The sequence below is a fragment of the Bombina bombina genome, chromosome 4 (assembly GCF_027579735.1).
Source record: "Bombina bombina isolate aBomBom1 chromosome 4, aBomBom1.pri, whole genome shotgun sequence".
Taxonomy (NCBI): domain Eukaryota; kingdom Metazoa; phylum Chordata; class Amphibia; order Anura; family Bombinatoridae; genus Bombina; species Bombina bombina.
The window spans coordinates 403,205,004-403,349,182 of NC_069502.1; the positions used below are offsets into that span (position 1 = coordinate 403,205,004).

General features: G+C 38.5%; 1 protein-coding gene across 2 annotated transcripts; it reads right to left on the reverse strand.

The window, feature by feature from the left end:
- Positions 1-54,160: 54,160 nt before the first annotated feature.
- AHSG (alpha 2-HS glycoprotein) lies at positions 54,161-119,919 on the reverse strand. Of its 2 annotated transcripts, none has more exons than XM_053710192.1 (7): positions 119,680-119,919; positions 118,555-118,665; positions 113,337-113,421; positions 78,582-78,733; positions 75,119-75,247; positions 73,577-73,666; positions 54,161-56,774 (listed from the first exon to the last, which is right to left on the reverse strand). In XM_053710192.1, exons 1-7 carry the CDS (start codon positions 119,890-119,892, stop codon positions 56,523-56,525), a joined length of 1,032 nt encoding a protein of 343 aa, XP_053566167.1. In that variant the 5' UTR covers positions 119,893-119,919; the 3' UTR covers positions 54,161-56,522. The 2 variants fall into 2 exon arrangements, with proteins under 2 accessions (XP_053566167.1, XP_053566166.1); XM_053710191.1 differs by having other exon boundaries at positions 73,574-73,666.
- Between the last annotated feature and the right edge of the window lie 24,260 nt (positions 119,920-144,179).

Consider the following 144,179-nt stretch of genomic DNA (forward strand, 5'->3'; position numbering starts at 1 on the left):
CACCTTTCTTTGCAAGGACACTCAAAAGCCTGCCATCCATGGATTCTGTCAGTGTTTTGATCTGTTCCGCATCAACATTGCGTGCAGCAGCAACCACAGCCTCCCAGACACTGTTCAGAGAGGTGTACTGTTTTCCCTCCTTGTAAATCTCACATTTGATGATGGACCACAGGTTCTCAATGGGGTTCAGATCAGGTGAACAAGGAGGCCATGTCATTAGATTTTCTTCTTTTATACCCTTTCTTGCCAGCCACGCTGTGGAGTACTTGGACGCGTGTGATGGAGCATTGTCCTGCATGAAAATCATGTTTTTCTTGAAGGATACAGACTTCTTCCTGTACCACTGCTTGAAGAAGGTGTCTTCCAGAAACTGGCAGTAGGACTGGGAGTTGAGCTTGACTCCATCCTCAACCCAAAAAGGCCCCACAAGCTCATCTTTGATGATACCAGCCCAAACCAGTACTCCACCTCCACCTTGCTGGCGTCTGAGTCGGACTGGAGCTCTCTGCCCTTTACCAATCCAGCCACGGGCCCATCCATCTGGCCCATCAAGACTCACTCTCATTTCATCAGTCCATAAAACCTTAGAAAAATCAGTCTTGAGATATTTCTTGGCCCAGTCTTGACGTTTCAGCTTGTGTGTCTTGTTCAGTGGTGGTCGTCTTTCAGCCTTTCTTACCTTGGCCATGTCTCTGAGTATTGCACACCTTGTGCTTTTGGGCACTCCAGTGATGTTGCAGCTCTGAAATATGGCCAAACTGGTGGCAAGTGGCATCTTGGCAGCTGCACGCTTGACTTTTCTCAGTTCATGGGCAGTTATTTTGCGCCTTGGTTTTTCCACACGCTTCTTGCCACCCTGTTGACTATTTTGAATGAAACGCTTGATTGTTCGATGATCACGCTTCAGAAGCTTTGCAATTTTAAGAGTGCTGCATCCCTCTGCAAGATATCTCACTATTTTTGACTTTTCTGAGCCTGTCAAGTCCTTCTTTTGACCCATTTTGCCAAAGGAAAGGAAGTTGCCTAATAATTATGCACACCTGATATAGGGTGTTGATGTCATTAGACCACACCCCTTCTCATTACAGAGATGCACATCACCTAATATGCTTAATTGGTAGTAGGCTTTCGAACCTATACAGCTTGGAGTAAGACAACATGCATAAAGAGGATGATGTGGTCAAAATACTCATTTGCCTAATAATTCTGCACTCCCTGTATACATTGCATCAGACAAATTAATTAAATTTAACATTCTTGGCAAATAAACACGGAAACATCTATTTTGACGGCAAATAAGAACTATAGGCCTTGCAAGTCTGCCCAGAATAACCTAAAAGTGTGCCACATTAATATATAACCTATATAATTTCAATCCTGTAACCATTTTCATTGAGGCTTAAAGGGCCATGATACCCACATTTTTTCTTTCATGATTTAGAAAGAGAATGCATTTTTAAACATCTTTCTAATTTACTTCTACTATCTAATTTGTGTTATTCTCTTGATATTCATTGCTGAAAAGCATATCTAGATATGCTCAGTAGCTGCTGATTGGTTGCTGCACATAGAAGCCTCATGTGATTGGCTCACCCATGTGCATTGCTTTTTCTTCAAATAAGGATATCTAAAAAATGAAGCAAAATAAATAATAGAAGTAAATTGTAATGTTGTTTAAATTTGTATGTTCTATCTGAATCATGAAAGAAAGATTTTGGGTTTAGTGGCCCTTTAAAGACAGAACATCAAATAATAACTATGCAATACAACTATGGTTAATGTTGATCAAACAACATGTAGGGGCCGACTTATGAAGATGCGGTCGGACATGATCTGCTGTAACGTATCATGTCCGCCTGGCATTGATAAATGCTGACAGAATAGTCTGTCGGCATTTATCATTGCACAAGCATTTCATGTGAAATGCTTGTGCAATGCCTCCCCCTGCAGATTCATGGCCATTCCGCTGCTAGCAGAGGGTGTCAATCATCCCGATCGTATCCAATCAGGATGATTGCTGTCCGCCTTCTCAGAGGTGACGGACCAGTTAAGGAGCAGCGTTCTTAAGACCGCTGCTTCTTAACTTCTGTTTCCGGCAAGCATGAAGGCTCACGTGGAAACAGCTGCATTCGCAGCTACATAAATCGACTCCAAAGCCTTAATAGAAAGGAAATCAGTATTTCCCCTTTTTCTGCTTTAGCAAAAAGAGTTGTTCTTTACCAGGTTAGCAAAATTATTGCAAATATGACAATACTATTATAATTTAACTAACCTTAAACAAACATCCAAAACAAATATGACCTGTGGGTGCATTTATGTTCTTCTGACCCTTTTCTGCTATACAAAGAGTTTTTTTAATAGTTACATATTAACAGAGGTTAAAGGATATCTGAAAATTTGGAAACACATCTTTGTCCTCTAGATAAAATGAGCGCCTTATGATTTATTTATTTTTTCCCCTTTTTTTAACTAAGGGATCTGAATATGGGAAAATATCATGACAGAAAATATATATTTTCATTATACTTTTTTTATATTTCAATGTGTATTTTATGTATTCTCTGTTTTGTTTTGCTGAAAAATAACTATTGGTCTCATAAATTGCTTTTGGAAATATTTGAGGGCACTACAGCTTTTATTAATGTAATGCAATAGCTCAAAATCTAGCCTCCATGTTGCTTCCGTTATGGCTTTGACACACGTTTTTGCTCTGAAAATATACTTTTTCTGTTGGGAGCCTGCATTGTGCAAGGGTTATTATAGAAGTCCATTTATTAAACCCATACAAACTAGGCCATGAAACCATAAGGGCTAGATAACAATATTTTTACCGCTCGTGAGCTAACTGTACTTAAAGTTAACGCGTCAAGTTCTCAGATCTCTGGTTAATAAAAAAAAGTCCCTCAATTGCCCCCAAAATAAACTGTATTGTGCCTTAGTTAAAATAATAAATATTAGCATATATTTGTTTCAAATAATAACTGCACAAAGTGTGTGAATCTGGGTTGTTAGAATATAAACAGCACTGAAATATGCCTTTACATAGATGTCTATGCGGACTGTGGTTATACTGTTAATATATATGCTTATATACATAATATATAAACACATATAATAGCATAAATATATAAATGTATATATTCATATACATATAAATTTAAACATTGCTGACCATCGCTGCACGACTTACTCCCTTCGCTGGGCTAGGTTCTCTGCCATGACTATGAATAATAGAGCAATAACTTTACAGAATAAATAGAGCAATGATTTTACTGTTTTTCTAATTACTATTTAATAACAAATCAGAATATATTAAATACATAAACAATTAATGCACATGTCAACCTATGTGAGGGCTGTACATAGGCAAAGTAATATGTAGCTTGTATTTAAATACATTCCATGATTTGTTTCCACTAGTAAACATAGAAGGGCCTTCATGTACATAATTTGGGGACCCATAGTAAAACAAGACCTTACCCTCAGCATGTGGAATTATTTTGACAGAATCTGTATAAAAATCTGCACATGTTAGTAACCTTTTTGGTAAGTGAATCCAATTTATGTTAAAGAGATACAAAGCTCCAATAAGAAAATGCTGTAATGTATTAGAGTATATTATTGTGACATCTATACTTGTGAATAACTATATGTACTATAATCGCATTTGTAACGTGTCTATCGCCGTCACCAGTTACGCACGCATCCTCAAAGGAATGTTGGCGGCGCAAGGCATCCAACAGAATGTTGGTTGTGCGCACAGCCAAAATAATCCACCTGGATGCAGCGAAGCTGCATCCCAGTGGATTCCGAAAATGGCAGGGTGCTGAAAGAATCCATCAAAGGTGGATTCTTTCACCACCCTGCCATTTTTGGAATCCACCTGGATGCAGCGTAGGCAAACAAGCCTTAAAAAAAACACACAACCGCGCGAAACAATGACCAAACATGTAACCGCCTGCAAGAAATTTTAAAAAAACTAACCACTGGCACGAAGTATAACAAAAAATACTAACCTCCCGCACAAAGTATTAACAAACACCGAAACTGCCAACATCACAAAATAATAAAGTAATTAACACCTAATCTGCAAATAACATAATTAAAATATTAACCCCTAAACCGTCATACCCCCACATCGCAATAAACCTAATTGAAGTAAAGGTCAATTTGGATGAATTAGTGCCCGGTTTTTAAGAAACCTATTAAAAACAAGGACACTTTAATTAATCAAAATTGACATTTCACTCCTTTTCTTCAAAAACTTACCTTTTAATCCGGACAGCAGCTGCAGCACTTCCTCCGCCCGTCGCAAGCCCTCTTCGCGGGACCAAAATGATGAATCTGGCTTCCTCTAAACACTGTGTTGCATCAGGCCATGATCCCCCCCGGGGGGGAAAGCCGTGATTGGAGGAAGCCGGATTAGTCATTTCTGATGTATGAAGAGGCTTCCGACGGCCGGGGGAATCGCTGGAGCGGCTTTCAGGATTAAAAGGTAAGTTTTTGAAGAAAAGAAATGAAATGTCAATTTTGATGAATTAAAGTGCCCTTGTTTTTAATAGTTTTATTAAAAACTGGGCACTAATTCATTCAAATTGACCTTCACTTTAACCTATTAACTCCTAAACCGCCAACCCCCCACATCACAATAAACCTAATTAACCTATTAACCCCTAAACCTCCAAACCCCCACATCACAATAAACCTAATTAACCTATTAACTCCTAAACCGCCAACCCCCCACAACGCAAATAACTAATTTAATTACTAAGCCCCCTAACCTAACACCCCCTAGATTAACCCCAATACTAAATTACAAGTTAATAAAACCTAAAATTAAATTACAAAAAAAATATTCTAAAATTACAAAAAAAATATTCTAAAATTACAAAAAAAACCTCTAAAATTACAGAACAAAATAAACAAAATTATCAAAATCTAAAAATTAAACCTAATCCCTATAAAAATAAAAAAGTATCCCAAAATAAAAACACCCCCTTATCTAAACTAAACTAAAAAGGGCAATCATCTCTTTTCCACCCCATTAAATCAATAATCTTAAAAAAAAAAAAAATACTAATACTAAGCCCCAAATAAGTACTCACCGTTCCTGAAGTTCGGCGGAGAAGGTCTTCTTCATGACGGCTCCATCATCTTCTATCTTCATCTGGAGCAAAGGCGGCACAGAGGTGCAGAGCTGGCTTCCCCAATTGCGTGGATCCTCAGTGGCTGTCCTCAACGGCGGCGGTCCTCGGCGAAGGCGGCTCCTCTTCATGCGATCATTCGTCGCACACTGAAGATTGAATGCAAGTTACCCCATATTTATTGGGGTACCTTGCATTCCTATTGGCTGAAATGTTGAAATCAACCAATAGGATGAGAGCTACTGAAATGTTCATATCAGCCAATAGGATTTCAGTAGCTCTCATCCTATTGGCTGATTTCAAAATTTTAGCCAATAGGAATATAAGTTTCCCCACATTGAATGCGGTACCTTGCATTCAATCTTCAGTGTACAATGGACATCGGATGAAGAGGAGCCTCCATGCCGCCAAGAAACACCGCCGCTGAGGAACGGCGTTGTTGAGGACAGCCGCTGAAGATCCACACAATCGGGGAAGTCAGCTCCGCATCTCCGCTCTGCGCCGCCTTCATTCCGGAGGAAGATAGAAGATGATGGAGCCGCCTGGAGGACGACCTTCTCCCCGGACTTCAGGAACGGTGAATACCTATTTGGGGCTTAGTCTTAGGGGTTTTTTTTATTTTTTGTGGTGGCTTTTTTTTTAGATTAGGGTTTTTTGAGCTGGAAAAGAGCTGATTGCCCTTTTAAGGGTAGTTTAGTTTTTTTTGTGGGGTTTGGTGGGTGGGGAGTTTTACTGTTAGCGGGTAGTTGGTAATTTGTTTAGGTAAAAGAGCGGTTTAACTTGGGGAAAAAGCCCTTTTAAGTGCTATTGGTAGTTTAGTATTAGATTAAGGGGTGTTTTTATTTTTGGGGGGATTTTTTTATAGGGGTATTTGTTTAGGTTTAAATATTTTTTTATTTTGGATACCTTTGTTTATTTTTTTTCTGTAATTTTACATTTTTTATTTTGTGTAATTTTAGCTTTGGGGTTTGTATTTTTTTTTTTTTTTAAATAGACTGTCCTCTGGGCTGACTTATCGCCTAATTCTAGATAATTGTGTTTTTAACCCCCAAAAAGGGATTAAACACATACGCCAAGAATACGAGTTTTGCGATAACAGGGGTGCGGGGCTAACGAGGCTTTTATTTCTAACGCTACCTTAAGCCAACGCTGGTATTACAGGGTTTTTTTAAACCTGGCGTTAGCCGCAAAAAGGTGAGCGTAGAGCAGAATTTAGCTCCACATCTCACCTCAATACCAGCGTTGCTTACGGTAGCGGTAAGCTGGCTAAACGTGCTCGTGCACGATTTCCCCATAGGAAACAATGGGGCTGAGCTGGCTGGAAAAAAAACTAACACCTGCAATAAAGCAGCGTCCAGCTTCTAACGCAGCCCCATTGTTTCCTATGGGAAAATAAAAAATATGTCTGCACCTAACACCCTAACATGAACCCCGAGTCTAAATACCCCTAATATTACACTTATTAACCCCTAATCTGCCGCCCCCACTATCGCTGACAGCTACATTATATTATTAACCCCTAATCTGCCGCTCTGGACACCGCCGCCACCTACATTATAGTTATAAACCCCTAATCTGCTGCCCCCAACACCGCCGCCACCTACATTATAGTTATTAACCCTTAATCTGCCCCCCAACGTCACCGCAAATATGTTAAATTAATTAACCCTAATCTTCCACCGCCAACGTCGCCCCACTATAATAAAGTTATTAACCCCTAAACCTAAGTCTAACCCTAACCCTAACACCCCCTAATTTAAATATAATTTAAATACATCTAAATAAAATAACTACAATTAAATAAATTATTCCTATTTAAAACTAAATACTTACCTATAAAATAAACCATAAGATAGCTACAATATAACTAATAGTTACATTGTATCTAGTTTAGGATTTATTTTTATTTTACTGGCGACTTTGTATTTATTTTAACTAGGTACAATAGTTATTAAATAGTTATTAACTATTTAATAACTACCTAGCTAAAATAAGTACAAAATTACCTGTAAAATAAATCCTAACCTAAGTTACAATTACACCTAACACTACACTATCATTAAATTAATTACATAAACTACCTACAATTAATTACAATTAAATTCAATAAACTAAATTACGGAAAACCCCCCCACAAAATAACAGAAAATAAAAAAAATTACAAGAAGTTTAAACTAATTACACCTAATCTAAGCCCCCTAATAAAATAAAAAAGCCCCCCAAAATAATAAAATGCCCTACCCTATACTAAATTACAAATAGCCCTTAAAAGGTCCTTTTGCGGGGCATTGCCCCAAAGTAATCAGCTCTTTTACCTGTAAAAAAAAGAATACAATACCCCCCCAACATTACAACCCACCACCCACACACCCCTACTCTAAAACCCACCCAAAACCCCCCTAAAAAACCTAACACTACCCCATTGAAGATCACCCTACCTTGAGCCGTCTTCACCCAGCTGGGCAACAGTGGTCATCCGATCCGTCCAGATGTCTTCATCCGATGGGCCAGAAGAGGACATCCAGACTGGCAGAAGTCTTCATCCTATTCGGGCAGAAGAGGACATCCGGACCGGGAGAAGGCTTCATCCAAGCGGCATCTTCTATCTTCATCCATCCGACGAGGAACGGCTCCATCTTTAATACCTCCAGCGCAGAACATCCTTCTAGGCCGACGACTAACGACGAATGAATATTCCTTTAAATGACGTCATCTAAGATTGCGTCCTCGAATTCCGATTGGCTGATAGGATTCTATCAGCCAATCGGAATTAAGGTAGGAAAAATCTGATTGGTGTATTTAATCAGCCAATCGGATTGAAGTTCAAACCGATTGGCTGATTGGATCAGCCAATAGAATGCAAGATCAATTCTATTGGTAGTTTATTGAATTTAATTGTAATTAATTGTAGGTAGTTTATGTAATAAATTTAATGATAGTGTAGTGTTAGGTGTAATTGTAACTTAGGTTAGGATTTAGTTTACAGGTAATTTTGTACTTATTTTAGCTAGGTAGTTATAACTATTTAATAACTATTGTACCTAGTTAAAATAAATACAAAGTTGCCTATGAAATAAATATAAATCCTAAGCTAGCTACAATGTAACTATTATTTATATTGTAGCTATTTTAGGGTTTATTTTATCGGTAAGTATTTAGTTTTAAATAGGAATAATTTATTTAATTTTGTTAAATTTATTATATTTAAGTTAGGGGGGTTAGGGTTAGGTTTAGACTTAGGTTTAGGGGTTAATACCTTTAATATAGTAGCAGCGACGTTGGGGTGGCAGATTAGGGGTTAATAAATGTAAGTAGGTGTCGGCGATGTTAGGGCAGGCAGATTAGGGGTTAATAAAAATTAACTAGTGTTTGCGAGGCGGGAGTGCGGCGGTTTAGGGGTTAATACATTTATTAAAGTGGCGGCGATGTCCGGTCGGCAGATTAGGGGTTAATAAGTGTAGTTAGGTTGCGGCAACGTTGGGGGCGGCAGATTAGAGGTTAATAACTATAATATAGGTGTCGGCGATGTTAGGGGCAGCAGATTAGGGGTTCATAAGTATAATGTAGGTGGTGGCGATGTCCGGTCGGCAGATTAGGGGTTAAAAAATTTATTATAGAGTTTGCGATGTGGGGGGGGGGCCTCGGTTTAGGGGTTAATAGGTAGTTTATGGGTGTTAGTGTACTTTTTAGCACTTTAGTTAAGAGCTTTATGTTCCGGCGTTAGCCTATAAAACTCTTAACAACACCAACAATCAGCGCACCCAGTAAAGCTGAGAAAAGCAAACGATGGTAAGCAGTGAAATACCTGTTTATTTGTTTAGCACAAACAAATACTCAATATAATAGGTGAATATCCATACAATGACAAAACAGGTAAAAAAGGCATAAGTGGTAAGTGACAGGCAAAATTAGGCAGGAAAAATTAGGTCAGACGCGTTTCCTATGTCATAAGCATGTTTCTCCTCAGTGACCATACTTAATACCCACAACACACTGCTTTATAAACCCTTAAGCCGGACACTCCCAATAAATGGGAATTATAAGCAGTTGATATATATTTGGGCTAAGTGTGTTGTGACATGGCAGCAGGGGGATTTGTTTTACAGCAATTTGCTGAGGATGTTAGTGATAGTGAGGATCTATTTAACACTGACACTATGGAACAAGAGGCAAATACTAATCTGGACAGTTTATTCTTTAAAATGGACACTTTATTGAAGACTGATACTAGAATTGAAATGGATATAAAGAGTTTCCAGATGTACAAAAAGGCACAACGCATACCACGCGGCCTACGCATTAGAAAATTTCCCTCTTTCCAGGTGACAAATCAGTCTTTCATAGATAAATGGAATAAAGTGCTTACAGGGTGCTCTTTAGCACTTATTGATCTGCTTATTGAATATAAAAAAACATTACGTCAGGAATTGAGTGATAAAAAGTTAAAGTTGCAGTCATATTTACGCCCCTTGAGTGAGAACCCAGATTTTGTTAAATATGACACTAAATTACATAAGGTTATTACCGATTTTAAAAATAACCTTTGGAATTTCAAAAAACAAAAAATAATGAGAGACAAACAAGATTATGAACTTAATAAAGTGTACAAATGGACCGTGACAGATACAAGAAGGAGATACAAGAGTTCATATAAAGGTCGAGCCTCTGATTATAGAAGAGTAAGATTTGCAGAGACTGACACTGAATACGATTATGACTCTTCAGATATTGAGACAACTGTTGATACTTCTCTGGTTACTGAGGCATCACCATCTTTTGCGCTTAACACTGAGGATACTTTTCCTTCCACCTCAAGTGTCTCACAGTCAAAAAACAAGAAGGGACAGCTGAAGCACACTGCAAGAAAAAAACACGCAAAGGGGAACGTGGAAGGTCTAGGAAACCGAAGTCAGGATCCAGAGACACTGACCCCCAGACCACGGCGGTATCCACAGAGGAGGAGAGCCACACAATTTCAGAAATATGCATGAAGTATAAAAATGTTATTAACCTTTCATCCTTTGTTTTATCTAGGACACAGTTAGAGGTCCTGTCTTTGGGTCTTGGTTTTTCTCCTACTACACACTTTAACCTTTTTGACACAGTTGTTGATCTGAACAGATTCGTCAGATCTCTTGTTCTTAAGAAATATTTTTTGGGTGCTGTGGACACTGGTCAAAGTGTAATTAGTAGAGATAAACCAACTCCCATTAGATGTGGTTTAGATTTTTCTGAGGAATGTTCAATTTTAGACCTCATTACATTGGATAGAGAAAACTTAGATTTGCACCCTTGTGTAGTTGGGGATACTCAGGATTTAACTAAAATGAAAGTGAAATCTAAATTTATCCTGTTAAATCTAGATCCAGTTCAATAGAGGTGTTCCAGAAGACAGTGGAACAGGAATTAAGGAAACTTAATTCCACTGAACCCAATCGACAACACAAAAATGATAACCTATCTAAGGCACAATATTTGTCCATTCAAGAACTTAAGAATAACCATGAGCTTGTCATACGCAACTCAGATAAAGGTGGTAAGGTGGTAGTTCTTGATCGACAGGACTATTTACAGGAAGCATTTAGACAGTTATTGGATGTCACAGTGTATGAGAAACTCAGGAACAATCCCGTATTTATGTACAAATCAGAATTGAAAAGTATTTTAGAAGGTGCATTACATGATGGTGTCATCACACAGGCTAATTTCGACTTTCTCTACACTGAGCATACAATCACAGCGATTTTTCACTACTTACCCAAACTTCACAAGCATGATACCAATCCACCTGGTAGACCCATCGTGGCTGGAATTGGCTCATTGAATGAGCCCCTTTCAGAGTTGATAGATGGGTATTTACAACCCTTTGTTTTGGGTCTTATGAGTTACATTAGAGACACATCCGATGTTATTACACACATAGAAGGCCTGGTTTGGCAAGAAGAATTTATTTTTGTGACCATTGATGTTGTCTCATTGTACACTTGTATACCCCATGACAAAGGAAGTTTGGCAATTGATTTTTTTCTGGATACATCAAAATATGATGATGCTCTTAAGCGGTTCATCAGGGTTTCTCTGGACTACCTTCTAACGCACAACTTTTTCATGTTTGAGGGGGGCTTCTATCTCCAGAGGCGTGGGACAGCAATGGGGGCCAAGTTTGCCCCCTCCTATGCCAACCTCTATTTGGGTTGGTGGGAGCTGTCCCACGTCTATGGAGATGGGAACCCCTACAGAGAATATATACAATTTTACAGTCGCTACATCGACGATATTTTGTTGATTTGGAAGGGTCCGGAGGACCTTCTTGAACCGTTTCTGAACTATTTACAAGACAATTCTTTAAATCTCAAGTTTACTATGGAGCACAGTAAAACCTCAATTCCATTTTTGGATATTGAGTTACACCCCAATAGAGAAAATTCTTGTATAGAGATTGAATTGTTCCGCAAAGTGACTGCTGGAAATACTATCTTAAATGCTACATCATGTCATCCTAGACATACCTTCTCATCTATCCCTAAAAGTCAATATATTAGGGTAAAACGCAACTGTACCACTAATCAGAGTTACTTAAAACATTCAAATGATTTAACTGACAGATTGACCCAAAGAGGGTATTCAAGGCCAGCTCTTGATACTATTAAGAGTGAAGTTGATCTTCTAGATAGAAAGGATCTCTTTTTGTCTAGTGGAACAAAGGATGTTGATAAATTTAATAAACCAAAATTAATCACTTCTTATAGTGTTGAATATGGTCAAAATTGTAACATTGTACGTAAGGCTCTTCCAATTTTGGCTACTGACGACAGTCTGGCAGGTATTATCAAGCAAGGTATTTGCTTTGTATCACGCAAAGCTCATACTTTGGGCAATTTATTGTCACCTTCAATGCTGCCACGGACACAGTCTAACAAAAATTGGCTCTCCATCAAGCCAGGATTCTTTAAATGTGGGAGCAGAAGATGTAAATCCTGCTCCTATGCTTCTTTTGGTACAAGTTTTGTATCTACCAAGAACCAAAAACACTTTGAAATTCGGGAGCATATGACTTGCAACTCTTGCTATATCATATATCTTTTGACCTGCAGGGGTTGTTTCAGGCAGTATGTAGGACAAACGACACGTGCTCTTAAAGATCGCTTTCTTGAGCACTTACGCTCAATTGAAGATCCTGAGTCCACTACTCCCATCTCCCTGCATTTCAAACAACATCATAATTCTGACAGTTCCCTGCTGACATTCCAAGCTATCCAACTGATTCCAAGGCACCCAAGAGGGGGTAATAGAGGTATAACTCTCAGTAAAAGAGAAGTTTATTGGATTTTTCAGTTGGATACTAGAATGCCAGATGGGTTAAATTCAGAATGGGATGTGAAGTTATATGTAGATCAATAATTTATTTTTTTCCTCTTTTTGAATTGTTTTTTGAAACAATGTCTTTTTACATCCTCAGCATTTTTGCTTATATCTGTTATTTGTTATTTATTTTTTATTTTTAAAAAAATGACTTTACACTGATCAAGTATAATTGAATTAGTACATTGTGATATCAGTTTACCTATGTGTTTAACTTGGTCTGTTAATGTGTATTAATAATGTCCTTTCTTTTTATTTACTTCTCTTTCTTTTTTGTTGTTGTGGGTATTAAGTATGGTCACTGAGGAGAAACATGCTTATGACATAGGAAACGCGTCTGACCTAATTTTTCCTGCCTAATTTTGCCTGTCACTTACCACTTATGCCTTTTTTTACCTGTTTTGGCATTGTATGGATATTCACCTATTATATTGAGCATTTGTTTGTGCTAAACAAATAAACAGGTATTTCACTGCTTACCATTGTTTGCTTTTCTCAGCTTTACTGGGTGCGCTGATTGTTGGTGTTGTTCTATTATTTGAGCGTGGATGGAAGCGCTCTTTTCTCCGCACCAGGACAGCTGAGTATTCTGAGAACACGTCACCACTACGTCAAGGGGGTGTGTCTGACTACGTGAAGCGCACTGATCGTCGGGGACTTTACTCACAGTTAGTGTTTGGATGTTTGAGCGCTTCCCGGTTGCTGCATATAAAACTCTTAACTACTGACTTATAAATGCGGAAGAAGTCTTGACAGGAGAGGGTCTACCGCTCACTTCTTCGAAGACTCGTAATACCAGCATAATCTCGCCGATAGTTAAAGGGACAATAAAGTATTTTTTTATTTATCTATTCAAAATTGATCACTGCATTTCAAGATCCATATGCAAAATAAGGTCTAGATTACAAATCGATTGCGCGTCCGAAAACGGGCAAATTATAAGTGGCTAGTTACTGCTACCGCGAGCTCGCTGTACAATTAGATTTCTGAAAATTAACCAGAAATGGCATTATAGTTTTTTCTAAAAAAATATTCATATAAATATATATTTAAAAATGCCGCCATCACTGCGCTACTTACCTGCGTGAGGTTCTGTTGCCATCTCTGACGGCATTAAAATGAGGCTTCCATTAGAGCCTATGGAAGTGCGTATTGAGATTTACTTGTAATACCAGAGCACATAATCATGCACTGGTATTACAAAGTGGAGCGCTAATATCGCTTGCACGCAAGCAATATTTAGCGCTCCACTTGTAATCTAGCCCTAAATGTTTTGAAAGCATTTAAAATGGTTCCTGAAACCAAGCATACTCTCCTATTATACCTAAGTATGCTCACCTTGATCCTGAGGCTAAGCATCTCAACTGTGATACCTGTGTATACTTACCTTGCTTCTGAAACCAAGAACCCCTCCTGTGATACCTTAGTATGCTCACCTTGATCCTGAAACCAAACACCTTTACTGTGATACCTGTGTAGGCTTATCTTGCGTTTGAAGCAAGCATCTTTGCCGTGATACAAAAAATGAAATTAGAAAGCGCTAACACTGATATCCATTCTTTTAAAAAGGAAAGTACCTCAGGTACACATATACATGCACACTCAGTAATGCTCAACTCTATACCTATAAAAAATTATTGTTTCCTGAGATGCTGAAATCCTTCTAATCTAGAGAATACAAATGACAATTGATTAAAACACTGTAAACAATATAAACAATATATTTCAACTATATATTTAAAAGATACTTAGTCCATAATATGGGGGTAGTAAGAAGCTACACATCATGTCAAACTTAATTTTACAGGTACCACGCCCCTTTTTATGTAAATCTCTGCACATTTCCGCCCATATACCCGCCCCTAGAATCCAACCCTTTTTAATACTGATGATGAACAGTAAAAATGTTTTTCTACACCTGCTATACAGATTGTCTCTCTATCGGTACAATGCAATTTTCTTTTGTTAATGTGGATATTTCTGGGGAAAAATATATATGTTAAGACTCAGACATGTTCAGACTTGTCCCTAGGAGAGAAATTAGTATCGCATGCCATATGCCCAGCTTGTAATCTTACAGTCTATGTCTTCATTTACGACTTGATGCGCTTCATTATCATGTAGCCCTATATTGAAATTATCGATATAGTACAGTGAAAATGTGTATAGAAAAAATATGAAATATATTACTTTAGGTTTGCAAAACTTGGATGCAGAAATGACTTCTATTTTTGCAGAGTGATTTATCTGATGGGGAAAAAATAAAGAGGTATACAACTGTGTTGCAAAAATACTTGGTGAGTGCTAAACAAAATAAGGGGGGAAAATGAGTTTAAAGCTGTTAATGCTGCATGTTAATCTATCACCAGAAGAAAAAACTTTACATACTACAGATACAGAAACTAATACTATAATTTGTGAAGTGGTTAGTAGTGTAAATAACTGCTTCAAAAAGAATGCTGAACTTCTATTAAGTAAAATGGTTCAGGCTAAACACATTGCTGGATGGTGGATGGAATGACAAAGGAGAATTTGTATACAAAGAGCGTGTTGTGCCTGGGTCAAATATACTTGATCTATTCTATTCTATTGGGTACTTGTAAAGCGCAAACTAATCACCCATGAGGGTCTCAAGGCGCTATGGGAGGGGGGGGGGAGAGGGGGGCTAAGGGAAGACTATTCAGTCGAAGAGCCAGGTCTTGAGGTCCTTCCTGAAGTTTGTAAGGGAGGTGGATTGTCTGAGGTGTAGCGGGAGGGAGTTCCATGAGCTTGCTGCCATATAGGAGAAGGATTTTCCTCCAGCTGTTTTTTTCTTGATGCGGGGAATGACTGCAAGTGCTTGGTTGGCAGAGCGGAGTTGTCTCGAGGGGGTGTAGAAATTGACACTGTGGTTGAAGTTACACAAAATAATAATGTTACAATTAGGAAGACACGCCAAGGTTGGAATACATTTCTGAGTGCAATGCCTGAACTGAACATACCATCGAGTGTTGTTGGTAACACAACAATCAGGGAACAGTTTGCTATCTTCCAGGGGCTCGTATTAGGCATATTGTGGGGCGTATTGATAGATTGTTAGAGGGATGTGGGTCTGATCCTGCAGTCATGGTGCATATTGGTACTAATGAAGGAATCAGCGGGAGATGGAGAGTCCTAAAAAATGACTTCAGGGAGTTAGGACCTCCAAAGTAATATTTTCTGAGATATTACCAGTGCCGTGTGCTAACTCAGTAAGGCAGAAGGAGTTAAGGTCTGTTAATTCATGGTTAAAAACATTGTGTAAAAATTAGGGGTTTGACTTTTTAGAGCACTGGGCTGATTTTTCACTTGGGTACAATTTGTACAGTAAGGATGGATTGCACCTGAATGACATGGGTGCTGGTGTGTTGGGGGAAATGATGGTAGCACATTTAGAGAACCTTTTAAACTAGGCAAAGGGGGGGGGAGGGTCAGTTGGAACACAATAGAACAGAGAGATCAGTATGTGAATATGTCACTCCCTTAATATCTCAAGGAAGGGATGACTTAAGAAATGTCACATTACAAAGTATAGAGAAAAGCACACCAAGTAGCAGCAGAAAGCACATGAAAATTAAATGTATGACAACAAATGCAAGAAGCATGACAGGTAAAATGGGGGAGCTGACACTCTTAGTTGCAGAAGAGGACTATGATGTTATTAGTATAACTGAAACTTGGTGGGATGATTCACATGACTGGGCAGTTAACTTAGAGGTGTATACTTTATTTAGGAGGGACAGGAATAATAAAAGGGGTGGAGGAATCTGCATGTATATTAAACCTAACCTTAAACCTACAATAAGGGAAGATATTTATGATACAAGTGACAATGTAGAGACCCTGTGGGTTGAAATAAAGAGTTGGGGGGAAATCCTAAAAAAATATTACTAGGAACATGCTACAAGCCCCCCAACATTAGTGTCCCGGTGGAAACTCAACTACTTATCCAAATAAGTACGGCTGCTAATAAAAGTGCTGTAATTATGGGAGATTTTAACTACCCTGATATAAACTGGGCCAATGAAAACATAATTTATGTAAGAACTTACCTGATAAATTCATTTCTTTCATATTGGCAAGAGTCCATGAGCTAGTGACGTATGGGATATACAATCCTACCAGGAGGGGCAAAGTTTCCCAAACCTCAAAATGCCTATAAATACACCCCTCACCACATCCACAATTCAGTTTACTGAATAGCCAAGTAGTGGGGTGATAAAGAAAGGAGTAAAAAGCATCAACAAAGGAATCTGGAAAAAATTGTTCTTTATACAAAAAAATCATAACCACCATAAAAAAGGGTGGGCCTCATGGAATCTTGCCAATATGAAATAAATGAATTTATCAGGTAAGTTCTTACATGAATTATGTTTTCTTTCATGTAATTGGCAAGAGTCCATGAGTTAGTGCCGTATGGGATATCAAATACCCAAGATGTGGAACTCCACGCAAGAGTCACTAGAGATGGAAAAAATAAACAGCCATATGCTGGAAAATTAATCCACAACCCAAAATATAAGTTATTCTCATGAAGAAAATGAAAACTTAAAACATCAGCAGAAGAATCAAACTGAAACAGCTGCCTAAAGAACTTTTCTACCAAAAACTGCTTCTGAAGAAGCAAATACATCAAAACGGTAGAATTTAGTAAATGTATGCAATGAGGACCAAGTTGCCGCTTTGCAAATCTGATCAACTGAAGCTTCATTCTTAAATGCCCATGAAGTGGTGACTGATCTAGTAGAATGAGCTGTAATTCTCTGAGGCGGGGCCTGACCCGACTCTAGATAAGCTTGAAGAATCAAAAGCTTTAACCAAGAACCCAAGGAAATAGCAAAAGCATTCTGACCTTTCCTAGAACCAGAGAATATAACAAATAGATTAGAAGTCTTTCTGAAATCTTTGGTAGCTTCAACATAATATTTCAAAGCTCTCACCACATCCAAAGAATGTAAGGATTTTTCCAAAGAATTCTTAGGATTAGGACACAAGGAAGGGACAACAATTTCTCTACTAATGTTGTTAGAATTCACAACCTTAGGTAAGAACTGAAATGAAGTCCGCAAAACCGCCTTATCCTGATGAAAAATCAGAAAAGGAGATTCACAAGAAAGAGCAGAAAGCTCAGAAACTCTTCTAGCAGAAGAGATGGCCAAAAAGGAACAACAGTTTCCATGAAAGTAGTTTAATGACCAAAGAGTGCATAGGCTCAAATGGAGGAGCCTGTAACGCCCTCAAAACCAAATTAAGACTCCAAGGAGGAGAAATTGATTTAATGACAGGCTTAATACAAACTAAATCCTGTACAAAACAGTGAATATCAGGAAGAGTAGCAATCTTTCTGTGAAATAAAACAGAAAGAGCAGAGATTTGTCCCTTCAAAGTACTTGCAGACAAACCTTTATCCAAACCATCCTGAAGAAACTGTAAAATTCTAGGAATTCTTAAAGAATGCCAAGAGAATTTATGAGAAGAACACCATGAAACACCAACTTGAAAGACTCGCATCTGTTGTGATCACAGTCCAGGTTGGCCGAACAAAAGAGGCCCCTTGAAGTAAACGCTGGTGATTTAACCACCACGTCAGAGAGTGTCGAACATAGGGATTTAAGGATATTAATTGTGATATCTTTGTATAATCCCGGCACCATTGATTCAGCATACAAAGCTGGAGAGGTCTCATGTGAAAACGAGCAAAAGGAATCGCGTCCGATGCTGCAGTCATGAGGCCTAAAACTTCCATGCACTTAGCCACTGAAGGGAATGACTGAGACTGAAGGTGCCAACATGCTGCAACCAATTTCAAACGTCTCTTGTCTGTTAGAGACAGAGTCATGGACACTGAATCTATTTGGAAACCTAAAAAGGTGACCCTTGTCTGAGGAATCAAGAAACTTTTTGGTAAATTGATCCTCCAACCATGTTTTCGAAGAAACAACACTAGTTGATTTGTGTGAGATTCTGCAGAACGTAAAGACTGAGCTAGTACCAAGATATTGTCCAAATAAGGAAACACTGCAATACCCTGTTCTCTTATTACAGAGAGTAGGGCATCCAGAACCTTTGAAAAGATTCTTGGAGCTGTTGCTAGGCCAAATGGAAGAGCAACAAATTGGTAATGCTTGTCTATAAAAGAGAATCTCAGGAACTGATAATGTTCTGGATGAATCGGAATATGAAGGTAAGCATCCTGCAAGTCTATTGTAGACATATAATGTCATTGCTAAACAAAAGGCAGAATAGTCCTTATAGTCACCATCTTGAAAGTTGGTACTCTTACATAACGATTCAAAATTTTCAGATCCAGAACTGGTCTGAATGAATTTTCTTTCTTTGGGACAAAGAATAGATTTGAATAAAACCCCAGACCTTGTTCCTGAAAAGGAACCAGCATGATTACCCCTGAAACCTCCAGGTCTGAAACACACTTCAGGAAAGCCTGAGCTTTTACTGGAATTACTGGCAGGGCCGGATTTACATCTCAGGTGCCTGTAGGCACAAAAACCTGAAGCGCCCCCCCCACCCCCCCACCCCCCCTAGAAAAAAGTGGAAAAAATGAGGACTTTTTTTTATTATTATTTAGGACAACTAAAAATAAATATTAGATGTAAAATTACATTTTCCCTTTTATGGAGATACACAAATACACACACCAATTGCAATATTTGTTGTAATGGAAGCTACACCAAAAATCAATATTCACTTGACTCAAATGGCCATACAATTTCTATTATGTATAACAAAAACAAATCATGTTAAACTTTTAATGCAAAATATTCTAAAGAAAACCCTATTTAAAGGGACATCAAATGTGACAGTTTGCTGGGCATTTTATTATTGCACTAGTGCTTGCAGAGAAGTGTGTTAGCCTCTTGCAAAAGAGTTAAACACATAGTCAATGTCAGTTCTGAGACAGCAATACACATCTGTGCAGACCCAGATGGGCTCATAGGACATGTTTATTGACAAGCCATTAGTGTATTGCTTTTCTGGAGATGACTTTGACTATGTGCTTAACATTTTGTTGGAGTCAAACACAGTTTTGTGTAAACAATAGCAATATTAAAACTAGCAGCATGCAAGCTCATCACCATCAACAACCTGTGCAGCCAGTGGAAGAAAATATAAAATGTAGGGAAAAAAATCTTGTAAACTCTGATATTTTTGGTACAAACACACACAGATGTTACATTTATTTTGTTCTGAAATATAAATATCATATGATGTTGCTCTCAAAGGAAAACATGGAATGTTGTAGATTATATGTAATCCAGGGGTCAACAAATGTGTTTAAAATTAGAATTTAGAAATTCAATGGGAGGGGTTTAGTTTTAATCTTTGCCCCTCTCTCCTTCATGGCTCCCTCAACTGCTGTAACATATTCCCAATGAAACACTCGACTTTGTAGGCACCTGGCAGCACAATTCTTACTAAAATAAATGCCCTCATAAAAAAAAAAAAAAAAAAAAAAAAATTTTTTTTTTTTTTTTTTTTTTTTTATTATTGACAGGCAGGCGCCCCTCACTGCAAGGCGCCTGTAGGCACATGCCTACTGTGCCTAATGGGAAATCCGGCCCTGATTACTGGGATGTGTGAGAGAAAAAATCTTCTCACAGGAGGTCTTACTCTGAATCCTATTTGGTACCCCTGAGAGACAATGCTCTGAATCCATTGATTTTGGACAGAATTTGCCCAAAAATCCTTGAAAAACCTTAATCTGCGCCCTACCAGCTGAGCTGGAATGAGGGCTGCACCTTCATGCGGACTTAGGGGCTGACTTTGGTTTCTTAAAAGGCTTGGATTTATTCCAATTTGAGGAAGGCTTCCAATTGGAAACAGTTTCCTTGGGGTAAGGATTAGGTTTTTGTTCCTTATTGTGACAAAAGGTACGAAAACCATTAGAAGCCTTAGATTTACCCTTAGGTTTTTTATCCTGAGGCAAAAAAACTCCCTTCCCCCCAGTAACAGTTGAAATAATAGAATCAAACTGAGAACCAAATAAATGATTACCTTGGAAAGAAAGAGATAGTAATCTAGACTTAGATGTCATATCAGCATTCCAAGATTTAAGCCACAAAGCTCTTCTAGCCAAAATAGCTAAACATGGATCTAACATCAATTTTGATAATATAAACAATTGCATCACAAATAAAATGATTAGCATGTTGTAGTAAACTAACAATGCTATATAAGTCAGAATCCAATTCTTGTTGCGCTAAATTCTCCAACCAAAAAGTTGAAGCAGCTGCAACATCAGCCAAAGAAATTGCAGGCCTAAGAAGATGACCTGAATATAAATAGGCTTTCCTTAGATAAGATTCAAGCTTCCTATATAAAGGATCTTTAAAGGAAGTACTATCTTCCATAGGAATAGTGGTTCGTTTAGCAAAAGTAGAAATAGCCCCATAAACTTTGGGGATCTTTTCCCAAAACTCTATTGAAATTGCTGGTAAAGGATTCAAATGTTTAAACCTTGCAGAAGGATTAAAATGAGTACCTGGCTTATTCCATTCCTTAGAAATCATATCAGAAATAGCATCAGGAATAGGAAAAACCTCTGGAGTAACCACAGGAGGTTTAAAAACAGAATGTATATGTTTACTGGTTTAATATCAGGAGGACTAGCTTCCTCAATATCCAAATTAATTAACACTTCTTTTAACAAAGAATGCATATACTCCATTTTAAATAAATAAGTAGATTTGTCAGTGTCAATATCTGAGGAAGGATCTTCTGAATCAGATAGATCCTCATCAGAGGTGGATAATTCATTATGTTGTCGGTAATTTGAAATTTCATCAACTTTATGAGAAGTTTTAAAAGACCTCTTATGCTTATTAGAAATCAGAAATGCAGACAAAGCCTTCTGAATAGAATCAGTAACAAATTCTTTAAAATTCATAGGTATATCATGTACATTAGAAGTTGAAGGAACTGCAACCGGCAATGTACTATTACTGATGGACACACTATCTGCATGTAAAAGTTTATCATGGCAACTAATACAAATGACATTCGGAGATATAATCTCCACAATTTCACAACAAATGCACTTAGCTTTGGTAGAACCAATGTCAGACAGCAAAGTTCCAACATATGCTTCTGAGGCAGGATCAGATTGAGACATCTTGCAGAATGTAAAAGAAAAAACAACATATAAAGCAAAATTATCAATTTCCTTATATGACAGTTTCAGGAATCGGGAAAAATGCAAATAGCATAGCCCTCTGACATAGAAAAAGGTAAGAGGCAAACAGCAATGGGGCAAACAAATAATGAAAAAAGTTTGGCGCCAAGTATGACGCACAACAAAACTTAAAAATGTTTTGGCGCCAACCATGTCCGGAAATGACAAACTCGCGTCACTAACGACGCAACTCACGCGGAAATGACGAACTTGCGTCAACAGACGTGCCTTTTGCGCCAAAAAATTATCACGCCAAGAATGACGCAATAAAGTGTAGCATTTGGCGCACCCATTAGCCTAAGCCCGCAATTTGAAACAAAATAGTCAATTGAAAAAAAGACTAAACCCCAGGTAAGAAAAAAATATTTCTTAATATTATTTTCCCCAAATATGAAACTGACAATCTGCAAAAGGAAAGACATGAACCTGACTCATGGCAAATATAAGTACAATACATATATTTAGAACTTTATATAAATGCATAAAGTGCCAAAACCATAGCTGAGGTGTCTTAAGTAATAAAAACATACTTACCCAAAGACACCTATCCACATATAGCAGATAGCCAAACCAGTACTGAAACAGTTATCAGTAGAGGTAATGGTATATGAGAGTATATCGTCGATCTGAAAAGGGAGGTAGGAGATGAATCTCTACGACCGATAACAGAGAACCTATGAAAAAGACCCCGTTAGGAAAATCATTGCATTCAATAGGTGATATTCTCCACGTCCCTATGACATTCGCTGTACTCTGAGAGGAATCGGGCTTCAAAATGCTGAGAAGTGCATGTCAACGTAGAAATCTTAGCACAAACTTACTTCACCACCTCCATAGGAGGCAAAGTTTGTAAAACTGAATTGTGGGTGTGGTGAGGGGTGTATTTATAGGTATTTTGAGGTTTGGGAAACTTTGCCCCTCCTGGTAGGATTGCATATCCCATATGTCACTAGCTCATGGACTCTTGCCAATTACATGAAAGAAACTAGTAATTCAGCTAAGGGGGATAGATTTTTAAATGTTCTCAAGGATAACTTCTTGTCACAATTAATAGAGGAGCCAACTAGGAGTAAAGCTATATTGGATTTAGTGCTATCAAACAATACAGATATAATATCAAACATAGAAGTCAAAGATCATTTGTGTAACAGTGATCATATCATTGTCACATTTGAAATCTCTTCTCATATGCAGTGTCTTAAAGGTTTAACTAAGACTTTTAATTTCAAGAAAGCAAAATTCAACGATTTAAGGAAATCATTAAATAATATAAATTGGGATAATGTATTCTCTAATAAAAATACTGAGGATAAATGGATAATATTCAAAACTTTGTTAAATAAATATACATATCAACAAATAACATATGGTTATAAAAATAAAAAATCAAAGCCGTTGTGGCTAAATAAAATTGTGTTAAGAGAAATTAGGAAAAAACATAGGGTGTTTAAATTAGTCAAAGAAAATAGTACAGACTCAACATACAATATTTATAAGGAATGTAACAATGCATGCAAAAAAAATTCAAATTAGACAAAATTGAAAAAGAAAAATGAATTGCAGAGGATTCTAAGTCCAACCCTAAAAGGTTCTTTAAGTACATAAATAGCAATAAATCTAAGAAGGATAATATAGGTACATTAAAATGCGTGGAGGGTAGCATGATAAATAATGACAGGGAGAAGGCTGAGATACTAAACCAGTTTTTTTCTTCAGTATACACAAGAGAGGAACCATTGGATGATACTTTGGAACAAAATAGAACACGCCAGTCCATACCATTAACTGGGTTATGTTTAGAGGATATCAGGAAGAAACTGGATAATATTAAGGTAAATAAAACTCCAGGCCCAGATGGAATACACCCAAGGGTGTTAAGGGAACTTAACATTGTTATAGACAAACCTCTACTCTTAATTTTTCAAGACTCATTATCCTCAGGCATGGTACCCCAGGATTGGTGTAAAGCTGATGTGATGCCACTCTTCAAAATGGGAAGCAGGGATGATCCAGGAAGCTATAGACCAGTTAGTCTGACATCAATAGTGGGGAAGATATTTGAAGGGATTATAAGGGATTATATTGATGAGCATATTCATGTAAACAAGATTATGACTTCTAATCAGCATGGTTTTACGAGAAATAGATCATGTCAAACTAATCTAATTAGATTCTACGAGGAAGTATGTAAAATTATAGATAAAGGAGAAACAGTTGATGTGATATACATAGATTTTGCAAAGGCATTTGATACAGTACCACATGAGAGATTAATGCACAAAATTAAGGGACTGGGAATATCTGAAAATGTTAGCTCATGGATAAATAACTGGATAAAAGATAGGGAGCAATGAGTAGTAGTAAATGGATCATACTCAGATTGGACAAAGGTAATCAGTGGAGTCCCCCAGGGATCAGTACTGGGCCCTGTTCTTTTTAATATTTTTATAAATGACTTGGAGCAAGGATTAAATAGCGAAATCTCTATTTTTGCAGATAATACTAAGTTAAGTAAGGTCATTAGGTCAGAGCAGGATGAACTTTCATTACAAAGGGATCTGCAAAAATTAGAACTATGGGCAAGTAAATGGAAAATGAGATTTAATATGGAAAAATGCAAGGTTCTACATTTTGGAAGTAAAAATAAGCAGGCAACGTATTTTTTAAATGAAACAAGACTTAGCCAAACAGAGGAGGAAAGGGATTTGGGAGTTGTAATAGATAACAAGCTAAAGATCGGTGCACAATGCAGGGCAGCGGCTTCAAAAGCTAATAAGATACTAGCATGTATTAAAAGAGGCATTGATTCAAGGGAGGAAAGCATAATTCTGTCACTATATAAAGCCCTGGTAAGACCTCACCTTGAGTATGGAGTGCAGTTCTGGGGACCGATCGCAAAAAAAGATATTGCAGAACTAGAAAAAGTTCAGAGAAGGGCCACAAAGCTAGTAAGGGGATTGGAGAAATTAACCTATGAGGGGAGGCTAGTCAAACTGGTTCTGTTTTCTTTAGAAAAAAGGCGCTTGAGAGGTGACATGATTACTTTATATAAATATACTCAAGGCCCATATACAGAGATGGCAGAAGCTCTGTTTATTCCAAGAAAATTGTTTCTGACAAGAGGTCACAATTTAAGGTTGGAGGAAAGGAGATTTAATCTCCTGCAACGGAAACTTTTTTTCACTGTAAGAGCAATAAAATTGTGGAACTCATTACCGAAGGAGGTAGTGAATGCCAATACCCTAGATACATAGATACAAATAGTCTGGAGACATTTCTGTATATAAACAAAATTCATGGATATGATTGCTAGTATTAAATGGGTCACCTTTTAATGGGGTTATTTAAGCTTAACTGGAGCTTTTTGTAAGTATTTTAAATATGTATAGGTTGAACTCGATGGACTTCGGTCTTTTTTCAACCTTATCTACTATGTTACTATGTTACAACAATCAGGGAACACCTTGATAGTTTAAAGCTGTTAAATTAGAATCCAACAACTAATGTTCAAAATCCTTCACAAGAAAGAGATGAGAGTTCCTTCTTTTTAAGATCCAGCTCACTAATCCCCCTGGTTTAACAAGTCCTCATGGTTATTTACTACCTAAGAACTGGTACACGTATACAACAGACTACTTGGTTAAAAATGTAAATACATTGAGTTTTAAATTATTTTTTTTCCCCTTATTTTGTATTATCTTTGTAATCTTGTTATTGCTTAAATGTTTTTTAATCCATAATAAAAACATTGCATTTTGTATTCGTGTCTGTGTTAAATTATTCTATTATGTAAACTATTAATCTGTATTAATACATTACACAATTGAACTCTCTTAAAGGGAAGGTAAACTTTGATGAATGAAAGCCCGTTTTTTAAAAATACTATTAAAAACAGGGGCACTTTCATTCATCAAAGTTTACAAAGCAGCCGTTTTGATTAAAAACTTACCTCTCTTCTTTGCACAGCCAGAGCAGCTTCCCCAACCCGGAGATTCTCTCTTCACACGTCATCGATGACTAATCCAGCTTCCTCCAATCACGGCTTTCCCCCCAGGGTAGTCATTGCCTGAGGCTATGCTGTGATTAGAGGAAGCTGGATTAGTCATTGATGACGTGTGAAGAGAGGATCTCCGGGTGGGGGAAGCTGCTCTGGCTGTGAAAAAAACAAAGGTAAGTTTTTAATCAAAACGGCTGCCTTCTAAACTTTGATGAATGAAAGTGTCCCTGTTTTTAATAGTATTTTAAAAAAACGTGCTTTCATTTATCAAAGTTTTTCTTTACTTTAAATACAGGATCCTAAAATAGATACATACAACATATAAACATGGTAATAAGGGCTGAGACAGTTGATTTGAATTGGCATCTTTGGATGCAGAAAAAGGAAATGCTTGTTTTCACAGTTGTCTATCTGTAGCGGGATTCTGTATGAGAATGAATGACTGTGTGTAATTACAAGGTGTTAAATGGTCTGTAAGCTTTATTAGGCAGTTTTATTGCTTGGCAGTTTAAAGGGACATAAAACAAGTTGAGTTAGAAACAAAATATAATAATATGTACATTAATTACTTTACCTGCAAATTTATACTGCAGTGCCTCGCCATTAACCTTTTCTTTTTAGTTTCTGAATTGTAAAGCTCTAACTCCCCCCAGACAATTCCTTTTATGGCTGTAGCTATATCCATTGTTGTTTTGGTAAAATGCACAAATGACTAGGGATTATCTGATGGAACATGCCTAGAAGCTGTGAACTCAGTTGAAATACAATGCCTGTGTCTAAACAATGATAAGAGGGGTGGAGCATTGTGCTCCAGTCAGCATGGTTTTTTAAGTATTTTTGCTTATTTTTGAAAATTATTTTAAAATACTTCCCAACAATTTTTTTTAAAAAATGTATGCAAACTATTTCTTACTTAAAGGGACACTGAACCCAATTTTTTCTTTTGTGATTCATATAGAGCATGCAATTTTAAGCAACGTTCTAATTTACTCCTATTATCAATTTTTCTCCGTTCTCTTGCTTTCTTTATTTGAAAAAGAAGGCATCTAAGCTAAGGAGCCAGACAATATGTGGTTCAGAACCATGGACAGCACTTGGTTATTGGTGCTGTCCAATCAGCAAGGACAACCCAGGTTGTTCACCAAAAATGGGCCGGCATCTAAACTTAAATTCTTGCTTTTCAAATAAAGATACCAAGAGAATGAAGAAAATGTGATAATAGGAGTAAATTAGAAAGTTGCTTAAAATCGCATGCTCTATCTGAATCATGAAAGAAATAATTTGGCTACAGTGTCCCTTTAACCCCTTAATGACCGGACCATTTTTCAATTTTCTTACCCTTAATGACAATGGCTATTTTTACATTTCTGCAGTGTTTGTGTTTAGCTGTAATTTCCCTCTTACTCATTTACTGTACCCACACATATTATATACCGTTTTTCTCGCCATTAAATGGACTTTCTAAAGATACCATTATTTCTTCTGTTATGTGTGATCAGTCCACGGGTCATCATTACTTCTGGGATATAACTCCTCCCCAACAGGAAATGCAAGAGGATTCACCCAGCAGAGCTGCATATAGCTCCTCCCCTCTACGTCACTCCCAGTCATTCTCTTGCACCCAACGACTAGATAGGATGTGTGAGAGGACTATGGTGATTATACTTAGTTTTTATAACTTCAATCAAAAGTTTGTTATTTTACAATAGCACCGGAGCGTGTTATTGCCTCTCTGGCAGAGTTTGAAGAAGAATCTACCAGAGTTTTTACTATGTTTTTAACCGGAGTAGTTAAGATCATATTGCTGTTTCTCGGCCATCTGAGGGAGGTAAAAGCTTCAGATCAGGGGACAGCGGGCAGATGAATCTGCATTGAGGTATGTAGCAGTTTTTATTTTCTGAATGGAATTGATGAGAAAATCCTGCCATACCGTTATAATGACATGTATGTATACTCTACACTTCAGTATTCTGGGGATGGTATTTCACTGGAATTACTCTGTTAAAAGTACATTAAACCTTTTAATAGGTATTTATTATGTTAAACGTTTTTTGCTGGAATGTAGAATCGTTTGCATTTTCTGAGGTACTGAGTGAATAAATGTTTGGGCATTATTTTTCCACTTGGCAGTTGCTTGTTTTAATTGTGACAGTTTCGTTTCTCTCTCACTGCTGTGTGTGAGGGGGAGGGGCCGTTTTTGGCGCTCTTTGCTACGCATCAAAAATTTCCAGTCAGTTACTCTTGTATTTCCTGCATGATCCGGTTCATCTCTAACAGAACTCAGGGGTCTTCAAACTTCTTTGGAGGGAGGTAGATTCTCTCAGCAGAGCTGTGAGACTTATATATTGACTGTGATTAAAAACGTTGCTCTGTAATTTTTATGTTTCAAATTTAATTATTGTTACTTTACTAATGGGAACAAACCTTTGCTAAAAGTTGTGTTGTTTTTAAGGATTGATGCTATAACTGTTTTTCAGTTCATTATTTCAACTGTCATTTAATCGTTTAGTGCTTCTTTGAGGCACAGTACGTTTTTGTTAAATAAGATTGTAACCAAGTTGCAAGTTTATTGCTAGTGTGTTAAACATGTCTGATTCAGAGGAAGATTCCTGTGTCATTTGTTCCAATGCCAAGGTGGAGCCCAATAGAAACTTATGTACTAACTGTATTGATGCTACTTTAAATAAAAGCCAATCTGTACAAATTGAACACATTTCACCAAACAGCGAGGGGAGAGTTATGCCGACTAACTCGCCTCACGTGTCAGTACCTGCATCTCCCGCCCGGGAGGTGCGTGATATTGTGGCGCCTAGTACATCTGGGCGGCCATTACAGATAACATTACAAGATATGGCTACTGTTATGACTGAAGTTTTGGCTAAATTACCAGAACTAAGAGGCAAGCGTGATCACTCTGGGGTGAGAACAGAGTGCGCTGATAATACTAGGGCCATGTCTGATACTGCGTCACAGCTTGCAGAGCATGAGGACGGAGAGCTTCATTCTGTGGGTGACGGTTCTGATCCAAACAGATTGGATTCAGATATTTCAAATTTTAAATTTAAATTGGAGAACCTCCGTGTATTACTAGGGGAGGTTTTAGCGGCTCTTAATGATTGTAACACTGTTGCAATACCAGAGAAATTGTGTAGGTTGGATAAATACTTTGCGGTACCGGCGAGTACTGACGTTTTTCCTATACCTAAGAGACTAACTGAAATTGTTACTAAGGAGTGGGATAGACCCGGTGTGCCGTTCTCACCCCCTCCAATATTTAGAAAGATGTTTCCAATAGACGCCACCACACGGGACTTATGGCAAACGGTCCCTAAGGTGGAGGGAGCAGTTTCTACTTTAGCTAAGCGTACCACTATCCCGGTGGAGGATAGCTGTGCTTTTTCAGATCCAATGGATAAAAAATTAGAGGGTTACCTTAAGAAAATGTTTGTTCAACAAGGTTTTATATTGCAACCCCTTGCATGCATCGCGCCGATTACGGCTGCGGCAGCATTTTGGATTGAGTCTCTGGAAGAGAACCTTAGTTCAGCTACGCTGGACGACATTACGGACAGGCTTAGAGTCCTTAAACTAGCTAATTCATTCATTTCGGAGGCCGTAGTACATTTAACCAAACTTACGGCTAAGAACTCAGGATTCGCCATTCAGGCACGTAGGGCGCTGTGGCTAAAATCCTGGTCAGCTGATGTAACTTCTAAGTCCAAATTACTTAATATACCTTTCAAGGGGCAAACTTTATTTGGGCCCGGTTTGAAAGAAATTATCGCTGACATTACAGGAGGTAAGGGCCACGCCCTGCCTCAAGACAAAGCCAAAGCTAAGGCTAGACAGTCTAATTTTCGTCCCTTTCGGAATTTCAAAGCAGGAGCAGCACCAACTTCCACTGCACCAAAACAGGAAGGAGCTGTTGCTCGTTACAGACAAGGCTGGAAACCTAACCAGTCCTGGAACAAGGGCAAGCAGGCCAGGAAACCTGCTGCTGCCCCAAAGACAGCATGAACCGAGGGCCCCCGATCCGGGACCGGATCTAGTGGGGGGCAGACTCTCTCTCTTCGCCCAGGCTTGGGCAAGAGATGTTCAGGATCCCTGGGCGCTAGAGATCATATCTCAGGGATACCTTCTAGACTTCAAATTCTCTCCCCCAAAAGGGAGATTTCATCTGTCAAGGTTGTCAACAAACCAGATAAAGAAAGAAGCGTTTCTACGCTGTGTACAAGATCTGTTATTAATGGGAGTGATCCATCCGGTTCCGCGGTCGGAACAAGGACAAGGGTTTTACTCAAACCTGTTTGTGGTTCCCAAAAAAGAGGGAACTTTCAGGCCAATCTTGGATTTAAAGATCCTAAACAAATTCTTAAGAGTTCCATCGTTCAAAATGGAAACTATTCGGACAATCTTACCCATGATCCAAAAGGGTCAGTACATGACCACAGTGGATTTAAAGGATGCTTACCTTCACATACCTATTCACAAAGATCATTACCAGTATCTAAGGTTTGCCTTCTTAGACAGGCATTACCAGTTTGTAGCTCTTCCATTCGGATTGGCTACGGCTCCAAGAATCTTCACAAAGGTTCTGGGTGCCCTTCTGGCGGTACTAAGACCGCGAGGAATTTCGGTAGCTCCGTACCTAGACGACATTCTGATACAAGCTTCAACCTTTCAAACTGCCAAGTCTCATACAGAGTTAGTTCTGGCATTTCTAAGGTCGCATGGATGGAAAGTGAACGAAAAGAAGAGTTCTCTCTTTCCTCTCACAAGAGTTCCATTCTTGGGGACTCTTATAGATTCTGTAGAAATGAAGATTTATCTGACAGAAGACAGATTAACAAAGCTTCTAAATGCATGCCGTGTCCTTCATTCCATTCAACTCCCGTCAGTAGCTCAATGCATGGAGGTGATCGGCTTAATGGTAGCAGCAATGGACATAGTACCCTTTGCACGTCTACATCTCAGACCGCTGCAATTGTGCATGCTGAGTCAGTGGAATGGGGATTACTCAGACTTGTCCCCTACTCTGAATCTGGATCAAGAGACCAGAAACTCTCTTCTATGGTGGCTTTCTCGGCCACATCTGTCCAGGGGGATGCCATTCAGCAGGCCGGACTGGACAATTGTAACAACAGACGCCAGCCTACTAGGTTGGGGCGCTGTCTGGAATTCTCTGAAGGCTCAGGGACAATGGAATCAGGAGGAAAGTCTCCTGCCAATAAACATTCTGGAATTGAGAGCAGTTCTTAATGCCCTTCTGGCTTGGCCCCAGTTAAAAACTCGGGGGTTCATCAGGTTTCAGTCGGACAACATCACGACTGTAGCTTACATCAACCATCAAGGAGGGACAAGAAGCTCCCTAGCAATGATGGAAGTATCAAAGATAATTCGCTGGGCAGAGTCTCACTCTTGCCACCTGTCAGCAATCCACATCCCGGGAGTGGAGAACTGGGAGGCGGATTTCTTGAGTCGCCAGACTTTTCATCCGGGGGAGTGGGAACTTCATCCGGAGGTCTTTGCCCAAATACTTCGACGTTGGGGCAAACCAGAGATAGATCTCATGGCGTCTCGCCAGAACGCCAAACTTCCTCGCTACGGGTCCAGATCCAGGGATCCGGGAGCGGTTCTGATAGATGCTTTGACAGCACCTTGGAACTTCGGGATGGCTTATGTGTTTCCACCCTTCCCGCTGCTTCCTCGATTGATTGCCAAAATCAAACAGGAGAGAGCATCAGTGATTCTAATAGCGCCTGCATGGCCACGCAGGACTTGGTATGCAGATCTAGTGGACATGTCATCCTGTCCGCCTTGGTCTCTACCTCTAAGACAGGACCTTCTGATACAGGGTCCATTCAAACATCAAAATCTAACTTCTCTGAAGCTGACTGCTTGGAAATTGAACGCTTGATTTTATCAAAACGTGGTTTTTCTGAGTCGGTTATTGATACCCTGATACAGGCTAGGAAGCCTGTTACCAGAAGGATTTACCATAAGATATGGCGTAAATACCTCTACTGGTGCGAATCCAAAGGTTACTCCTGGAGTAAGGTTAGGATTCCTAGGATATTGTCCTTTCTACAAGAAGGTTTAGAAAAGGGTTTATCGGCTAGCTCATTAAAGGGACAGATCTCAGCTCTGTCCATCTTGTTACACAGGCGTCTGTCAGAAAATCCAGACGTCCAGGCCTTTTGTCAGGCTTTAGCTAGGATCAAGCCTGTGTTTAAAACTGTTGCTCCGCCATGGAGTTTAAACCTTGTTCTTAACGTTCTACAAGGAGTTCCGTTTGAACCCCTTCATTCCATTGATATAAAGTTGTTATCTTGGAAAGTGTTATTTTTAATGGCTATTTCTTCGGCTCGGAGAGTCTCTGAGTTATCAGCTTTACATTGTGATTCTCCTTATTTGATTTTTCATTCGGATAAGGTAGTTCTGCGTACAAAACCTGGGTTCTTACCTAAGGTAGTCACTAACAGGAACATCAATCAAGAGATCGTGGTGCCTTCCCTGTGCCCGAATCCTTCTTCAAAGAAGGAACGTCTTCTACACAATCTGGATGTAGTTCGTGCCCTCAAGTTCTACTTGCAGGCAACTAAGGATTTTCGACAAACGTCTTCCCTGTTTGTCGTGTACTCTGGTCAGAGGAGAGGTCATAAGGCTTCGGCTACCTCTCTCTCCTTCTGGCTTCGTAGCATAATTCGTTTAGCCTATGAGACTGCTGGACAGCAGCCTCCTGAAAGAATTACAGCTCATTCTACTAGAGCTGTGGCTTCCACTTGGGCCTTTAAGAATGAGGCCTCTGTTGAACAGATTTGCAAGGCTGCAACTTGGTCTTCGCTTCATACTTTTTCCAAATTTTACAAATTTGACACTTTTGCTTCTTCGGAGGCTATTTTTGGGAGAAAGGTTCTTCAGGCAGTGGTTCCTTCTGTATAATGAGCCTGCCTATCCCTCCCGTCATCCGTGTACTTTTGCTTTGGTATTGGTATCCCAGAAGTAATGATGACCCGTGGACTGATCACACATAACAGAAGAAAACATAATTTATGCTTACCTGATAAATTCCTTTCTTCTGTTGTGTGATCAGTCCACGGCCCGCCCTGTTTTTTAAGGCAGGTAAATATCTTTTAAATTATACTCCAGTCACCACTTCACCCTTGGTTTCTCCTTTCTCGTTGATTCTTGGTCGAATGACTGGGAGTGACGTAGAGGGGAGGAGCTATATGCAGCTCTGCTGGGTGAATCCTCTTGCATTTCCTGTTGGGGAGGAGTTATATCCCAGAAGTAATGATGACCCGTGGACTGATCACACAACAGAAGAAAGGAATTTATCAGGTAAGCATAAATTATGTTTTTCATCATGTCTTATAATTTACTAAAAAAAAAATAATAAAATATGAGGAAAAAATGGAAAAAAACACACTTTTCTAACTTTGACCCCCAAAATATGTTACACATCTACAATCACCAAGAAACACCCATGCTAAATAGTTTCTAAATTTTATCCTGAGTTTAGAAATACCCAATGTTTACATGTTCTTTGCTTTTTTTGCAATTTATGGGGCAATAAATACAAGTAGCACTTTGCTATTTCCAAACCACTTTTTTTTCAAAATTAGCGCTAGTTACATTGGAACCCTGATATCTGTCAGGAATACCTGAATATCCCTTGACATGTATATATTTTTTTTTAGAAGACAACCCAAAGTATTGATCTAGGCCCATTTTGGTATATTTCATGCCACCATTTCACCGCCAAATGCGATCAAAAAAAAAAAAGTTCACTTTTTCACAAAATTTGTCACAAACTTTAGGTTTCCCACTGAAATTATTTACAAACAGCTTCTGCAATTATGGCACAAATGGTTGTAAATGCTTCTCTGGGATCCCCTTTTTTCAGAAATAGCAGACTTATATGGCTTTTGGGTTGCTTTTTGGTAATTAGAAGGCCGCTAAATGCCGCTGCGCCCCACACGTGTTTTATGCCCAGGAGTGAAGTGGTTAATTAGGGAGCTTGTAGGGAGCTTGTAGGGTTAATTTTAGCTTTAGTGTAGTGTAGTAGACAACCCCAAGTATTGATCTAGGCCCATTTTGGTATATTTTATGCCACCATTTCACCGCCAAATGCGAGCAAATAAAAAAAAAACTTAACATTTTTCACAATTTTAGGTTTCTCACTGAAATTATTTACAAACAGCTTGTGCAATTATGGCAGAAATTGTTGTAAAAGCTTCTCTGGGATCCCCTTTGTTCAGAAATAGCAGACTTATATGGCTTTGGCGTTGCTTTTTGGTAATTAGAAGGCCGCTAAATGCTGCTGCGCACCACACGTGAATTATGCCCAGCAGTGAAGGGGTTAAATTAGGTAGCTTGTAGGGAGCTTGCAGGGTTAATTTTAGAGATCAGCCTCCCACCTGACACATCCCACCCCCTGATCCCTCCCAAACAGCTCTCTTCCCTCCCCCACCCCACAATTGTTCCCGCCATCTTAAGTACTGGCAGAAAGTCTGCCAGTACTAAATAAAAGAGGTTTTTTTTTTTTTTTAAAATAAAAATAATAAAGTATTTTAGCTGTGATGAACCCCTGCCTTAGCCCCAACCTCCCTGATCCCCCCTCCAGCTCTCTAACCCTCTCCCCTACCTAATTACCACCATCTTGGGTACTGGCAGCTTTCTGCCAGTACCCAGTTTGGCCCCAAAAACCCCCCAAAAAGTATTTTTATTTTATTTTAACTTAAAAAAACTATTTCTGTAGTGTAGCAGCCCCCTACAATACCCCCACCCCCACCCCCTCCCAGATCCTTTTATATATTTTTTTTTTTTAAATCCCTTTTTTCCCCCTTTCTGCCCTCATTCATTGGTGTCAGTGTGGCTAATGGGTGCACGTGCACGCGTGCACGTGCACGCGCGCGCGCATCGTGCACGCGCGCGCGCACGCGCACCCTCACACCCGGCACTATCGCTACCGGTGCAGAGAGGGCCACAGAGTGGCTCTCTCTGCATCGGGGGCTTGTAAAATGGTATTGCAGGATGCCTCCATATCGAGGCATCACTGCAATACCCTCAGAGCTGCTGGAAGCATTTGTGATCGCTTCCAGCACTCTGTTAGACAACTGACGTACCAGGTACGTCCATTGTCATTAACTGCTTGTTAATGCATGACGTACCTGGTACGTCAGTTGTCATTAAGGGGTTAATTAGCCCTTTTAGGATATGCACAGATCTCAACCTGTTTTATGGCACTTTTAAGGACTGGTGTAACTTTATGACTTTATCACAGGTGTCTAGTGAGTAGATAACTGACCATGTTAAATTCCCTTGTTTATTTTTTCTGTGAATATAACTTTGTGGACAAACAGCTGTTTAAGACAAAAACAAAATGGCTAATACATGGGCTAAAATACTTTTTAAGAGTTTTATTTCAGTTTGACTGAAAGTTTAAACCTTAAAAGGTAATTTCACCATTATATGTACTTTGTAATTCAAGTTCTATTGCAAAGGTGGGGTGTACACAATTTTTTTTTGTTTGATATAGCAGAACACAGTGCTGTTAAAAGCTAGAAAATATATACTTGAGTATGTGTGAAGCTAGTGTGTTTTAAACTACAGTTTTCATTTTTTTTCCGGTCAGTTTATATATTTTTAATATACATGTTTAAGGCAGCGCCTGTTTTCAGTTTTTTTTGTGTGAATACCTATCTCTGTGTGTCTGTGCATATATATATACAGTATATATATATATATATATATATATATATATATATACAGTATCTCACAAAAGTGAGTACACCCCTCACATTTTTGTAAATGTTTTATTATATTTTTTCATGTGACAACACTGAAGAAATGACACTTTGTTACAATGTAAAGTAGTGAGTGTACAGCATGTATACAGTGTACATTTGCTGTCCTCTCAAAATAACTCAACACACAGCCATTAATGTCTAAACCAAAAGTGAGTACACCCCTAAGTGGAAATGTCCAAATTGGGCCCAATTTGCCATTTTTCCACCCTGGTGTCACGTGACTCGCTAGTGTTACAAGGTCTTAGGTATAAATGTGGAGCAGGTGTGTTAAATTTGGTGTTATCGCTCTCACACTCTCTCATACTGGTCACTGGAAGTTCAACATGGCACCTCATGACAAAGAACTCTCTGAGGATCTGAAAAAAAGAATTATTGCTCTACATAAAGATGGTCTAGGCTATAAGAAGATTGCCAAGACCCTGAAAATGAGCTGCAGCACGGTGGGCAAGACCATACAGCGGTTTCACAGGACAGGTCCCCCTCAGAACAGGCCTCACCATGGTTGACAAAAGAAGTTGAGTGCACGTGGTCAGCGTCAAATCCAGAGGTTGTCTTTTGGAAATAGACGTATGAGTGCTGCCAGCATTGCTGCAGAGGTTGAAGGGGTGGGGGGGGGGGGGGTCAGCCTGTCAGTGCTCAGACCATACACCGCATACTGCATCAAATTGTTCTACATGGCTGTTGTCCCAGAAGGAAGCCTCTTCTAAAGATTATTCACAAGAAAGCCCGCAAACAGTTTGCTGAAGACAAGCAGACTAAGGACATGGATTACTGGAACCATGTCCTGTGGTCCGATGAGTCCAAGATAAACTTATATGGTTTAGATGGTGTCAAGCGTGTGTGGCGGCAACCAGGTGAGGAGTACAAAGACAAGTGTGTCTTGCCTACAGTCAAACATGGTGGTGGGAGTGGTCTGGGCCTGCATGAGTGCTGCCGTCACTGGGGAGCTACAGTTCATTTAGAGAACCATAAATGCCAACATGTACTGTGACATACTGAAGCAGAGCATGATCCTCTCCCTTCGGAGACTAGGCTGCAGGGCAGTATTCCAACATGATAACAACCCCAAACACACTTCCAAGACGACCACTGCCTTGCTAAAGAAGCTTAGGGTAAAGGTGATGGACTGGCCAAGCATGTTTTCAGACCTAAACCCTATTGAGCATCTGTGGGGCATCCTCAAACGGAAAGTGGGGGAGCGCAAGGTCCACCAACTCCGTAATGTCATCATGGAGAAGGGGAAAAGGACTCCAGTGGCATCTATGAAGCTCTGGTGAAGTCAGTGCTGGAAAGTAATGGTGGCCATACAAAATATTGACACTTTGGGACCAATTTGGACATTTCCACTTAGGGGTATTCTCACTTTGGTTGCCAATGGTGTAGACATTAATGGCTGTGTGTTGAGTTATTTTGAGGGGACAGAAAATTTACACTGTTACACAGGCTGTACACTTATTACTTTACATTGTAGCAAAGTATCATTTCTTAAGTGTTGTCACATAAAAATATATAATAAAATATTTACAAAAATGTGAGTGGTGTACTCACTTTTGTGAGATAATGTATATATATATATATATATATATATATATATATTATTTTTTATTTTCTTATTTTGTGTGAATTTTCATTTTTTTGTGTGAATACATCTCTCTATGTGTGGGTGTGCATATATATATATATATATATATATATATATATATATATATTTTTTTTTTTTATTTGTGAATACATCTCTCTCTATTTGCTACAAAGAAAGGGAGTCCAATGGCACTACCAAAATGTCTAAGTGGCTGCACCCTATGGGTAATAGTGATCTAGTGGTTTATCACTTCAAAGGGTATGGGGTGCTGTGTATTATGCTTACTGAATTAGTAGATAAATGGAAGAAACCATTGAAGAATACACATATAAAGCACTCGCTGCAGACACTGGGTTCAAATCATAATCTATATGGAAACTGATGGACCAAGAATTTGATTCACTATCAATTGCTTAAAATATAACTTTTATTCACACAACGCTTAAAAATTAAAGAGGTTAAAAACCTGTGATGTGCATTTAAAATGAACAACTAGAGGGTTATATTAACACAATGGCTAAGTGGACCAATGAGAGGGTGAACACAAGGAACTGCTGGTTATATTATATCATTAATTATATCAGTGTGTTTGGTGCAAACATCTGAATAATATCAGGTAATTGGATGGTAACTAGTCCTCCGCATAAATATAGACTGAGGTATATTTAGTCTATATAGAGGTATAGACTGAATACCAATCTCTGTGTTGCATATATTAGCGTGTATCATTGAGTCATTATGACTGAGTATAGAATATTTCTATCAGAACAACTGTTCTGTTTAATAAATCTGCCCAGTTTACTACTAGTGCAGGGTCCACTAGAGAAACAGGTAGGGTTATATATTGGTGCTATTACTGTTACACTCTAATCACTTTCCCTTAACCATCCAGCAGAGTACTATCTCTGCTTCGTATTGATTTAAATAATCTTTAAGTAAGGGGTTATATCTCTATAATACCGCTAAAAGTGTGCAATGTAGAACAGAGGTTGAATATTTTATTCAGTTGAAATATATTAGAAATACAGAGCCGATATCGGCAGTGACAACACTATACCTCAATTAAGAGAATTAATAAACATTGAAGTTTGCGTTAAACCATCTCTTGAGTAATAATAGTAGCTGGCATACCATTGTGTCCGAAGTCTCATATGTTAGCTTGAGTTACCGCACATACTGCAATACAGAGCAATACCACTAAATTCTGTGCCCAATATTGATGGTGCTCTATTAGCTGCAGATATTGCGTTCTCATGTAAACGCTCAGTCTACCCTAGCCAAACAATAAGCATGTTATTCAATTACTATCGCTATCATAGTATGGCTATAATGTTCCTCTAGGTTCCCTAACAATCACAGGAGCTCCCTGACTCCTCACTAGTACCCTAACATGTTTCACCGTTGCACGGCTTTTTCAAAATATCTGCAGCTAATAGAGCACCAGCAATGTTGGGCACAGAATTTAGTGGTATTGCTCTGTATTGCAGTACGTGTGGTAACTCAAGCTAACATATGAGTCTTTAGACACAATGGTATGCCAGCTGCTATGATTACTCAACAGACGGTTTAACGCAAACTCCAATGTTTATTAATTCTCTTAATTGTGGTATAGTGTTGTCACTGCCAATATCGGCTCTGTATTTCTAATATATTTCAACTGAATAAAATATTCAACCTCTGTTAGACATCGCACACTTTTAGTGGTATTATAGAGATATCACCCCTTACTTAAAGATTATTTAAATCAATACGAAGCAGAGATAGTACTCTGCTGGATGGTTAAGGGAAAGTGATTAAAGCGTAACAGTAATACCACCAATATATAACCCTGCCTGTTTGTCAGGGTGCCAGAAATTAGACTGACACGAGAAGTGCAAAAATAATCACACCTTTATAAATAACAAAGAAATAATAAAAAGTCCACAAGTCAAATAACAAGCCAGGAGTCAAAGCCAGAGCTGGTAGTCAGATGAGCCAAGTCAGGAGCCAAAGCGAGTAGTCAGACGAGTCGATTCAGGAACCAGGAGGGACGTCAGACAGCCAGGTAATACACAGGAACATGAACTCACAAACAGGTCTGAGACAATGCAAGGGCAAAGCATACTGAACAGAGGCCCTTTAAATAATAAGTGATGACATCACAATACTGAGACTGCAACCTGTCTCACACGGATGATGTACAACAGTCCGGCCATAAGAGAGCTTATAGGAAATTAGCAGCATCAGACACTCTGCACCAGATTCAGTAAGAGGTAAGTAAATTGGCTGCCAGCAGCACATGGCAAACAAAGCAGGGAAAAAACCCTGACACTGTTTCTCTAGTAGACCCTGCACTAGTAGTAAACTGGGCAGATTTATTAAACATAAATAAGTGATGAGAGACAGCTCCTTTTCAAACAGGGGCACAGGAAAGGGTTAGCCAAACCCCAATATCAATTTCAAAAAGGTAATTTTCCAGCCTCCAGTAGATTTTTAAAAGACCTTTATTAGTTTCTTACAGGGTCCATTGTAACAACGACGTTTCGAACCTATACCAGGTTCTTAATCAGATTTATTAAACAGAACAGTTGTTCTGATAGAAATACTCTATACTCATACTCTATGCTATACTATTCATAATGACTCAATGATGCATGCTAATATAAGCAACACAGAGATTGCTATTCAGTCTATACCTCTATATAGACTGAATATACTTCAGTCTATATTTATGCGGAGGACTAGTTACCATCCATTTTCCTGATATTAATCAGATGTTTGCACCAACCACACTGATATAATTAATGGTATATTATAACCAGCAGTTCCTTGTGTTCACCCTCTCATTGGTCCACTTAGCCATTGTGTTACTATAACCCTCTAGTTGTTTATTTTAAATGCACATCACAGGTTTTTAAACTCTTTAATTTTTAAGCGTTTTGTGAATAAAAGTTATATTTTAAGTAGTTGATAGCGAATCATCTTCTTTGCCCAACAGTTTCCATATAGATTATGATTTGAACCCAGTGTCTGCAGCGAGTGCTTTATATGTGTATTCTTCAATGGTTTCTTCAATTTATCTACTAATCTCTCTCAATTTCTCTCTCTCTCTCTCTCTCTCTCTATCTCTCTCTCTCCGTGTGTATATATAGCTTTGTCTTGCCCAGGCATATTGAGTTCTCAGTGTGTGTGATAAAGCAGAAGACAGTGCTGGAAGAAAGTAGAAAAGTATATACTTCAGTATTTGTGAAGATAATGTGTTTTAAACTACAGTTTTAATGATTTTTTTCCCCCAGTCAGTATATATATATTTAATGTACATGTTTCTGAGCCCTCTGAAGCTGTAACAGGTAATTTAAATCTATTGGTACCTGATTCTCCAGGTAACATAACACAGGAAAGAACTGCAGATGTGTTTTTGAGAAAAAGACTGTTAGTGGGTGACTATTTTGAGGAATGTGTATTTAGGTGAAAGTAAAGGAGAAGCAAGGGAGGTTAGATGTCTTCCAGGAGCTACTGCTCACAGGGATAATAATCGTATTTTGAGAATTGTTAAGGCAGCAGGAAAGGGAAGTGAGTTAGATGTGATTGTTCATTTAGGAACAAATGATCTGGCTAGTAATCATGTTGCTGCTGTTCAGAAAGAGTTTTGTGACCTAGGTAATCATTTAGAGACTGTGGCATCAACTCTATCATTTTCTGCTATTTTACCTGTGTATGGCCAGGAAGCAGGAAAGATGGAGCGGATAACAACATTTAATTCTTGGTTAGATAAGTGGTGCAGGGAACGAGGATTTGGTTTTATTGGCCATTATAGCTCTGTTTGGAAAGATACTAGGTTATTTAGGAGAGATGGCTTGCATTTGGATGCTAAAGGAACAGAGTATCTGGGAGAGGAGTTCAAATACTTTATTAGAAATCATTTAAACTAATAAAGGGGGGTAGCATTAATATATCCACCTGCCCCCCACAGTATGCCAAAACTGTTAGTCCAAGTAACAATTCTAGAAATTCTAGTAGAAAATTTCTTCGTGCCATGAGCACAAATGCTCGCAGCCTAGGAAATAAATTACCTGAACTCATTTCAATAATGACTAGGGACAACTTGGATTTAGTAGCTATAACAGAAACATGGTACAATGATTTGCATGACTGGGACATAGTCATACCTGGATACAGGTTATTTAAAAAGAACAGAGTAGGAAAGAAAGGTGGAGGAGTTGCTTTGTATGTAAATGAAAATATAAAGGTTACTGAAATTGTAGGAACAAATGATTAGGTGGAAAGTATTTGGGTGACTTTGGAAATTGGAGATAAAAATGTTTTTAGAATAGGGGTTGTATATAGGCCTCCATTGCAGGATGAAAAACTGGACAATCTGTTATTAGAAGAAATAACCAAAATGACCATGAAGGGTAAGGTTATAGTACTGGGGGACTTTAATTTGCCAGATATAGACTGGAAGATTCCTTCTGCTAGATCGGCTAGAAGCAGGTATATTCTTGAATCTCTGCTAGGGGAATCACTTGAGCAATTAGTCAAGGAACCAACTCGTAAGGAAGCTATATTAGATCTAATACTTACAAACAGTGATACAGTTTCAGATGTGTCCGTAGGTGAGAACTTAGGATCCAGTGATCATCAATCTGTTTGGTTTAGTATTCATGTGCAGGAACTGTCCACCCAGACTAAAACAAAAGTTTTAGACTTTAGGAAGGCAGATTTTTCATTAATGGGAGAATACCTAAAAAACTATTTAAAGGGGAAAACTCTTATTACAGGGGTTCAAGAACAGTGGGAATTTGTGAAAGGTGCCATTTTAGATGCAACCGCACACTGTATTAGACATGTCTGTAAAAGTAAAAGAAAGCGGAAACCAATTTGGTTTTCCAAAGAAGTAGCACATGCTGTAAAGACAAAAAAGATAGCTTATAAAAATTACAGACACACACAAGCAGATGATGATATGAAAACATGGAGACTCCAACAAAAAAGACTAAGCAGTTAATTAGGAAGGTTAAAGCTCATGCAGAAGAGAAGATAGCACAGTCAGTAAAACATGGGGACAAAACATTCTTTAGATATATCAGTGAAAGAAGAAAAAATAAGGTAGGAATAGTAAAATTGAAATCAGTTGATGGTAGAATAATAGAAGGAGATAAGCAGATTGCAGACTGTCTCAATGATTACTTCTGTTCTGTTTTCACAAAAGATTGTGAAGATACAATGTCTACATTAAGGGATGCTACGAAAAATAGAAACAAGCTTAACAGTAATCTTTTTACAGAGGATGAGGTTTTGTTAGCATTATCAAAAATAAATGTTAAAAAGGCAGTGGGTCCTGATAATATTCATCCAAGGGTTTTAAAAGAACTTCGATCAGTGCTAACTGTCCCATTAACTGATCTGTTTAATCAGTCACTATTAACAGGAGCTGTCCCAGATGATTGGAGAATAGCAAATGTAATACCTCTTCATAAAAAGGGCAGTAGAGAAGAATCTGGCAACTACAGGCCAGTTAGTTTAACTTCAGTAGTAGGGAAATTAATGGAAAGCCTCTTAAAAGAAAGAATTATGACTTACATAAAGACAAACAATTTAGAGGACCAAAATCAGCATGGTTTTACTTCAGGGAGATCATGTCAGACTAATCTAATTGACTTCTTTGATTATGTAACAAAAGTATTAGACAAGGGTGGAGCAGTTGATGTAGCATATCTAGATTTCAGCAAAGCATTTGACACCGTCCCACACAATAAACTAATTCACAAACTATATCTCCTTGGTCTAGATTCAAAAATTGTGAACTGGGTGGAATGCTGGCTTAAGGACAGAAAACAAAGTGTCTTAGTAAATGGAGTTCATTCAGCAGAGGGGGCTGTTACTAGTGGTGTTCCTCAGGGGTCAGTTCTGGGGCCTGTTTTATTTAACATATTTATCTGCGATATCAGCAAAGGGCTACAGGGGAAAGTATGTCTCTTTGCAGATGATGCAAAAATTTGCAACAGAGTGGATGTTCCAGGGGGGGTTAGACAAAATGAGAAGTGATATACAACAATTGGAGGATTGGACAAACGACTGGGATCTAAAGTTTAACACAGCAAAGTGTAAAATAATGCATTTAGGGAAGAAAAATCCAAATGTTAATTACAGACTCAATGACACTTTACTGACTGTTACAGATGAGGAACAGGACTTGGGAATTATTATTTCAGATGATTTAAAATTTAGTAAACAGCAGAATGCTTGGATGTATTGGTAGAGGTATTTGCAGCAGAAATAGTAAGGTTCTTATGCCACTTTATAGATCATTAGTTAGGCCTCATCGTGAGTATTGTGTGCAGTTCTGGAGGCCATATCTTCAGAAGGATATTAACAAACTTGAATCTGTGCAAAGGAGGGCTACCAAAATGGTACATGGTCTAAAAAATAAAACTTACCAGGATAGGCTCAATGACCTAAATATGTATAGCTTAGAGGAGAGAAGGGAAAGAGGTGATATGATAGCAACTTTCAAGTACATTAAAGGGTTTAGTAAAACTGAGGCTGTGGGTATTTTACATAAAATGTAAAATTCAAGAACAAGGGGTCATGAGCTCAAGCTAAAGGGTAGTAGATTCAGGAGTAATTTGAGGAAGCACTTCTTTACAGAAAGAGTGATTGATTTATGGAATAAACTTCCTCAAGAGGTAGTAGCAACAAACACTGTGGGGGACTTTAAAAATGCATGGGACAAGCATAAGGCTATCCTACGAACTAGATAAGTTTATACTGTTAGGTAAGGTCGGGCAGACTTGCTGGGCCTATGGCTCTTATCTGCCGTCAATATCTATGTTTCTATGTTTCTATGTTTAAGGCTGTGCCTATTTTCATTTAATTTTTTTGTGTGAATACATCTGTGTGTGTATAGATATATAGCTTTGTCCCTAGTAGATTTTATAGCTTTGACCCTAGTATGTAATTCTTTACTGCGTGCAAGTCCGAACATGTTTATTACAGCTTTGTCTTGCCCGTATCCTTAATCAAAAATAATTTAAAGGGTATTAAAAATATTCACTACCTATTGGATATTACATATACCCCAGCAAAATTAAAACATTATCTTTTCTCTCATTCATTAAACAATATAATTAACATATAAAAAATCTTTACAATCAATAAAAATACATTTTTACTTATTACGCCGCTATATCATTACCATATAAAAATCATTATAAATAATAAAAAGGGGTGGATTCTAGGGGTGGGTATATGGGCAGAGACTTGGGGGGAAATGTGCAGAGATTTACATGAAAAGGGGCGTAGTACCTGTCAAATTAAGTTTGACATGATGTGTAGCTTCTTACTACGTATGGGATAAGTAGAAAGATGAATCCTGAGAACAAGCATCTCTGCTGTGATACATGTGTATGCATACCTTGCTCCTGAAACCAAGCATCCAGGCTGTGATACCTGTGTATGCTTACCTTGCTCTTGAGACCAAGTATCTCTGCTGTGACACATGTATATGTTTACCTTGCTCCTGAAACCAAGCATCCCTGCTGTGATACCTGTGTATGCTTACCTGTATGCTGAAAGTGAAACCAGGATCCCTAATACTGATGTGTTTATTTTCCCCAAGTTGTGTAAGTTGTTCTCAACTGGATATTTAAAGAAACCTCACCAACAGGACCCTCTGGGTAGTCTGTGCTTGTTGAGAGACTTGTGTTTAAAGTGTTCTTTTCCTTCTCTTCAACACCAGTATATTGTTGACTATACTTTTTGCAAAATTCTTTTATTTGATTATTATCAGGTTGGATTATGATCTCAAATTGCTTTACCTGTTGTTTCTTTGCATTACTTCACTAAAGTTTTTCAAGAAAAGACTTTCTTTGTTCTGTGTTTCCATTCCTGCAAACCGAGTTCCACAAACCTCCCTCATGGGAGAGTTGTTTACATCATGTGACTTACAGGATGTGTGATGTCATGAAAACTGACTAATTAGGAGGAAATCATCCCTTTAAAAGGTAGCAAATAAGACCAGACTAACATCCTTGAAAAAGTCTTATGAGTAAGGTGAAATGATCGTAGGATTTACTGTTTTTAAGAACCATTGTAGACTGTTTTCACTGTTATTGATGCTAAGGACTTTTGTACTCTGATTGCTATAATAGCCTTAACAGCACTATGCCAGTTATATACTGTTTAGAGGGCTTAGCAATCTCTCTGTGCATTTGTTTATTTGTAACAGTGTGTAGCCTTAGTCCTGTGTATTTTACTATTCTAAAGAAAGACCGGTTCCTGTCTTGCCTGGGAAGCCGAGGGGCTAAAACCTACTTGCAATCACACTTAGAGTTGAGTTACAGCTCTAATTAGTGTAAGTACCTGACCTGAATTGGAAGCTTCTATATATAAATAGAGTGCACTATTGTTAAGAGATAAACCCCCTATTACGTTGTCCGTACTCTAATACTGTAACCTTAATAAATAAAACACGACAACCTGGTTGGGAGAAAGACCGGTCATGGTCACGTTTATTCAACAAACGGCTTTAGCTATGGCTAATATTATCTTATTAGGCACTCTTTAAACAGAACATAACTAAAACTTGTATCAAGTTTGTCATAACTGGTGGTGGCATCTAACACTATCCTAACCCCTACAGACAGACGGACAAGGCCCCCTCTGGTTTTTGCAGTGCGACACCCGGCTGTTCACGCTCAATGGCATAGAGAGCTGTGATATGTAGAGATCTTCGGTCTACAATCCGTAAGGTAGAGGACCCCTAGGCCGGCACCTAGTGCGCGTCTCCCATCCCTTTTCTAGACCGTCACTCTTCTCTCTCAATACCCGCTCCCAGGGTCTTGCCTGATCGCCAGCTAGGGCATATCCTTGCCAGCCCGGTAAGGTGACCCCCACAGGTAAATCGTACAACCCTCCTGAAAGGGGTGGAAGGCTATATTAAAGGCCCGGGCTTACAAAGGGCTAGCTCAATTAAACCTACCCCAGCCAGACTAGCTCTATCACCTCTATACTGCCACATTGTTGCCGCCACAATCTTCGACTCAGGGACGAGTGATCGGGGAAACTTTCTCCTTGAAGTCTGGAACAGGAAGAGGCCAGTATCACTGCTGCAGGACCCTATAAAAGTTAGCACAAACACCCGCTTTCAAACATGCAACAATTTAACAATACAACTTAGAACACTCCAGACTTCAAGTTGGTTATCTCTTAATGTTGCTACAGGCCCACTAGAGGGCCCTCCACTGTCATAAAAGATAAACCCCCTATTACATCATCCGTACTCTAATACTATAACCTTAATATATAAAACACAACAACCAGGTTGGGAGAAAGACGGTCACGTTTATTCAATAACTATTGCTAATATTATCTTATTAGGCACTCTTTAAACAGAACATAACTAAAACTTCTATCAAGTTCGTCATAACTAGTGGCGGCATCTAACACTATCCTAACCCCTACTGACAGATGGACAAGGCCCCCTCTGGTGTTTGCAGTGCGACACCCAACTGTTCACGCTCAATGGCAAAGAGAGAGAGCTGTGATGTGTAGAGATCTTCAGTCTGCAATCCGCAAGGGAGAGGACCCATAGGTCGGCACCTAGTGGGTGTCTCCCCTCTCTTTTCTAGACCGTTACTCTTCTCTCTCAATGCTCACTCCTAGGGCCTTGCTTGACTACCACAAACTAGTAGATGACCCCGTGTCAGCATGTGTGATGTCTGATGTGCAGTACTCACTGTTTGCGGCCACCCTGTCCTGGGTTCCCCCTTTCTCCATCAGTGGTGCTGTCACAGTATCCACCAGCTGTTCTCTGCTAGACCCCACGACCACTAACGCATTAGATGCCCCAGCATCCATGCCTGCTGCTCCTCTTTTGCAGATCTGTGAAGAAAAAAACATTTTGGGAGTACTCTGTGTTGAGAATGAGGCCGCAGCGGGGCCGCTCACATTACCTGCACCCTGCCCCTCCCGTTCATTCATACCTAGAGCTGCTGTTACCGCTCTTCTAATCATGTCCTCATACCCCTCCCCCTCCCGGGTGTGCACCTATGACCCGGAAGAGGACTGCGGCCTATTACCCGTGAGCAGGGCAGCTTCTACTGCCCTCCTAATAATTTCCTCACTCACTCCTAGATTCCTGGCATTCACACTCAACCCAGTTGGTGATTGAGACCCTGCACATGCATGTCCCCCTTGCACACCTTGCCCAACCGGGCTCACCTGTGCACCAGTCACACTGACATTCGTTCTGTCCAAATTCACAGGCCCTTACTGCTGTTTACAAGCCCCAGTGGCCCTTGGACCCATGCTCCCAACATCATTAGCCGCCATGTGTGACACCCTACTTACATCAACCAACCTCCCATGCGATCATCCACTCTGTGACACACCTGCAGCATCATGACTCTCCCTCTCTCTACCACGCCTGTCATGTCTACCTGCCGTGCTAACCTGGACCGCTGGACTGGCCACCTCATCTACCCAGGTGTCTTGTCCCTGACACCACGTGCCTCTATCCAGCTGCTGCTGCTCCCTACCAGAACCACCCCTGCCTCCTTTTGCCTCATCCATGACATGGAGACTCCCGAACTTACCTGGAGTGCTTCGGTCGCGTGGTACCATCCAAACAGCGATAGTCCCTCCCCCAAACATGGCGGCCTCGCTCCTCCCCACTCGATGAGTCAGAGGGGGAAGTTGTGCGAGACGCGCCATGCAAGGGGGTGTGGCCTAATGCCAAAGACGGGCCTGATGGAGAAGGCCGCAACAAGCTATGCCAGCCCTGTACCGCCCACTCCGGGTTTATCACCACAGACAAGGACTGGGCAAGGGCCAAGAAAGCAGCCATGGCTGCAACACGGATCCCCCTCCAGGCCCCAACTACAAAGCGCCTGCCTCCCAGATGGGTACCACTGGAACCGGGTCGCAAACTGTTGAAGTGGAAGGGAATAGCTGTTGGGCTATGCCAGCATGAACCATAGATGAAAGGCCCAAACTAGGCCTTGGCCCTGCCTCTCCTGAGCTACCACTAATACCCTGCCCAGACAAAACCACCTTTTCCTGGCCTGCTGGGCCCACTTCTCCCCTCACCACCTTCCTGCTCTTATTAAAAGATCTCCTAGGGGGGGCCTTTTGGGGTGTGGGGGGTACCGCCTCATCAATGTTCTGATCTCCTCTGTCTCCCACAGGTCCTGTCTTTCTGGTCGTCAGTTCCACTACTTTGCGATATCTCTTCATTGGCATTGATTTTCTCCTGGTTCTATCCATCTTTTACACGCTTCGATCCCTCCAAGTCTATGAAGAAATTTTCTCCTTGAAGTCTGGAACAGGAAGAGGCAGGTATCACTGCTGCAGCACCCTATAAAGGTAAACACCCTCCTCCAAACATGCAACAATGTAGCAACACAACTTAGAACACTCCAGACTTCAAGTTTGGTTATCTCTTAATGTTGCTACAGGCCCACTAGAGGGCCCTCCACTGTCATTCTCTCTCTCTCTTTCCTTTGCATATCTCCCCCTGGAGATACAGCGTGGAATTACTTGGTTCCTCCAAAACTTACCACCATAAGAACTACAGTATATAATTTACAGATATATGCACAGTTGTTTGGACATTTTATTTTAATACTATTTGTGTATTTATGTGAGCACTGCAAATTGTTTTGTCATGGTTGTGCTCTTTAGCTTCACCTACCTGCCAACTGCCGTTAACAGGTTTGCTTTTTTCGAAGTTCGGTTTTTTGACTTTCAATTTGCAATAAGAGAGCAACCCTTGGCGCGCAAAAAGTGGGCTGATTGTGCTCCTATTACAAGTGGTGAATTAAGTGCTGTGCTCAAGCACAATCCAAAACACAGTAATACAGTGTAAAGTAAAATGTTGTGCGTTTTGAGACTTAAAGTAAACCAGTATGTTTAATAGTATAGCACAGAACTACATGAAAATCTCAAGCAATATCTGACATGAACTTTAGTGCACATCCCCATAGATGTCAATTATGTGAAGGATTTAGTGCACCCATGCTACCTAACATGCAGATGTTAGTGCACTCTAGACTACCACACAAGCGATAAAAAAACATCTGGACTTTTAATATGACCACAAAAATTGAAGTGCTACTGATTGTGCTTAAACAATGTTTATGCACAAAATCACTAATATTTTTGTGCTCCACTTGAAATCTTGGCCTTAATGTATAATAAAAAGTTAAAATAATACCAAAAATCATAAAAAGCAAAACATACTTTATTTTCCAATTGTAAAATGTTTCTCGCAGCCTTTGCAAGTGAGCTAAACAGGCGTGTTCCTTGGGCGTATCTGAAGGTTTCTTGCAGGCTTTGTCACATTCTGTAAGACTCTTAAACATGAAGGTCTCATTGTTATATCTGACCAAATACAGTAAATGCTGGAGAGTTTATCTCAAAATACATTATCCACTAATTATAGTGATAGAAAATACAAGGTAACATATGCTGAAAATAGAATCAATTGGATTGTATGTGCTTAAAATGTTTTCAGTGCCCAGTGCTCCCTGACACTTTCTTTTCCTTCAAGATTCTATTTTCCAGGAAGCTTCATTACTAAAAAATAAAACATACAAAAAAGGCTCAATGACCCCAAAAGTGTAGCACTTAGAGGAGAGTAGGTAAAAGATGATAAGGGACTTAAAGGGATAGAAAGGTCAAAATTAAAATCTACATTGGTACATTTCAATTTGAAATAGAAGCATTTTTGCAATATACTCCCATTAGCAAAAATGCTTCTATTAAACACTATTACTGTTTTCCTATGGCATATGCACATATCCTGTGAGGGCCTGTGCACCATTATGCAAGCTCAGAGAGCTGGCGATGGTGTGTATTGCTTCAGTGAAGACATAATTTGTGTCATAGAAGCCACCATTCACTCTGATATGGTGTGGTGTTTGTATACTGGTGCAAAGGCCCTGACAGGATATGTGCGTATGCAGCAGGAAAACAGTAATACCTTTTACATTAGCAAAAATGCTTCTATTTCACATTGAAATGCACCCATGTACATATCAGTTTTGACTTTTCTATCCCTTTAAAAAAACTGACACTGTCAGAATATTTCATAATTTACGGAACCTCTTCACAGAAAGTGTAGTAGATTCATGGAATAAACAGCCATTAGATGTGGTAAGGACAAACAATGTGGTTGAATTCAGCATAAGGTTATTGTATGAACTGTATTGTATGAATTGTATGTAGTTAAGTTACACTTTGCCATTGCTGTATATCTCAGCATCCTGTAGTTTGTAAGCTCAGCGTTTGCAACTCAAGTCCCCATTTGGTCACTACCCAACATAAATGTATTTGTTGACACCATCATGAGTCCAAACTTCCATACCAAATGCATTAGGGATACAGCTAATGTTTAATTCCCTACTGTCAATCCCTGATTATGCTGCAACCCTGTACTAAATTACTTCTTTAAAATGCACTGTGCTTAGGAAACAGCAAAATGTAAAATCATTCACTTACACCCCACCCTTTAGAGTCTCCAGTGCTCACCTGTTTACTGAAAGATTTCAAGGCAAACTATGTTGCTCATTTAGGGCTAGATTACAAGTGGCACGCTATTGTTAGCGTGCAATATATACGTAAATTGCCAGCACATTAATTTGCACGCCTATTACAAATTGAAAGTAAACGCAAATGTGAGAGCGCAATCACATTTAACGCATGTCAGGTTAGCGCAAAAGAAAACTTTCAGTAAAGGTTTAGAGATAAAGTTGCGCCAAACACAGCAAAAATACATTCAAATATACAGTTATACTCATATAAACACTATCTGATCAAATTATTATAAATAGTAATAAAAAAAATACTACTAAATATTCAAAGGTATATGGTATATGACCATGTATTTGAATGCAGGGCTATAATAAATATATGTGTCTAAATAATAATTCCAAAATAATATTTAATGTGTTTTACTTTATAAATTTACATTTCAATGTTCTTCACATACAGGAAAGTTTTATTTTTATTGTAAATGCATATATATATATATATATATATATATATATATATATATAGTTCTCTATATTTTACATTAAGATTATTACATATATATATATATTAATACAAATTAATTTTTTTCTATGTGAAGAAAATAGGATTAGAAAATATGAGTAACACACTTTGGGTTTCACGCTTTAGGTCTAACGCAGTGTAAGGTTAGCACACATGAGAGCTTTATTATCTTAAGGTACATTATTAAAATATTAATTGTAAAATATTAAAAATAATAATTATTAAAAAAATATTATAGATACTAAATAATCCATAGAATATATATCTGTATATTATACTTTATTTACAGCATCTAAAATAATTTTAATAATAATTAATTATTGTTAATATAATTATTATTAATATTTTTAAATATTTTATATTTAATATTTCAAAAATGCACCTTAAAGGGACATTCCAGCCAAAATTGGAATCCACATTGAGGCATTTCAGTTTTGAATAGAAGCATTTTTGTAATATAAAGGTATTAGCAAAAATGCTTCTAATAAAAGCTATAGCTGTTTTAAAAGTGTATTTAAGTATGCACCGTGCACTAGAATTATAAACACAGAACTTGTTCAGAGAGCCTAAGGTGCTTGTATGATCTGGTAATGACTCCATATATTAATTTCTGACATGATACAAACCTCTGAGCAGCTGCAGTATGTAAAATGCTAGTGTGCTGAGAATATCTAGCTATGCTTCACATGCACATGCAGAGAAAAATATTACACTAAAACAGTGATAACTTTTACTAGAAGCATTTTTGCCAATAGATGTACATTGCAAATGTTTCTATTCATCTATGTGCATTTAAATTTTAAATAGAATGTCCCTTTAAGATAAGTAAGTTTTCATGTGCGTTAACCAGAAACCGCATTAGACCTAAAGCACAAAACACAATATTTTACATGTTCTTTACATAGATTTTTTTTAATTTTTTATTAATAAATATATCTTTCCATATATATATCTATGCGATAATATTAAATGATTGGTAAAGTATGCCCCAAATTCCCCTTTTTTTTTTTAAAGGGACAGTCTACACCAGAATTTTTATTGTTTTAAAAGATAGATAATCCCTTTATTACCCATTCCCCAGTTTTGCATAACCAACACAGTTATATTTATATGCTTTTTACCTCTGTGATTATCTTGTATCTAAGCCTCTGCAAACTGCCCCTTTATTTCAGTTCTTTTGATAGACTTGCAGTTTAGCCAATCAGTGCTGGTTCCCAGATAACTTCACGTGCATGAGCACATTGTTATCTATATGAAACACATGAACTAACACCCTCTAGTGGTGAAAAACTGTTAAAATGCATTCTGAAAAGAAGTGGTCTTCAAGGTCTAAAAAATTAGCATATGAACCTCCTAGGTTAAGCTTTCAATTAAGAATACCAAGAGAACAAAGCAAAACTGGTGATAAAAGTAAATTGGAAAATTGTTTAAAATTACATGCCCTAGCTGAATCATGAAAGTTTATTTTGGACTAGACTGTCCCTTTAAATCTAAACTGTCAAACATATTAATCTAGCTACATCACACTTAACATTTTTTCAAAACGAAGATCCGATAATCTAATAAACGTTTATTTTATTTTCATCTTTGACGTCACATTATCCATCCCACTACAAAGGGCGGTCTTAAATGCTCTTCTTTTTGCATAAATTATACTCCGTGATTTCAATATTTTGACGCCTGCGCATTATTCATGATATTTACACCCATGCTCGATGCATTTTATGCAGGTTTTTGCCCTGTCTCCTTAGAAGCTCAACGAATGCGCAAATAAAAACTACGTCTCTAGTCCTCATTATGCAAATCAATTGTACTGTCGGCAAATGATCCTATCAGTCGTAACCACCTGTTTATTATTTATAGCCTGTTTCATGTTGCTATGCACATGTTGGAATGTTTATAAAAATAAATATCCAAAATTACAATAAAAATAGATTCAAACATCTAAAAGTGCTCGTTTCTAAAGGGTTGATTGTCTCATGCTGTACATATTGAATTTATTATCATAAGAATAAAAAGATTGTTTATCTAAGGAACATTTGTTTAGATATACCATTAAAAAACGTGTATTCTATAGATCACCTGTGTTGATGATGCGCATCTGTCAGCTACTTAGAATGACTGCAGGCACATGACTATAACAACGCTGACGTCAGAGATCGGAAAAAATAATTAGAATGTGCATGCGTTAACGTTATGGAATACAAAGCGCATGCGTTGGCTTCACCAAACCGTACCTGGAATAAAACTAGTTTGACAATGGAATAGCTGCTGAACCACAAAGAAAGCGCAGAGCAAGGTATTTAGACGTAGTTTATATTTACAATCATTTTTTATTTAAGGATGAGAACATTTCTGACCTTACCATCCCTTTAATGTAAACTGTATATCGGAGAAGGTTTTCAACTTCACATCAGCTGGAAAGACGTATATGACGAAAAGAGATTGTATGCTAAATAAATATTGAATACCATCGGGTTGATTGACACCCCCTGCTAGTGGCTGATTGGCCACAAATCTACAGGGGGCGGCATTGCACCAGCAGTTCACAAGAATTTACACTGCACAAGATTTACCGATGTGCAGCGATGTGCAGCTGACATGATATGCTACTTCGTATCATGTCCGCTTACACATGGATAAATATACCCCTACATCTCAAATTTCAGTTTACAGTAGTGCACAAAACATTATACATGTCAAAGCATATAACCACTCAAAGCATATAACCACTCAAAACATATAACCACTCAAAACATATAACCACTCAAAACATATAACCACTCAAAGCATATAACCACTCAAAACATATAACCACTCAAAACATATAACCACTCAAAGCATATAACCACTCAAAACATATAACCACTCAAAACATATAACCACTCAAAACATATAACCACTCAAAACATATAACCACTCAAAGCATATAACCACTCAAAGCATATAACCACTCAAAACATATAACCACAAAATGAGAGGTTTACAATACAGAAATAATTTTAGTCAAACAGATAGTTTAACAGTAACATTAATATTTATTAGCGATAAATGAGCACCATTTTGTTTTACTACTTTGTCTGTTTAGTCATACAACAAAAATACACCAAACATGAGGAATGTATGAGTATATGAACAGCACCATTGTATTAACATGTAAAGTGACACTCTAATATAAAATAAAATGGTCTATATTGTTAGAGCATTGAATCTAAAACAAACAAAAAACCTTTCTTTTGCTATGTGTTAAATGCTTGCAAAGAGGTTAAATACATTGTCAAAGTTGTACTACTGAGTCACTCTGGGTAAGTACATACTGTAGCTGATGAGCACATGAAAGGCAGAATCGGGCTGTTCCAGGAGTCCAACTTTGAATACATTTTTATTCCTTTTGAAGGAGTTAAATGAATGCTAAAGGAAGGGACTTTTTAAAATGATCTACTGAATTGCAGAATTAAATTTTTACACTAGAATATCCCTTTAACACTGTAACTGGAAATGAAAGTCGATATCATGAATCACATCAGTTATACGGCCATATCATTTATAGTTGTACTTGGAAGCAATACACAATGAACAACAACAACACGATATATACGGTCACTTATCTCACTTATTTCACTAACACAGCTGTAACCTGGCTTGAACTTTGGTAGAAACTAAAATGCATTTTTATTATCTGGTATTTAAAGGGGCATTAAACACTACGGGGCCTATTTAAGAACGTCAGAGCGGACATGATGCGATATTGTGGATCATGTCTGCTGCACATCAATAAATGCCGGCAGCATACGCTCTCAGCATTTATCATTGCACCAGGTGAACTGCTGGTGCAATACTGCCCCCTGCAGATTGGCCGCTAGCAGGGGGTGTCAATCAACCCAATCGTATTGGATCGGGTTGATTTCCGCCGATGTCTGTCCACCGCCTCAGAGCAGGCGGACCGGTTATGGAGTAGCGGTCTTTAGACCGCTGCTTCATAACTTGTGTTTCTGGCGAGCCTGAAGACTCTCCAGAAACACGGGACATCAAGCTCCGTACAGAGCTTGATAAATAGGCCCCTAAGTGCCAGATTAAAAATGCAGCGCTAAATATCACTTTCATGAAAGCTAATGTGCGCTTGTATTAGAAAAACGTTTTTGTGGAATTTCTCTCCATGCTGGCAAGCTTTGAATAATGGGGCCCTAGATATCTCTGCGAAGGCAGTAATTAGGGATCTTTTTAGATGGATAACTATTGACAAATGGAGGCCACCTGTATCCTGCTTGCAATAGTTACTATTGTATGTTATTTTGGATACAGTATCAGAGTAAAGGTTCCTTGCTATACTTGTGATAGATATGTCCTGTAGAATGCACTATATTTATTTTGTCCTCTAGTATAGTCAGTTTCTTAAGGAATCTACATTTTAACCACCTCATTTAATAAAAGCTTTAGGATGTTTTCTCATTTTTTATGGAGTATAGGATTGAAGGTTACATGTTTTATTGTTCATGTTTTCTGGACACAGTTGTTTTTCTCATATGAGATTCTAATACAGCATTTGTTTTGAGTGCTCAAAAGTTGTTGTTTTTTGCAAATTCTATTTGCATTTAATGCAGCCTTTTTTAATTTGTTTTAGTTTTGTTTTTTCTTAGACTGTATAGCTAGGGATTTGAATATTTTTTTATTTTCAACATAAATGTATTAAATGTTGAGTGGACATGATTCGCTATAGCATACGCTGTCGGAATTTATCATTGCACAAGCATCTCTAGTGAAATGCTTGTGCAATACTGCCCCCTGCTCACTGGCATCCAATTGGTCGCTAGGAGGGACTGTCAATCATCCTATTCGTATTGGTTCAGGATGATTTAAATTTGCCACCTAAAAGGTGAATACCTATACTGATCCCCCACCCAAAAAAATAGTGAAATTAAAGCCGTTTAAATTTAGATGGAAACTAATATAGCAGTATCATTTTTATACTTCTTATTAATGCTTATTGGTTGAGAGATAAAAATTTGCAATTTACCTACCAGATAGTAAGAAGTACCTATGCGCTAATGAGCACTGGCAGAAAGTACCCATCAGCCAATAAACATGTATAGGATGTTTATGTTTTAACTTCACATTTATCCAGGAAAAAAAACAACATGCTTAGATACAGCCATTTCATATAGATGATATTACAGTTTTATCATTTTAAATCTCAGAAATTCTAGATCTAATATCAAAAATTCGAGAACTAAATTGGTATCAATGGTTGTACCGAACTCATTGGTGAAAGAAGGTTACAAAACATGGTATCAACACAAATACTAGCACTGAATCTGTAGGGGTCATAATGAAAAAATAAGCTAATAGTGTCCAGGAGCACAAGGTTTCAAACACTCAATCTTTAATAAAATATTTTTTTTCCTGGACAGAGCGGTATTCTTGGACTTGGAGGAACAGGATTACCAGTCAATGCTCTCTTGACTGGATGGTTTGCGTGAACTGAGTGGTGATGCGCTTCAGCTGAGCTTGATTCTGATGAGAAGTGAGGCAGACCGGAATGTTGGAGATGGTGGTGGAAATGCCTGTGATCAACTTTAGATTGGGAGGCCCCCAAAGGATCACTCGGTGTCACCGCTTGCGGAGCTTGTGCAGGCTAAAACAAATTCAACATGATAAAGAGGTCACAATTTAAAAATGATGGCATACAAATAGGCAGTGGACAGAAAAAAACTGCATATAATTTGTCATAGAAATATAAATATACTTAGCAAGTTTTACTTTTAATGGCTAAGTAATTATCGCTGAATGCAATTGTGAAAAGAGTTATAGTTTTGTCAATTGCACAAGGAAAATATCTATTTTAGGATAAAGATTATTATCCTTTAAAATACACCTATAATATTGTCAAAATTAAACTTAAACTGATTGGATAGCAGTGTTTCCCAACCATGGTCCTCAAGTACCCCCAACAGGCCTTGTTTTCATTATAGCTGAACCAGTGCACAGGTGAAGTAATCAGCTGATCAGTAACCAAACTGCTCTCATCCACCAGATGATTATTTCACCTCTGCTCTAGTTTAGTTATAAGGAAAACTAGGACTGTTGGGGGTACTTGAGAACCGCAGTTGGGAAACACTGGGATAGAGCATAGAATTTTAAAAAACTTTCCAATTTACTTTTATTATTAATTTTGTTTAGTTATCTTGGTAGCCTTTGTTAAAGAGTAATCCTAGGCAAGTTCCCAGAATGTGCATGTGTCTGAAGTCATCTGGCAACATTGTTTATAGCAATTTTATACATAGTTACAACCACTGCTGCCATAGACTGCTATAGATACTTGCATGCTTCAAAACTACTAACAGCCTACACAGGTTTAGTCTTCAACAAATTATACAATGAGAACAAAGCAAATCTGATAATAGAAGTTTAAATAGTTAAATTGAAAATCTGTTTAAAATTTAATGCTTTTTCTGAATCATAAAAATTAAATTTTTACTTTACTGTCTCTTTAATTATCACTGTGGAGTGCAGTATTCACAGATTAACAGCTGCAGCCAGAATACTGCATTCATTTTATTTATTAAATAATGGCAGAATTCAGCTCAATTAGTTGTACTGAGATCACTGTACTAGACAGAAGCTTGTGTTTCACAATGTTGTTGCAATATAGATGTTGCACTTTAGTAAAATATCCTCCTATGATGGAAAGATTTCTATTATAATATGGAATATTCCTTACATTTATTGATGAGAAGAACAATACAATTAAACAGTAATTAAACAGTAAAATAAACAGTAAAATTACAAAACAGTAATTCAAGGGACAATAAGGGCTCCATGTACTAACAGGCGGGTGAACAGCTTCTCAACTTGCGAAGCCAGTGGCTTCACTAGGGGGGTGCGGGGGTGACACGCTCTAGGGGCTGACACCAACAGACAGGAGCTTACTCTACTCAAGTAATCCTCCTGCAATGCTGTCACCTCATCTGCGGGCTCACTTGAGTTGCTGGCACTGCATCAAGATTATGGGGCCCATTTATCAAGCTCTGTACGGAGCTTTTGGGACCGTGTTTCTGGCGAGTCTTCAGACTCGCCAGAAACACAAGTTATGAAGCAGCGGTCTAAAGACCGCTGCTCCATAACCTCTCAGCCTGCTCTGAGCAGGCGGACAGACATCGCCGCAATTCAACCCGATCGAGTATGATCGGGTTGAATGACACCCCCCTGCTGGCGGCTGATTGGCCGCGAGTCTGCAGAGGGCGGTGTTGCACCAGCAGCTCTTGTGAGCTGCTGGTGCAATGCTGAATGCGGAGAGCGTATTGCTCTCCGTATTCAGCAAGGTCTGGCGGACCTGATCCGCACTGTCGGATCAGGTCCGCCAGACTTTGATAAATTGGGGCCTATATGTGCAGCATGATGCAGGGCTGATTCTGCCCCATTACATATTGCTGTGATGATGATCAAACAGGTCCCGCCCCCACTAGCGCAGGCTTCTCTGCAGACAGGAGGAAGAACTGCACAGTTAGGAGCTCTGGTAGGCAGGACTAGTTTTAGGCTGGCTACAGGTACTTCATTTTTCTGTTTTAAATTGTGAACAGTAATCCTCCTGCAGTGGTGTCACCTCACCCGCGGGCTCACACGTGAGGTGCTGGCACTGCATCCAGATTATATGTGCATGATGCAGAGCTGTTTCTGCCCCATTACTCATTTCTGTGATGATGATCATACAGGTCCCGTCCCCTCCCACTAGCGCGGGCTTCTCAGAAAGGAAAGGAGGAAGAACTGCACAGTGAGGAGCTCTGATAGGCAGGACTAGTTTTAGGCTGGCTACAGGTACTTTATTTTTCTGTATTAAATTGTGAAAGGAAGTAAATACCTGAACCCAGGCTTCTACATATATGAGGATGTATGTGGTGGCCGGGGGAGCAATATTGCTGGTTCTTTCCTTTGCTGCTATCCAGAAATGCATCGATCATGTGAAGCTGCTTTATCTCCTGTCTTGCTCTGTACGCTAGGGTGACCAGACGTCCCCGATTATAGGGGACAATCCCCGGATTGAGGAGACTGTCCCTGGAAAAATTATGTCCCCGGAAATTATGTCCTGTCAAACTGTCCCCTGCTCCTGTTGAGCTGTCCCCAGGCAGCGCACAGGTCAGAAGGGAAGAGCTTGTGCATGTGTTTCTATGTATGCTTGTATGTGCATGTGCGTATATATTTATGCTTGTGTGTGTGTGCATATGTGTATATGTATGTTTGTATGTGCTTGTGTGTATATGTATGCTTGTGTGTGTATATATATATATGTGTATGTGTGTGTGTATATGTATGCTTGTGTGTATGTGTGTGTGTGTATATATATATATATATATATATATATATACACACACACACACAAGCATACATATATATATATGTTTGCTTGTGTGTGTATATGTATGCTTGTGTGTGTATATGTATGCTTGTGTGTGTATGTGTATATATGTATGTTTGTATGTGTGTGTGTATGTGCATGCATGTATATGTATACTTGTGTGTGTGTATATATATATGTGTATGTGTGTGTGTATATGTATGCTTGTGTGTGTGTATGTGTGTGTGTGTATATATATATATATATATATATATATATACACACACACATACACACAAGCATACATATATATATGTTTGCTTGTGTGTGTATATGTATGCCTGTGTGTGTATATGTATGCTTGTGTGTGTATGTGTATATATGTATGTTTGTATGTGTGTGTATGTGCATGTGTGTATATGTATACTTGTGTGTGTGTATATATATATATGTGTATGTGTGTGTGTATATGTATGCTTGTGTGTATGTGTGTGTGTGTGTATATATATGCATATATATATATATATATATATATATACATATATACACACACACACATACACACAAGCATACATATATATATGTTTGCTTGTGTGTGTATATGTATGCTTGTGTGTGTATATGTATGCTTGTGTGTGTATGTGTATATATGTATGCTTGTATGTGTATATATGTATGCTTGTGTGTGTATGTGTGTATATGTATGCTTGTATGTGTATGTGTGTATATGTATGCTTGTGTGTATATATGTATGCTTGTGTGTGTATGTGTATATATGTATGCTTGTATGTGTGTGTATGTGCATGTGTGTATATGTATACTTGTGTGTGTGTATATGTATGCATGTTTGTATGTATGTGTGTAAATGTATGCTTGTATGTGTGTGTGTATGTGCATGTGTGTATATGTATACTTGTGTGTGTGTTTATGTATGCTTGTATGTATGAGAGTATGTGTGTATGTGTATATATGTATATATGTATGCTTGTTGTGTATATGTATACTTGTGTGTATGTATATGTATGTATTGTAAGTATTTGTATGCTTGTGTGTGTGTATATGTATGCTTGTATGTATTTGAGTATGTGTGTATATGTATGCTTGTGTGTATGTGTATATATGTATGCTTGTATGTGTGTGTATGTGCATGTGTGTATATGTATACGTGTGTGTGTGTATATGTATGCTTGTATGCATATGAGTATGTGTGTAAGTGTATATATGTATGCTTGTATGTGTGTATATGTATACTTGTGTGTGTGTGTATATGTATGATTGTATGTGTGTGTATTTGTATGCTTCTGTGTGTGTATATGTATGATTGTATGTATTTGAGTATGTGTGTATATAGCAGATATCAGTCTAGCCAAATCAGTACAAAGTAAATGTCTTTTCTCATATAGAAGGGGTAGGACTATAGGTAATATAGTATCACCAACAGTCCCAATAGTTAAAGATAGGCAATCGTCTTGGCTACAAGTTAAAGGGCTTCACAAATGTGGCTTCAGTGAGTGTAACGCTTGTAAACATGCGGACACAAGGAACACCTTCCGCTCAGCCAAAACTGCAGAGATTTTTGAGATAGAGAGATGCCTCAACTGTAGAGAGTAAGGGGTAGTATACCTTTTAGAGTGTAATCTTTGTAACCTACAATATGTTGGTAAAACGCTATGAGACATAAGAACACGCATAAGAGAGCATCTCTCAAGTATTACGGTAGACACTGAAAAAAAGCAGAAAAAGAGAGGACAATCTACTCCCAGTAGCGAAACATTTTATAGAGGAACACGGTAGAAGCACTAAATCACTAAGATGGACCATTATAGAAAAAGTGACATTAAACTCTAGGGGGGGGGAAGGGAAATTTACCGGATGTTTTGTTTAAAAACACACACACCATATGGATTCAATTCCAGATTTGACCTAATTAATTTTTGGGAATAAATGTATACATTTATTATTTTAGACCATCCTACACTTAATGTATATCTTGAGAGTCAATTAGGGATATATTAACATAGCTGAATAAACAAGAAACTATAATTACTTTATATGTAATATCCCTGGCACCCAATAGAAATCAAACATTATCTTCATGGGTCATATAAAAAGCGCAAAGCCTACAGAGATATAAAAGTATAAGTATATTACCCTATAGGAGTATATAATCTTTTATGTTCAGGCAGTGCACTCACAATAGACTCTAACTGCGACCACATATACAAGCAACATTACACACTCTATACCCAGTATGATAGATAATAAAATGGTACATCACCAGGTAACAAAAGGGTTAATGTGGTAATCAAATTTAGGCAAAGGTGATTTTAATTGAACCATTTACCATGATATATAAGTTTTAGCTGAAACAGCGTCAGATCAGAGGTCTATGACTACGGCTCTTAAGGGCTGAAACTCGTAAGACCTGACCTGCCACCTTTTTTGGAAAATCCACATGCAGTGTGTTAATGCTTTTACAGATTTAAAATAATGACTAAATTTTTTACTGCACTCACAGCTGGAATTTTGCTTTCTTCATTGGATATATATATATATTTTTATATATATATATATATATATTTTTTTTTATATATATATATATATATATATATAAACAAGACACAAGCGAGGGCACTCACAGGACTCTCTACAATCCAAAGGGTTTCTTTATTAAAAATCTTTTATTAGACTCTAACATGATGACATGTGTTTAATAAAGAAACCCTTTGGATTATAGAAAGTCCTGTGAGTGTCCTTGCTTGTGCCTTGTTTCTATACATTTTACCGAGGAGACACCCAGGCTATGTTTATGACATAAGTGAGTGAGCGCATGGAACGGATGGTGTTCCTATTATATAAAAGGCCAGGTGTGTTTGTCCGAAGCTGTCATGCGCAGTACAGACAGCATGAGGACAAACACACCTGGCCTTACCTGACATGATGTTGCCGTGAAATTTGGCGTGACCAGACGGAAGCATGGGCGTGGCTGGATGGGAGTGTGGGCGTGGCTGAGTGGGAGCATGGGCATGGACGGGGCGTGGGCGGGTGCGGTCAGCGCGAGATAGGGGAGAGAAATAGAAAGAGAGGGGGAGAGACAAAAAGAGATAGGAAAGAGCTAAAGAGAGGGGGAAGAGCAGAAGAGAGGGGAAAGTGCAGAAGAGAGGGGAAGAGAGAGAAAAAGAGAGGGGGAGAGAGAGCAAAAAAGAGGGGGGAGAGAGAGCAATAGAGAGGGGGAGAGAGAGAAAAAGAGAGGGGGGGGAGAGAGAGCAATAGAGAGGGGAGAGAGAGAGAGCAAAAGAGAGGGATGGAGAGAGAGCAAAAGATAGAGTAGAGAGACAGAGCAAAAGAGAGGGGGGAGAGAGACAGCAAAAGAGAAGAGGGAGAGAGAGCAAAAGAGAGGGATGGAGAGAGAGAGCAAACAAAAAGGAGAGAGAGACAGAGCAAAAGAGAGGGGGAGAGAGAGAGAGCACAAAAGAGAGGGGGAGAGAGAGCGCAAAAGAGAGGGGGAGAGAGAGAGAGCGCAAAAGAGAGGGGGAGAGAGAACGCAAAAGAGAGGGGGAGAGAGAGAGCACAAAAGAGAGGGGGAGAGAGCGCAAAAGAGAGAGAGAACGCAAAAGAGAGGGGGAGAGAGCATAAAAGAGAGGGGGGAGAGAAAGCGCAAAAGAGAGGGGGAGACAGCAAAAGAGTGGGGGGGAGAAAGCAAAAGAGAGGGGGGAGAGAGGGAGCAAAAGAGAGGGGGGAGAGAGAGCGCAAAAGAGAGGGGGGAGAGAGAGCGCAAAAGAGAGGGGGGAGAGAGAGCGCAAAAGAGGGGGGAGAGAGAGCACAAAAGAGAGGGGGGGAGAGAGAGCACAAAAGAGGGGGGGGAGAGAGAGAGCAAAATAGAGAGGGAGAGAGAGAGCACAAAAGAGAGGGGGAGAGAGAGTGCACAAAAGAGGGGGAGAGAGAGCGCAAAAGAGAGGTGGAGAGAGAGCAAAAGAGAGGAGGGAGAGAAAGCAAAAGAGAGGGGGAGAGAGGGAGCAAAAGAGAGGGGGGAGAGAGAGCACAAAAGAGGGGGGAGAGAGAGCGCAAAAGAGAGGGGGGAGAGAGAGCGCAAAAGAGAGGGGGGAGAGAGAGCGCAAAAGAGAGGGGGGAGAGAGAGAGCAAAAGAGAGGGGGAGAGAGAGCACAAAAGAGAGGGGGAGAGAGAGAGCATAAAAGAGGGGGGAGAGAGAGTGCAAAAGAGAGGGGGAGAGAGAGCAAAAGAGAGGAGGGAGAGAAAGCAAAAGAGAGGGGGAGAGAGGGAGCAAAAGAGAGGGGGAGAGAGGGAGCAAAAGAGAGGGGGAGAGAGCGCAAAAGAGAGGGGGAGAGAGAGCGCAAAAGAGAGGGGGAGAGAGCGCAAAAGAGAGGGGGAGAGAGCACAAAAGAGAGGGGGAGAGAGAACAAAAGAGAGGGGGAGAGAGGGAGCAAAAGAGAGGGGGAGAGAGAGCAAAAGAGAGGGGGGAGAGAGAGAGAGCAAAAGAGAGATGGAGCGAGAGAGAGCACAAAAGAGAGGGGGAGAGAGCGCAAAAGAGAGGGGGAGAGAGCACAAAAGAGAGGGGAGAGAGAGAGCATGGGGTGGGATCACTGTACTGCAAAAATTGGCCCATGTGAACGGGCTTTAGGACTAATATATATATATATATATATATATATATATATAAATATATATATATATATGTGTGTGTGTGTGTGTGTGTCACTGCGTCTTTGTGCCTGTGTGTCACTGTCTCTGTGTGTGTCTGTCTCTCTCTCTGTAAGTCTGTGTGTCTGTGTTTTTGTGTGACTTTCTGTGCCTCTGTGTGTGTGTCTGTCTCTCTGTGTGTATGTGTCTATTTCTGTGTGACTTTCTGTGCCTGTGTCAGTGTGTCTGTCTCTCTGTGTGTGTGTGTCTGTGTGACTTTCTGGGGGGTAGTTATCAAGCCGTCAACCTCAAATACGCTGGAATTCCGCAGCGTATTTGTGGCGAGGCTGATTCGCCTTAGTTATCAAAGGCTCGAGACCGGCAAAAGTAGAATTTTGTGACGTAAGCTTCGATCCGCCGGACTCAGTCCGACACAGATCGATTCTTACGTCACTCCAGATGTTCCGCACACAAGTGCGGCACAATCTCACTACTTTTGCTAGTTATCAAATGACTAGCAGGTACGCTCGGCACTTTTACGGCCCAGCGTACCTGGTTTTCAAACCACCACCCCTGGAGGCGGCGGATCCCATAGGAATCATTGGGTGTCTGACCATAGCGAAAGTACAAGTTCGCTGCTGCCAGACATCCCATTGATTTCTATGGGAGCTGTCTGCACCTAACACCCTAACATGTACCCCGAGTCTAAACACCACTAATCTGTGCCCCCTACACCGCCGCAACTAAATAAATTTATTACCCCCTAAACCGCCGCTCCCGGAGCCCACCGCAAGCTACTCTATACATATTAACCCCTAAACCGCCGCTCCCGGAGCCCACCGCAACTATAATATATGTATTAACCCCTAAACCGCCGCTCCCGGAGCCCACCGCAACTATAATAAATGTATTAACCCCTAAACCGCCGCTCCCTGAACCCGCCGCAACCTATATTAAATGTATTAACCCCTATCCTGCCCCCCTACACCGTCGCCACCTATAATAAATTTATTAAGCCCTAATCTGCCCCCCCTACACCGTCGCCACCTATAATAAATTTATTAACCCCTATCCTGCCCCCCCCACGCCGCCGCCACTGTAATCAAATTATTAACCCCTAAACCTAAGTCTAACACTAACCCTAACGCCCCCCTAACTTAAATATTAATTAAATAAATCTAAATAATATTTTTATTATTAACTAAATTAATCCTATTTAAAACTAAATACTTACCTTTAAAATAAACCCTAATATAGCTACAATATAAATAATAATTATATTGTATCTATCTTAGGATTTATTTTTATTTTACAGGCATCTTTCAATTTATTTTAACTAGGTACAATAGCTATTAAATAGTTATTAACTATTTAATAGCTTACCTAGCTAAAATAAAGAGAAATGTACCTGTAAAATAAAAACTAACCTAAGTTACAATTACACCTAACACTACACTATACTTAAATAAATTATTCCTATTTAAAACTAAATACTTACCTGTAAAATAAACCCTAAGATAGCTACAATATAATTAATAATTACATTGTAGCTATCTTAGGATTTATATTTATTTTACAGGTAACTTTGTATTTATTTTAGCTAGGTAGAATAGTTATTAAATAGTTATTAACTATTTAATAACTACCTAGCTAAAAGAAATACAAAATTACCTGTAAAATAAATCCTAATCTAAGTTACATTTAAACCTAATACTACACTATCATTACATTAATTAAATAAACTACCTACAAATAACTACAATTAAATACAATTACATAAACTAACTAAAGTACAAAAAATAAAAAAAGCTAAGTTACAAAAAATAAAAAAATAAGTTACAAACATTTTAAAAATATTACAACAATTTTAAGCTACTTACACCAATTCTAAGCCCCCTAATAAAATAACAAACCCCCCCAAAATAAAAAAATGCCCTACCCTATTCTAAATTAAATAAAGTTTAAAGCTCTTTTACCTTACCAGCCCTTAAAAGGGCCATTTGTGGGGGCATGCCCCAAAAAGTTCAGCTCTTTTGCCTGTAAAAGAAAAATACAACCCCCCCCCCAACATTAAAACCCACCACCCACATACCCCTAATCTAACCCAAACCCACTTTACAAAAACCTAACACTAATCCCCTGAAGATCATCCTACCTTGTCTTCACTCAGCCGAGCAGCGATGGAACCGAAGTGGACATCCGGAGCGGAAGAAGTTAATCCTCCAAGCGGCGCTGAAGAAATCTTCCATCCGATGAAGTCATCATCCAGGCGGCGCTGAAGAAGTCTTCGATCCGGGCGATGTCATCTTCCAAGAGGCGCTGAAGAGGTCTTCCATCCGGGCGATGTCATCTTCCAAGCCGGGTCTTGAATCTTCCTCCCGCCGACGCGGAACCTCCTTCTTCACAGACGGTCTACGATGAATGAAGGCTCCTTTAAGGCATTTTTTTATTTTGGGGTGGTTTGTTATTTTATTAGGGGGCTTAGATTAGGTGTAAGTAGCTTAAAATTGTTGTAATATTTTTAAAATGTTTGTAACTTATTTTTTTATTTTTTGTAACTTAGCTTTTTTTATTTTTTGTACTTTAGTTAGTTTATGTAATTGTATTTAATTGTAGTTATTTGTAGGTAGATTATTTAATTAATGTAATGATAGTGTAGTATTAGGTTTAATTGTAACTTAGGTTAGGATTTATTTTACAGGTAATTTTGTATTTCTTTTAGCTAGGTAGTTATTAAATAGTTAATAACTATTTAATAACTATTCTACCTAGCTAAAATAAATACAAAGTTACCTGTAAAATAAATATAAATCCTAAAATAGCTACAATATAATTATTATTTATATTGTAGCTATATTAGGGTTTATTTTACAGGTAAGTATTTAGTTTTAAATAGGAATAATTTATTAAAGTATAGTGTAGTGTTAGGTGTAATTGTAACTTAGGTTAGTTTTTATTTTACAGGTACATTTCTCTTTATTTTAGCTAGGTAAGCTATTAAATAGTTAATATCTATTTAATAGCTATTGTACCTAGTTAAAATAAATTGAAAGATGCCTGTAAAATAAAAATAAATCCTAAGATAGATACAATATAATTATTATTTATATTGTAGCTATATTAGGGTTTATTTTAAAGGTAAGTATTTAGTTTTAAATAGGATTAATTTAGTTAATAATAAAAATATTATTTAGATTTATTTGATTACAGTGGCGGCGGCGTAGTGGGGGGCAGGATAGGGGTTGATAAATTTATTATAGGTGGCGACGGTGTAGGGGGGGCAGGATAGGGGTTAATAAATTTATTATAGGTGGCGACGGTGTAGGGGGGGCAGGATAGGGGTTAATAAATTTATTATAGGTGGCGACGGTGTAGGGGGGGCAGATTAGGGGTTAATAAATTTATTATAGGTGGCGACGGTGTAGGGGGGGCAGGATAGGGGTTAATAGGTTTAATATAGGTTGCGGCGGGTTCAGGGAGCGGCGTTTTAGGGGTTAATACATTTATAAGAGTTTCGGCAGGGTCTAGGAGCGGCGGTTTAGGGGTTAATACATTTAAAAGACTTGCGGCAGGCTCTAGAAGTGGCGGTTTAGGGGTTAGTAACTTTATTTAAGTTGCGGGAGGCTCCGGGGGCGCCAGTATAGGGATAGAACAGTGTAGTTAGTGTGAGTGCTTAGTGACAGGCTAGCAATAAAGCTGGGAAAAAGCCGAAGAGCAGCGAGATCGGATGAGTGATAACTCTCACAGTCCGCTGCTCATCGCCCCCCGCGGCTTTTTGACAGCTTTATTTGATAACTTAGGCGTATTTTTTCAGGTCCGCGGCGGCGAAGGTAGGCGAGCTTAGGAGGGCGTATTGGGCCGGCGAAGGCAGAAAAGTAGACGGCTTGATAACTACCCCCTTCTGTGTGTATCTGTTTCTCTATATGTGTTTGTCTCTATATCTGTGTGTGTGTATATATATATATATATATATATATATATATATATAGGTGTCTGTGTGTCATTGTGTGTCTTTCTGTGTGTGTTTTTCATTCAATTTAGAAAATAGGCCCACCAAAATCATCAGCTCAAGACCCATGAAGACCTTAATCTGAAACTGGCTGCATCACTACAGTGCATTGTTGTGGCAGTCAACATCTAGATTGGAGAAACCCAGTGGAGGAGGAGGAAAAAAACATAATCCGTCTACGCACATGACATTGCATAGTATAGGCAACGTGCATAGCTAGATTCAGTTTTCTTCTTCCTCACGGTGCTGAGCTGTATCCTACCCTGTTCTCTGTCCAGCAGGGGGGTGACACCATGAGTTACCGCACCGGATGAAACCAACCCTAGTGACGCCACTGTGCGAAGCTGTCCGCCCGCCTACGCTAGATACAGGCCTGGCCCGTATGTATAATTACACACTCATCGCAGTGTGTAATGCCCACCCCTTCATTTGTGCAACCAATTGCGCGACTGAAGGGGCTTTCAATCACCGAGTGCGAGCAAGCTCTCTGTGATTTTCCCTTGCCACCTCAGAGGTGGCGTAGGGTGTAAGAAGCAGCGGTCTAATGACCATTGCTTCTTACATTGCGGGATGCAGGCTTGCTGCTTCGTACATGAAGCCATAAGGGTTAAATTTATTTAGCTGCATTTGGCTATGTGGAGCAAGTTCGCATAAGCTGCCACATATTTAAGAAGCAGAAATTGTTTCTTTTTTTTTTCCACTACCTAAGAGGTGGCAAGATCAGTCACCCCGACACATGCTCATTTAGGGTTGCCGCATTACCATATTGACCATATTGCCGCATTAAAAAGGGACACATATAAAAAAACAAATATGGCAGGGCTCTTTTCAGGGCTGTTTAAAGAAATGTTTTGTATAAGAACCCTGACATATGTATTTTTCATATGTGTCTCTTTTTACAGTGGCAATATGGTCAGCCTAGTTATTGACAATCCCTGCTCTAGCACAATTAAATGAGCTGGAGCAAGGGGCGGCATTGCACAAGGAACCTCATGCAATTTTAAATTTCGCTGTGTAATTTTTAACATTGCAAGTGGTGGTTGGAGGTGGACAGGTTCACTAGCGATAGTAAATTTGGCACTAAATGTTGTTATTCAGTGCAAGACATTTACAAGTTTGGATTGTAAGCATATTGTTTTATCCCTTATTGATAGGTAAAATAGGGTGACTAGATTTGAGGGGGGAGGGACACTTTGACAACACGCAACTTGCTCAAAATGAAAAGGATTAATGCATAGACTAGGTTTTGGTTGTAGCATTTCAAACCATTTATTGTAAATTGAATAATGAATAAAAATAATAACTGCCACTGTTATCAATTACACATTCAACATTGCTGAAAACACACACAGGTAGATTACGAGTTTGGCGTTATGAGTGAAAAAGCAGCGTTATGCTTCATAATGCTGCTTTTTCCCTAACGCCGCTATTACAAGTCTTGTCAGAATAGGTGTACCGCACACTTTTTTGGCCGTCACGCAACGTCAGTACCGCACTTTTAAAAAAAGTCCTTTTTCAATGGGACTTCCATAGCGCCGGTATTACGAGTTTTGCTGTGAGGCTAAAATGTGAGCGGTACACCCTATACCGACAAGATACGTTACAAAGTTGTAGCATAAAACTCATAACTAAAGTGTTAAAAAGTACACTAACACCCATAAACTACCTATTAACCCCTAAACCGAGGCAATTCCGCATCACAAATAATAAAATAAAATTATTAACCCCTAATCTGCCACTTCAGACATCGCCGACACTTAAAAAATGTATTAACCCCTATTTCGCCGCTCCCCGACATCGTCGCCACTATAATAAAATGATCAACCCCTAAACCGCCGCCGCCCCCCATCAAAAACACTATAAATATCATTAACCCCTAATCTGCCGTCTGCCCACTCCGCTGCTATAATAAACATATTAACCCCTAAACCTAACCCTAACGTAACCCTAACCCTAACACCCCCTAACTTAAATATAATTAAAATAAATCTAAATAAAACCTACTATTAATAACAAACTAATTCCTATTTAAAACTAAATACTTACCTGTACAATAAACCCTAAGCTAGCTACAATATAACTAATAGTTACATTGTAGCTAGCTTAGGTTTTATTTTTATTTCACAGGTAAGTTTGTATTTATTTTAACTAGGTAGAATAGTTACTAAATAGTTATTAACTATTTACTAGCTACCTAATTAAACCTACCTAATTAAAATAAATACAATAATACAAATTTACCTGTAAAATAAAACCTAACCTGAGTTACACTAACACCTAATATTACAATAAAATTAAATAAATTAAATTAACAAAATACATTTATCTAAATTACAAAAAAATAAACACAAAATTACACAAAATAAAAAAGAAATTATCAAAAATAAAAATGAATTACTCCTAATCTAATAGCCCTATCAAAATAAAAAAGCCAACACCCACACAACCAAACCCCCCAAATAAAAACCCCTCTCTCTCCACTGTTACTCTCTCTCTCTCCTGTTCCTCTCTCTCTCTCTACTGTTCCTTTCTCTCTCTCTCTCTCTCTCTCTCTCTCTCTCTCTATCTCTCTCTGTCTCTCTGCTTCCCCTCCCATTCTCTCTCTGCTGTTTAGCCCTTTCTCCACTTTTCAACCCTTCGATGTTCAACTGTTCTCTCTCTGTAGATGAACTTTGTTTCTGCTGCTCAACTCTCTCTATTTTTATAAGCCGCCCACCCCCACTCCCAATCAGACGCAAGCAAAAAGGCATGCAGACTTCCCCTGCCTCCTTTTACATGTAACCACCACCACAGCGCTATTCCTCTCTCTCTCTCACTTTCTCTCTTTCTCTTTCTCTGACTCTGCTGTTCCTCTCTCTCTCTTTCTCTCTATCTGATCTTACGCTCTCTCTCATTCTCTCTCCCTCTCTCTTTCTCTCTCTCTCTGTTCATCCTCTCTCCCTATCTCTCTACTGTTCCTCTCTCTCTCTCTGCTGTTCCTCTCTCTCTCTCTTGCTCTCTCTCTTTGTCTCTGCTGTTCCTCTCTCTCTCTCTCTCTCTCTCTCTTTCTCTCCTCTCTCTCTCTGCTCTTCCTCTCTCTTTTCCTCACTCTCAACAGCTCTTCTCTCTTTGCTGTTCCTATTTCTCTCTCTCTCTGCTGTTCCTCCCTCTCTCTCTCTCTCTCTCTCTCTGTCTCTTTCTCTCTCTGCACTTCCTCTCTCTCTTTCTCTCTTTCTCTACTGTTCATCTCTCTATCTGCTCTTCCTCTCTTTCTCTATCTTTCTCTACTGTTCCTCTCTCTCTCTCTCTCTCTCTCTCTCTCTGATGGTCCTCTCTCTCTCTGCTGTTCCTCTCTCTCTGCTCTCTCTTTGCTGTTCCTCTCTCTCTCTCGTACTCTCTCTCTCTCTGCTGTTCCTCTCTTTCTCCCTCTCTTTTGTTTCTCTCTCTTTCACTCTCTCTCTCTGCTGTTCTTCTGTCTCCTTTTCTCTCTCCCTCAGCTGTTTTTCTCTCTCTCTCTCCTGTTCCCTTCTCTCTCTCTCTCTCTCTCTCTCTCTCTCTCTCTCTCGCTTCTGTTCCTCTCTCTCTCTCTCCCAGCTGTTCCTCTCTCTCTCTCTTTCTATCTGTTGTCCCTCTCTCTCTCTTTCTATCTGCGGTTCCTCTCTCTCTCTCAATCAATCTGCTGTTCCTCTATATCTCTCTCTGCTGTTCCTCTCTCTCTGCTGTTCCTCTCTTCATGCAGTTCCTCTCTCCCTGCTGTTCTTCTGTCTCTGCTATTCCTCTATCTCTCTCTCTCTCTCTCTCTCTCTCTCTTGCTGCTGTTCCTCAGTCTCTATCTGCTGTTCCTATCTCTCTCTCTCTCTCTCTTTTGTTCATCTTTCTCTCTCTCTTGTTCCTCTGTCTCTATCTCTGCTGTTCCTCTCTCTCTCTCATGGTCCTCTCTCTCTACTGTTCCTATCTCTCTCTCTTGCTTCTGTTCCTCTCTCTCTCTCTCCCAGCTGTTCCTCTCTCTCTCTCTTTCTATCTGTTGTCCCTCTCTCTCTCTTTCTATCTGCGGTTCCTCTCTCTCTCAATCAATCTGCTGTTCCTCTATATCTCTCTCTGCTGTTCCTCTCTCTCTGCTGTTCCTCTCTTCATGCAGTTCCTCTCTCCCTGCTGTTCTTCTGTCTCTGCTATTCCTCTATCTCTCTCTCTCTCTCTCTCTCTCTCTTGCTGCTGTTCCTCAGTCTCTATCTGCTGTTCCTATCTCGACCCTCTCTCTTTTGTTCATCTTTCTCTCTCTCTTGTTCCTCTGTCTCTATCTCTGCTGTTCCTCTCTCTCTCTCTCTCTCTCTCTCTCTCATGGTCCTCTCTCTCTACTGTTCCTATCTCTCTCTCTCTCTTTTGTTCATCTTTCTCTCTCTCTCTTGTTCCCCCCTCTCTCTCTCTCTCTCTCTCTCTCCTGGTCCTCTCTCTCTCTACTGTTCCTCTCTCTCTCTACTGTTCCTCTCTCTCTCTCATCTCTCTTTCTCACTCTGTGTTGTCGATCTCTATTTCTCTCTGCTGTTTCTCTCTGCTGTTCCTCTCTCTTTGCTGTTCCTCTCTCTCTCCTGTTCCTCTCTCTCTCCTGTTCCTCTCTCTTTCTCTCTACTGCTACTACTCTTTTCTCTCTCTACTGTTCCTCTCTCTCCCTGGCCTTCTCTCTCTGCTTCCCCCTCTCTCTCTCTGCTGTTCCTCTCTCTTTGCTGTTACTCTCTCTCTCCTGTTCCCCTCTCTCTCTCTCTCTCTCTCTCTCTGTCTCTCTCTCTCTGCTGCCCCCCCTCTCTCTCTGCTGTTTAGCCCTTTCTCCACTTTTCAACCCTCCGATGTTAAACTGTTCTCTCTCTGCAGATGAACTCTGTTTCTGCTGCTCAACTCTCTCTATTCTTATAAGCCGCCCACCCCCACTCCCAATCATAAGCAAGCAAGAAGGCATGCAGACTTCCCCTGCCTCCTTTTACATGTAACCACCACAGTATGAAGGGAATTGTAGTTCCCCAGGTGAAGAGCTGCTAATATTGTTTATCTTATTGCTGCAATGGACAAAAAAAATATTAGCTCAAGTGTTGCGCATATATAATAAAAATACATAATAAAAAAAATGGACATCCCTTCAAAAAGTTCTGGGGACAGTTTATTAAAAATGAGGCAATCTCGTTAAAAATAGAAATCTGATCACCCTAACATAAAATCATCATAATAATATTTTCTCAATAATCGTTTATTGTTAGTTTTTTTAATTTTTTATTTCCTCTCTCAAAAAATGTCTGCAGATGACTTCACTCGCCCAGTGACTGCATAAGGGCATTTCTAGGACCTGCTTGACATTTACTCACAGCGTTAACCATATTCCACAGAATTGATTTGTGTCTCAGACATATATATAAAAGACAATAGGAAATAGTATGCACTAGCAACATTGCAATTTCATTTTTATCCTTAAAAAGAGAACTGATAGTACTACCTGAGGGCCATAGATTGTGCACTGAACTGTCACCTCGTCACCTGCTTTCCCTTGTATTTTGACAACTGTTGCGTCACACCCTCCATAGTGCTGTAAAAACAAAATCCATTGACATTAAAATAAAATAAAAAATGTTTCTACACCTTTAAATTATGCAAATGTGTTTGTGTCTAGAGATTTTTTTGTAGTCAGGAGGAAATCCCCTAAATGAATATTATTTTAATTAACAAGCCTTTATCTAATCAGATAGTAGTATTATTATTATTAGGGTGCATTAAACTCCTGGGGTACAATACATACAATAATACATCTACATTACTATTCATACTTTACAATGACATATTACATATATTATAGTACAGTATGTACAATAGTAACAAACATGGAAACAAAACATTTTATTTAAATTTTCAAATGGAGCATACAACTTGAAACAACTTTCCAATTTGCTTCTGTGGTCAGAATTGCTTCATTCTTTTGGTATCCTTTGTTGAAGGAGCAGCACTGCACTATTGGGAGCTAGATAAACACGGCCGGTGAGCAAATCGGCATTTATGTGCAGCCACCAACCACCAGCTAGCTCCCAGTAGTGCATTTTTGTTCCTGAATCTACCTTGGTATGCTTTCTATGACAAGAGAATAAAGCTAATTAGAAAATAGAAGTAAATTAGAGAGTTGCTTAAAATTGCATGCTCTGTCTAAATCATTAAAGACAATTTGGGGTTTCATGTCCCTTATAAAAAAAGGAGAGGAATGCTCTGCCCTTTAGCACAATATGGATTGGTACAAGAGAAAAATCTGGAATTTTGACAGATGAGCTAAATTTCAGTCCAACTGATTTTCTTTTCATAATTCATCAAGCCCTAGTAATCCATATGTTAAAATTACATTCTAAAGCACAAACTACATGTTCTATACTGTTAGAAAAGAAGCAGTTTTTGCTTATGTGAACCTGCCCCTCATAGCTGGAAAAGCAGCTTAATAAATTTACCTCTAAGTAGTTTATATAATTAGGTGATTTGAGATTGAATATAATGTGTTTGCTAGCACACTGTATTTCATCAAACAACTTGCTGTAGTCTGGATATAATTTGCAAACAGACTGAATATAAGCATTTTATCCTCATCATCATTTAATTACTTCTTTATTGGTAACCAATTGTAATCATAAATAAACTGTATAATCACATAATTTCTTTGGGTTGAAATTATTTGTTATACCCCAGAACAACATACAGTCCCAAGAAAAACCGTCATGAAAATCCTGTCATTTTCGCATAGTTACTGTACCTAATCTATGTTTAAGACAACTAGATCTTCCAGTATTCGTAATTTGGCCAATTTGACTAATAAGAAAGACATTATATAATGAAAAATCAAATCTGAAGTTACTATGTTGCAAACTCTTATAGATTGAAACAAGGGTCCATGTTTCATTTTCTTATACTTTGATGTTTTAATGTTTCTAGTTGTCTCTCTGGCCTTTGAACAAAATGACTACTGTTACTATAGTTAATATTTATCAATACATTAGTCACTTACTGCATTCTCATCAGCTTGGACCTCACATTTGCTTGGATCCACCTGTGCATCTTCAAGTGTACAATTAGTTGCAGCAATAACAAACTCAGTGATTATTGTGGTGAACACATTTGGAAAATTGGGGGTGTCCTATACAGAGAAGAAATGAAAAGGTAATAAAGTGTAAGTAGTATAATAAGGTCATAGAGTGTCCTTTAAACCAATTAACAATGCAAAGTCAATGCAAGATAAATAGGTGCACGTCCATAATAAATCCAGGTCCAGGCACCTATCTGTAATGGGTGTGGTTTATCTCCCAGGATCAACAATCTGTAGGTTATAAACATTAACAGGGGCGCCACATGGCAAATTAAAATGATAAAATCAAGCAACGCATTTCTCAGCTCCAATGGTTGTTTCATCAGGCTTGTCCTGATGAAGCAGCCATTAGAACTGAGAAACTCATTGCTTGTTTTTATAATTTTTATAAAAGGTTTTTAAATTTTACACATTTGCTTTATATTCTCTTTGTTTGATACACCCACCCCTCATTTAGAGAAGGATTACCAGAAGATTGATGCTGACATTGTTGGTGTATTGCAGGAGGACAGTCTGTTGGATGTGCCCCATTCTCTTCTGGTGCGACACCAAATGTGAGTGTTTATACCAATATTATTACACAACTGTCTATCATCTGGCAGTACTAGGCAATGTGGCTCCCCTGTTTATGTTTATAACCTTCAGTAATTATCGTATTGCTGGGGCTGTGCTGCAAACATATAAACAAAGACAAAAACAGGTATAAGTTATGAGCAGTGGTATAGTATCCCATGTGTGTGTATGTGGGGGGTGAATTGCAAGGTAACTGTTCAGCTCTGTACACCTGTCACAAGCCCAGCCTGATCTGTCCCAGAGATATACTGAGTAAAAGGAGCAGAGATCCTTTTACAGCGGCAGTGGGTGAAGTAGTGGTTAAATAAGTTGTGCTATATGTGTACTCCAACTTTTCTAGCTACAGCTTTTTTTATTGTTGCAATTTTAATGATGATATATTGCTCTAGAGCAATGCTTCTTTAAATTGGGGGGACAGGACTCCTGGGGGTCGTTTACAGAAGAATAAGTGGGTTCCTTGGTAAAAAAAAAATAGTAAGTTAAAGTTAAATTACTATCCAAACAACAACAGTGAAGGAATTAGGCAGAAAGGAATAGGAGGTGGCTGTTTACCTCCACTTGTTCTTCAAATTTACATTTTGCTTGTGTAAATGTCTTCAACTCTTCACACGACCTTGTTTATAAGGGAACATGAATGGAGATACATTTATGTGTATTAATGTCATGTAATGTGAATGTATAAGTGAGGGTTTATGTATAATTGAGCGTATGTGTGTATGTAACAGTGACTGTGTGTGTGAATGAGTGTGTATGTGTGTGCACACATGTAACAATGATTGTTTGTGTGTGTGTATGAGTGTGTATGTGTTTTGCTCACATGTAACAATGATTGTGTGTGTGTGTGTGTATGAGTGTGTATGTGTGTGTGCACACATGTAACAGTGATTGTTTCTGTGTGATTATGAGTGTGTATGTGTTTGCTCACATGTAACAGTGATTGCTTGTGTGTGTGTGTGTGTGTGTATGAGTGTGTATGTGTGTGTGCACTCATGTAACAGTGATTGTTTGTGTGTGAGTATGAGTGTGTATGTGTTTGCTCACATGTAACAATGATTGCGTGTGTGTGTGTATGTGTGTGCACACATGTAACAGTGATTGTTTGTGTGTGAGTATGAGTGTGTATGTGTTTGCTCACATGTAACAGTGATTGCTTGTATGTGTGTGTATGAGTGTGTATGTGTGTATGCACACATGTAACAGTGATTGCTTGTGTGTGTGTGTGTATGAGTGTGTATGTGTGTGTGCACACATGTAACAGTGATTGCTTGTATGTGTGTGTATGAGTGTGTATGTGTGTATGCACACATGTAATAGTGATTGTGTGTATGTATGAATGTGAGTGTGTATATATGACTAAGTGTGTATATATTAGAGTGTGAGTGTGTCTGTGAGTGTGTGTGTATGAGTGAATGTGTACATGTGGGGCTGATTTATCAAGGACAGAATGGCCCCTGATGCCCCTGTTTCCGCACAAGCCTTCAGGCTCACCGGAAGCAGCAGTTATGAAGCAGCGGTCTTAAGACCGCTGCTCCTTAACTGGTCTGCCACCTCTGAGGCAACGGACATCAATCCGCCCGATCATGTACGATCGTTTGATTGACACCCCCTGCTAGCAGCCGATTCTGCAGGGGGCAGCATTGCACAAGAACTGCTTGTGCAATGTTAAATGCCGACAGCGTATGCTGTTGGCATTCAGCGATGTCTGGCTGACATGATATGTTACAGTATATCATGTCCACCAGACTTTGATAAATCGGCCCCAGTGTGTGTCTGTGTAACTTTTTTTTCCATATTTTGCTTAATGTGAGGTCAGCAAATAGCTAATTGTGTACCTCTTCAAAACTGCACACATTTTAGTCCCTTGGCCAAAAATTTCAAAGGTCAAATTTTAGTGTGCTCACTGCTCAAAAAAATCAGAGGGAATATTGCATGCAAAGTACAAACAGTTCAGCGGCATTGCTCATCACCACACATGGGGAGAAGCCTTCATTGAAGGTACACGGAGCAATACAGTGAGTCTAACCATTAGTAAAAAGTTGAATTTACTTATTTTCACTAATAATCCCCTCACTTGTGTGGTATATTTATGTATAAATCAACAACAAAAAATGTATAGCGATCTGACAGGTTTAGACTACTTCATAATAATTGGGGTCGCAAAACAAAAATCCAATGTAAAATTGGGTCCTAGGTGAAAAAATGAAGATGAAGCTCTGATCTAGGATACCCATAGTCATAGGTGTCTGTGAAAAATCTTCACAGATGAAATGCCCCAAACAAAATAATGTCAATATAACTTAGCAGAGAGCCATTCTTGTATGCTTATGCTTAGATATACCCAACAAAATTTCAAGGGAGCATTAGATTTATCGTTGTCCCTCCCCTTCCACCCAGCAACTTCATACTATTCATAAAATTATAGGTGGTATGTACTGGAGGCCAGGAAGCCTTATTTCCTAAATTTTTAGTTCTGTCTCTTACATACTGTATTAGAATAAAGTATCGTTATGCTCTTTAACATGGCATTCAGTGTGCACTATGTAAAGAAAAGCTCTATAATACTACACCTCCTGATGACATAAACTAAATACAGGAGGTACAGTGAACCTTGCAGGATCCCCCAAAGCAAGGAACCACTGGCTGGTACCCCTCTTACCCGGCCAAAAGGGCAGGCCTGTTGGGTGGACTGTAAGGACTGTAATTCCTTGCTAAACATCTAGCTACATTTAGTTAAACTATATTTTAGGCTACTATTTTAATGCTACATGTCATTTACTTGTCAACATTCTAACAGGATAAAGCACAAATTTACCTGTATTTGTGCCCGGCCAATTTCATGGAGTAGATAGAATACTGAGTTATTTCCACTGTTGAATTTAGCAAGAGAAAGATCAACAGCATGAGCCACCTGTGTGTCATTCAGCGGTGCCAAAAGCGGACAAGTTGGACATTTTTCACCAGATTCTGGGGGGGGGGGAAGAAAAAAGGGTCAAAGAAAAATATGTATTGTAAAGTTATCAGTTTATTAGTTAACTTTAACTTAAAGGAAAACAGATAGTAAAAAAAATGTTTCCAAAATGTTTTTAAGCCTCGTAGCTGAAAATGATTGTCTTTTAGGGCATAGAGAAGATCATTCCTTAGATTGGATCATTCTTCCTAATTTTTGGAAGTTAATATCTGAGTGTTAAAAAATTGGAACATCCTACAATTTTATGATAGAGAAAAGCTCTATGAGAAATTCATAATACTTTAATATGTTTCATACTCATTTGGTCATAGTCTTAAGTAGTTGATTTTTGTTATATAACTGTGGATTAGAATTATTAAGGTATGTTTCTGAAACATACTTACAGAATGCATTAGGTTTGAAATCTGTGTCTGTTTTTGTAACATTTATTATATGATGCAGTGTAATTTATTTTTAAACTGTCTGATGTATTCACAAGGTATTATTATATGTATTGTTATATGGGAAAGTACATGGGGGAGTCATAATACCATTTATCCACAAATCAGGGGTTTAATGCTAACATTTAAACTATAACATGTGGAATGTTTGTCAGCTCTAAGATGAAGGCATGAGCCAAAACGTGTCAGTCCAGTTCTATACCTCTTGCAAGAGGAATGTTTTTTTAATGCTAGCATGTATTAAATCAAAGTTTTAGCCATGCACGGCTACCATCCTGCAAAAGAAACTTTTTTAACTTCTGTTACTCTATGGGTCTCCATTTAAGGTCTGGATTACAAGTGGAGCATAAACAATTTGGCAAGGTTTTCTGCGATCGTTTGCGCTTCCTTTAAATTGCGCTGATATTACAAGTGGAGTGAAATTGTGAATATGCTAGCGCAATCTTGATTTACGCTAGAATCCTTACCACGATCTCATACCTGTGGTTAACTATTTTGCAATATTAAAAAGTTGTACACAATCCTTTTTAAATACATTACAAAATATAGTTACACTCATATAAATTATTTAAAAAAAAATATTGCACATAAAAGATATGAGATCTCAGGATAAAAATCTGCCACAGGGCTTTAACATTGAGATACATATATATAAATGTTGAATGATGTATATGTACAGTATGTGTATATATATATATATATATATATATATATATATATTAACAGAGAGAGGTTTGAGGAATCAGCGCTAAGTGAAAACCCAGAGACTAGAATTAATGGTTTAAATATTTCACTGAAATGCTGCCTAAAATCTGAGCAGGGAATGTCTAGGGTCCCCACCCCAGATAGTCCACTGCCCAAAATAGATACAATTAGTGGATGAGAGAGAGTGATAAAAGGCGCACAGACGGTCAAATAGATAAACCATTGAGTATAAATGGTTATGTAGTCCAAGCCAAAAAGATATAGGTCAGCCGAAATACAGTTTGATCTATAAATATTCTATCTGGCCAAGAAACAGCTTATTAGTGCAATATCCAAAAAAGTAATGACAAAAATTCAACACCTAATGATGTCAGTGATAAAAAAACAAATAGAATATCGTGCCAATTTCCTTTTTCAAATTAATAAACAGATGTTCTGTAAAAGTTCATATAATAATCGCAAAGGAACTATAAAGTTCTATATGAGTAGATCTATTTTCAAATAGAAGCAATATCTAAAGAATATGTAATGACAGCAAGTGACTCCAGCAATAATCTCGGCCAAATGGTAAAATTGCTCACTTACTGGAAAGGCCCTCAATCATATGAGGTAAGTATTGTGCATTGATAGAGTATGAGGTCCTGGATTCATCAGTCAATCAGGGTGCTTTGGTGTTGCTTGGGTATTTTAGATCCCTTTTCTTACTCCTTCCTCTCTTTTCCTCAATGTCCCCGGAGGCAGAGTATATACAGAGAGGGAACAAAAAGGGCCACACAATAGTGCAATATTGTTTTGATAATAATAAATCAAATTTTATTCAAATCAAAGCAAAGGTAAAACTTGCTTACATTTGTTTACCTCAATCAATTATGAGGTATCAGTTAAAGGGACATAATACTCATATGCTAAATCACTTGAAACTGATGCAGTATAACTGTAAAAAGCTGACAGGAAAATATCACCTGAGCATCTCTATATAAAAAAGGAAGATATTTTACCTCACAATCTCCTCAGCTCAGCAGAGTAAGTTCTGTGTAAAAAGTTATACTTCACCTGCTCTCAGCTGCAGGTAAAAAAAAAAAAAAAAATGAAGAAATGAACAGCAGCCAATCAGCATCAGCAGTGCTGAGGTCATGAACTCTTACTGTGATCTCATGAGATTTGACTTAACTCTCATGAGATTTCATAGTAAGCTTCCTTTACCTGATTGGTGAAATAATATGAGAGTTCACGAGGCTCATCCTTTCAGCTGTCCCAGGACAGACACACTAAAATGCTGCTTAGAAATCCTTTACAATGGGAGGTGGCTACTGAGGAACTTTTGAGGTAAAATATCTTTCTTTTTTACATAGAGATGTTCAGGAGATATTTTCTAGACAGCTTTTTACAGCTATGCTGCATCACTTTCAAGTGTTTAAACATTTGGGTATTATGGCCCATTTTTAAAATATGCTAAATTGTCCACCAAAATTTTGTATATATTCAGCAAAATAAACCTGTCTACAAAGCAAGCCAAAGCCTTTTAAAAGGAGTTCCTAACATGTTTCAAAGGTTGTGAAATACTTTCTTCTTCAGAGGATCGATATGACTGAATGAATCTGGTTGCTAGATTTTAAAGATGGCCGTACTTAGACCCGCCCCTGTCAAGACCAATCATTGATATAGATTATGGTCATCTGATCGTTGCATATGAAAAAGGGATGTGTGTACTGAGCCACCAATGACTGGCGACCTTGAATAGCTGTGTCGTAAACTGCTTTGTTTTGGAGAAATTTAGTTAGCGTGTCTGGGAAACTTCAGACCATAGATCCGGGGTTTATCAAATTTTAAGTATTAAATATGAGGCTATTCAGTGTAAGACTGAATGGCTACTGTGATCAGTATTTTTAACCATTTTGTATCGGATAATTCCAGGCATATGTCCCTCTTAGGAGACTTCACATTAAAAACAGTTGATTCAAAAGACAAATATTTTTGTACAACTAATATCGAAAAGGGCTTCCTAATACATCAGATATACCTAACATGAAGCCCATAAATGAATAAAATTGAATCACAATTGCATGAGTAAAAAAAAAATTAAATAAATGTGTGTAAAAATATGTCAAAGGGTGTGTAAATATCAATACATATAGTTAAAAGGAGATATTAATACAGCTAAATTCTTCATTTACTACATCCAAAGTTCCATTTGGTATAGCAATGTATTGCAATACTAAATACTATTAAAAAGAGGAAAGAATTCAAAAGAAAAACCCAGTTGGAAGCTATTTTCTTTGCGGGGTAATGGTACAGCTACTAATATTAATATCACTCCTTTGAGTAAAGAACTGTATGGAAGAACATAGTGGTCGAATTCATAGAAGCCTATTTATCAAGCCGTCAACTTACTTGCATTCAACGGCACCAATAAGCTCGCCTGACATCGCCTAACATCGCGGTCGTGGACCTGAATACGCTCTCCATATTTAACAAAAATTCTTCATTAGACTACATCCTTTTTCTCACAATAAGTAAAAGTTCCATTTGGTATAGCAATTTATTGCAGTACTAAATACTATTAAACCTCCTTGTAAAACATAAAAAATAAAAAAAAAGCATCTGATTTTAACTACCTGGAACAAAAATCCACAGAATGAATCAATAACCGAAGGGCTTATTGTTAGGTCCCTTAAGGTTGTTGGAATTTATATTAATTTATTGTACAACATCACCTGCTAGATAAGGGGCCCCATCCGATATGCAGCGTCGCCCGCAAAAGCTGGAGACGCCGGTTTTTGCGTGGGTTTGATATCCTATATACAGCGCCGCATATAAATGTGGCACGTATATTTCACCCGTCGGACGTAGTTTTTTCACCCATAGACTAACATAGAGCAGCCACGCAATTTGGTATCCAATATCCAGCGCAAGGCCTTACGTGGCGGAAATGGAGAAATCTTACTCCATTTTCACCTTGCCATAAAATGCAGCCTTACAGGCCTTGCGCTGAGTATGGGAGCACCGTAACTCCCTAAAATGCCTGCAAAAAAAAAAACTAACACCTAACGCATGCGTACCTGTCAACCGCAATCCCCCACCGCAATACCTAATAAAGTGTATTAACCCCTAAACTGCTGCTCCCGGAGCCCACCGCCACCTACATTATATGTATTAACCCCTAAACCGCCACTCCCGGACCCCGCCGCACCTACATTATATGTATTAACCCCTAAACCACCACTCCCGGAGCCCACCGCCACCTAAATTATATGTATTAACCTCTAAACCTCCGGCGCGGAACATCCTTCTAGGCCGATGACTACCCGATGAATGGCTGGTCCTTTAAATGACGTCATCCAAGATGGCGTCCCTTGAATTCCGATTGGCTGATAGGATTCTATCAGCCAATCGGAATTAAGGTAGGAAAAATCCGATTGGTTGATTTAATCAGCCAATCGGATTGAAGTTCAATCCGATTGGCTGATTGGATCAGCCAGTAGAATGCGAGGTCAGTTTCTAAAGTGCCGTAAGTCACTGGCGACTCCAGAAATTTGTAGTTACGCTCATATCTGGAGATCGCTAGTTTGTCCGACTTATGGCACTTTAGCAACTGCCGGCGGGGTATATGTAATACCCCGATGTGCAAGGTGAAACTACGGGCGGCGCGGGTTCCCTCGCTTGCGCTGAAAACTACGCCGTATATCGGAACGCGCCCCAAGTTTTTTGTATATTTTTTAAAGAATGCTTGTTTTGTAATTAGGCACTTAATGATAACAATTCTGTTATAGGATAGAGTCTAGGAGGCCTATTTATCAAGCCGTCAACCGCAAATACGCTGTAATTCCGCAACGTAATTGTGGAGAGCCTGATACCCCTTATTTATCAAAGCCTACAGACTGGCAAAAGTTGAAATCTGTGACGTAACATACGATCCACCGGTCTCAGTCCGACACAGATCAATGCTTACGTCATTACAGATGTTCCGAATGCAAATTCGGCACTATCTGACTACTTTTGCTAGTTAACAAATATCTAACAGGTACGCTCGCCACTATTCTGGCCCAGCGTGCCTGCTTTTCAATCCGCCACCCTGGAGGCGGCAGATGCCATAGGAATCAATGGGAGTCTGAAAGCAGCGAAATCTTATGTTCGCTGCTGCCCGATATCCCATTGATTTCTAAGGGAGAATAAAACTAATGTTTACACCTAACACCCTAACATAAACCCTGAGTCTAAACACCCCTAATCTGGCGCCCCTACACCTCCGCCATCTACATAATTTTATTAACCCCTATTTCCCCCCCCCCCCCCGACATCGCCGCTACCTACATTATACTTATTAACCCCTAATCTGCCGCCCCGACACCGCCGACACCTACATAATGTTATTAACCCCTATTCGGCCACTCCCGGACCCCGCCGCCACCTAAATAATGTTAATAACCCCTATCCCACCGCACCCGGAGCCCACCGCAACTAAATAAATGTATTAACCCCTAAACCCCTGGCCTCCCACATCACTACCACTTACTAAACCTATTAACCCCTAAACCACCAGTCCCCCACATCGCAATAAACTAAATTAACCTATTAACCCCTAAACCTAACAACCCGCTAACTTTATATTAAAAATTAACTCATCCCTATCTTATAATAAATTTAAACTTACCTTTAGATTTAAATTAAACTATATTAAACTATATTAAACTAATAATTAATCTACCCTAACTATTAGACTAAAATTACATTAAACTACATATTAAATTAAATATATTATATAGTTAAAAACCTAACCCTACTCAAATAATTTAAATCTACTATTAAAAATTACAGTTACCAAAATCTAACAACTTAGTTACACAAAATAACAAACACTAAGTTACAAAAAAAAAGTTACACAAAATAAAAAATAAATTATCAAATATTTAAACTAATTACACCTAATCTAAGAGCCCTATGAAAATAAAAAAGCCCCCCCAAAATAAAAAAAACCCTAGTCTACAATAAACTGCCTTAAAAGGGCCATTTGCGGGGCATTGCCCCAAAGAAATCAGCTCTTTTACCTGTAAATAAAAAATACAAATACCCCCCAACAGTAAAACCCACCACCCACACAACCAACCCCCCAAATAAAAACCTAATCTAAAAAACCTAAGCTCTCCATTGCCCTGAAATGGGCATTTGGATGGGCATTGCCCTTAAAAGGGCATTTAGCTCTTTTTCAAAAGCCCAAACCCTAATCTAAAATTAAAACCCACCCAATAAACTCTTACAAAAAAAACTTACACTAACCCCCGAAAATCCACTTATAGTTTCGGAAGAGCCGACATCCATCCTAAACGAAGCGGCAGAAGTCCTCATCGAAGCCGGCAGAAGTCTTCATCCAATCGGGCAGAAGTCTTCATCCAGACGACATCTTCTATCTTCATCCATCCGGCGCGGAGCGGCTCCATCTTCAAGACATCCGACGCGGAGCATCATCTTCTTTCGACGTCTTCTTCAACAATGAATGTTCCTTTAAATGACGTCATACAAGATGGCGTCCCTTGAATTCCGATTGGCTGATAGAATTCTATCAGCCAATCGGAATTAAGGTTGAAAAAATCCTATTGGCTGTTGCAATCAGTCAATAGGATTGAACTTTCATCCTATTGGCTGATCCAACCAACCAATAGGATTGAGCTCGCATTTTTTATTTTCATAGGGTTCTTAGATTAGGTGTAATTAGTTTAAATATTTGATAATTTATTTTTTATTTTGTGTAACTTGGTGTTTTTTATTTTTTGTAACTTAGTTAGTTTTTTGTAACTTTTTAATAGTAGATTTAAATTATTTGAGTAGGGTTAAGTTTTTAACTATATAATATATTTAATTTAATTTGTAGTTTAATGGAATTTTAGTATAACAGTTAGGGTAGATTATTAGTTAATTATAGTTTAATGTAATTTTAGTCTAATAGGGTAGATTAATTATTAGTTTAATATAGTTTAATATAGTTAATAGTTAATTTAAATCTAAAGGTAATTTTAAATTTATTATAAGATAGGGGTGAGGTAATATTTAATATAAAGTTAGCGGGTTGTTAGGTTTAGGGGTTAATAGGTTCATTTAGTTTATGGCGATGTGGGGGGCTGGCGGTTTAGGGGTTAATAGGTTTAGTAAGTGGTAGTGATGTGGGACGCCAGGGGCTTAGGGGTTAATACATTTAGTTAGTTGTGGCAGGGTCCGGGAGCGGCAGGAATAGGGGTTAATACATTTATTTAGTTGCGGTGGGCTTCGGGAGTGGAGGGATAGGGGTTAATATATTTAGTTAGTTGCAGCGGTGTCGGGGAGCGGCAGAATAGGGGTTAATAACTTTATTAGAGTTGCGGTGGGCTCCGGGAGCGGCAGGATAGGGGTTAATAACTTTATTTAGTTGCGGCAGGTCAGGGAGCGGCGGGATAGGGGTTAAACATTTTAGTATAGTGGCGGTGTTTAGTGACAGGGTATAAATAAAGCCGTGAAAAAGCAGAATAGCAGCGAGATCGATGACTGTTTAGTTAACAACAGTCCGCTGCTCATCGCCCCGTACTTGGTGCGTGTTTTTTTGACAGCTTTTTTGTTAAATATGGAGAGCGTATTCAGGTCCACGACCGCGATGTTAGGCGATGTCAGGCGAGCTTATTGGTGCCGTTGAATGCAAGTAAGTTGACGGCTTGATAAATAGGCTTCTATGATTTCGACCACTATGTTCTTCCATACAGTTCTTTACTCAAAGGAGTGATATTAATATTAGTAGCTGTACCATTACCCCGCAAAGAAAATAGCTTCCAACTGGGTTTTTCTTTTGAATTCTTTCCTCTTTTTAATAGTATTTAGTACTGCAATACATTGCTATACCAAATGGAACTTTGGATGTAGTAAATGAAGAATTTAGCTGTATTAATTTCTCCTTTTAACTATATGTATTGATATTTAGACACCCCTTGACATATTCTTACACACATTTATTTCATTTTTTTGACTAATGCAATTATGATTCACTTTTATTCATTTATGGGCTTCATGTTAGGTATATCTGATATATTAGGAAGCCCTCTCGATACTAGTACAAAAATATTTGTCTTTTGAATCAACTTTGTTTTTAATGTGAAGTCTCCTAAGAGGGACATATGCCTGGAATTTTCCGCTACGAAATGGTTAAAAATACTGATCACAGTAGCCATTCAGTCTTACACTGAATAGCCTCATATTTAAAATTTAAAATTTGATAAACCCCGGATCTACGGTCTGACGTTTCCTAGACACGCTAACTAAATTTTCCAAAATAAAGCAGTTTACGATTACGCTGCATATTACACAGCTATACAAGGTCGACAGTCATTGGTGGCTCAGTACACCCCCCCCCCCCTTTTTCATATGCAAGGATCAGATAACCATAATCTATATCAATGATTGGTCCTGACAGAGGCGGGTCTAAGTATGGCCATCTTTAAAATCTAGCAACCAGATTCATTCAGTTATATCGATCCTCTAAAGAAGAAGGTATTTCACAACCTTTGAAACACGTTAGGAACTCCTTTTAAAAGACTTTGGCTTGCTTTGTAGCCAGGTTTATTTTGCTGAATACCGGTATATAAAAAGTTTTGGTGGACAATTTAGCATATTTTAAAAACGCTTAACTGATACCTCATAATTGATTGGGGTAAACAAATGTAAGCAAGTTTTACCTTTGCTTTGATTTGAATAAAATTTGATTTATTATTATCAAAACAATATTGCACTATTGTGTGGCCCTTTTTGTTCCCTCTCTGTATATACTCTGCCTCCGGGGACATTGAGGAAAAGAGAGGAAGGAGTAAGAAAAGGGAACTACCATACCCAATCAACATCAAAGCACCCTGATTGACTGATGAATCCAGGACCTCATGATTGAGGGCCTTTCCAGTAAGTGAGCAATTTTACCACTTGGCCGAGATTATTGCTGGAGTCACTTGCTGTCATTACATATTCTTTAGATATTGCTTCTATTTGAAAATAAATCTACTCATATAGAACTTTATAGTTCCTTTGCGATTATTATATGAACTTTTACAGAACATCTGTTTATTAATTTGAAAAAGGAAATTGGCACGATATTCTGTTATTTGTTTTTTATCACTGACATCATTGGGCGTTGAATTTTTGTCATTACTTTTTTGGATATTGCACTAATAAGCTGTTTCTTGGCCAGATAGAATATTTATAGATCAAACTGTATTTCGACTGACCTATACCTTTGTGCCTAGGACTACATCACCATTTATACTCATTGGTTTATCTATTTGACCGTCTGTGCGCCTTTTATTACTCTCTCATATCCACTAATTTTATATATATATATATATATGTGTGTGTGTGTGTACATATATATTTATATATGTATTTACAGTTCTATATACACATATAAAAACATTAATATATATGTACACACATATAGACATATACTGTATATAAGTGCATTAGAGCCTTTCCTGTTAAGTAGGTTAAGTAGGTGAAAACATGTTAAAGCATATTTATGCAATATTTATATTTAATAAAGTGTTTAACTATTAATAAATGTATATTCTTATATATGCCAGTATGTATCTATACCTATATATAATCATATAGATAAATAGGTATAAATATATATTTGTTTACAAAACCAGCAGATAAAAACAGTACTGTTCAAAAGTGTTAGGCTACCATTAGATTTGTTGTTTTAGCAAAGTTTTAATAACCATCCATATTTATTTTTCTGTCTCTTTATTAAGATACAAACAGAAACTACAGGAAATATGTAAACAAAATAGAAAAAAACACAATTTTCAGTAGACATGTGCGCATTCGGATTTTTTCTAATTTCAGTTCGGATCGATTCGGATACATTCGAATGTATTAGTTTCGTCTTCATCCAGATTCTAATAAATTCAGATGTATTCGTTTCGGGTTCGATTCGTAAATTCAGAAGTTCGGTATGTGTTATGTTGATTCAGATGGTTCCAAGTTACACACATTGTTGTTAGTTGTTGTTGTTGTTATTAGTATTAGAGTTGTTGTTGTGTCACACTCTTCAAGGGAGCAGGTTCAGGTGTTGGAAGCTGTTGTGCAGAGGTGTCAGGTTCTGGGGTTAAAGTTGTGTTTTGTCTGCGTGAGTCTTTATTTTTTGGCATAATTAAACAGGTACAAGGATTTTAGGAAATAAAGTGAAGGTTTTATTGATAGGTTAATTAGCAATGTAGAGTGATGCCAACTAGATTAACGGCAAAGTCTCTGTGTAGACAAGAATACAAAGTAACTTGGGTTAGACAGTCATAAAGCAGGCAAAAATGTAAACGAACTGTAGACAAGAAACTTGGCAATAGCAAGCAGGATACGTATATATGCTGTAGACCAAAACTTGGCAGTAACAGGTAGGATATGAAGAGATGCTGTAATCAGGTAATTTTGTAATAACAAGCAGGATACTTGCATAGGATGTAAACTGGAACTCTGTAGTAACAGGCAGGAATGTAGATCTTTGTAATAACAGGCAGGATACTTGCATAGGCTGTAGACTGGTAACTTTGTAGTAACAGGCAGGAATGCAGATCTTTATAATAACAGGCAGGATACTTGCATAGGCTGTAGACTGGTAACTTTGTAGTAACAGGCAGGAATGCAGATCTTTGTTATAACAGGCAGGATACTTGCATAGTCTGTAGACTGGTAACTTTGAGACTGGTAACTTTGTAGTAACAGGCAGGAATGCAGATCTTTGTTATAACAGGCAGGATACTTGCATAGTCTGTAGACTGGTAACTTTGAGGCAGTCCTTAGAAAATATCAGAGAATTAGCCAAGGTCAATTTCCAGGAAATTAGTCCAGAAATGAAACACAGTGCCAAGGGAAAATCCAGAAGAGTAGTCTCAAATTAAAGCAGTAATCAGGGACCAGGAAATCCAACAAATCTAAATTCAAACAGGAATCTGGAGCAGACACTCTGTCAGAGTGCAACACTCAATATCAAGGCCCAGAACTGAAAGTAAACCTGCCTAATATAGCAGGCTGCTGATTATATGATTTGTTACAGCTGGTAGGCAGGTGGAGCCAGAGAACCAAAGTTGCAGCAAATAGAAAACCAATATTCTTAACCTGTGACCAAGCCATCTGGTGGCAAAGAGGTAATTCAGCAGACTGGGAAAGAACAGCAGCAGAAATAGAAACAGGTCCCAGGTTCAATTCTAGTCTGGATCATGTCATTTTGTTAGTATTAGTGTTGTTATTGTTAGTATTAGAATTGTTGTTAGTTGTTGTTGTTGTTAGTATTAAAGTTGTTGTCATTGTTGGTATTAGAGTTGTTGTTGTTGTTAATATTAGAATTGTTGTTAGTTTTTGTTTTATACTGAATTGTGATTGGTTCATGGACATTCAAATGTAATGAATAAATCCAAACTAATTCAGATTTATTTGTTACAAATGCATTCGGATTAGTTTTATTGTGTTGCTAGCGTAATTCGGAAATTTGAATCAATCTCCAAATTTGTCGAAATCGTCTGAATTTCGATTTGGAACGAAACAAAACGCAAATGTCAATTTTTCTGAACAAAATGTTTTTTTCAGCCAAAAGTCAGTATTTAGAATGACCTCCCTTGGCACTAAGTACATCTTGATCTCTTTCGGGGAGACTGTCCTGAAGTTTTGTGCAGCAATCTTCTGGCATATTATAACAGGCTTCTTTCAGCACTTCCTAGAGTTCTTATTTAGAATTATTACTTTCTCTGTCTAGGTGATCCCATACTGCCTCTATAATATTCAGGTCTGGACTGTAGAAGGGCCAACTTGGCATCCTGATCAGATGCTGAGCCAGGTCCTTGCTAGATTTCTTCCGGTCTCTCAAATAAGAAACTCTTATCAGATTTTAAAAGTTGTCTTGGCCTTCCAGTCCTTTTTTTGTCCTTGACCTCTGCTGATTCTTCACATTTTTTTATAATAGCTTGAATACCACATCTTGAGTATCCAGTTCGTTTGCTGATTTCTCTTTGAGAGTAGACTTGCTGATGCAAAAGTTTGATTTTATGTCTAGCAAATTCTGTAATCTTTGGCTCTTTGAATGTAATGATGTGATTGAAAGTTGGTCTTATTACCAAGCTTCCAATGAATTAAACTAATACCACATGTGTATGTAATGCTCAAGCATGTCTTGTACAAAACTGGTGTAATAGACCATTTTCACAGCAGTCATTTTGACATGAAATAGTAGGACAAATACAGGTGTTAGCAATTAATTATTTAGGGTTCCATTCCATTTAGGTTTACAAGAGCTAGGTTCCTGCTATTGCTCAAGTGTAAGGGGAGGTCACACAAAATACTTGCCGCTTTATTCTATAGAAGCTGGGGGGGGGGGTTACAGATTTTTTTTAATACTGCATGCAAATAGCCTCTATTTTCTGGTTGTATTCTAATAAAGAGACTGAGAAATAATTATTTATAGTCACTATATCATTGCTAAAACAACAAATCTAATGGTGGCCTAAGACTTTTGCACAGTCTGTATGCAAAAATATTTTTTTATGTATTAATAGAACATATTCCATTATGAAAAGAACATATTTCTATTTTCATGTTGGCGTAGCGCAATTGAGAATGTTATGGTGTTTACACAAGAGTCGAGTGTTAGGTTTTTTTTCTACTTTTTTTCTCCATTGACTTCTATGTGGGAATGCGTGAACGCGTTATTTTACTTTTGCGGAAGTCGGGTTACCGCTGGAGAAAAACTGTTTACTTTCAACTTGTAATACCAGCACATCCCAACTAGTGCAAATATGAAAATCCTAGCGGTCAAAAAGATCTCAATATTGATAAGAGCAGAGAACATACTCATCTCATACAGGCACATTATTATAAATTGTACCCAATAATTATGGACAAGATATTAAAAGACATAAGGTAAAAAAAAACCTGCTATGTAATAATGGAACATATTTTTAATATATTACAACTATGTCCCTATCCCCTGTATCATGTGACAGCCATCAGAAAATCAGACTCTTGCACATATTTAGTAGGAGCTGGTTCCTCAGAAAGTGAGCATATAAAAACCTGTGCATAGTTTAATAATAAAAGTAAATTGTATAATATGTTAAGTGCATGCTCTATCTAATTCATTAAAGTTTATTTATGAATGTTGTAGTGTCCCTTTAATAACTACGGAAAATAAACATACCAGTGCTGCCCTAATCTTGCTTGAAGGGACCGTCTGCTCCAAAAAGATAGATAATCCCATTATTACCCATTTTGCATAACACTGTTATATTGATACACTTTTTTTTAGATATTTTTAAGTCACAATAACAATAAATGAGAGAAGAGGAAGCTGATAATATTGAGATGTACACAGTATAACATGTATGACTTTATTGAGAAGAAAATGTCTCACTTCTTTCACATGTTGACGGTGTTTCAGATTGAGTCTTTAATCAATGTTGAAAGTTGAGGATACAAAACAATTACAGAACATCTCTTTGTACATTCTCAAACCAGTTCTCTCAAAAGAGGTGGGGGGGCGGAGCTTGGCCCGTTCAGAGACATGGCCGCATAAGAGAACAGCTCCCAGGCCCACGCTGCCCAAACCCGGCAACTATAGCCAGTCACAAACTTTAAAGCCTCCCCTGAGAGTTATCCTTTACCCCCAAAGCATAAGGCACGGAGCTGTGGAGGGCTGAAACACCTCCGCTGAAGACAAGCAAGAACCTTGACGACCAGTAGGTGGCCCGCTCACCAACGAGCACAAACTCATGCCAGAACAGCTGCTACAAGCCTCACAGACAAACTGCAGGAACCCGAAAACCGGAGAGGACTGCAAACTCACCTGCGGGGCATTGCTAAGGACCGCTGTCTAGCAGGACGGTGGGAAACTGGGTAGAGGCCTTCAGCACAAGGGAGCGCTGGATCCACAAGAAGAACAGTAAGCAGGCAAGTGCACTACAGGCAAGCAGTGATCACTGGGCAATACACATAGCACTTGTAGCCTACTAAGCATAAGCCACAGGGCTCACCTAACACTCAGCACCGACTCATCCACAGAGCAGGCATCAGGGAGGCCCACACAAGTAGCAAGCAGCCTACACATCTGCTATAATTGGCTATTATAAAATACAGTTGCCACTTTGCCAGATTGCCTGCCTTGCCACCCGGGTGCTTTCAGTTAAGGGGGAAAAAAAAACAAAAAACAGCAAGAGAGTTAGCTAGTGCGGCCGCACCAAAAATTCATAGAGATTCCAAGCAGGCTATACTGTAAGGCGATGCTTTGGCCTGAATGAGACCACCTAAGATCACCTGCCCTCACAAATATAAGATAGCAGCACAAAGAGCCTGTCCCAGACATTATACAGATTAAAGCAGCCGGCTGCTGAGATCAGATCTGCAACAGAGACACCCCTCAACAAACAGGCACCTCTAACATCACTCATTGAGAGCCTGGTCTATTAGGCACATACTTCAAATGCAGGGCTCTACTGTAAAAATGACTTGCGGAGCTACCTACACTGCCTTGCAGTATTACAGTTTTAAGAGCATGCCAGGACGCAAATTAAACAACCAGAAGGCACCTCAAGCTCCAAAATGTTGCAGAAATTTTTAAAGCAAGCTGACTCCACTCTGGCACCCTCTAACCCTGCCTCAAACATTTAACCGCAATCAGACACCCCGCAGAATCATCCCTCACTAGCAACCAACAACCCAGGCCTCACACGAGAAGACCTAAAGTCATTATGTACCAAAGATGACATCAAAGAAATCATGTCAGAGCTTAAGACCTGGTATGGGGTCATGAAGAGAGACCTGACAAGAGTGACACAAAGAGTCACTACATTAGAAGAATGTCATAACACAATGGATAACGATATACAACATATGTCCCGCCTGCTATACGAGCAGGACTAAACCATCCACCACCTTTTAGAAAAAGTAGAAGACCTGGATAACAGAGGCAGGAGGAATAATCTTAGGATACGTGGGATTCCAGAGTCCATTCAGCCAGCAGCTCTAGAGGATTGTCTCCAGGCATTATTTCGGACTGTCAAAGGGGATAACAGTGCACTGGATCTAGCCATTGAAAGGGTGCACCGCACACTCAGAGCCAAACCCCGCCTAAAGCACCTCCAAGAAATGTAGTTATTAAATTGCTCCGCTTCAAGGACAAAGAGGAGATTCTCAAGCACTCCAGACAGAGGCAAGATATCACAGATGTTGGCAATCGCATCCAGATCTTTGCAGACTTAAGCCCATCAACTCTACAGAAGAGGAGAGATCTCAACTACATCACCTCCACCTTACGGGACAAGAAAATCCCCTATAGATGGGGTTTCCCAGTCAGCATCATCACAACTAGAGGAGATACCACTGCAGTTTTTAAAACCAAGGAGGACCTTCCTCACTTTTGTGAAGCTCTCCAGATATCCGTCCACCCCCCGGGGCACTTGAGGCGTGAAAGTGTTATCCCCAGCCTCCTCTGGGCAGCATGCAATTTTGGGATGAAGAGAACCCGCACTTAGACTCTAACAGGCACCTGAAAGAGGCAATCACCACCATAGAACACGGAAATCCCGGCCATTCCATGGACAGTTCACATTCATCTCATTGAGGGGACTCTCACTAATTTACGATGGCTTCAGGCCGTATACTTTAAATGTTAAATTTCTACTTGCTTGGGTTTGGGGGCAGGGATACTGCCCTGATTGGTATACCTAGTATTTTCTGTACTGTTAATATTGTTTTGTGCATCATGTAAAGATTGTTTTCAGGCCTTTGCTCAGATTAATTTTTAGACAATCTTGTTTGTGACTCAACTGCTACTAGAACACACAAGGGGCATGCTGGTCTTGGGGGGAGACTTCAACACACCACTGGACCCAGCCCGAGACACCTCAACAGAGAAAACTAGTACCCCGTTAAAGGTTATTAAGGTTGTTAACTCCTGTATCCATACACTCAAATTACATGACATCTGGAGATCGGCAAACCCCGATGCCCAAGACTATACATTCTACTCGTATCCACATCACACATACACCAGGATTGACTACCTCATCACAGACCAAGTAGACCTCTCAATGGTTGAAAACTCTAGTATCTTGCCGATCACATGGTCAGGTCACGCCCCAGTACAATGCACATTAGTGTGTCCAAGCACAACCGTGAGACCATTTATGTGGAGGCTGGACAATTTCACCTTAGATTCCCCCTTGATAAAACTGGAGATAGACACAACACTGGGAGACTATTTTAGGGAAAACACTCCTGAAGACACATCACCGGTTACATTATGGGAGGCACACAAGTGTGTGATAAGAGGAGAATTCCTTAAACACAAAGCTAGGGAAAATTAAATACAATAGGCAATTTGCAAATTCTACTCTATCCCAAATCAGATACTGGGAATCAGAGCATTAAATAAACTCCACATCGACTGAGACACTGTACTCCTTCACAAAAGCAAAACATGATCTCATCAATCACTTCGTCAAGGAATACCAGCGTAAAGCCACACTGCTACAACAAAAATATTTTGATGAGAACGATAAAGCGGGACCCTCCCTGGCCAGGGCACTTAGATGGAAGCAGCTAAACACGCACATTCATACAATCTCAGACTCCACGGGGCACATTTATAGAGACAGCAAGAACATAGCAGAGACATTCAGACAGTATTATGAGAAATTGTATAATCTCCACAAAGACTGTAGCCAGGAAGCAATAGGCGGATTCCTGGTGGACCTGCAACTACGCACACTAGACAGACATTGAGTTATTGGACTTGCCAATCACACCTGAGGAAATCAAAATAGCCATTAAAAGCATGCCTAACGGCAAAAGCCCAGGCCCAGATGGCCTGGGCATAAATTACGACAAACTATAGCTACACTATATGCTAGACCCATTAACCTCCCTATTCAACACATTGTTGAAGAAAGGGGGGTTCACTAATCAAATATTAGAGGCTCACAACACAGTACTCCCCAAACAGGGAAAAAACCCTGATAGACCAGAACATTTCCACCCCATTTCCTTTCTAAATTTTGACATCAAAATATACGCAAAAATTATTGCCACCAGAATTAATAAGGTACTCCCCAAACTAATACACCCGGATCAGGTGGGATTTGTCCCCAGCCGTGAGGCTGAGATAACACGTTGAAGATATTACAATTAATCTCTCATGCCCAACAACAACATACACCTCTAGTGCTGGTCTCCACAGATGCTGAAACAGTGTTCGACAGAGTCCATTGGCAATTCTTAAAAACTGTCATGCAAAAAATGAAATTCAGTGGCCCTTTCATAGACCAAATTTTCACACTTTACCAAAAACCCACGGCATGGGTGAAGGCAAACGGCTTCCTATCGGATGGATTCTCCATCCGAAACGGCACGAGGCAGGGCTGCCCTCTTTCCCCGATCCTCTTTGCTATGTCTATTAAAGCGATAGCTCAGAAAATTCAGAGCGTCAAGCAAATAGTGGGGATAACCACGAAGACTCGTGAACATAAATTAGCACTATACGCGGACAACATCATGCTCACATTAACTAATATTGACACATCACTGGCGAAAGCGCTGTATACTTTCAAAGAATACAGGAAAATTTCAAATGTTCATCTTACTCTGACCAAGTCTGAGCTGTTGAATATCATATACCACCCAGAAGCACTTAATAAGACGTTCCAAGTCTGCCCCTTAAGAATCCAACAAATCTAAATTGAAATATTTAGGAATCTATCTCTCACCGGTTCAGCAATAGGTGTTTCAGGCTAATTACCAAGCATTAGAGAACACTCTAACCGCAGATTTATCCAGATGGAAAAACAAATCAATATCCTGGATAGGTCGGATACATGTAATAAAAATGAATGTGCTCCCCAGGCTCCTCTATCTGCTTCAAACCACAACAAATCCACTACCCACAAACTTGCATAAACTACAAAGCATCATGGAACAATACATGGGGTGACTTAAGACCCAGAGTAGCTAGGAAAACACTATGGCCTAGATTTAGAGTTCGGCGGTAGCCGTCAAAACCAGCGTTAGAGGCTCCTAACGCTGGTTTTGGGCGCCCGCTGGTATTTGGAGTCAGTGATTAAAGGGTCTAACGCTCACTTTTCAGCCGCGACTTTTCCATACCGCAGATCCCCCTACGCCATTTGCGTAGCCTATCTTTTCAATGGGATCTTCCTAACGCCGGTATTTAGAGTCGTTTCTGCAGTGAGCGTTAGAGCTCTAACGACAAGATTCCAGCCGCCTGAAAATAGCAGGAGTTAAGAGCTTTCTGGCTAACGCCGGTTTATAAAGCTCTTAACTACTGTACCCTAAAGTACACTAACACCCATAAACTACCTATGTACCCCTAAACCGAGCTCCCCCCACATCGCCGCCACTCGATTAAAAATTTTAACCCCTAATCTGCCGACCGCCACCTACGTTATACTTATGTACCCCTAATCTGCTGCCCCTAACCCCGCCGACCCCTATATTACATTTATTAACCCCTAATCTGCCCCCCACAACATCGCCGCCAGCTACTTACAATAATTAACCCCTAATCTTCCGACCGCAAAGCGCCGCCACCTACGTTCTCCCTATGTACCCCTAATCTGCTACCCCTAACACCGCCGACCCCTATATTATATTTATTAACCCCTAATCTGCCCCCCTCAACGTCGCCGACACCTGCCTACACTTATTAACCCCTAATCTGCCGAGCGGACCGCACCGCTACTATAATAAAGTTATTAACCCCTAACCCGCCTCACTAACCCTATCATAAATAGTATTAACCCCTAATCTGCCCTCCCTAACATCGCCGACACCTACCTTCAATTATTAACCCCTAATCTTCCGATCGGAGCTCACCGCTATTCTAATAAATGTATTAACCCCTAAAGCTAAGTCTAACCCTAACACTAACACCCCCCTAACTTAAATATAATTTACATATAACGAAATAAATTAACTCTTATTAAATAAATTAATCCTATTTAAAGCTAAATACTTACCTGTAAAATAAACCCTAATATAGCTACAATATAAATTATAATTATATTTTAGCTATTTTAGGATTAATATTTATTTTACAGGCAACTTGGTATTTATTTTAACTAGGTACAATAGCTATTAAATAGTTAAGAACTATTTAATAGTTACCTAGTTAAAATAATTACAAAATTACCTGTAAAATAAATCCTAACCTAAGATATAATTAAACCTAACACTACCCTATCAATAAAATAATTAAATAAACTACCTACAATTACCTACAATTAACCTAACACTACACTATCAATAAATTAAATAAACACAATTGCTACAAATAAATACAATTAAATAAACTAGCTAAAGTACAAAAAATAAAAAAGAACTAAGTTACAGAAAATAAAAAAATATTTACAAACATAAGAAATATATTACAACAATTTTAAACTAATTACACCTACTCTAAGCCCCCTAATAAAATAACAAAGCCCCCCAAAATAAAAAATTCCCTACCCTATTCTAAATTAGAAAAGTTACAAGCTCTTTTACCTTACCAGCCCTGAACAGGGCCCTTTGCGGGGCATGCCCCAAGAAGTTCAGCTCTTTTGCCTGTAAAAGAAAACATACAATACCCCCCCCCCCAACATTACAACCCACCACCCACATACCCCTAATCTAACCCAAACCCCCCTTAAATAAACCTAACACTAAGCCCCTGAAGATCTTCCTACCTTGTCTTCACCATACCAGGTTCACCGATCCGTCCTGGCTCCGATATCTTCATCCAACCCAAGCGGGGGCTAGACATCCACTGAAGAAGTCCAGAAGAGGGTCCAAAGTCTTCCTCCTATCCGGCAAGAAGAGGACATCCGGACCGGCAAACATCTTCTCCAAGCGGCATCTTCGATCTTCTTCCATCCGGTGCGGAGCGGGTCCATCTTGAAGCAGGCGACGCGGATCCATCCTCTTCTTCCGATGTCTCCCGACGAATGACGGTTCCTTTAAGGGACGTCATCCAAGATGGCGTCCCTCGAATTCCGATTGGCTGATAGGATTCTATCAGCCAATCGGAATTAAGGTAGGAATTTTCTGATTGGCTGATGGAATCAGCCAATCAGAATCAAGTTCAATCCGATTGGCTGATCCAATCAGCCAATCAGATTGAGCTCGCATTCTATTGGCTGATCGGAACAGCCAATAGAATGCGAGCTCAATCTGATTGGCTGATTGGATCAGCCAATCGGATTGAACTTGATTCTGATTGGCTGATTCCATCAGCCAATCAGAAAATTCCTACCTTAATTCCGATTGGCTGATAGAATCCTATCAGCCAATCGGAATTCGAGGGACGCCATCTTGGATGACGTCCCTTAAAGGAACCGTCATTCGTCGGGAGACATCGGAAGAAGAGGATGGATCCGCGTCGCCTGCTTCAAGATGGACCCGCTCCGCACCGGATGGAAGAAGATCGAAGATGCCGCTTGGAGAAGATGTTTGCCGGTCCGGATGTCCTCTTCTTGCCGGATAGGAGGAAGACTTTGGACCCTCTTCTGGACTTCTTCAGTGGATGTCTAGCCCCCGCTTGGGTTGGATGAAGATATCGGAGCCAGGACGGATCGGTGAACCTGGTATGGTGAAGACAAGGTAGGAAGATCTTCAGGGGCTTAGTGTTAGGTTTATTTAAGGGGGGTTTGGGTTAGATTAGGGGTATGTGGGTGGTGGGTTGTAATGTTGGGGGGGGGGTATTGTATGTTTTCTTTTACAGGCAAAAGAGCTGAACTTCTTGGGGCATGCCCCGCAAAGGGCCCTGTTCAGGGCTGGTAAGGTAAAAGAGCTTGTAACTTTTCTAATTTAGAATAGGGTAGGGAATTTTTTATTTTGGGGGGCTTTGTTATTTTATTAGGGGGCTTAGAGTAGGTGTAATTAGTTTAAAATTGTTGTAATATATTTCTTATGTTTGTAAATATTTTTTTATTTTCTGTAACTTAGTTCTTTTTAATTTTTTGTACTTTAGCTAGTTTATTTAATTGTATTTATTTGTAGCAATTGTGTTTATTTAATTTATTGATAGTGTAGTGTTAGGTTAATTGTAGGTAATTGTAGGTAGTTTATTTAATTATTTTATTGATAGGGTAGTGTTAGGTTTAATTATATCTTAGGTTAGGATTTATTTTACAGGTAATTTTGTAATTATTTTAACTAGGTAACTATTAAATAGTTCTTAACTATTTAATAGCTATTGTACCTAGTTAGAATAAATACCAAGTTGCCTGTAAAATAAATATTAATCCTAAAATAGCTAAAATATAATTATAATTTATATTGTAGCTATATTAGGGTTTATTTTACAGGTAAGTGTTTAGCTTTAAATAGGATTAATTTATTTAATAAGAGTTAATTTATTTCGTTATATGTAAATTATATTTAAGTTAGGGGGGTGTTAGTGTTAGGGTTAGACTTAGCTTTAGGGGTTAATACATTTATTAGAATAGCGGTGAGCTCCGATCAGAAGATTAGGGGTTAATAATTGAAGGTAGGTGTCGGCGATGTTAGGGAGGGCAGATTAGGGGTTAATACCATTTATGATAGGGTTAGTGAGGCGGATTAGGGGTTAATAACTTTATTATTGTAGCGCTCAGGTCCGCTCGGCAGATTAGGGGTTAATAAGTGTAGGTAGGTGTCGGCGACGTTGTGGGGGGCAGATTAGGGGTTAATAAATATAACATAGGGGTCGGCGATGTTAGGGCAGCAGATTAGGGGTACATAGGGATAACGTAGGTTGCGGCGGTTTACGGAGCGGAAGATTAGGGGTTAAAAGTGTAATGCAGGGGTCAGCGATAGCGGGGGCGGCAGATTAGGGGTTAATAAGTGTAAGGTTAGGGGTGTTTAGACTCGGGGTACATGTTAGAGTGTTAGGTGCAGACGTAGGAAGTGTTTCCCCATAGGAAACAATGGGGCTGCGTTAGGAGCTGAACGCTGCTTTTTTGCAGGTGTTAGGTTTTTTTTCAGCTCAAACAGTCCCATTGTTTCCTATGGGAGAATCGTGCACGAGCACGTTTTTGATGCCGGCCGCGTCCGTAAGCAACTCTGGTATCGAGAGTTGCATTTGCGGTAAAAATGCCCTACGCTCCTTTTTTGGAGCCTAACGCAGCATTTGTTTTAACTCTCAATACCAGAGTTAAATTTATGGTGCGGCCAGAAAAAAGCCCGCGGAGCGTTAACAGCCCTTTTACCGCCGAACTCTAAATCTAGGCCTATATTTGCCAAGACACAAAGGGGGACTTGGAGTACCTAACATACATACTTATAAACAAGCCATTACTTTACACAGACTCCTAGACTGGTGCCATGATGACCAAGACAAGGAGTGGGTGCCTTATGGCCTGGCTACTAGGGAAAGAGATACCAAAAGCAATCCCAGCCTACCGGTTATTCTTATATTTCTTTGACACCTGGGACAGGATCTTGCACACCTCCACAAACATCTCCTCAATGTTCTCCCCACTGACGCCCACTTACCATAACACTGCAATGCTTTTGAACTACATAGAGAAAAAACTAGACCAAAAAACACCCTTCAGGGACTACACTTTTTCGGCTTTGATTGAGGGGAATAGGATTAAACTCATTAACAATATTATTGAAACCATGCCAGACATTGAAATGAGTTAGTTCTTGCACACTCAACTTATCTACTTTCTCATGACACACAAACACAAACAAGATCTCACAAGGAAAGTAAGTCTTTTTGAGAGCATCTGCCTACGCAACACCCCCAGAGTGCATGCCACATCACTATTGTACAAATTTTTGCTAGCAGAAGATGCCAGCTCCCTTCCCTCCTAAACAAAAGCCTGGGAGAGGGAGCTACAAATGGACATTGACTTCCATGCTTTTCAGATCACAAAAAGGACATCAGTTTCTATCAGGGTACAGGAGTCCAGCTATAAGTTTCTATCAAGGTGGTACTTCACTCCTAGCAGGTTACAGTGTATATACAAAACAGCCTCTTGGAAGTGTTGAAGAGATTGTGGTGGGGAGGGAACACCTACACATATATGGTGGTACTGCCCCAAGTTGGACGCTTACTGGGTGGGGATCCTTGACTACATTGAGGTAGCGACAGGGAAAACAATGCAGAATAGCCCAAAAAACACTTCTATACCTCTCATTACCCAAACTTGAGAACAAAGCAAGCAGGGCCCTGATGCTGGTCATGCTTAATAGCGCCAATGTCTTAATTACAAAGCATTGGAAAACATGGACAGCGCCAATGATAGAGGAGTGGAAACATCAGGTAGACATCCTGATCCACCTAGAGAGGTACCATCACATTCAACATGGGACGACTGACACGCATGAACACATGCTAGAACAGTGGACTGAGTGCAAGGCTCACATAACATGAACAACATTAAGATTATTCCACCTTCTGTCCACCATGAACAAATTACATGGCCCACACAACACGACACCTAGACTGGGTATGACTCTTGGGCCAGAGCCTCCCTTACCCAGCAGAGTGGTAAATTAGGAGCTATAGCACACTACAGGATTCACAGAACAAGAGGAGAGGTTGAAAACACTATATTAAAATTATATGAGTACCTACTTTGTATTGCCGTTTTTATTATATTTCTATGCATATACTTGATTATTTTTTGTTTACAGCACCGCTAGGGCCGGACTGCCCATCTGGACTATGATAGCAGTTGTTAACTTGGTATAACCACATTCAGACATTGAATCAAGTGAAAATTATCATTCTATCAGGCACTGGCTGCCATTTTTTCAAAGGTCTCATTTCAATGTAAAAAAAATTCTTGAACATGTAACTTCACATGATTTTCAATAAAACTTTTTGAAAACAAAACCAAAAAAAGGGGTAGGGAAGAAAAAAGGGAGGAAAAAGAAAATCTCAACAGGTAAGGGTTTAAATCTCCTACTTTTAAAATGTTGAGATAATGATTGGGTGATTGAGTTGAATGTTGGTTTTATAGACATTCTCTCCTAACTGCCAGTGTCAGATGGATTTCTTAGCTGATAATGGATAGTTAGATTGTGTGGGGTTTTATGTGAGTGTTTTCTGTTCCTAGATGAATATTGTGTCTAAAAAAAAATCTTGCTTACCTCTAAAGGTGTAATGTATTTTTTCCAAAGATAGGACATGGTCAACCTCTTGAAGTCATAATGAGTATGTGGGGACCAGCGTTTTTCCCCAGTATCTTGGAATAAACCCTTTAGTATATGATAGTGATTGCCTATTCAGTCGGGCAGAACTATGCTCACCTTAAAAAACTATCCCAACGGTTTTGTGTACAATAGGTCAAAAAAATAGGTGGCGCAAGTGAATGCTGTTCTGACTAATAATGGTGTAAAATGTATTTCAGATTCCTTGTGTGTCTGATAATGTTCTCACCTTACATAGGCTGTATTGAAATTTCAAGTGTAAATGGTGTCTCTCCAGGACAATAAAGCTTCTAGATTCAAATTCTATAGTATAAATATATATATATTTATTGAATAAAAGATTCTTATTTATTAAATGAACGATTCTTATATATGAGATCAAAATAATGATGATCTATTCACAAGTGATAATCAGTTGACAATTTAAAACATTTGGTAAAATATAAAATATGATAGTACAATATTAAAAACACCGGTGTTCTTCATAAACAAAAAACTATAAAAACTCAAATTGAGATAATATAAGCAAGCAGGTGTACTCAGAAGGTAAAACCAAAAAATAAACAGAGGAGACTTATGTACCTCTAAGCGTATGACTAGCAAAAAACATATATAGATGCATATATGCGTATATGAACCATATGTCTGGTATCCGTTAAACTAGCGTATATATATACTTCAGATGTATAAGGGTTAAGCAAATATTATACAGTTCCTTATAAGGAACTGTATAATATTTGCTTAACCCTTATACATCTGTGAAGTATATATATACGCTAGTTTAACGGATACCAGACATATGGTTCATATACGCATATATGCATCTATATATGTTTTTTGCTAGTCATACGCTTAGAGGTACATGAGTCTCCTCTGTTTATTTTTTGGTTTTACCTTCTGAGTACACCTGCTTGCTTATATTATCTCAATTTGAGTTTTTATAGTTTTTTGTTTATGAAGAACACCGGTGTTTTTAATATTGTACTATCATATTTTATATTTTACCAAATGTTTTAAATTGTCAACTGATTATCACTTGTGAATAGATCATCATTATTTTGATCTCATATATAAGAATCGTTCATTTAATAAATAAGAATCTTTTATTCAATAAATATATATATATATTTATACTATAGAATTTGAATCTAGAAGCTTTATTGTCCTGGAGAGACACCATTTACACTTGAAATTTCAATAAACCCTTTAGTGCAATTCAGCATACATTGGAGGAGTTTTTGACGGTATTTGCATGGGATTTTTCAGAGTGTTATTAGGAAGTATCATGGTAGGTATGAGATAACCCCTAGTGTACCGTTTATACATTTATCAATATCCCTTTAGTAAGCTTAGGTCAGGGGGCAAGACCACCAGATGTGAGATAGGGTACATATCTCTCCACAGTGTCTCCAGCAGTGTGGGGATGAATGTGGGAACATACTGTACAATCTTTGGGGTGTCAAATACCATCTTGAGAGTAACTTATAATCAATTTCTGTAATGATCTGGAATAGTGAAGATTTTTTAACTATTTTAAATGTCTTGCTCCTTTGCTCATCAGTGAGTGTGGTGTTTAGTTCCCTTTTCATTTCATTATGTAAGATGGTCTCTTTTCAGGAAAAGAGCTCTTGAGCATTTTATGGATGAGGGAGACGTGTGATCTAGTTATTTTGGGGTTCATGCAAAGGGCCTCATAAGGTGTGAAGGGTCTTGTGAGGTCCAGTCTGTCCAGGCTAGTTACAATAGTATGGAGTGTATGAAAGTAGGGGTACCAATTTTGGGAAAATGTCTGCTTGGGAGCGGATTCGACCTTCTGATAGGAATAAGTGTGCAGGAATATTTGATAGTATGCCATTTATTTTGGGGATCTGTGGAAATTTATGTTGAGCGTAAAGTTGTCTAAAAGTGTCGTTAGGGGGAAGAAAGGGCTTGATATATTTTTGGTTGTGGTTATTAATTTGTCCCATACTTTTAGTGTGCTTGTCATGTAGTAATTTGAGTACATGTCGCTGGATTTGTGTTTTTCTGGGGTCCAACATATTTCCCTGAGATTCTCTCTCCCAAGGATCAGGGATTCTAATTGGTGAGTGATTCCATGCAACTATGATTCCATGCAACTATGCGTGCGAGGTGTGCGGCTCTATAGTTGTGGACTAAGTTGGGAACTCCTAGGCCCCCGTGTTTTTTATCTAGATACATTTCTTTAGGTATTCTTGCTTTGTGATGAGACCAACTGAAGGCTGTTGGGATATATAGTTTGTCAAGAGGGAGAGTCTGGAATAGGTAGATGTATTTGGGAAGTATAGTCATTTTAATTGTGCGTACACGTCCCTGTCTGTGCCATGTGTCTAAGAGTTTTTGGGTTTCTTTTTGAAAGGGAACATAGTTCATATTATATAAGTCAGGTATTTGTGGAGCTATGTATAATCCTAGATAGTGTATTGAGGTTTTTACTAAAAAGTCAGTATGGTTGGTGAGAAAGCGGGTGTCAGCGTCTGAGATGTTTATGGGGCATCAGCACTGTTTTATAAATATTTATTGAAAAGTTGGAGATTTTTTGACTGTTTTAAATGCACGAGGTTTGAGTATTTGTGTAACAGCACAAATAGGGTCCCTTTCCTGAATAGAATGCCTACACCATTCTTTTTGTTTGGGCTGGAGCTTAGGAAATGTTGGTCATAGTAGAGTGGGGATAGGTTTGGCTCTTTGGTTTTTATGAAGTGGGTTTCCTGTATCATTACTATGTGTATTTTTCTTTTATAGAAATCATGTAAAGCTATGGAGGGTTTTCCTGGGGACAGAAACCATTTAACGTTTTGGGTGGCGATTTGAAAACAATTAGCATTAGCCATTCTGAGTATATAGTATTTTGCAGTGTTGTACCCAAGAGATAAGAAGCTTGTTATATATTCAAATGACAAATGTATTTTATATTGTTTGTGAGTTTGGAGAAAGGGTAAGGGGTAAAGAAAAAAAAAGGAGTTGGTAAAGAAAGAGTAGATTAAAGAATAGTGAAATGTTCAAGATCTCTTGGGATTGAGAGATGTGAAAAGTATTGAGAAAAGGGTGTATACACGAATAGGCCAAACACGCATCCAGAGGCGGGAAGAAGTTTAGTGTGGAGATACTATATGCCAGAGTCTGGTTGTGTAGTATTTTTACCATTTAGAATAATTTAGTTAGTTCAGACCTTAAGTGAACATTGTGACTGCTTAGAACATTGTAAGATTGAGGAGATGTGCTCAGGTAAACAATAATTAACTGTGCAGGTTACATGCTATAAACAATCATTACATTTTACTTAACAATAACATTATCAATAACATTGTAGGAAATATTCAGACTCACGGAAGAAGAAAAAATGATTCCTCAAAGTCTGTAGCGTTAGATATTAGAAAGTGTTCAAGTCATTGATGCATAAGGTAGGAATGTTCAAGTTGCTGCCATAGTGTTGGTTGATTCACTGTATGGTCTCTTCTTTGTGAGGTAGGTTGCAACCTCCAATCAGGTCCTCCTTTGAGGTTTAGGGTGTTGAGAAGGTGCTGGGACAGATTCATTTGATTTGGGACGTTGCAGAGATAGGCCTAAGTAGTTTGAAATTTGGTCTTCTTTACAGTCTGCAAGTGTCGCATTCATAGTTTCAGTTTCTCTAATTTATTTAAGTAAGTGTTCATAGTGCTTGAGGTCTGAGCTGCTGACTTCGGTATTTTGTCGGTCTTGGTGGTTCTGCATTGTGCCATTTTACTGCGCAGTTGATCAATAAAAAAAAGCGGTAACAACCATCTCTTTAAACTCTTCCTCTGTGCTTTTTATTCAGACGGCTCTAGTGCTCAATCCGTGAAAAGGAGAGGCCGGGACTGGAAAGTTTGCGTCTGAGTCAGGCAAGCTTCTTAAAAATGTAGGCACTGTAGAGGCTTATAATACCTGTGTAAAAGGTGCTAGATGTCATGTCTTATTTTGATGCAGCCTGTCACAATTGTTTAGGCCATCTTATGTATACAGGGGCTATATTTCTGTGAGTTGCCACGTGGTGGTGTGGGGCATAAAGCCTGGTGTAACTTAGACAGGTTAATGTTTATACGTTAAGCCACTGTAAAATATGGTGGGAAGTGACTATGTTGGTTGTTGAGAAAAATGGCCCTGGAGATGCAGGGATCCTTACCGCGATCTGGTGCGGGTCTGCCTTCTCAGCAGCACTATGAACATTTTCGTCACGGCCATCAACATGCAAGGATTTCCCCCTGTTCTAGGAGCGTGGGGGCTATATCAGCCCTGGGTGAGTCTCTGTTTGCTGCCTATCTGGTTACCAGTGCTCCAGTCTGGCGATCATTTCAGGTCCGCTTGCGGCCGGGAGATTGGGAGCCGCCGCATGTCTAGTGAAAATGACTGAATAAGTCGACAGTAGTCACCCCACTGCTTCACCGCACATTGCTCTGCTATTTGATTTGCGGATTGGGCGTTTAGTTGTGTCTGGATGCCGGTTTCGTCACGGACATATGTGGAGCTCTAATAAAGTACGGCCATCATGGACATCCGCCCGCTCTGCCCAAAAAAATTAGCCTAGAAATTAGCATATGAGCCTACATAGGTTTAGCTTTCAACAAAGTTGTTTAAAATTGCAGGCCGTATCTGAATAATAGTACACCAATGTATCCGGCTTCACTGGGAAATGAAGAAATGAATTCTCAGCCGGTCTTTTGAAAAACGGGAACATTTATTGGAGCTGTGCATAAAAACAACAAAAACACTTCAAGAGGGCAACCAGTGGACTGATCACTCAATGCATAAGAGAGACCAGAGAAGACAGCTTGTATTGCCATGTTAATACTATTATCTAATTTGCTTCATTCTCTTGATATTCTTTCCTGGAACGCATATCTAGATAGGACCAGTAGCTGCTAATTGATGGCTGCACATAGATGACAAAACCAAAACTCATTAAAAACTTGCTATATTCCAAAAAACAGTTTAAAACATGACTCACACAATTAAAAATGATAAGGCACAGACTTGGCAGACTAGTCAGACGCAATTCGGCCCCAAATTTCAGGGATCATTTGAGGCACTGCTTGGAAACTATCCAATGAGATTGTAAGGAGGTGTTTAATGCCTCCCAGGTGCAACAGACAATTGTGCCTATGATTAAGGCCATTTCGGGCCGAAACACATCAGACTAGTCTTCCAAGTCTGTGCCTTATCATCATTTTTAATTGTGTGAGCCATGGCTGCACATAGATGACAAAACCAAAACTCATTAAAAACTTGCTATATTCCAAAAAACAGTTTAAAACATGACTCACACAATTAAAAATGATAAGGCACAGACTTGGCAGACTAGTCAGACGCAATTCGGCCCCAAATTTCAGGGATCATTTGAGGCACTGCTTGGAAACTATCCAATGAGATTGTAAGGAGGTGTTTAATGCCTCCCAGGTGCAACAGACAATTGTGCCTATGATTAAGGCCATTTCGGGCCGAAACACATCAGACTAGTCTTCCAAGTCTGTGCCTTATCATCATTTTTAATTGTGTGAGCCATGTTTTAAACTGCTTTTTAGAATAAAGCAAGTTTTTGTCATATACCTTACGGCATTGGAGAGTGCTGTCCAGAATCAACAAAACTTCATTGTATATCGCATGACCCGTGGGGGCTCCGGGTCAATCCCACTTGCTAGCTGCCAGGACCAGTGATACCCTGTATAGATGATCGTACACTTGCGCTGACACCACAGAGATACGCAGAGATTTAGCTTAAAGGGACATTAAACTGCTGGGTACAACTACAGTAGGATGGTTAATACTCACAATGCTATTGTTTTGCCTCCTGTACCTGCAGCTCTTTAAGGCCATTCTCCTATTTTACCTCATTACAGAATCCAGCTGGTAAAGCTCTACATTTTATACTGGGTGTCACCATCTTATAGCTCACGTATTGGTGCATCTTGTGATAGGAGCAGTACACTTTCACAGATCTGCTGTTTGACAGCTGTACCTTTCACTTCAGTTAGCTATTCTATTGTATTTGTACTTAATAGTTTAATGTCCCTTTATTGTCCCTTCTAGCACGTTAAAATTCTGCATGGATACCTCTTTTAGCTATAATGTTTTATATTCATATTTAAAGATAAAACAAATTATATAATGATGACTCCAATGACAAACTTTTAGGAAAGTTGGGGCAAAGCTTATCTAAAAAAAAAAATTAGATTTAAAGAGAACCTAAAGCTTTGGAAAATTAATGAATATCCAATGGTAGGTCGTAGAGAGTTCCATATTGTAGGCACGGCTTGAGAGAGGTCTTGGGAACAGGAGAAGGTGAAGTAATCATGAGAAGGGTAGACATAGGTTATAGGTAGATTGAAGATTACGGTTTGTTTAGTGCAATATTGTTTAGTACTTTATAGGTTAGAGTATGCTTTGTTAATTTTGTTTGATACTATATGGAGATTCCTTATAGGGAACAACAGAAAGACGTGGCTGATCTTGAAAGTTAAATTAAGTATTCTGGCAGATGCAATTATTATAGATTGGGTAGGGGAGATATAGGAGTTGATAATGCCACTGCCTTTGAGATAGGTAGGTAAATTTAAAATTTTATGGTGTCTTGAGTGAAGAAGGTAAAATTCTAGAAAATGTGTTAGTGTTTGGATACAAGGGTATAAAGGAGAGCACTAAGATACGTCTAACACCAAGACAGCAGACCTTGGTAGATGAGGTGATTACACTACAACTGAAGTCTAATATGGGTTGTATTTTGGGGTGGGGGTATTACACATTTTAGGATATTGAGCTGTAAGTAGTGTGAGATTGCAAAGAGACAGCTTGTGACATGGTTGAATAGGGAGGGTGTGATATATAACTGTGACCTAAATGGAAGATGTATAGATGGAGAAAAGTGGCAGAGGATCAGAGTATATGTCAAGTAAGGAGACTATATGACCAGTTAGATAGGCAGGATGCAAACCATGAAATACATTTTTTGTTTTTAATGCCTTACATTACCAAATGTGTTTAGGAATTATGGTACATGTCTTAATTCATTAAATTAAATATAGTGTCTACGGGAGTGGAAATCGACTAAAGTTCCTAAGATAAGTGAATAGTCCAACCTACTCAAATTTCAAATGGTTATTGAATCTCATGATGTTAAGTTAAACTCTGAGGCACATTTTAGAGCTTTTTTTGCCAGTGGTGTCACTAGGGGGGGGGGGGCGGGGGGGGGCGGGCCGCACCCGGGTGACACCCTCCTTTGAAATTCAAAGAAATACAATGTTGAGATGCATAGATTTTTTTTTTATTAGAGGGGCTGGCATTTGTTAACATTGGTGGGACTGGGGAAGTTGTAGACACACAATTTTTTTGCCCCTTGAGCCAGTGCTGCAATTTCAACAAATAGTTTTCCCGGCTGCTTTTGCTTGTTTGTACTTTGCTTCTCCCCTGCCCAATTTCGCTATGAATGTTGTGGGCATGCCGTGGGGCTTGCAAAGTTGCGCTGCTAGCCTAAACCTGCCTGCCTATCTGTGCTCACTGCTCAGTGACATGTGGAGCAGTGGAGTCACTCACTGCTGTGCTGTCTCTCTAAACGGGAACTGGCAAATCATGAGGGGATGCCTGGCACCTGACCGTATGACTGTTTGACACTGTCTTTAAAGTGAAGGAGCCACGTATGATGCTCACCAGACCATTACGGTTACGGTACACTAAGTGCACACTGAACAGGTAGGAGGGCGGGCGGGGGTCTGGGGGTGGGCAGAGTGCAGAGGTGATTGGCCATAAGAAGCGGTAGGCACGCGGCCCGGGGCTGTGCACTGACAGGCTTGGAACAGAGTCAGAGAGCAGAATTTTCATAGTTTGCGCCTAAACCTTTTCTTTAGTGATTTATTTTTAGAGTGCTCTGTTTATCTTTCATTTGATGCTCTGCTGAGCCAGGGAGCAGCTCTAGGCATGCGCTTTATAATTAATGCAGTGCAGTTTACATATTTTGTAAGCGTGTGTCTGAGTTTGTGTGTGTGTGTGTGTCTCAGTGTTTTTGTGTGTGTGTCTGAGTGTGTTTCCGAGTGTTTGTGTGTGCATCTGAGTATGTTTTTAAGTGTGTCTGAGTGTTTGTATGTGTGTGTGCCTGTGTTTTTGTGTGTGTCTGCTTTCTGGGGGGGGGGGGGGGTGACACCATAACTTACCGCACCGGGTGACACCAACCCTAGTGACGCCACTGTTTTTTGCTAAATGGAAATATCTACTGATTGCTTGGCCTATACCCTGCAACATTAATTTATAGAACCCTTTAGAAATTTTCATATATGAGAATGATCAATTATCTCTTGTACTTGAAGGGGAATTGCCCCAGCATTGGTTAGAGCCTGACTGGAGAGCTGATTAGAGGATATAGGTGGACTGTATATAACACGTTTTCTTTTTGGTTTAGACTATCCCAGCCGTGGGGGGGGGGGAGTGGGGGGTGGGCGGCAGGCTTGTGTTTTTGTGTTTTTTTTTTTTTTTTTCTCCCCTTAAGCGGGATATCAATCCAGAACATATTTATATGTTTGTCTCTTCTTTTATGGTCCAAAAGAAATGCTTTCATTACTTTGTTTTTCTTTTTTTAAAATTTGAATTAATTAAGATGAAGATTAATATGTATAGCTATCAAAGCGTTTTTTGTTTTGTTTTTTTGCATGGACATATCTAAATTTTGTTATACGGTAATGTTTCAAGATAAATGTAACATAAGTGCAATATCTTTTCCTTATTTTTATGTTGTATGAATCTTTTTTTTTTTTAAATCTATAAAATAAATGAAAAAAAAAAAAGAACACATCATTCTGAGCAACTTTTCTATTTACTTCTGTTATCAAATTTGCTTAGTTCTCTTGGTATCATTTTGTTGAAAAAGCAGCAATTCACTACTGGGAGCTAGCTGAACACATCAGGTGAACCAATACTGAGGCATATATGTGCAGCCACCAATTAGCAGCTAGATCCCAGTGGAACAGTGCTGCTCCTCAACCTACCTATGTATGCTTTTCAGCAAGGGATATCAAGAGAACGAAGCAGATTGGATGATAGAGGTAAATTGGAAGGTTGTTTAGCATTACATGCTCTTTTTCCATCATGGAAGTTTAATGTTGACTTAACTATCCCATTAATAACGTAACTTTTTCATGTTTGCCCTTGCCCACCAATATAATTGGGGGGGGGGGGGTCCTGTCAACCAGTGATTAGTGGGTACACTTTTTTTTCTAGTTTGGCTAAATGTTAGCTTTATTGTAAAGGTAAACTGTAATCAAACGCTCAGATTTCCGAATCATAATTTTGATTTGGCTGTCCTGTTTTGTGCAACAATAATAAGTATATGCTATATATTTTATTTATTTATTTTGTCTCTTTTAATTAAATAATTAAATCAGCATACAATGGCTCAATGGGCACTTCATTTGCAATAGACTGCTATTATCATCTGGTAATGACTCAATTTGTTAATTGCTGACATGATACAAACCCCACTGACACTTCTGAGCAGCTGCAGTATTTCAAATGCTGGTGCACAGAGAAAAACTGTTTCACATGCACGTGCAGAGATAAATGTTAACATTAAAACAGTAAGAACTTTTACTTGAAACATTTTTGCTAATACATGTATATTTCAAATGTGTTTCTATCCAAAGATGTAATTCATCTATGTGCATTTAAATTATTACCGGAATGTCCATTTAAGTCTTCACAGACATAATGCACACTACTGCAAGCTCTCTGAGCAGGCACTGTGTTTGAATACTGGTTCACAGCCCTCACAGCATATGTGTGTATGCCACTGAAAAATAGTAACTTTTACTAAAAACATTTTTTCCAAGGTTTTTTTTAACAGTTTTATACTGGATTTTTCATATCAGTATGTGTGCATATTATTCTTTATAGTAGTGTCTATTACATGTAGTTATATGAAAATTGGTGTATACTGTCCCTTTAAATGCACTCATGTACATTTCAATTCTGACCTTTCTATCCCTTTAATTGACGTTGTTCTAAATAGCACCAATCACCACAAAGAATTTTCTAGGATTTTCTGTAATATTAGAACCAAATATAAACAAAAGATTAAAACAGCTATTTGGTGAAAAAAATATATATATAGTGTGTGTGCGTGTATATAAATATAAAATCTCAAAATGAGTTGTAATCAAATATAAAAACATTTTTTGTATCACATCTATCATACAGGATTTGATCTAAATGTACTGTTCCTTCTTATAAGTATACAATGGATAAATAATATAATTACCTATTTCAGATTTGCACCTTACACCAAGTACAGTAAAATTGCCTCCTTCTTTATGTAGTTTGATGTCGCAGTCACCTTCAACTACCTGCAACGATAGATCCCCAAATTATTTCCTCTATCTTTCTATTAAAGATATTTTACTAAAATGAAGAGATTGTGAATTAAATTATGTATTAAGCCATACAGAAAAATAACACAATTATTTGCTTAAAGGGACATAAAACTCGCTAAATCAATTAAAAGTGATGCAGCATAACTGTAAAAAGCATCTCTATGTATAAAAGGAAGATATTTTACCTCAATATTTCTTCAGTTCACAATAGTAAGTTTTCATTCAGCTCCTGTAATTTACATGGTCACACTTTGCTTTACTGCGATTTTATGAGATTTCACTGAAATTGTGCGAGATTTCATAGTAAACTTCCTTAAACTGAAAAGAGAAATAACATGGCTATGCCGCACACTCCCTTGCAAGTCCTGGAACTAGCATCTTGATTGGCTGCTTTAAACTCTCTTTTAGAATGGGACTACTGAAGGTAAAATATCTTCCTTTTTTACATACAGATGTTCAGGTGATATTTTTTAGTATACTTTATACAGATGTTTTGCATCACTAGAAAATGTTTCAACATTTGGGTATCATGTCCCTTTAAGTACTGAAGGAGGATGGTCCATCCTATTGTCTGGGGAGTGGGACCCTCCCGTGCAATATATATAATTTTTCCAATAAAGCCCCTTTTATTCCTCTCCCTCTGGCCACTGAGAATTAATACATCTCTTCCAGACAGTTGGCTGATTCCGTCTCTTTATGTATAATCCAAAGTATATAACCTCATATACTGTATGTGGGTCTGTGGGGCTTGATTTGATAAAGAATTAATCATTTAAATTGTTTTAATACAAAACTATATATTTTTGTTGTGAAAAAATGTCCTTCTACCCAACCAAGGGCCAGGTTACAAGTCGCTCGCTGATGACAACGTTGGCGCAATTAGACCATGCTACTATTGACCATGCTACTATTAGCTTGCGACTTTGAAATTTCAAGTCCAAGGTAAAGTGCATTATCCAGAGAAAGGGTTAGCTTGACCAACTTCTCTTGAGCGCAGCCCATATTTTCAATGGATATCACAACTGCTCTAACTTACACTGGTATTACAAGTTGAAAGCTATCGTTTACGCTTGAGCAAAAGCAGAAATTGAGCTGGAATATTTAGTATGACTTGAAAAGTAAACTGTAAAGGATAAAAAAAAGTTGCAGAAAACACATCAAAAGCATATGAAAATAAGGTATTACACAGAAAGAAAAAAGCAAAGCAAGGTATGCAGGCGTGGTCCCAATTGCGTTATGCAGGCGTGGTCCCAATTGCGGTTGTGTGAACGGCTATGACTAACTTGCTTTGCTCAATTTCCACGCCTGCATACCTTGCTTTGATTTGCCTAGCTGCAACTTTACCTTACTTGACCACGGCTATTTTTGCATGAACTGTTGGTGTTATATGATTATCAACGGCTGAAATTGCCTCTAAAGCTGTTTGTGCCTATGACGGAACTCTATGTTTGAGAAAAGGGTCAGAGTGTGAGAATATGATAAACATCCCTAGGATTCCGCTGACATTGTGATTACTGTCTGTATATACGTACCTTTTATGACATGATATTCTTTCAGCTACTATAGGGGGTTACTTATCTGTATCCAATAGCCATTGGTGGTTTTGTATTTATATATGTTTAGTACACTAATTAATTAATTGAGCATTTGTCACTTTATATGGCATATGTATTTATATTCTGTATGTATTTGGTAAAAATTAAATGCAATTTAACCTAACCAACGTTATGCATTGTTAGATATTTAATTGGGAAGGGAGCCTGTCACCTTGGGATTGGCCCACTTTACTCACGTAGCCTTTAGGGCTTATATATTTAGGGCTTATATATTTATTTATTATCTTCAGATATTTATATGTGTAAGTTCTGGCTAGAAAATACTTTATTTTATTTGTATCTTTATCACACTATGTCCCCAGGCACCCCTGGTTACCAATAATTTAGTTAACAAGGGTTACACCAATATATGGTCTAGGTGAGATGGCACATCGTTTGTTTTTTATATAGCTATATATATATATATATATGGAAAAAAGAGAGCAAATCTTGGTAATTCATTGCAACTAAATACAAATAGGTACAGGTATAAGTATAAAATAGTAATAAGGAGTCAAAGAGCAAATCTAAGAATTATATAGAAATAGTTCAAAACATTCTTGAATATATTCCACGTTGGTGCAGGAGTCAAATTTAAAGTATAGTAAATGGATGGATGTCTCCTTACCGGAAAATCATCATATCATATGAGGTAATGAATAATCATGTAAGGAGTATAGGCCGTCCCTTCTTGACTTGGCAAGTTGGAGTGCCTCAGAGTTGTGGTCTTGGGAACGGGTTGTCCTGGGGTCCTTCCCTGCGAACTTGTGTATGGTCTTTATCTTGTGGAAACTTCCACAGTTGTTGTAGCTTGAGCCTAAGTGTCTCTCTGGAGTATGGTATTTCAGACAGTGTTCTCTGGTCCTCAGTTTCTCAGGTAGATATAGAAAAAAGAGAAGAGTACATAGCGTTATACTGTATAAGCAATACATTTATTCAGAGCAATTGTGGTAAGATATACACTCACATGTAAAGCCCTCAATCCGTGATGAGGTAAGATTTTAGCACATAAAATGATGTAAACACATAGCCGATAAATCACACAGGTAATAATGGTAAAATTGGAGGTAAAATATAGGTGGTTTGTTTCAGAATGCTGTGTCCCAAATTCTGAATGCTGAACAATGTTCCAGGAATAGGGGAGCCAAAGTTAGTTATTAAAACAGTGCACCCTTTATATGTATAGGTATCTTGCACCAAAGTGCAAATGGCTGGCTGTTATTGATGCAATAAAGTGTAGTTCAAACAGGCCATCCAAAGGACGAAAATGTGCGTTGATGTGGGCCTAAAAGCCCTAGCAATAAGTAATCAGCGTTTGGACTATAAAAACACATATATATACATAAGCAACTAGCATAAAAATGATCCTCAGTAGCCGGTCACAAAACAAAGTATGTGAAAACTGCACTGCCACACTTCTATTAGCACCTTACGCGTTTCAAAGTTTTCAACTTACTTCTTCATCAGAGGCTGAGGATCATTTTTATGCTAGGTGTTTACATCATTTTATGTGCTAAAATCTTACCTCATCACGGATTGAGGGCTTTACATGTGAGTGTATATCTTACCACAATTGCTCTGAATAAATGTATTGCTTATACAGTATCACGCTATGTACTCTTCTCTTTTTTCTATATCTACCTGAGAAACTGAGGACCAGAGAACACTGTCTGAAGTACTATACTCCGGAGAGACACTTAGGCTTAACAATTCTGGAAGCTTCCACAAGATAAAGACCATACACAAGTTCGCAGGGAAGGACCCCAGGACAACCCGTTCCCAAGACCACAACTCTGAGGCACTCCAACTTGCCAAGTCAAGAAGGGACGGCCTATACTCCTTACATGATCATTCATTACCTCATATGATTGAGGTATTTTCCGGTAAGGAGACATCCATCCATTTACTATACTTTAAATTTGACTCCTGCACCAACGTGGAATATATTCAAGAATGTTTTGAACTATTTCTATATAATTCTTAGATTTGCTATTTGACTCCTTATTACTATTTTGTACTTATACCTGTACCTTTTTTGTATTTAGTTGCGCTGAATTACCAAGATTTGCTCTCTTTTTTCCATATTTTACCTACTTTGCTAGGGGTACATTTAATCATTGGTTCATGCGGCATAATACTACCAGTCACATGTAACTAGATATCTCCATACACAGATCTCTATACACCCTTTGAACCCAGATATCTATCTAGAGTTAAACTATAGATAGGATCTTGTTGAGCGCTGGTCACTTCTTTTGTATATATATATATATATATATAGATGTATATTTTAAAATAAAATGGACATGTTCTTGTATGTGAATAACTTAGGAATTTAAAGGATTACTTACTGACTTCAGGTTTAGCATAGAGGTTAGCTTGGTCTTTCACTCGCACGCTATCTTTTTACTTTCATCTTCTAACCCTCTCACAATAATTTTTTTAAGCTCAGTTAATGCTAGAGTGAAAAAATTATTTTGTGTGCCACTTGTAATCGGGCCCCAAGGGTGATATGTGACGTTTAGAGACCCAGATATTACAGTGCATACTTCATATTTTGGAATGTTTTCAACTATAAGCTAAAATCTAAAGGCTTGTCACAATTTAAATATTCTTACATTACTCTTCATTGATGTCTATGAAGAAGGTTTGAAGCTTTTTTGTGTGCATATAGACTTACCATTAAGAGGATTAACAGTAAATAGAGCTCTATCATACTATTGTTCTGCAGCAGTCTGGGCTACTGTACATTGAAAATATATATTAAAAAAATAACACTAAACTAAGTACAAATTTCTGAGCTCATACAGGTGCTGATTGGTAAGTGCTGTTTACTAACTTGATTGAAGTGCATGGTGTATATCTACCATTAAAGGGATACAAAACCCACTTTTTTTCTTCTTGCATGATTCATATAGAGCATGCAATTTTAAGCAACTTTCTAATTTACTCCTATTAACACATTTTCTTTGTTCTCTTGCTATCTTTATTTAAAAAGCAGGAATGTGAAGTTTAGGAGCCGGACCATTTTTTGTTCGGAACCTGGGTTGCGCTTGCTTATTGGTGGCTAAATGTAGCCACCAATAAGCAAGCCCTAGTCAAGGTGCTGAACCTAAAATGGGCTGGCTCCTAAGCTTTACATTCCTGCTTTCTAATTAAAGAGAGCAAGAGAACAAATTAAAATCGATAGTAGGAGTAAATTAGAAAGTCGCTTAAAATTGCATGCTCTATCTGCATCATGAAAGAAAAAATTTGAGTTTAGTATCTCTTTAAGTGCTTATATAAGCTAAAACATCCTAGCATACTATAAATTGTCATGTCTTTTTAAACTAAAATTTGAATATCTACAATATAGGTAATTTGATGCAATACTGTCTAATCACTATAATGTTTTGCATTTTGTGCTACAAATCAAATCCCTCATAAAAAATAACAATGCTTGTAGTTTGCATGAAAATCAGTAAAGACAAATAAATATATTAAAAAAACAATAATATCACTGAAATCATACCTGTTCTCTGCGTGGTCTTAAAACACAGTCTTTTAGAGGGGTGGGGCTGACTGCCGGGCATTTGGTCTCCAGAAGATCAAGTTCCATAAAAATAATTTCTTCAGAAGGTGTCTATTAAAACATGGACATGAGCAGATTAGATTCTTGCCTGTACCCTTTCCCCCCTTTAATTTAAGATACTTTACTAATTAAAAAGAAATTGAATCTTGAATTTAATAAATAGAGAAAACACAAAATCAAAGCTGCATTTTTTTCACAAAATGTTCCATAAATACTTAAACATTACTTTATTCTCAATTTACTAATGGTATCTATTTTTTATTAAAGCAATCAATTACTAAGGAAACAAAAAAAAAGTTAAATGAACCTAAAATACAATAGAATTGTATAATTCACAAATGCACAATAAAAAATGTCAAATTATCAATAGATTTTTTTTATGAGAAATTTTGAAGATTGTTCTATTTCTTTGCCCACTGTAACATGTGACAGCCTTCAGCCAATCACAGGCTCTTATATGTATAAACTATAAACTCTTACACATACTAAGTAAGATCTGGTGCCTCAGAAAGTGTGCATATAAAAAGACTGAGAACAAATTGACAATGGGAATGAATTGGAGATTTGTTCAAAGGGACAGGAAACCCAAGATTTTCCTTTCATGATTCAGACAGAGAATACAATTAAAAAAAAATTCAAATTTACTTTGTTTATCAGATTTGCTTCATTCTCACGTTATTCTTTGTTGAAGAGATCTATCTAGATAGGTAGAGTGCACATGCCTGAAGCACTACATGACAGGAAATAGTGCTGCCATCTTGTGGTTTTTCTAATATATAACATTGCTGAAAAACTGCTGCCATATAATGCTGCAGACTCGTGCAGACTCCTGAACTTACCTTCCTGCTTTTCAACAAAGGATAACTAGAAAATGTGATAATATAAGTACATTGAGAAGTTGTTTAAAGTTGTTTGCTCTATCTGAGTCATGAAAGAAAAAATAGTGTTTTATGTCCCTTTTAAATTTGCATGTTCTATCTGAATCCTGAAAGTTGTATTTTGACTTTAGTGTTCCTTTAGGATAACAACCTAATGTTTATATAGACGGCAATATTTCAAACTCACCTGACTACGAACTTTAACCTTTTCTATCCGGTTCAATACATACTTATATCCATGATTATGATTTGCATTAATATAATTCACAGCTACTACTGCTGCTTCATGCGCTTCTGCATCATCACAATCAATAATTCTGCCACTAAATTGAGTAGATTTGACAACAGCCTTGCAAATGAGCAACTGAGCCAGGAGCGATGCTACCAACAGAAGCTTCATGATCCTACAATTATGGCCTTCACTATCAGGAAATACAGATGACTATTAAAGGCGCTGTCCTTATATATAGATAGATATGAAAAACAATTAGATTGATGCCAGAAAAAATATTTGCTTTGGCTCTCCAAAACTGTACACATTAAAAAAAGTAAACTGTTGGGTAATCAATTCGTCTGGTTAATGATTTCTTAATTACTTAAAAAATTGCAATTTCTCTAAGAAGGAGATAAAGATGTAGGGCGAGATTACATATACGGCGTAGGATTCAACGCAAGCGCTGAAGCCCGCGCCAGCCGTAATTTCCCCTTGCAGATCGGGGTATTACATATACAGTGCCGGCAGTTCATAAAGTGCCGTAAGTCGCATAAACTAGTGATGTCCAGAAATGAGCGTAAATACCAATTTCTGGAGTCGCCAGTGACTTACGGCACTTTAGAAACTGCCGGAGCCTAAGAAAATAAAAAAAAAACATAAAATCTCCCGTAAAAGTCTAACACGCCTCCCAAAAATAAACCCGACATGTAAAACCCCTCTATCCACCATCAAACCTACATCGGCACAAATAATAACAATATTAACCCCTAAACCAACAACCCCCCACAATGCAATATGCCTAATTAAACTATTAACCCCTAAACTATTAATCCCTGATCCGCAATTCCCCCACATTGCGATCTACATTGCAAACTACCTATTAAAACTATTAACCCCTAATCCGCCATTAAAGGGACAGTCTAGGCCAAAATAAACTTTCATGATTTAGATAGAGCATGTCATTTTAAACAATTTTCCAATTTACTTTTATCACCAATTTTGCTTTGTTCTCTTGGTATTCTTAGTTGAAAGCTTAACCTAGGAGGTTCATATGCTAATTTCTTAGACCTTGAAGCCCACCTCTTTCAGATTGCATTTGAAGAGTTTTTCACCACTAGAGGGTGTTAGTTCACGTATTTCATATAGATAACACTGTGCTCGTGCACGTGAAGTTATCTGGGAGCGGCACTGATTGGCTAGACTGCAAGTCGGTCAAAAGAACTGAAAAAAGGTGCAGTTTGCAGAGGCTTAGATACAATCACAGAGGTTAAAAGTATATTATTATAACTGTGTTGGTTACGCAAAACTGGGGAATGGGTAATAAAAGAATTATCTATCTTTTAAAACAATAAAAATTCTGGTGTAGACTGTCCCTTTAACCCACAATGCAATAAACCTATTAAACTATTAACCCCTAATCCGCCAAACCCACACAACGCAATAATGCTAATAAATCTATTAACCCCTAAACCGCCAAACCCCACAATGCAAATAACTAATCACTAAGCCCCCTAACCTAACACCCCCTAAATTAACCCATTACATATATTTAAAAAAAAAATTACAATTAAAATAATAAACCTAACATTACTTTAAAAATAAAAAACACTATTTTTAAATTAAGCTAAAATTACATAAAATAAAAAAGTCTAATATTACAGAAAATAACAAACAAAATGATCAAAAATAAAAATATTATACCTAATCCCTATGAAAATAAAAAAGTCCCACAAAATAAAAACACCCCCTAATCTAATACTTAACTACCAATAGCTTTTAAAAGGGCCGTTTGTATGGCAGTGCCCTAAAGAAATCAGCTCTTTTCCTTAAAAAAATTCTAAAAAATTCTAAGTCCCCCCTCTAACAGTTAATCCCCCCCACCCACCAAACCGCCCAAAATAAAAGAACCTAATACTAAAAAAAAATAAACTACCCATTGCCCCAAAAGGGGCATTTGTTTTGGCATTGCCCCTAAAAGGGCATTCAGCTATTTTACTGCTCTTAAAAGGGCAGTCAGCTCTTTTAAGAAGGCCCATAACCCTTATTTGAAAAAAAAAAAATTTAAAAAACTAAATCTAACCCCCAAGTTGGTACTCACAGTTCCTAAAGTCCGGCGGAGAAGGTCCTGTTCCAGGCGGTGAAGTCTTCTTCCAAGCGACGACTGGTTCCTGAAGTCCATCGGTGAAGTCATCTTCCTGCGCAAAGCAGGACCAGTGACCGCTGAGCCATGGAGCGTGGAGGATCCTCTTTGTACGATCTCCGCCGTACACTGAATAGTAAATTCAAAGTACGCAATTAAATATGGCGTCCCTTGAATTCCTATTGGAATGGCAAATCAGCCATTGATTTGAACAGCCAATAGGATTTCAGTAGCTCTCATCCTATTGGCTGATTTGAATTTGAAGAATCAAATCAGCCAATAGGAATTCAAGGGACCATATTTAATCACGTACCTTGAATTTACTATTCAGTGTATGGCTGAGATTGTACGAAGAGGATCCTCCGCGCTCCATGGCTCTGCGGTCGCCAGTCATGCTCTGCACTCATCTCCGCTCCGGCTTGGTCTTGGATGAAGAAAGAAGAGGTCCCCGCTTGGAAGATGACTTCACCGCCGGACTTCAGGAACCGGTTGCCGCTTGGAACAGGACCTTCTCCGCCGGACTTCAGGAACCATGAGTACCAACCTGGGGGTTAGATATAGGGTTTTTTTCTTCTTTTTTTTTTTTTAAAGATTAGGGTTATGGGCCTTTTTAAAAAAAAAAAAAAACTGACTGCCCTTTTAAGGGCAGTAAAAGAGCTGAATGCCCTTAGGTTCTTTTATTTTGGGGGGTTTGGTGGGTGGGTTTTTTTTTTTTTTTTAAGGAAAAGAGCTGATTTCTTTAGATCACTGCCCTACAAAAGACCCTTTTGAGGGCTATTGGTAGTTTAGTATTAGATTAGGGGGTGTTTATTTTGGGGGCTTTGTTATTTTCATAGGGATTAGGTATAATTTTTTTATTTTTGATAATTTTGTTTTTTATTTTCTGTAATATTAGATTTTTTATTATCTGCAATTTTAGCTTAATTCAAACTTAATATTTTTTATTTTTAAAGTAATGTTTACTTTTAGTTTAATTAGTCCTAAAATAGAGGTTTAGGTTTATTATTTTAATTGTAATTTAGTTTTATTTTAATTTATGTAATGGGGTTAATTTAGGGGGTGTTAGGTTAGGGGGCTTAGTGATTAGTTATCTGCGTTGAGGGCTTTGGCGGTTTAGGGGTTAATAGATTTATTAGCATTATTGCATTGTGTGGGTTTGGCGGATTAGGGGTTAATAGTTTAATAGGTTTATTGCGCTGTGGGTTAAAGGCGGTTTAGGGGTTAATACGTTTATTAGGTAGTTTGCGATGTTTGGGTTGGCAGATTTAGCGGTTAATATTTTAATTATTAGTTGCGATGTGGGTTTGATGGCGGATATAGGGGTTAATATACTTTATTAGTTATTGCGGTGGGGGATTGCGGTTGACAGGTAGATAGACATTGCGCATGAGATAGGTTTTAGTTAATATTTTCAGGCAGTTAAGGGAGTTACAGTGCTCACATACTCAGCGCAAGGCTTGCTGCGGCTGCCTTTGTGTGGCGAGGTACAAATGAAGCATGAAATGGGACATCTCCCCTCCGTAAATATAGTGCTAAAAACAGTGTAATATACTGTGACACCGCTGCTCATAGGCTTAGCACAACACAAACAGTCCCAAATATGCACTATAACATTGTCACAAATGCTTCTTTAAGGTAACCGTAAAAGTCAATCTTACCCCCTCTCCTTCGCTGGGTCTGGTCTTAGGGAAGAAGAAGGCTATGTCCGGTGACTTTCTCTGTATCAGGTGCTGCTGCTTGAGCAGACTCTTCTCTTTCTTTTACCTGACTGGGTTTCCTGATTTCTCTGCCGTCCAATTCAAACTCTCTTCAGACGTTGCGGAGGGGGGCATCGTCCGATCCTTCAGATCTCATTGGGCAATGCTTGTGCTGCAGTCAGGCCAGTCTGGGCTCAGGAAATAATGAAGGGATGTCCCCTTTTTTTCACCGTGCTTGCTCGCTTGATCAGAATCAGAAATTGAAGAAATGAAGTAGCGGAGCACCGGTTAAAAGTTCAAATAATCCTTTATTTTCCCAAAAATTGGGTTAAAACAATGTGAAAACAGCGGTGGAATTGTCCCAATAGGAGTCAGCTATTACAGCTGACATGTTTTGGCGTGGTGCGGTTATCAAAGCTGCTGGTTTACGGAGGTTAATCCCCCGCCTCTCAAAATGACCAGGTGACTCCTATTGGACAATGGTTATTGTGCAACACTTGCATATTAACTATTGCCTTTCCTATATAACATTACCATAATAACCAGGACCCTTGTGCTTATAATGCCATTATATAATATTACTCATTGACTATTGGGCCTATATCGTGTACCTGGAGAGAATACCTAACATCTTGGACCTAGGCAATATATCTAAACTCAAATACCTCTGTATATATGGAATTTAGTATGTACAACTTTATGAAATCTCCTCCCTAAAACAACAAAACCTTTAGCCGTATTGCCTGTTAAGTATAGCAGGTATTGTGCGTGTATTGTGTAAGGGTATGTACATGGTACGTAATTAACAATACTGTGTCTGTTCACTATCAAGGAGCTGACCTTAATGTGTGGCTAGGCTACGGTATTAATAAACCTAAAGATACTGTGGGGTATCTCATGGCTATGCTTTAAACCTGTATTGATGTACTACCACATATATAATAGTCTCTAACACATAACGCTTCACAGGAAATTATATAGAGCCTCAGAGGTATAACCATACTGATGGGTGGTTACTCATGGTTAGACCTGTGGTTATTGGTGAAGATAGTTCATTAATACTGTTACAAAGACAAATAGAACTGTAAAGATATGTGAGAGTGAACTGGTTACATAGTAACATAGAAATAAGGAATAAAGCCCAATACATAGTTAAGATGTATTGAAGGAACCCTAGCAATGCCTTAGAATGCCCTGTATCATATATAATATATGTTGGATTTCTAGATAGCTTCTTATTGGACACCTCAGTCCCAAATGTGGATAGTGTGTTTAATAGTCACTGGAAGGTTGCCACAATGGTGAAAAGTTTAGCAGTTATTCCCAGTAGTTAAATAAATCATATGACGAATTTAGACCTAATAGAGACCTAAAATCTCCCGTTTAGCCAGCAGCTTATCTTGGTCTCCCCCTCTGGGAAGTTTTAGGACCCTCTCTATACATGTCCATTGGAATGTATCTGAATTCTTGTTATGTTTCGTAACAAAGTGCTGTACCAGAGGGGTACTTGCACTCCCCACCCTGATACTCGAGAGGTGTTCATATTTTTTTTTTAAACTTCGAAGGAATCAGAGACAAACGAGATATGAGTGATAAATTTATCCTCTTACCAATTAAACACTTTAGAGTGTAAGGTTCCGTTTGGGAACGGGTTTTGTCCCAACTCATACCTTTAATCTTTTTAATACCCTGGTGGATGTGAATAAACTGGTACGTAAAATTACATTGAAAAAGCATTTTTCAAAAATAACCAGTACCTCCAATGCTGAAGGCATAACACTGCAAGGTCCCACAGAGCTTGAAACTGACAATTCTTTGGATAACTTGGAATTCCAAAATTTCTGTAGCCTTTCAACATGTGAGGCCCTAAATACAGTTCATGAAGAAACTGACATTTTGAGCTGCCAAAAAGCCCCTATATTGAAATGCCCCTCTAGATTCTACCCGATACAAAGCAGGGGGTCCATTATTGAAAGGTTCCAAAGCAGGGTAGAGTCTGATCTTACTAGGATGTATTATATGGACGAGAAATCCAATTACAACCTAACAAGAAAAGAAAGAGAAGCACTAACTGCACTTAGCAACAACACTTCCTTAGTGATTAGAGCCACTGACAAGGGGGGATCCGTGGTAGTTTTGAACAAGGAGAACTTTATCAGTGAAGCCCACAGGCAACTACTTAACGCCAATGATTATCGTATTTTGGGCTCAGATCTTACATATCTCTTTAAGAGGAAACTTAAGGATCTCATTCACGATGGTGTTGGTGTTGAGGGAGGCTTCATTGATAAGGACACCAGCAACTATCTACTGGTGTCACATCCCACGACCCCCATCTTTAATCATCTACCAAAGGTCCACCAATCTCTTGAGAATGTACTATTTGTCTTTTGGCTAAATCTAAGAGGGCTTTTATGAGGTGAGTTTAACCCTTTTACATTTTGTGTGAGGAGGGTTAAGTTTTTTTATCTTCTCTTTTGTGTTGTCAGCCATTTCTACGTAAAGGGGTTTGTGTTTTTGTCCTTATGTTGTGTTTATGAAAAGAGATATAGATAGTTATGAAATAGCATTTGGGTAAATGTGGGCAGTTTCCTGCAAGAGAAAATGCATTGTGTGACTTGCTCTACACACTATCCACATTTGGGACTGAGGTGTCCAATAAGAAGCTATCTAGAAATCCAACATATGACTCTAGCTAGCGAGTCGGAAACTCTACGGGGGAGTGTCGGCTGCCACGTCATCGCGCAACGCGAGAGGCGCGAATTCAGACCAAGGGGAGATAGCTGTAGCGGTACAGAGTTGGCCGCGTCTGCCACGGTTGAGTTCCAAGGAGCCTGTTCCAGCTTTCAGAGCCGAAGGGGAGCCCCTGTATTGCAGGGAGATAGGTGCAGTTTGATCGGCACCGCCTGACCAGAGGAAGCAGGAGAGGTCTGCGCTAAAGCACGAGACATTGTGCGGGCTGCAGGAGCAGCAACACAAGGAGGGTCTAGGAGCTACTTCATGGTAAGGAAGCTACCGACCATTGCTGGGACTGTGGGGTATTTGGAGGTTGGAGGTGGATGCCCTGTGTCACAGCTCTGCCTCAGTAGAGGTCTTCACCCCCCATAAAGAGGAAAAAGTGTGAAACAACAAGAGAAGGTAGGAAACTGCCGATTTTGCATTGCAATTTTGCTGATTTTGCACTACAATTTTACTGCAATTTTGATATGGACTTTAATTATTTTTACTGACAGTGCATATATGAATTGAGGTGTTTTGTATAGCTGCTGTTTAACTTCCTGGCGTATCCTGACTTATTGGTACACTCACTCAGGACTGAGATACACAAGGTCTGAGATATATAAGGTCTGGGATGTGGATGGATATGGATGGATGATATGGAGGGGCCCCTGAAAAATTGACGAGGCAGTGGGTGCACTTAGCAAATTTTGCCACGAATAAATTACAGCAGGGTGTATACAAGGATATCTCTTATATCTCCTATCTCTTATATCTCCTATGCAGGTATATAGCTGGGAAGGTTTCCTACACCTCATGTGCAAGCTGTATTGTAATAGTAAAATAAGGCTCAAGTTCTGAACAGAGCTGAAAGTTGCTATACATGGATACATTTCTTACTCAACCTAAAATGTCACCCAAACTGAAGCAATTGGAGAGGAAAAATAATAAAGCCGCACCTGCTATTTCCCCAAACAGATCTATGGTGGAAGAGAGGAACTCTGAGGCTACTAATGTTATAAATGCTGGCGAAATTGCAACTCTGGTGGCGGACTTAATTAGTCCTAAAATAGAGGAATTCTATAAAAGATTGGACACAATTCTGGAAGAATTAAAATCTCAAGCAGAAAGGATAAGAGAAGTTGAACAGAGAATCTCTAATTGTGAGAATAATCAAAATACTATACAGCTACAAATAGAAGCACTCCAAAAACAGAACGCAATGCTAACCAGTAAAATTGACGATATGAAAAATAGGTCAAGGAGAAGTAATTTGCGGCTCATTGGAGTACCAGAAGCCTTGAAATTCCAAGACCTTAAGAAATTTGTGGAGCACTCACTTCCTGAATTACTAGGCCTAAATCCTGAAAGCAATATTTTTATAATTGAAAGAGTGCATAGGCTGGGAAGAGAGAGTGAGGATAATACGCTGAAGGAGAGGAAACCAAGGCCTGTGATTGCGAAGTTCTTGAACTTTCAAGGGAAAAACGAGATCCTAAGGGCCTATAGGAAACAGAGGTTGCTACAATACCAAGGAGCAAAGATCCTACTTTTCCAGGACTTTTCCATGGAGACATCGCTGAAGAGGAAGCAGTTTTCATCGGTGTGCACCCGCCTGGTGTCTGAAAACAGGTTTTTTTCTCTTTTATACCCAGCTAAACTGAAGATTAAATCTGGGTCAGACTTTTTCTTTTTTGACTCACTTGATGCTGCTCAAATTTTTTTAGAAAATGAACAAAAAAGTTAATATGTTTAATGAGAGTCCCCTGTCCCTTGCCAAGCTAAACTTCTGGGTCTAATTTCTCTTGAAAGAAGCAAAGTATATATCTTTGTGTTTAATTACAGAAAGATCCATAGGCATCAATGTGTATTCCTCTAAGAGGAGTGTTAAAGGAAAAAGAAAAGGAAAAGTATATATATATATATATATATATATATATATATATATATATATATGCTCATTAACCCCCTTTTTTTGTGTAGGATATTATTATGGGTGTTTTGGTTAAATACAACTGTATTGTGTGAATTATGTTTAATTATTGAGGAGATAGACACTGTTATAAGTTTATTTTTAGATAAACTGTATTGTTTGAACTATGCACATTTATTGAAGAGACAGACACTACTTATAAGTTTATATTCTGGTCAACACTGGTTAAATACCACACAAGGCTGTTAAATACAAGTGTGGGCTTTGTAAATGTAAATTGTATTGTTTGAATCATGTACAATTATTTAGGAGACAGACACTGTTACAAGTTTATTTTTAGATAAATTGTATTGTTTGAATTATGCACATTTTTCTTGAAGAGATAGACACTATTTATAAGTTCACACTTTGGACAACACTGGTTAAATATCACACGAGGGTTTTTTTTTTGTTTTTTTTGTAGGATGTTATTATGGGTACCTTTGGTTAAATATAAGTGCGGGGTTTGTAAATGTAAACTGTATTGCCTGAATTATGTACAACTACTGAGGAAACAAACACTGTTTATAAGTTTATTTTTTCTTTCTTTTTTTTTTTTCTTTCTAAAATTGCATTATTTGAAATATGCACAATTATTGGAGTGACAGACACTACTTATGAGTTTATATTTCGGTCAACACGGGTTAAATATTATTCAAGGGCTTTTTTTTTTTTCTCCCGCATTCCGCTCCCCCTCCTAGGATATTTACTTTTACGTAATTAAATCATGGTAAAAGTACTAACCTGGAATGTAGGGGGGATTCATTCTCCAGTTAAAAGAAAAGCAGTTTTAAACTATTTAGGTAGAAGTAACTTTGACATAGCCTGCCTTCAGGAAACCCACTTGTCAGATATAGAGCATAACAAGATTAAAGCAAAGTGGTTGGTAGAGTCTTTTTTTTCATCTTATGTCAAATCATCTAGAGGGGTAATGATCTTGTTTCACACGACACTTGACTATAAAATTCTAGCGGCTAGATTTAGAGTTTTGTCGGTAACGACCCGCGTAGCTAACGCTGGCTTTTTTCTGGCCGCACCTTTAAAATAACTCTGGTATTGAGAGTCCACAGAATGTCAGCGTTAGGCTCCAAAAAAGGAGCGTAGAGCATATTTAACGCAACTGCAACTCTCGATACCAGAGTTGCTTACGGACGCGGCCAGCCTCAAAAACGTGCTCGTGCACGATTCCCCCATAGAAAACAATGGGGCTGTTTGAACTGAAAAAAAACCTAACACCTGCAAAAAAGCCGCGTTCAGCTCCTAACGCAGCCCCATTGTTTGCTATGGGGAAACACTTCCTACGTCTGCACCTAACACCCTAACATGTACCCCGAGTCTAAACACCCCTAGCCTTACACTTATTAACCCCTAATCTGCCGCCCCCGCTATCGCTGACCCCTGCATATTATTATTAACCCCTAATCTGCCGCTCCGTAAACCGCCGCTACTTACATTATCGCTATGTACCCCTAATCTGCTGCCCCTAACACCGCCGACCCCTATATTATATTTATTAACCCCTAATCTGCCCCCCACAACGTCGTCTCCACCTGCCTACACTTATTAACCCCTAATCTGCCGACCTGACCGCTACTATAATAAAGTTATTAACCCCTAATCCGCCTCACTAACCCTATAATAAATAGTATTAACCCCTAATCTGCCCTCCCTAACATCGCCGACACCTAACTTCAAACATTAAACCCTAATCTGCCGACTGGAGCTCACCACTATTCTAATAAATGTATTAACTCCTAAAGCTAAGTCTAACACTAACACCCCCCTAAGTTACATATAATTTTAATCTAACGAAATTAATTAACTCTTATTAAATAAATTATTCCTATTTAAAGATAAATACTTACCTGTAAAATAAACCCTAATATAGCTACAATATAAATTATATTTATATTATAGCTATTTTAGGATTAATATTTATTTTACAGTTAACTTTGTAATTATTTTAACCAGGTACAATAGCTATTAAATAGTTAAGAACTATTTAATAGCTAAAATAGTTAAAATAATTAAAAATTTACCTGTAAAATAAATCCTAACCTAAGTTACAATTAAACCTAACACTACACTATCAATAAATTAATTAAATAAAATACCTATAATTATCTACAATTAAACCTAACACTACACTATCAATAAATAAATTAAATACAATTCCTACAAATAAATACAATGAATTAAACTAACTAAAGTACAAAAAATAAAAAAGAACTAAGTTACAAAAAATAAAAAAAAATTACAAACATTAGAAATATATTACAACAATTTTAAACTAATTACACCTACTCTAATCCCCCTAATAAAATAACAAAGCCCCCCAAAATAAAAAAATGCCCTACCCTACTCTAAATTACTAAAGTTCAAAGCTCTTTTACCTTACCAGCCCTGAACAGGGCCCTTTGCGGGGCATGCCCCAAGAAGTTCAGCTCTTTTGCCTGTAAAAAAAACCATACAATACCCCCCCCAACATTACAACCCACCACCCACATACCCCTAATCTAACCCAAACCCCCCTTAAATAAACCTAACACTAAGCCCCTGAAGATCTCCCTACCTTGAGTCGTCTTCACCCAGCCGAGCCAAATTCTTCATCCAAGCGGAGCAAGAAGAGGTCCTCCATCCGGTAGAAGTCTTCATCCAAGTGGGGTAGAAGAGGTCTTCCATCGGATTGAAGTCTTCATCCAAGAGGCATCTTCTATCGTCATCCATCCGGAGCGGAGCGGCAGCATCCGGAAGACCTCCGACGCGGAACATCCATCCTGGCCGATGACTGAACGACGAATGACGGTTCCTTTAAATGACATCATCCAAGATGGCGTCCCTCGAATTCGATTGGCTGATAGGATTCTATCAGCCAATCGGAATTAAGGTAGGACAAATCTGATTGGCTGATTGAATCAGCCAATCAGATTGAGCTTGCATTCTATTGGCTGATCGGAACAGCCAATAGAATGCGAGCTCAATCTGATTGGCTGATTGGATCAGCCAATCGGATTGAACTTGATTCTGATTGAACTTGATTCTTACCCTTTCAAGACTGGACTTGTTCCTCATTTCTGAATCTCTAGTTACTAAAATTGAGAAATGCAATATATATGATTTTGTGTTATCAGATCATGCCCCGGTAATTTTATCACTTAAACAAAGATGAACTTTACCTATAACTCCTTTTTCTTCCCTACGTATCTAAGAGATTCGGTTAAATTTAAAAAATTTCTTACCACTACATGGGAAGAATTTAAGATATTTAATAGTCATTGTAGAGAGAATATCCAATTATTTTGGGAGACTGCTTAAGTTTACATAAAAGCGGAAATCAATACTTATGTAGCGAGGTTAAAGAAGGAGAAGGCAAGGAAAGAGAAGGAGTTGTCTGATAAGGTAAGGGAGGCATATACTTTGTATTTGAAAAATCCTAACAAAGTTAACATGGATACTTATTTCTCTACTAAGAAAGAAAGAGAGACTTTTCTTATGGGAGAGGCACAGGAGCTCCTCTATAAAAGTGCTGCTAGATTCTCAAAATATGGTAACAAAGCTGGTAAGTTGCAGCCTTGAAAGTAAAGGGTATAACCTATACAGGGCAAGAGAAAATTGCACAACTATTTCAGAGTTTCTATAAAGAACTTTATACGTCACAGAGCCCTGTCTTAGAAAAAATTATAGAATTCCTGGATAATACTGATATTCCCCAAATCTCAGAAATAGAGTGTGAATGTTTGAACCAACCAATAACTAAAAATGAGATTCAGAAAACAATTAGCTTGATGGCCAGGGGAAAACCCCAGGGCCAGACAATCTACCCCTCGAGTTTTATCAGATGCTACGGGTTGAAATTGGTCTGGTTTTGACGGATCTTTATAAAGCTTATTTTGGATCAAATCTTAAAACATCAGAAAATTTTAAAAGAGCGAATATTATTTTAATTCCTAAAAACAACAAGGATCCTTCAGATATTGCCTCGTATAGACCCATCTCCCTGCTTGGTCTGGATTATAAAATTTTAATGAAAATTCTGGCCGATAGATTGAAGTTAATACTTCCTAAGGTAATTCATCAGGATCAGGCGGGATTTATTATGGGCAGGGCTTCAGAGTTTAATATAAGGAAAATTCTACATGTAATTTGTCATTTTGAGGGGGGCTGCTCGGCTCTGCTGGAGGCCTTCCTGCTATCTTTGGATGCAGAGAAGGCCTTCGACAGAGTGGAGTGGCCCTTCCTTTTACAGGTTCTGGGCAAGTTTGGGATTGTGGGGCAATTCAGGGATTTTGTGACCAATATCTATTCAGATATTAAAGCTTCCATTTTTATTAACAACGGTATCTCAGATTAAGGAATCTGCTGACTGAAATCAGCATAGGCAAAGAGATATTTAAAACTGCTTTATTTGCGGATGATCTTTTATTGTATGTTGTTAACCCAAAAAAGCAGACGGATGAGATTGTGAATCTACTGGATCAGTATAGTAAAGTGTCGGGTTATAAGATCAATCTTGCAAAATCTAAAATTCTATGGTTAAAACATAATGTAGAAGAACCCCAACTCTATCAATTTATAGAAACTAAAACTCTGAGTTATTTGGGGTTGAAGATCTCCGCCAATTCGGCGGACTGGTATAGGGAGAATATTCATATGGTCTTGAGAGATACTGAAGAGAAGATGAAATCCTGGGCGGCACTTCCAGTTTCTTTAACTGGTAAAGTGTCCTTGTTTAAGATGTTTATTATTCCTAAAATTCTTTATACGTTGAGGATGCTCCCATTTTTGATCAAGAAGATTGATCTCTGGCGTTTTTAATCAAGCATTAAGATATTATCTTTGGAGTGGAAGGAAAGCAAGAATTAAGCTGGCAAAGTTATACCAACCTTATTGTAAAGGAGGATTAGCTTTATCGAATTTAAAATGGTACAAGCATGCTGCTATTCTTCGCTTTCCGGTAGATTGGCTAAAACGGTCCTTTATATACTCAGATGAGTCTCTGGAAAGACAGGTTTGCTCCTCCTTTTCCCTGAATTTTGTCCTATTTGCTTCTAATAGGGAACTGAGTAGGTCTATTTTTGATCACCCTTTATTTAGGGATATATTGTGGACTTGGAGGAAGTTATCTAAACGCTTGGGATTAGCGCAAAATATTTCTAAATGGTTACTGATAAAAGGTAACGTACGATTCCCGTTGGGCAATATGACAGATATTTATGAAAAATGGGCACCAGCTAACCCCTTGACTGTTAGTGATTTTTATGATTACAAACATGACGAATTATATACATTTGAAAATCTTCAAAAAAAAATTCCAGAAATCCAGAGAAACCACATTTTTTACTTCTTACAAATAAAAAGCTATATTCTTAGTTTAGTTAAGATCTTTCCCCAAAAATGGGAGGACCACCCTCTTATTAATGCCAAACTATCAGGGAAAAGGTTACTGTCAGTTATCTATAGATTCCTTCTATCTATAGAAGAAAAGGGCTCGATACAGGAGCTAGTCAAACAGTGGAATAAAATAACGGATTCAGAAGAACTAGATAGAACACTTATGAATAGTCTTAAATCTACTCAAAGACTCTTCTCTGCTTCTTATTATAGAGAATCACAATTTAGGCTAATTCAGAGGGATTATATAACCCCACGTAGGGTGGCTAAATGGAATAAAAGAGTGACCAATGTTTGCCCTAAATGTTCTTTTTAAGATCCCAATTTGGGTCATCTGTTATGGGATTGTCCCAAGCTCAAACAGTTTTGGGCGAGGTTAGAGTATTATCTTTCATTGATAGGGAAAGGGAGGGTCTACTTGGAAAGGGATTCTATTCTCTTCTTGGTAGGCCACAATTCTTGGGGAAAAATAGCAAACTTTATACGTACGGTAATAATAATTGTTAGGACACTTATTTTTAAACATTGGATCACTTCTAAAATCCCCTCCATGACGGAAGTGAAAAAACTTTTGCTAGACTCAATGATCAAGGCAGCTTTTGAGTCTAAGTTAAGCGGGGTAAGAGGAAATTGTTTCCTTAGGACTTGGAGGGATTTTGCTTGCTGTCAAAGTGAGGGTGTTGTACTCTATATAGAACAAATTATTAATTTAAAGTTAACCTGAGGAGATAGGGTAGGAGGGATAAATTAGGTGGAGTGCCGTGGGGGGGGAGGAGGGAGTGGAGTGCGGGAGAGTTGTGGTTTTTTTTTGTTGTTTTTTTTTTTTTTCTTTCCTCTTGGGAATCACATAGATAGTTAGCTTGCAGGAAAGCAGATAGGGCAGGATGGGGGATAGGGAGATGAGAAAGATTAATTTTGTATTTTTTCTTGATTTAGAACTGTTGCTATTTTGGGAAAATCTGTCTTAAATGTTGGTTATTGTTTTTTTATTGTGTGTTTGTTTTTCTTTTTGGATGTTAATACAGATTTAAAAAAAAAGAAAAGAAATCCAACATATATTATATATGATATATAGTCAGTGGCATTGTCTCTCTTCTAGAACATACCTCGGAGTGGTTGGACCAAATTCTACAATCAATGGTCTCCAAACTTTGGAGCTATGTAAGAGATACCATGCACATCCTGAAACTATTAGAGAGTATAGAATGGAGAGAAGGATATGTTTGGCTCACGGTAGCTGTAAGATCACTCTACTCCTCTATCCCCCATGCCAAAGGCTTACAAGCCCTAACATAATTTATGGACTAGTACCATGGGGACAAAGTGAACAACAACTTTTCACCATTGTGGCAACCTTCCAGTGACTATTAAACACACTACCCACATTTGGGACTGAGGTGTCCAATAAGAAGCTATCTAGAAATCCAACATATATTATATGATACAGGGCATTCTAAGGCATTGCTAGGGTTCCTTCAATACAACTTAACCATGTATTGGGCTTTATTCCTTATTTCTATGTTAGTATGTAACCAGTCCACTCTCACATATCTTTACACTTCTATTTGTCTTTGTAACAGTATTAATGAGCTATCTTCACCAATAACTACAGGTTTAACCATGAGTAACCACCCATCAGTATGGTTATACCTCTGATGCTCTATATAATTACCTGTGAAGCGTTATGTGTTAGAGACTATTATATATGTGGTAGTACATCAATACAGGTTTAAAGCATAGCCATGAGATACCCTACATTATCTTTAGGTTTATTAAAGGGACAGTATACACTCATTTTCATATAACTGCATGTAATAGACACTACTATAAAGAATAAGATGCACAGATACTGATATAAAAATCCAGTATAAAACTGTTTAAAAACTTACTTAGAAGCTGTCAGTTTGGCTCTGTTGAAAAGGCAGCTGGAAAGTCCACTGCAAGTGGGAAATAAAACACTCCCCCCTCCCCCTTCTTTTGCATATGAAAAGACCCTTTACACAAACAGGAGCAAGCTGGAGAAGGTAGCTGACGGTATTCACATAAAACTTCGGGGCTTGGTTAGGAGAAAATCAGAGCAATGTTATTTAAAAATAAGCAAAACTATACATTTATTTAAAAAAAAAAACTTTATGGGCTATTTAAAATAGATCATCTACAAAACATTTATGCAAAGAAAAAATGAGTGCATAATGTCCCTTTAATACCGTAGCCTAGTCACACATTAAGGTCAGCTCCTTGATAGTGAACAGACACAGTATTGTTAATTACGTACCATGTACATACCCTTACACACTACACGCACAATACCTGCTATACTTAACAGGCAATACGGCTAAAGGTTTTGTTGTTTTAGGGAGGAGATTTCATGAAGTTGTACATACTAAATTCCATATATACAGAGGTATTTGAGTTTAGATATATTGCCTAGGTCCAAGATGTTAGGTATTCTCTCCAGGTACATGATAGAGGTCCAATAGTCAATGAGTAATAATATATAATGGCATTATAAGCACAAGGGTCCTGGTTATTATTGTAATGTTATGTAGGAAAGGCAATAGTTAATATGCAAGTGTTGCACAATAACCATTGTCCAATAGGAGTCCCCTGCTAATTTTAAGAGGAGGGGGATATACCTCCGTAAACCAGCAGCTTTGATAACGGTACCACGCCTAAACATGTCAGCTGTAATAGCTGAGTCCTATTGGGACAATTCTACCACTGTTTTCACATTATTTTAACCCATTTTTTTTAAAATAAAGGATCAATTGAACTTTTAACCGGTGCTCCGCTATTTAGTTATTTCAATTTCTGATTCTGAGCTAAAAATGGAGTAAAATGTCTCCATTTTCGCCACATAAGACCTTGAGCTGAATATGTGATATCGACTTGCAACGCGGTTCTATTTTAGCTAAGGAGAGTAAACATGGGTGAAATATACGTGCCGCATTTATATGCAGCGTCGTATATGTCATACCAAAATCGCGTAAAAACCGGCAGCACCAGCTTTTGCGGGCAACGCCGCATATGTAATGGAGTCATTACGTTTTTATTATGATATGTTGTAACAACTGAATACTTTTTTAAATGATCCGTACTGGCACATTCTATATAATCATTATATGAAAACAAACAAAGAAATGGTAAGGGAAAATATATTTTGTAATAGATAATTGGGTAGCTTCAAAACTATCAAGTGAACTGCTCTGGGGCTCTGAGATGCAAACTTTGCTAACCAACAAGTTCTTCAAATTCAAGGAAGCTTTACATTGTGTTATGGCAGCAGAGGAAGACTGCAGACTTGGTACAGTTACACAGTCTCTGACAAACTTATCATGCACTCTTTTTCATTGAGCCTCAAATGGTTTTGCACAAAGACGCAAAATGAAAAACCGCTATCCGATTGTGCGTTTTCCATTATTACCAGCATCCACATTCCATAGAAAATAATAGAAACTGAAGTGTTATGATGCCATATTCGAGAAATCCGACATGGCATGGAAGTATTAACACAATGTTAACTTACACAAATATAAACAAAGTGACTGCATACACTACACAAAATATATCCATGGAAACCTGGTATTGAGATGGAGCTACAACTTTGATATTTCACGTCTTCAGCACTACCCTTGACAATTGATTTATTCTGTATTAGTCAATAAGTATATAGGCTACACTTTTTTGTTATGGACAATCCTGATCTTAATAGAAAAAAAAAAATACATAAAAATTATCTTATTTGTAGCAGTAGCACTAGCTACAACTTCAACTTTATTTAAGTTTAAGCTGCTGTACAGCTGATCCTCTGGGAATTTCAAGAGGAACTGTTTATCTAGGTGTATCAAGGCCTAAGACTTTATGTGAGAATGACATGTGTGATTTTTCTTGGCTAATCATTGCTGTGGAGTTATTATGAAAAGTATTGATAACATATATGTAGGTTTATTCGCTATATTTTCCTCTGACCTGGACATCATTTTCAGTTCTCAATATTTTCTTTACTGTAACAACTTGTCTTTTGTCTTTATTGGTATATAGGAAACATAGTGTGAGCGGTGCTAAAAACAACATAAAACCCCTTGTTTGGAGAGGAGCAGCTTCACAAATCCATGAAGCCTGTGCCTCCTGAGTACCAGAGTAGGAAAGTTGCTTCTGGAATTTGCAAAGCTGCTATTTAATAGATCAGAGATTAGTGGGGAGGGTGACAGATATCTGCAATATGGATTTTACAAATGTTTATAGCATTCTCACTTGATTGGATAAAGATAAGTGAAGATTTGAGATTCAATTGGGACTATTTCAGAGTAGAATCTTAAGATTCTCTAGCTACAAACTTGACTTAGAAGTCTGCAGCAGTACAGGAAGCAACTCGGATGTGTGTGTGTGTGTGTGGGGGGGGGGGGGTGATGAGTAGTGAATGAAGGAACATGTCAACAGCAGATCAACTATAAAATCCACACACCTGCAATGAATATGTGGTGTGTAAGTACTTTGGTAACTGACATCAGTGATTAAAAGAACTATATTCATCATATGGAAAGAAATGCAAGTCCAGTAGCATCTTTTAGAGTCCTTGAATTGACCACCCTTTTCTGTAAAAAAAAAAACCCTGATTACTCACATTTCTCCTGATTCTGCTAACCCCTAACCTAAAATTGTGACCCCTGGTTTTGTTATTCATTTTTTTGTGGAAAATGATTTCAGCTTCAACTGTATTAAGTGCCTTTATGTATTTGAAGGTTTCTGTTTTGTCAACTCTTTCCCTTCTCTCCTCTATACATATTTAGATCATATATTCAAGTTTATATTTTTCTTTATGGAGATATGATCTCCAGAACTGTACACAATATTCAAGATGAGTCTTAACTAGTGATTTGTAAAGATACATAAGTAGATTGCTATTCTTCTGCTAATATCTGTCTACTGGTCTTGCATTGTTTATCACATTTTAAATCATCTTAAATAATAATTCACAATGCCTGTTCCTCTTTAGTTACAGTTAGCAAAGCAACATAGAGTCTGTAATTATTGTCCTTTGGGTTTTTGGATCCTAAATGCATAATTTTGCTCTTGGGAATATTACATTTTAGATATTTTATTTAACCAGTCCTTCAGTTTCTTAATATCACTGTTCATTTGCTCCAATCCCTCCTGTTATATAAACTCTATTACAAATTGCTGTATCATCAGCAAACAAGCACATCTTTCCCTATATCCCACTACCAATATTACTGATGAACATGTTAAACAAAACAGGCCCAAGGACTGACCTTTGGGGAACCCTGCTAGTGACTGTTCCTTTAAATGTACTTCATTAATTGAAACTAGACATGTGTGTTTCGTTTCGTTCGGAATCGAACTTCAAACTAATTTGTCAAATTCGGCGCTTCAGATCAATTTGAATTTCTGAATTACCGTAGCACCGAAACTAACGAATAAATCCAAATTAGTTTAGATTTATTCGTTACATTCAGATGGCCATGGACTAATCAGAATTACACTATTAGGTTATATCACTCTGCTATGGGTTACACCTAATATAACAGTACATAATAATAGTCTAATACACAGCACATCCCACCTAACACATACCGAACTTCCGAATTTACAAATTGAATCCGAACCGAATACATCCGAATTTATTCTAATCTGAATTAATTCGAATGAATCTGAAATGAATGCATTTGAATGTATCCGAATTTGAATCGATCCGAAATCGAAATTCGAAAACATCCAAATCAATCCGAAACTAACGGAAACAGATTTTTCTGCCGCGCACAAGTCTAATTGAAACTATCTGCCATCTATCCCAGGGATGTACAGTCAAGGGAGGTAGGGTAGGCAGAGCCTCATCTGTCATGAAAAGAAAATAATGTTAAAGTAAAATAAAATAAAAATTTTGACTTTAGCTGCAAATACATGAAGAGAGGCAGGGACCAGCTCAGCCTCCCTCAATTGTGCAACAGCATAGAAGGTGATATATGGAGTGTGTGTATCTGAGTGTTTCTATGTGAGTGTTTTGTGTCTAAATAAATATAAATATCTTAGTTTGTGTGTGCCTGAGTGTTTCTGCAGAAACAACTGAACCTCCATCGTGTTCACATGTGTGTTTATCTGGCTCTGATACTGGTCAGTGCCTTACCAGCCACTGATTTCACCGCATGTCACTTATGCACGTCACTAGGCAAGCATGAGGCAGTAGACATTTTGTACCAGTGAATGGATAAACAGCATGTTGTTTGTCAATAAACTTGATAAACTAATTTAAACATTTTTTTAACCAAGCACTGATATTTGTTACTGCAAACATTTGAGAATGCCTTCTACAAGCTTCCTAAAGAACAGGTGTTCATGTTTATTAATACACATGATGAATTTTTGCAAAGTAAGCGGGATGATGAGAGGACAACATTTTTAGAGCCCCTAGGGCAGGAATAGATATCTTAAAGGGACATTGCACACTAGATTTATGCTAATATATATTCATTAGTTTATTAGTATCAATGTCTTATAAATGAAACAAGGTGCAATAAACTCATAACCTATAATTTAATGTGAAGAAACTAGTTGTAACATGCTACACATTTTTTCATGGTAGTCACTAATATAGTATGCACTTTACAGGTGATGTCTGATGACTACACCAATCTGTGTTTAATACATCTTAATATATAGATGGCATACTCATTAGCAAGCCAGAGATATCATTATTTCACTAAGTCAGAGTAAAAAATCTTTCTGCAACTTAGCTTTTTTACAGCGCTGTAGTTAGAGCTTCTATATTTGTTCAAAAGCTTTCTGCTAAGTTACTTCAAAACCACATTGTTCCCCTTACACATGCAATCAATGTATTCAGTTTTCTGAACAATACCAATTTTTACATCAAACATACAGCATCTGAACACCTGTATTACTTACATATTAAGTTGTGGGTACAAACTCCAAGCTTGTTCTCCCGGTGTTATAGCGTGTGACACTGTATCACCATTGCACTCTAATCTGCGCTTATATGCGCCTTAGTGGGTGTATTTATATGCGTTTGTGAGATTTTTAAACTAAAGTGACAGTACAGATTATCATCCATAATACTGCTCCCCGTATTGGTCCTAACATGCTAATATGCTATTTCTATTAACTCTCTCATGTTGGTTTAACTGCATGTAATACACTACTATAAAGAATAATATGCACAATTACTGATCTAAAAATCCAGTATAAAAACGTTTAAAAACTTTCTTAGAAGCTCCCAGTTTAGCTCTGTTTAAAAGGTTAGCTGAAACACCCACTGAAAGTGGTTCCCCCTTCCTCTGCATATGAAAAGACTCTTTACACAAACAGGAGCAAGCTGGAGTAGGTATACATCAGTATTCTCCTAAAACTTTGGGGCTTGGTTAGGAGTCTGAAAATCAGCGCAATGTTATTTAAAAATGAGCAAAACTATACTTTAAAAAAAAAAAAAAAAAAAAACCTGTATGGGCTATATAAATGGATCATCTACAAAACATTTATGCAAATAAAAATCTATTGTATAATGTCCCTTTATATACTTTAGCCACTTGCGCCTTCCCTGAAAAAGGGTTTATCACAGGTGTTGTAGTCATAATATTACAAGTTAAAAGTAAATTGTGCCGGGATGGCATGTCCTCATAGCTCTGGTTTAACTGTCTTGCGAAACAAAAAAGTGTCTTTAAACACTACATTTAAATGTATAGTTACGCTCTTAATAACACTGTTTAATAAAAAGTTATTTAAAAAAAAAAAAATTGCACAAAAAAGTGCTCAAAGATAAGCGGCCTCAGGTGTTAGAAAAAAAAAAGGCAGGCAAAGGACTTTAACATAGAGACCAGTGGAGGCTCCTCCATAGGCGCACGTGAACCCCCAAAGACAAAATAAGAAGAATTTATTTTGGCTGAATAAATATAATTTTTCCAGTAGCCCCCCTATTGGAAAAATTATATTTCATTACTCAGCCAAAAAAGGTCCAAGCCAGACTGTGTTTAAAAAAAAACCTAGATGCCTGGCATACCCCTCTGCACTTATTCATAAGTGCCTGCAGGCGCAGCACCAACCCAGCCCCTATACTTCTCTAATTGCACAGTTTATGCTGTGCGAGTGAGATGCCAATGTCACCACTCAGGTCACGTGATGAGGCTCAGGTGGGATGGCAGGTGGGGGCGCTCTCACGTTTGTGCAGTAGAGACCTGGTGGCGGGCCAGTATGAGCGCTGTGTGTCTGCTCATCAATCAATAATTGACAATCATGCTGACACTGTTATTAGCTGTACTACTGCAGCTGCAGACATGTGTATTATGTCTGTTTGGGCAGAGCCAGCAAGTGTGAGTTGGAGCCCCTGGAGTCTGGAGGGAGCATGAGGCAAAGAATCTGCGGCGATCGAGGGTAAGAGTTGTCACTCTGCGGCTAGTTATCGGTAAACACTGGGCCCTGATCTTCATTCTCCCTTCTCTGTTCATATTCCCTCTGCATGCGCAGTCTCTTCTCACCCTGAGAGAGAGAGCTCAGGGTGAGTACTAGGGACCACGCCAGCAGAGGGAATAAGAAGCTGCACTCTGTCCTGCTTGGGTCCTGGGGGGTTGGTTTGGTTAAGACCTGGGGACTGACCGGGCAGCTGCAGTCAGTGATGAGGGAGTCAACTGGGGGATTTAGAAGGTACAGAGCACACACACTGCTCCACATAAGAGCTTTATTATGTTATGTCTGACAAAGAATTAACTTACATATTCTAAACAAGTAGCAGGCATATAGGATGATCTTTATTTTATTTAAAATGAACAGCTATAAAAATTATGTTTGTTGTGTGTGTTTGTGAATATGTGTGTGTGTTTGTTAATATGTCTTTGTGTGTTTGTGAATATGTGTGTGTGTGTCTGTCTGTTAGTGTCTCTCTGTGTATCTGTATGTATGTGTGTATGCCTGTGTGTGTCTCTGTGTGTGCTAGTGTCTTTGTGTGTGTTAGTGTCCCTCTGTCTGTGTGTGTATGCCTGTGTGTCTTAGTGTCTGTCTATGCCTGTGTGTTAGTGGGTATGACTTTGTATGAGTGTCTATATGTGTGTATGTGTAAGGATATATCCTATTAAGGAACTCAATATACAGATTTATGTAATAGTTAGTTTGTATCACTACTAGTAATATAATTACCCAATTTCTCTAAGGCAATCAAATATAGCAGTGAAATTTAATATAGAATGATTTGTAGTTTCAGAACCAAAACTTATTTGGTGCAGATAGGAAAATAGTGGAAAAAGAAGAGTAACCACCTAAAAAGTATTTATGCTTACTTAAATCACTAGAATTAACAGGATGGATGAGAGGCTTAATAATTTTTTCTATTAACTCTGTAAAAGTTAGCTCAGGCAGAATCGTTATAAGCAGAGTATCCAATTTATTTACATTTCACAGGATTGTTATTTTACTACTTTGGTACCTTATTTTTAGGCAGTCTCATATACCTGTGATCTCACGGCTCTCCGGTGTAGCTTTGTGCTGAAAACACTGGTGGTTCCGCTATACCGGAAATTCCGGTTTTCCTTCAGAGCGCTTCTGGGAAATGTAGTCCTGCTCTGTGAGTAGGATAGAGAAACGGTTACGGTAAGAGTAATACTTGCTGTTTAAGATCTTAAGATGTTATTGAGCTTTGCCAGATTGAAGTATTTGTTCCTCTGTAGAGTGAGAAGGAGGAAGAGGTTTCAAAGGAATCAGGTCCTATGTTGGAGCTGTCAGTTCACACAGCTCACTTGTGCAGAGACGAAAAGTTTCTCCTTGCAGGTTGGGAATGAGGCTTGGTTCTCATTGTTGCTTAGTTGCTCTGGCTATTTAAAGGGGAATTATCCAATAGAAATAGTCAAAGAGGAATGTCTTAAAGTCACAGTAACCCTTACAGTATGCCTATGTGTGTATCTGTGTTTGTTAGTGTCTGTCTGTGTGTATGTATGCCTGTTTGTGTCTCTGTGTGTGTTAATGTCTTTGTGTGTGTTAGTGTGATTCTGTGTGTGTTTCACTGTGTGAGTGTCTGTGTGTGTAAATTTAATTTCCACAATTTATGTATTGTGAACCCCCATTTAAATAACCCATGAGCCGCCACTGATAGAAACACATACATACCCAAGTCTAAATATGTGTATATATGTATGTATATGTTTATATCTGTGTGCATATGTATTTATATATGTATTTACAGACATATATGCACATATAAACACATAAATACATATGTACACACACACACACACACACACACACACATATATATATATATATATATATATGAGAAATATAAAGAAAGGATCAGCGCTCAGTTGTTCCCACAATGCACCATAGTCAGGAAGAGAGCTAACAACAAAGAGAAGCTAGAAAAATCCACTGGCTTGAGAATCCTGCAGACAGGTGTTGGAGAGCCACAAACTCCCTCTGATGAAGAAGCATCTTGCAAGCTTCGAAACGCGTAAGGATTACGATATCTGAGAGTGGCTTTGTTCTTTGTTCCTGAAGCGGCTGACATCTGCACAGTGACTCACAGCGGTCCCTGACGATACTC

What these genes read in the sequence shown, in the direction of transcription:
- AHSG (XM_053710191.1), bottom strand. Translation starts at nt 119,892, where the DNA reads ATGAAGCTTCTGTTGGTAGCATCGCTCCTGGCTCAGTTGCTCATTTGC. An exon ending in TTGGCCGGGCACAAATACAG is followed by an intron (nt 75,248 to 78,581) that starts GTAAATTTGTGC and finishes TTCTCTGTATAG; the next exon opens with GACACCCCCAATTTTCCAAA. An exon ending in CAATCTATGGCCCTCAGGTA is followed by an intron (nt 56,775 to 73,573) that starts GTACTATCAGTT and finishes AATTTGTTTTAG; the next exon opens with CCTGCACAAGCTCCGCAAGC.